Source organism: Pongo abelii, chromosome 19 (genome assembly GCF_028885655.2).
Source record: "Pongo abelii isolate AG06213 chromosome 19, NHGRI_mPonAbe1-v2.0_pri, whole genome shotgun sequence".
NCBI lineage: Eukaryota > Metazoa > Chordata > Mammalia > Primates > Hominidae > Pongo > Pongo abelii.
The window spans coordinates 16,073,232-16,180,208 of record NC_072004.2 but is presented as its reverse complement, the minus strand read 5'-3'; the positions used below and the strand labels follow the sequence as shown (position 1 = coordinate 16,180,208).

Here is a 106,977-nt window from a genome sequence, read left to right as displayed (position 1 = left end):
TCCCCCCAGGGTACAAAAAGGGGACACAGTTGTGAAGCCAAAGCCCACCCACTACCACAGGTGATGCCAAGGAGAAGCTGAAAGTGTCCTCAAGAGCAAAGGAGAGGGTGTCTCCCAGGCAATGTTCCAAAGCTCCCCTGCTGTCTCTGCATTTCTGCTCCTCCCTCTCCCCAGTAAGCCATAAGCCCCAGCACCTTACCACCTTATGATCCTTCTTGAGGGCCATCAGCTCCTCCTGCAGAGTCTCATACCGCATCTCCAGGTCAGACTTCTCCATGGTCAGATTGTCCAGCACCTGCCGCAGGCCATTGATGTCAGCATCCACTCCTTGCCGCAGGTTTTGCTCCATCTCGAACCTGCAGACCAGCCAGGGGTAGAAAACAATCAAGAGGGAACCAGGCCATACCAGGACCTCCAGAGCGCTGAGGTTTGGGGGAAAGGGCTGATGACCGGAGAGGAAAAGAGGAGCAGGACTCACTTTATCCTGAAGTCATCCAGCGTCATGCGAGTGTTGTTGATGTCCAGAAGAGTTTTATTGTTGCCCGCTGTCAGGTCCACAATCTGAAAAAAAAGAACACAGCCATGAAATCATGCTGTGGACCACTGCTGGGAGGGCAAGAGGCCAGGCAAAGCCACAGGAAGTGAGGATTCCATGCAGGAGGATTCTCAAGAGGAATGAGGAACTTTCAACAGCTGGGACATGGCACAGACCCCTTCCAGCCTTCAGCGAAGATGTTTGGTGTGGCCTTCATTCATTCACTCATTCAACAAATATTTGAAGATCTACTGCAAAGAACATAGTGGGATTTAGAGATTACTGACATCCTGTTCCTCAAGGATCCCACCACTGACTACAAAGTCAAAAGTGTCCTAAAAGAGTTCAAGGAAAGGAGAGGTGGCTTATGGCAATGGGAGATCAAGAAAGACTTCAGGAAGGAGGTGGCTGGCAATTGAATTGGGCCCTGAAGGATGGCTAAGATGTAACATTAATAAATAAATGGAAGAGGTTTGGAGTAGAAGAAACAGCACATCCAGAGACATGCAGAAGTTAAAACAAGAGGAATCACTGAGAATACTGATGAGCCAGACTGTGAGCTCCACCAGAACTAAGTCTAGCACATCACTATGTCTACCCAGAGCAACCCTGAGGGTAGGCACTCACTGAACTGAGTGGCTGAATAAATGGATAGATAGATAGACATGTGGGTGGAGGGAGGGAGGGAGGAATGGATGGATGGATGGATGGATAGATAGCTTCTATTCCCAGAGTTCTGGATCCTCTCCATCACTTGAATAACCAACATGTACAATCGGGTCCAAAATACCTTAAAAGATCAAGATACACTCCTAAAGAAGCCCAGGAGAAGTACAAAGGAAGAGAGAGTATTGACTTAGACCAGACCTAAAGGAGGTTCCACATCCAGTCCCAGCTCAGCTCATGTTAACCCAGGCCTCCTCTTTGCTCTGCCCAAACTCTGAAAGTTGAGGAAGTAGAAATGAATGCTCAGAGCACAGGCCAAAGTCCTATCCTGGGAGATCCCCAGAAACCAAACACAAGTTTGTTTCTGATGAAAGCGTACATTTCCAAAAGGTGGATTCCCTGGCTGTTATCTGAGCTTAGAGTTTAGCATTTTACCTTTTTTGGAAGATAAAGAATGTAAGAGACAGAGACCGAGACAGAGATGGTTTCCTGCACCTACCTGGTACTTGAGATCATCAATAGTGTCATAATAAGAGGGGTAGTTCTTCTGGGTAGCAGCAGGTCCCTTCTTGTCATACCAATCCTGGATCTTATTCTCCAGGTCATTGTTGGCCTCCTTAGAGCCTGTACCTTACCCAAGTAAGAGGCCAGCCGAGAATTGTGTTCCTGCATGGTGCTATTCTCATTAGCAGTCAGAATACCACCATCATCACCTCCAGCACCACCCCCAAAGCCCCAAACCCACCCCCATAGTCACCACCAAAGCCACCTCCAGAACACCACCAAAGCCACCTCCAGAACCACCACCAAAGCCACCTCCAAAACCCCCAGAACTACCACAGCCTCCTCCAGAAGCACCACCAAAACCTCTGGAACCACCCAAAGCCACCGCCTAAACTACTGGCACTAAAACCACCCCCAGATCCTCCGCCATAGCTGTAGCCAAAACTGCCGCCACCTCCCCTCCCATAGACACGAGAGCTTCCCCCACCATAGCCACTAGAAGAGCTGAATCGGCCCCCTCTTCCACCACCCCCTGAGGAGCTGCAGTGGCTGTAGGAAGACCTTATGCTGCCCCCACTGCCCACGCCACCCCCACCACCCCGGCCGCTGCGGCTCAAGTAGGACAAGGAGAACTGTCTGCAGCTCATGACACAGCTGGTAGCTCACGAGTTGAGAAGCGGTGATAGGAGTGCTACCGGCTCCTAAGTGCAGGGTACAGAGCTGTCCCTGGGGCTGCCTACTTATACTCCCAGCTGAAGGTGGCACACCTGGGTGTGCCCTTGCTCTGTGCCAGCCTCCCCCTACAGACCCGAGGGAGGTCTGGGATATGAGGCAGCCGGGCTGCCCCAGGCTCAGCGTCCTTTGGTGACTGCCTGGGGGCGGCCCAGCTTCTCTCCATTGTGTGGGATATTTTGATGATATTAGGCTGTCAGGGCCACCATAAATCAGCTCTACTGCCACAGGGGTGACCTAGATCCTGGAGTCTGGTCTCCGGCTGGCCCCAACAGCAGGTCTGAGACTTAGCCTCTTCTGGATAGAAACTCCCAGGAGCAGAGTTACCTCCTCTATTGATGGTCATTGCTGTCTGCATCCCTCATCCCTCCTTGCTCCCACCTTGTGTCCACTGTGGGCTGAGCTGGAACCAGGGTACTAAGGAGTTATCACAGAGGAGGGGGAGGCACAGCTCCTGCCCTTGTAGAGCTCCAAATGGATGAAAACCAGTCCTTGCTCTCAGGATCCTCAAGGCTTTCTGCGGAGACTGAGGCTCTGCCCTTGGGAGACTCCAGTTTGATGAGGAGACAACTGGCATGGCCAAAAGATGGAGAGAGGCACCAAGACCATGCCCGCCGGCACTCAAGGACAGCGTGCAGAGTTCACCCAAAGGGCCGGAAGAAGAAAGTGGACCAAATAAACAAGGTGGTGCTGACACTAGCTGACCTCTGAGCAGGAATGCAAGTGACTCGACTGTCCTGGTCCTTTTGCAGGGCCCAGCAGGGAGTGTGGAATTGACCTTGGTTGAGTGCCTACCCCATACAGAGCTCGGGAGGGGATACAGAGATGTGTGACTTATCCCGGCTCCTGGCAGAAACTTGGATGTATATTCTGGTCACCAAGGCCAGAAGAGAATGGTGAAGAACACACTGGTCTCCGGTGTGCCTACCTGAGCTCCATCCAGCTCCGTGCTCATGAGCTGTGTGACTTTGATAAGTTACTTAACTACTCTGTGCCTCAGTTTCCTCCACTGATAAAGGTTGATATGACTAGTTCGTCCGTCTCCTAGTAAAAGACTTGTGAGAAATGCTCAAAAAATGTTCGGCTGTCTCTGATCATTCAGCCCCCTAACTCCCCATCAACTCTGCCCTCACCCAGACCTTAGCCATGAGCTTCTAACTGCCCTCCCTGCCTCTCCCATGTCCCTCTGACTCTTCCTGCACAGCAGCCAGAATGATCTTTCTAATCCACGTCTGACAACATCACTTCACCAGTTTCCCTCCACCCTCAAGATAAGGTCCACATTCCTGGCACTTAGGCCCATCCCCATCTTTCCATTCCTGCCCCATCTCCCACCATCCCCCAGACCCCCTAGAAAATCATACAATGCTCCCCAAATGCCCTTCTTCCCTCTAAGAATACTCAGGACTTGCAATGACCTCTAATTGAAATGTCCCTCTCCATCTTTTCTACACAGAAAACTACTCATCTTCAGTGATCCGTCTGAGTGCCTCTCCTCCGTCTTCGTGTACTCTCGCCCCCTGGGTTTGTACTGTGCTCTATTATAGTGTCACACTGATCTCCATGGCTCTATGAAGCACTTGATGAAGAATAAAAGTTCACGTACTGAAAAAATAGAAGAAAGCTCTCTCTGTTGGCAGCAAGAGCTCCTCTAAGCCTGCCCCTGCTCATCTTGTACTTGCCCCAGTGCCCAGCGCCACATCTGGTCCAAGTAGGATCCCAGCACATACGAGATGGAGGAAAGATACCAGTCATTCCAGAAAGATGCTCATTGCTGAAAAGGAGCTAAAGGTAGGGAAATGTCTTTGCCAGGATGGTCAGCAAGGTCCTGAAAGAGGCAAGGCCTGCATGTTTAGGTGGCATAGATGACTGGTATTTCTTGTGGGGCTTTTAACTGATGTTCAATGACTGTTAAATAATACTGAAGTGGCCGGACGCAGTGACCCACGCCTGTAATCCCAGCACTTTGGGAAGCCGAGGCGGGCAGATTGCCTGAGCTCAGGAGTTTGAGATCAGACTGGGAAACATGGCAAAGCCCCGTCTCTACTAAAAATACAAAAAATTAGCCGGGCATGGTGGCACACGCCTGTAATCCTAGCTACTCAGGAGGTTGGGGCATGAGAACCACTTGAGCCCGGGAGGCACAAGTTGCAGTGAGGTGAGATCCATGCCACTGCACTCCAGCCTGGGCGACAGAGCAAGACTCCATGTCAAAAAAATAAATAAATAAAATAATAATAATAATCATCATCATCATCATAATAATACTGAAGCACTTGGAGAGAAGATTTCCTTTTTCCATGTTTGTTTGTTTGTTTGTTTTGAGACAGAGTCTCACTCTGTCATCCAAGCTGGAGTGCAGTGGGATGATCACAGCTCACTGCAGCCTTGACCTCCTGGGCTCAAGCCATCCTCCAGCCTCGGCCTCCCAAGTAGGTGGGACTACAGGCACACACCACTATGCTCAGCTAATTTTTTTTTTCCATAAAGATGGGGTTTTCCTATGTTTCCCAGGCTGATCTTGAACTCCTGGGCTCAAATTATCCTCCTGTCTCAGCCTCCCAAATTGCTGGGATTACAGGCATAAGCCACTGCACCTGGCCTCTTTTTCTATTTTTCAATCTTCTGATTAGTCAAGGATGAAATCTCATTTGGACACTATGGCCTCTGTAATTGCCCCACCACACTTGTCAATCACTCTGTTCAAAAAAAGAGAGCCAGCTTTGGGCTCAGCACCTTTAGAAAGTAACAGCATCTAGTTAGAAGTTAGGTATTTCTGTATGTCATTTCCTTCTGCTTCTGGCAAGTGATTATGATTTTCCTTTTTTGGTAGTAATGTAAGATTTCCTTTATAAATATATTTATTGAAATGAAAGGTGAGTTAATTTACCAAAGTGTGTTAAATAAATATTTAAATGGGTGGTACAAAATATGTTAAATTAAAAATTGAACAGGTAGTTTAAGTTTTGAAAATTAAAAGAGAATATAATTCTCTTTTATTCAATATTCAGAGAATACTGAAGGCATTTTACGAATGGTTAATATATGGAAGACTCTTAGATCAAGGCTAGTGGGTATAATTGATTCCCTTTCTACTTTCTTAAATGATTTTAAACCATTCAAGGTCTTTGCCAAGTTCTGCTGGGAAACCCAGAATCTGCCGCAATGTGTTCCAAAGCCTGGGAAGTTACCCTCTTCCCCATGCCCATGCTGATGCCACCACTCTGGTCAGGATGTAAGCCCCAGGTCCCGGGTCGCTGAGCTGGATGGGGAAGTTGGTGGTGCTATGGATGGGCCACCCTGGAGAGAGCTAGCAGAATGGCACTTCCAGAACCCTGCTCTGTCATCTGCAAATGTATCTGTGTTGGGAGATCCTAAGAACAGCTGAGACCCGCCTGACTGAGCAGCAGCTCCCAGCTGGGGCACCCCTGGCCAGCTAAGCCTCTTGACAGATGGCCCTGGTTTCCAGCCCTGGTGCCAAACACCAACCCCTGTCCTCACCCCCCTTCTCCACTTCCCACCCTCTAGTCCTGTCCTAAGCCTCACTCAGCCCGAAGCAGCAGGCTTCATCCCTCAGAATTTCTCCCAGCTGCCAGGGAAAGTGAGCTGTGCATGAGGACCACTGTGGGGTGGAGAGCGCAGTAGCTCCCCAGCCAGGCAGGGCTGGGCCACCTGCCAGTTTCATCCTCCCTCCCAGTGTGGTCCTCAAAGTTGGCCTCAGTTTCCTCATGAGAAGCCCCTTCGTGCACTGTTGCCAAGGGCCATAAAGGCAGAGGGCTTCCACCTGTAATCCCAGCACTTTGGGAGGCCAAGGCGGGCAGATCACGAGGTCGGGAGTTCGAGACCATCCTGGCTAACATGGTGAAACCCCGTCTCTACTAAAAATACAAAAAATTAGCTGGGCTTGGTGGTGGGCACCTGTAGTCCCAGCTACTTGGGAGGCTGAGGCAGGAGAATGGCATGAACCTGGGAGGCGGAGCTTGCAGTGAGCAGAGATGGTGCCACTGCACTCCAGCCTGGGTGACAAAGGGAGACTCTGTCTCAAAAAAAAAAAAGACAGAGGGCTCCCTAGATGAATGCCCAACTGCTGCCCACATGTAGCCCCTGCCACACTGGCCCTCCTCTCCCCACATCTGGCCTTGTTCCAATACAAAGAGGAGCTTGCTGTGCTTGCAGCTCCTATGGTCCAGATAGGAGGTCTTGCTCCAGCTGCAGCAGGGCACCATCTCTTCCCTTCTCTCAAGCTCTCTGCCTGGCATGGGAAGCAGACTGGGCAAGATGGGGCCAGGGATGAGGAAGGCCGACAGCCGTGGCCTGAGTGAATGATTGAATGATTTCTTCTAGGTCATGTGACATGGCTCACTCTTCCAGTCTCTCAGGGCTCAGGGTCTGCCCTCTGAGCCCCAACTTCAACATCTCCCATGGGAACTCTCCAAAGAATGAACCGGGAATGGAAACCATGAAGCCCACGGCACCCTGGCACCTGAGGCCCAGTGAGAATCAACACTGCCTCTCCAGCCAACGTGCAAGGCTGCAGCCTGGACCCAGTGCCAGCATCCTAAATGCAGGCCCTCCCCTTGGGGAGTGGATGGAGTAGGAGAGAAGGGCCTGCAAGGACCCAGATAGGCAGACAGAGGGACAGAGAGGGAATCAAAGATCCCACTTGCAAGGTGTCCCCAGAGGCAAAGGTATCATCCACTGGGGACATGGGGACCTGGAGGCAGCACAAGGACAGCTTTGCTCTGGTCGTGGGAGCCCTCTTGCTTCCCACACCCTCAACTTACTCCCCATTGCTGTCTGTCATTGATCCCCAGGTGCGACAAGGGAGGGATCTGAGTCAGCACGTGGCTGGCTGTTGGGAGAGGGAGCACCCGCTGAGTCACAGCTCCTCCCCTGGAGCCTCCATGAACCATCTAGGCAGGTGTGCACTGCCCACTGGCGCAGGGCTGTGGGTACCTGCACCTGTCTGTCAACACTCATTCTTTCTCATACAATAGGCACTTGCCACCACCCTGCCCAGCCAGACCCTATCAGACCACAGTGAGGGGATGGAGTGGTCCCCCATAGGTGCCTCCACCTGAGTCTAGCCACCCCAGGCTTGTGTCTGCTGGGACACACCTAGCAGAGAGGCTGAGAGCACCAGCTTCAGAGCCAGGCAGGTCATAGTGTAAAGCCAGATTCTTCCACTTATTTGGAGAAAGTTGCTTCCCCTCTCTGAACCTGTTTCCTCACTGTAAATTCAGATTCATCCTTTATTGAGCACCTACTATGTGTCAGGCATTGGGATGAGTGCTGGGGATAAAGTAATGAGCAAGCTCTTATCTTGGTGAACAGTTATGGGATAAAATAGGCCTGCAAAAATAAACATGTAATTCACAACTGAGGTGAGCATGGTTGGTAGGGGAATGGAGAGCACATAGTAAGGGGTGTGGCATGGTTGGGGGCATCAGTGACCTTCTCCCTGAGAAAGAGACACTTGAGTGAAGGGGGAGGAGAAGTGAGCCAGGAGAAGGAAAAAGGGGAGGGGCATACAGCATGTGCAAATGTCCTGAGGTGGGAACAAGCAAAGTGACTGCCAGGGCAGGAGTCCTGTGTGGCTGAAGGGCGGTGGATTAAGTCAAGCAAAGGATTTCGGTGGGAAAAAAAAAATAGTTCTGACCTTGGCCAGGCACAGTGGCTCACACTCGTAATCCCAGCACTTTGGGAGGCCAAGGTGGTCGGATCACCTGAGGTCAGGAGTTTGAGACCAGCCTGGCCAACATGGTGAAACCCCATCTCTACTAAAAATACAAAAATTAGCTGGGCATGGTGCTGGGCATCTGTAATCCCAGCTACTTGGGAGGCTGAGGCAGGAGAATCGCTTGAACCTGGGAGGCTGAGGTTGTAGTGAGTCCAGATCGTGCCACTGCACTCCAGCCTGCGTGACAGAGCGAGACTTGGTCTCAAAAAAAAAAAAAAAAAAAATAGTTCTGGCCTCATGAGATTGTTGTGAGGCTTAAAAGACCTCATATTGTAAAACTGCTGGTGTGGGTCTGGCACATAGTGGGACATCGTCCTGACTGTCGGTGGCACTGTGGCTGCACCCAACTTCCCCATGGACCGTCTGGGCGACTTGGGTTCTCAGCTCCGTTGCTTATTATTTGCCCATCCCTCTGGCCTATTGAGCCCCGATTAAGATCAAAGACCTGTCCCTGTGGGGCCTGGGGAGGACACTGGATGGTTGGAGGATCATAGTTCCTTCCATCAAGGAACCTCCAGTGTTGCAGGCGAGACCCTTGTTGCTTTGTCTGCACTGTCGAATTTAATCTTCACCAACTGTTTTAGGAAGTATGTGTTAATTTTTAAATCATTTTACAGGTGAGGAAATTGAGGCTCAGAGAGGGTATCTTGGCCGCAGTCACAGAGCTAAACAAGGCGGGAGTGGAGCCAGGGCTTGTCCGCCAGTGAGAAGGAGCTACAGTGGACACAGGCTCAGAGCTCCTGCTCTCTGTCCCAAGCCCCACACATGCGCTGGGTCCTTCTCTACCTTCTTCCTCATGTTGTCTCTTTTTTTATTCAGTCTGTCTCAATTCACCCCATCTCCCCTACACCTACAACAGTTAAGTTTTGATAAGTATGTGTGAATGAATGAATGAATGAATGAATGAATGAATGAATGTTCCTCCCTGCCTGGTACTGGCCCAGTGCCCTCACTATCCTCTCTTTCCCTGGCTCTGTCTCTCTGACTCTCTCCCTCTCCTTCCCTCTCTCTCTCTCTCAACTCTATATCCATTTGTTTCTCTCTATTTCTGTGTGTCTCTTTTTGCCCTCTCTCTCATGCCAAGTCACCCCCAAAGTTCATCAGAGCATCTTAAAGGAAAAAGACTTCCTTTCCCAGGCCTGGCCTTACAGCTGAGAGTGGCACAGAGGGAAGCCCCGTCGGGAAAGCTTGCGCTCAGCAAACAGCAATGGAGGAGGAGCTGGTGACTGCCCTGCACCTGCCTGAGGCCGGTCCATCGCCCTGGAAATCCCTGACATCCCTTTGTCCCGTTTGTGGCAGGCTCCAAGCTCAGTGAGGTGGGCCAAAGAACTTCCTGGGGTCCCACCAGGACATCAGGACCCCCCAGCCCCTGAGGATCAGGCCTCCTTGGGGCTGCCTCCTCTGATGTCTTCCTGTAGGAACAGTCGCCTACATTACCCAAGCCAGGTTGTCTGTGGCCTTGGGGAAGTGCCATTTGCCTGATTAGGTAGGCACATTTGCCAGTTGCTGCCTATAGAGTTCCCTGGACACATTAGAGATCTTTTCACTATAAAAAAAAGTTCCCAAAAATAAAGGGGATTGAGAATTTCAAGGTCAGTTCCACACCATAAAACAAAAACCATGGAGTAAGCTAAGAAAAATGCACACTGCTCCCATGGGTCTCTCGGTTTTATCTCATCCCTGAGAAAGAACGGAACAGGAATGAAGCCACCCAGGACGTGGCAAAGCCTGAGCATGGACAGAACTTTGTCACTTTCAGCCTGTAGGACCTGGAGCAAGCCAGTCTCCCTAGGGTGAGGTTGGAGGAGTCTTCTCAGCGGCTCACCTAGCACTGCCCAGTTCTGAGTGCGGGGAGGGTGGAGAGAGGGTTTACAGGGAGGCGGAGCCAGAGAGGTCACCTGACCAGCCCCAGGACTCAGAGACGCAATCCCACCTGCTTCCACTCGTCACTTTGCTGGTCTGTTGTTTAGCTGAGCAGAGGCCGAGGGAAGGCAGTCACTGTCGTCAGAGCTGCTGGGCTCATATCTTGAGTTGGATGCTTGTGGCTGCCAGGCTCTGTGAACAAGAGCCCTGTTCATCAGCAGGATCCAAACCCTGGCCCTCCCCTCCCCAGTGAGGTACGGTGAGGAAATCCCAGGAGGAGGGGCGTCCATGTGAGACCCCTGGGGCCACTGCCCTGTCTGCCCTCTTCCTCTGGAGTCTGACAGTACAGGGTGGGACCACCTCCCAGCCTCCCTGCTTGACTTCCTCCTCTCCTGGTTCTGAGCCTGTTTTCAGCCAGGTGGTCCCAGCCGCCATTTTTACCCGCAAGCAAGCCCAGGTCTCCTGTGTATTCCCTCCAAACAGTAACGGCAACCACTCAGAGAGGAGGCTCGCCCCACCTCACCCCAGTCTAAGAGACCTCACGTTTCTATAGTCCTCTAAAGCAGATCTCCTTTGGGCACAGAGACTTTAATCTGGCACCACCTCCAAGGTAGAGAGGTGTCTGGGGATTCTTATGAAGTTCAGGGCGTTCTGGGCTTCCATCCCTACTGGTGACTCTTGCCATATTTTGCTCTCTGTCCAGGCTCATGTGACCTCTCAAATGTGGGCCACTCCCAAGATTCTTTGCCACACTTGGGCAGGAGGTTCTTTGCGCAACTGGGAACCTTAGGAACCAGAATCCAACACCCCTAGGAGTATCACAAAGCCCCTCCCCACACTAGGGTCCTGTACCCTCTAGGGACCTCAAACTCACCTCTTCTCATTCTCTGAGGAAGCACCCTCAAACCTTCCTCCTTCCTGAGTTGTCCCCTGTATCCCTGAAACTCTAGTACTTCACCTCCAGGATGACCCATCCTCACTCAGGGATCACCCAAGGTCAACCCTTTCTGATGACAAAATTTAGGTTAAAAGATATCCCAGAGTTTCAGAAACACAAAGCAGTCCTCTTTTTCCTGTGGTGGAGGTAGGAACAAGAGAAACCAATATCTCTTCATTCCTTTTCCTAATAACTCACCCCATTACCATTTATAGGATGCTGACTATGTGCCAAACACAATGCCAAATTCATTGCCTGCATGAGGTCATTCACTCCGGTATCAGCCTTATGCAGCAAAGGTGTTTATTCTCTACCTTGTGAAAGAGGAATGTGGGGTTCAGTACCTTGCCCAAACTCTTCAAGGTTATTCAGCGTAGGAGCCAGGACTCCAACCCAAGTAGTCTGATTCAAAAGCTCAGGCTTTTAGATCCCTTGCCCAAATTTAGTCTTTTTTCAGTCCCTTCCCTACCCTTGACTCCCCCTACAAGTTTTCTTCAGGCAGCCGGATGAATGAGCTGTTGAAACTGACACAGGGCTAGTCAACTCTTTCCTAGCTTGGGGCAGTGAGCCCCATCCACCTCTGGAATCTTCACCACTTACTAGGGTGAGGCTCCTTCCCTTCCCATTCCTTTTCTAGCCCCTCAAAGGAAGGAAAGGCATTCCCCACCCAGGGGAGGCTCATACAGTCTTGGCTCTTAAGGTATAGTCTCTCACTGGATTCTTGTATCAACCTCAAGAAGCAGGGCTCAGCATCCTTACTATACAAGTAAAGACACTGAGACTCAGACTTTCCAAGCTCACATCTGTTACAGAACAGAGCCAGGGTTAGAAACCAGTCTATTCCCAAACCCTCTAAAAATGCTCTCATCGTGGGTGGATAATCACCATGCCCTAGAGATAGTTTACCCAGTATTGCCAGCACAGCCATGCCTTGAGCCAGCACTATGCCAGGCCCTGTGCTGGAGGCCTTAAAGGCATTCTTCCAGTGAATTCTCCCAACAAGCCCATAAGGTAGATACTATCATTATGACCCTTTTACAGAAATGGAAGCTGAGGCTGGGAGATGGTCATCAACTTGCCCTAGGTCAACCAAGTGTAAGAAGGATTAGATCCAGTACCAGAGGCAAGAGCAGGTGGGGTGGAGGGAGATGAGACTGTCAGGAGAGCTTGAGTTCCTACCTTCAGTTCATGGACCTCCAGTAAGGAGTTCTAGGAGACCCCTGAACCCCATGAAATTGTATACAAATGTATGTGTGCTTATTTGAAGGTAGGGGGCAGAAGGAAAGATCTATAGCTTTATTATTCTCCAAGGAATCCCTGATCACAAAAACATTAGGAATCCTTAACCTAACATAGTGCCTGACATAGGGGGACTCAATGTCTGGTGAATGAATGGACACACATGAACATGAGTGAGGAAATGAATGAATATCCCTCCTTACTCTAGGAGACACCCCATATGACCTGGTACACACATCTATCTTTGTCTTCTGAGATGGCGAAAGATATCCTGGGACCTGAGCCCAACCCACCCACATGACTTTTCTCCCAGTCCCAGGGGCCATAGCCAGGTGCTATGACAAGCTCGAAAGAGATGCTTCTCCCACTTTCTCCCCATCCCCACTCCTAACAAAGACCAGACAGAGGCGAGAATTATGCAACTCAGATAATGAAGCTGTATTGATTGCCAGGAGGGGGTGAGGGTGAAGCAGGGTCCAGGTGTGAAGTGCTTAGGGGGCAGGAGAGGGGATCTTCCAGTGGGATCTGTGTCCACACAGGGGGCCTCCTAGGCCTGAGTGGGGCTGGGCAGCCTCAGTTTTTGGTGCGAAGGACCTGCTCATGGGTGGACACCACCTTGACATCCTGCACATCCATGACCTTGGTGAGGATTTGGTGGCTGGAGGGGGTCACTGGGGAAGAGGCCAGAAGAGGACGTTACCAGAGGTGGACAGACAATGGACTAATCAGGAGTAAGGAGGCCAAGAAGGTGAGGAAACTCAAACTGTCTCCCCGTTGCCCTCTCCCCTGATTACTGCTTCACTCCCTGCTGTTGCCCAAGCACTGATACCGTCAACACATTTCTTTCAGACTAGGACTCCCAAAGGTCAGAGACAGAGTCTTTGACCTCAGATTAGAGCTTCCTAAGAGCTCACACCCGGCTGGTTCCGTCCATATTCACCCAGTGGAGTGGTCTCGGTGGGAAGAGCCCTGCAAGGCCCTTTTCATGGTGCTGAGCACCACAGCAATGGGATCTGCCACAGACACCAGGTAGAAGTAAGAGGTGGGGGCTGCCTCTCCTAGCCCTAAGGAGGGTTTAGAAAATAGCTTCTTCCATCCAAGGAGGTTCCCAAGGGAAACTGGGTGACATCACTAGAGCTCAGCCCCTCACGGAGCCTCTAGCCAATGCCTAGACCTGCTTGGGGTACAGAGGGTGGCCTGGAGCCCAGGTCTGCAAAGGATGAAGGTCTTACCGGTCTCTGGATGACTGCGATCCAGAGGAGAACTGGGAGGAGAGGCTGTGAAGACAGAAAAGGGCAGGATCATTAGATACATGGTGGGGCCGTGACAGTGCCATGGGGGTGTGGATTAGGGGGAGGGCCAAGAATCACTGGGCATCCTCACCCTCCAGCAGGCAGCGGTAGGTGGCGATCTCCTGTTCCAGCCGCATCTTCACGTCCAGCAGGATCTTGTACTCCTGGTTCTGCTGCTCCATCTCGCAGTGGAGCTGGGCCAGCTGCTCCTCCATGCTGTCAATCATCTCCTGGATTTGGGCCAGCTGCACGAAGTAGTGACCTTTGGTCTCCTCCAGGCTGTTCTCCAGGGATGCTTTCTGTGAGGGAGGGAAAGGGAATCAAGGATTAGTGAGTGTGGCCATTCTCTCCCTGCCAGTCCTGAGCGCACCACTGGGCCTGGCACTATTCCTACCATGCTGAGCTGGGACTGCAGCTCAATCTCCATGTTCTGCATGGTGTGCCAGAGCTCCGAAATCTCGTTCTTGCTGCTTTGCACCAGCTCGCTGTTGGTGGCCACCTCGCGGTTCAGCTCCTCTGTCTGCAAAAAAGAGAATGACATTCACACCAGAAGGCCCCAGAAGGCAGGTGGTCTGGGTTCCTTCCACCTCAAATGACACCCACCTTGGTGAAGAACCATTCCTCCGCATCCCTGCGGTTCTTCTCTGCCATCTTCTCATACTGGTCACGCATCTCGTTCAGAATGCAGCTCAGGTCCACACCAGGTGCAGCGTCCATCTCCACATTGACATCTCCACCCACCTGGCCTCTCAGGGCATTCATCTCCTGCACAGCCAGGGATAGTCCATACTCAGAAGCTCCACCATGGCAGTGGATTGGGGTTCCTTAGTCAGGCCTGAATACTGCCCTCCCACCATCACAATTCTATCTCGACTCTCCCTTCTCTCTCTCTCTCTTTTTTTTTTTTTCCGACAGGGTCTAGCCTTGTTGCGCAGGCTGGACTCGAACTCCTGTCTTCAAGTGATCTTCCCATCTCAGCCTCCCCAGTAGCTGGGACTATGGCATGCACCACCGTACTCAGTCTCCCTGCGCTTCTTTTAAGCTGGCTTTTCCATATAGTTCTCACCTCGTCGTGGTTCTTCTTCAGTTAGGCCAGCTCCTCCTTCAGGCTCTCAATCTGCATCTCCAGGTCAGCTCTGGCCAGGGTCAGTTCGTCCAGCACCCCAGCACCCGGCACATGCCATTGATGTCAGCCCCCACACTCATGCGCAGGTTCAACTCTGTCTCATACCTGGAATGACCCCAGAGAAAAGGAATGAGACACCCATCCTGACCACAGTGAGGGCTTTGTTCTCTTCTCCCTGCAGCTTCTCCCAGAGCTGGTGCCTTGTGGGTGGTTTAAGGAGCCAATCTTGAAAATGGCATGGTTGAACACAGTGCCCATGGATTGCTCAGATATGAACATTCCTGGGGCCTGGGGATAAGGCAGTTCATTTTGCTGCAGAATTCAGGAGGGGGTTGCGCTTCTAGCTTCAGCCAACAAATAATGCATAAGTCCTCCAACTATGATTCCCTCCTATACTTCAGGGGCAGTTGGGGAAGTGGAAAGTGCCTCTCCCTGAAGCAGCGGTTCTGAAACCTGGCTGTGGACAAGAATCACCCAGGTAACCTGCTATAAATAGCTGAATCAAAACTCCAAGGGTGGGGCCCAAGAGTCTTATTCTTTTATAAGCACCGCAGGGAGTTTTCATGCAGCTATTCTGGCACTGGCTAGTTCTATTTGGGAAACACTGCTCCAAAAATGCCCTACTTTGGGGACACTGGATGTTCTGGCTCACCACTGCAAACTCGCTTGGTGCGGAAGTCACCCGCGGCCAGATGGGCATTGTCAATCTGCAGAAGGACTTTGGCATTGTCCACTGTGGCCGTGAGGATCTGCAGGATGGAAAGGGCACAGGTAATTTTTCAAATGGACTTCACATGCCAGACTTCACTGTCACCTACATTAAGCTCTTGCTTCATGTTCTTGCCTGAATTCCCCTTTTCCCCCACAAAACTTGACCATAGCAGCCTAAAGGAAAACAGATGCCCCAGGCCTGTCCTAAGACTTTGCTAACTCATGGTCAACAGAGGGGGTAGATGCAGCCCGGGGCTTAGAATCAAAAGCCCAGGAGTTCTGGTCGCAATTCTGCCACTGACTTGCTGCAAAACCTAATGGGTCTTGGGGCTTCAAGTTCCCCACCTCCAAGTGAGGAGAATAATCTGAGACTCCCTAGCCCTCCTTCCTGAGCTGGCCTCTCTTCTCTCTGCATCAGCCAGCCCTGCCAGTCCTCTGCAGAGATGCACATTCCTTTTCAAGCTCATGGGCCATGGGACTTCAAATGGAACTTTCTCAAGAGATAAAACCCAACTGGCACAGGGGATTAGAACAGAGGACTCAAGGGAAGAATAAGATATATTGGCCCCTGAGTCTGATTGGAGTTCCCCACCTCATCATTGAATTTCCCTAATCCATGCAAGGCATTAGAGCCCAGCAGACTCCCGCAGAGAGGGATCCTAGGTGATGTGGGAGCAGAGAGGAGGGGGCTGGAGTCAGGGCACAAGCCTGCCAGGCTCCCTTTGTGCAGAGCACATCAAGGGGCCACACTGATTATCTCTGCAGGCTCTCCATGCCTGCCTGGCTGTGGGGAGGGACCAGCCTGTACCAAGGCCTATGGGTGGCGGCAGCCACAGCCCAGACTAGTGAGCTAATGAGTGGTTTGGATGTCTTGCCTGGTCCCGTTAGAGCCTCGCTCCTTGCCTGTGCTGGAAGGTAGGACACAAGGGCCCCAGCCTTGGCTCTGCCATTAATTTGCTATGTGACCTGCAGCTGGTCACAGCACCTCTTGAAGCTTCAACTGCTTCCTCTGTAAAATGTAAGGACAGGAATCACTGATCTCACTTGATCTGAGGATTTGAGATCAGAAGGGGATGAGCAGGCTGGGGAAGAGAGAGCATCCTCTCACTGATCAACTCTTAGGGCATCCAAGACCTCGAAAGAAGGGATCTGGGGTGGGCTCTGTCTTATAGAGAAATCTTAAGGTGTCAGTGTCCTGGGGAATCTATTGTTCCCAGAAGGAGCTAGCTGGAATGGCACCTTCTGCTGCCCATTCACTCATCTTGTTCCTCAGATCCTCGATGGTCTTGAAGTTGGGACTGTAGTCTTTGATCTCACTGGGCCGCTGCTTCTGGTACCAGTCACAGATCTTCACTTCCAGGTCAGCGTTGGCCTCCTCCAGGGCACGCACCTTGTCCAGGAAGGAGGCCAGGCTGTCGTTGAGGTTCTGCATGGTCACCTTCTCACTGCCCACCAGAAGCCCATCACCACCAGCAAAGCCACCACCCAAGCCAGCACCCAAGACACCACCGAAGCCAGCACCAAGGCCACCACCATATCCTCCCCCAAAGCCACTACCAAAGCTGCTGCCGCTGCCGAAGCCACCGCCATAGCCGCCCCCCAGCCCGCAGGCTCCCCCAGAGGAGAAGCGGGAGGAGGAGACAGACAGGCCGCCCCCGTAGGTGCTGGGGGTGCGGCAGGACCCTCCGGCCAGGACGGAGGAGATGCGGCTGGAGCCGCCCCCGATGCCGCCCCCGATGCCGCAGGAGCCCTTCATGGAGCTGGAGGAGGTGAACTGGCGGCTGCAGGTGCTCATGGTGCCGAGGAGGGAGGTGAGTGAGCAAGCAGTTGGCTGAGTGAAGAGAAGGTGCTCAGGTAAATTGGAAAGGGATGTGAGTGCTTTATACTCCTGGGTAGGGGGTGGGCCTGGCACTTTCCATTCCCCTTGGCTTTCATCACCCACAGGCTAGCGCCAACTCCCAGCCAGGTCCCTCCTCTCCTCCGCCTCATCATGTCTGTCATATTTTACTGGAAACTTATTGTTTGGGGTGCTTTTGTCTTTCTTGTCCCGCCAGGCGTGATTCACAGGGGAATGTGTGGGCCTGCAGGCTACACTTTCCCATGGGGTCCTGGGAGTCCCAGCCCTCAGGAACCTGCACACTGGGCTCAGCCAGGGTGACAGAGAGCAGGGCCTCTGCACCTTAAACCTGGTGACCTGCTAGCTCTCCATGAACTGGATGGGCCTTTAACATCCACTTAGAGGAAGCCCACCGCTGCAAGGGACAGGTACCCAGCTGGAGAGCACCGGCATGGCAAGGTCACCTTGGGCACAGAGACGCCTCCCTCACCATGACCCGCTATTAGAGACAAGGAGGTCTGGGGGGCCCTCCCAGGCCTGACCTGCCATGCTGTGCTGAGAAGCCTGTCCCGTCCCTGAAATACGCTCAGCCAGTCAGGTGTATGGTGATTCCCACCCCAACACCCCCATCAAAGAGAAATCCAGGCAGCTCTCCCCAGCCCTGGGCACAGACCCTAATTTCCTCCCTACGGTGAGGATCTCACATCCACCACACCATAGGGTGGGTGGCCTCACGGAGGCCAGGAAACAGCCTGGAGTCAGGTGGGTCCTGGCTCTGCCATTTACGCCCCTGTGACCCAGGGCTTGGCACTTCTCTGAACCTCAGTGTTCTCACCTGCAAAGTGGGAGTCATACCATCTACTCTGCCTACTGCAGTCAGCTCTGAGAAGCCAATGCGATGGCGTATGTGAAAGGCTTTTGTAAACCGAGTATGGCAAGAAGCCTGGTTGGCATTGTTGTAGCCCAGGCTTAGCCCCAAAGTGGATGGAGCTGCATCCAGGAACAGGCCTAGGGGGGCGTTTTTTTCTTCCAGCCCCAGATATCCTCTCAGACCCCCAGAACATCCCTAGTGTAGGCAGAAGTCTGGCTCAGGCTCCCTCGTTTGAGCCCCTTATGGAACTGGCCCAGGAGATGTTCTGGGGAGGAGTAGAGGCTGGAGTGGAGCCGGGCTGTGCCAAGGGCAAGGCTGAGGTGGACACGAGGGTCCCTGACTCCTGAAGCCCCAAGGGTCGGGGGACATTTCTAGGAGTCCACTTGGTCCTGCTTTGGAGGTGTGTATATCAAAACTTCAGTAATCTCCCAGACAACCTCCCAAAGCAAACCCTTCCGGCCCCCACCCCACCCTCCCATCAGCCCCTCGGCTCCTCAGACCCCGGCAGGCATGTTGGGAGGAATGTGGTCGTGTCTGGGGCTGCCTGACGCATCCTATCTCCTCAGACAGGCCCCAACAGCCCCTGCTGGAGGCTCCAGTGCTCTTCCTGGGATCAACTGCTCCTAGAAGAGAAGCAGGACCCTCTCTCACCCCACCCCCAACCTTGACTGTCACCAAAGAAGAAGCCAGAGAGGGGAGCCCCCCACTACTGTGGCCTAGGTGCTTGGAAGACAATGCTGAGACAGACACCTGAGCTGTGGGCTCCCCAAATCTGCCAGCAAAGGACTCTCGAGGACGTGAGTAAGCCAGGGCCCCACCCCGCTCCATCCACCCCTGACAGACACTCCTAATCTCCCTGCAGAGAATGGTCCCCCAACCCTGGCCCAGCCCTACAATTTCCCCAGAGAGAGGCGACAGGGGTTTTGGCTGAGGGACAGATGCTTTCGTTGGGAGGCAAGTTGCTGTTGGCTGTGGGGCAAGGGGAGGCTGTGCTCACTGGAGAAAAATGCTGTGTCCAGAGGGATCTGGGACTGGGAATGGGGTGCAAGGCCCAATACCGGCTTCCTCTGTGCCCCGCCACCCTCCTACCACCACCACCCTGTCTCCTTCTTCTGCAGGGATCAGGAATAGAAGCTCCGGCGCCCAGGACATAGGAACAGCTCTACTTTCCCTTTCATTTGATTCAGTGGAACCCAGAAGAAACTCCTTCCTCCCCCTCCTCCGAGGGGAATCCAAAAGATAAAGATGGCAGGGAACCAATGACAGATCAGTCCATGCACATAATCTTAAAAGGCACTTCTGCAGCCCCGCCCCAACCCCACGCACCGACTCCAGAGCCCTAGCATGGAATATAAGCCTGATCCCCCACACCCGGTCTTAGAACCGTGGCCTAACCTGGAGCCTGAGACCAACCTCTCTTCCCCTGCAGACAAGGACTCAGTGACCAAGGAGCTGCAAACAGCCTGGCCAAGCAGGGAGCAGACAGAGAGGACACCACACTCCCGTCCCCTCCCTGATGCCGAAGAAGCATGGTACTCAGACATTTTAAGGGAGGGCATTTTCTGGGGCATCGGGTTAAAGCGTTGCCAGTCTTGACTGCTGAGGCCCAGAGTACCCCCCACCTCTGGACTTCTAGGCAGGCTTTGTGTGAGCAGCATTACCTGACCCTCCCTCCAGCCTGCCCCAAAAGAAGGGGGGTAAAGGAGGAGCCCTGGGCAGGACCTCTTGTGGTTAGTGAGTCTCCCTGCACCACCCTACATGGGGGAGCCCCATGCCAATCCAAACAGGTGAAGCAGGCAGGGCCAGGCAGCCCCCACAGAGCCCACACTGTGTGCTGAGGACTGTGCTGGGCACCGGGAGATGGCATCCTAAGGAAGGAGGAGACCTCAGGACAGCCCCCACCCTTGGAGTGCACGGCCTAATGGAAGAGACGATCCCTGCCTGTAGGAAGGTCCCAGCATGAAAGAGAAGCAGGAATGCACATCAACATTACTTAACATACAAGTAAACAGAAGAAAAGCACAGACAAGAGAGATTGGTTTCCCAGGGCTGCCATAACAAATTACCACAAATTTGATGGCTTGAAACAACTGGCTGGGCACGGTGGCTCATGCCTATAATCCCAACACTTTGGGAGACCAAGGCTGGTGGATCACCTGAGGTCAGGAGTTCAAGACCAGCTTGGCCAATATGGTGAAACCCCATCTCTACTAAAAATACAAAAATTAGCTGGGTGTGGTGGCAGGCACCTGTAGTTCCAGCTACTTGAGAGGCTGAGGCAAAAGAATCACTTGAATCTGGGAGGCAGAGGTTGCAGTGAGCCGAAATGGCACCACTGCACTCCAGCGTGGGCAACAGAGCAAGACTTCGTCTCAAAAAAAACACACACAAAAAAACAACAGAAATGTATTCCCTCTGGAACACATTTCTGGAATACATTCTGGAAACCGTAAGCCCTGAATCAAGGTGTTGGCAGGCCCATACTCCCTCTGAACACTCTGGGGAAGAGCCCTTCCTTGCCTCTTCCAGCTTCTGGCATTGTCGTATCCCTGCCTTCATCTTCACGCGGGCTTCATCTCTGTCCTTTTCAGTCTCTTGTAGGACACTCATTGGATTTAGCAATCACTCTAATCTAGTAGGATCTCATCTCAAACCTTACCTTACTTACATCTGCAAAACCCCCATTTCCAAATAAGGGCACATTCTGAGGTCCCAGGTGGACCTGATTTGGGGGAACCCTGTTTGACCCACTATACCACATAACAGACTGGGTGCTCGTCACCTTGCAAAGCAATAGTAAAAACTAGGTAGGGAGATGGTTGAGATGAGATGTGGGGGCGGCCCAATCTGGAAGGCTTCTGGGAACAGGCTTTAGCGTGACACGTCAAGTTGCCAGGGACTGGATGGCAGGGAGCCACAGAATTCTCGGGTCTTGGGTCCGTGCTTGACATCATCCACTTTTATTTCTTTCTTTCTTTTTTTTTTTGACACAGGGTCTCCCTCTGTTGCCCAGACTCTGTTGCCCAGACTGGAGTACAGTGGTGGGATCACGGCTCACTGCAGCCTCAATCTCCTGGGCCCAAAGGATCCTTCCACCTCAGCTTCCCAAGTGGCCAGGACTGTCACCATGCCCAGCTAGTTTTTACTTCTTTGTAGAGACGAGGTCTCACCATGTTGCCCAGGCTGGTCTCAAACTCCTGGGCTCAAACGATTCTCCCACCTCAGTCTCCCAAACTGCTGGCATTACAGGCATGAGCCACCGCATCCAGCTTCTTTTTTTTTAATTTTTATTTTGAAATAATGTTAGACTTGGCTGGGTACAGTGGCTCACACCTGTAATCCCAGCACTTTGGGAGGCCAAAATGGGTGGATCACTTGAGGCCAGGAGTTTGAGACCAGCCTGGCCAACATGGCAAAACCCCATCTCTACTAAATACAAAAAGTTAGCTGAGCATCATGGCGAGCACCTGTAATCTCAGCTACTAGGGAAGCTGAGGCAGGAAAATCGATTGAACCCGGGAGGCAGAGGTTGCAGTGAGCCGAGATCGCACCACTGCACTCCAGCCTGGGCAACAGAGCAAGACTCTGTCTCCAAAAAAAAAAAAAAAAGTTAGCCTTTAAGAAAAAGTTACAAAATAGTACAGAGAGTTCCTGTGTATCCTGTGTATCCTTCACCCAGCTTCCCCTAATGGGAACATACTACATAAGAATCATACAATTTCTGAAACCAATAAATTGACATTGCCACAATACTATTTTTTTTCCCCGAGATGGAGTTTTGCTCTTGTTGCCCAGGCTGGAGTGCAGTGGTGCAATCTCGGCTTACTGCAACCTCCGCCTCCCAGGTTCAAGCGATTCTCTTGCCTCCGCCTCCCGAGTAGCTAGGACTACAGGCACTCGCCATGAACCCCTGGTGATTTTTTGTATTTTTGTTAGAGACGGGGTTTCGCCATGTTGGCCTGGCTGGTCCCAAACTCCTGACCTCAGGTGATCCACCCGCTTCGGCCTCCCAAAGTGCTGAGATTACAGGCATGAGCCACTGCACCCAGCTGACACAATACTATTAATGAGCTAAAGGCTTTATTGGAACTTCCACCAGTTTTTCCACAAATGTTCCATTTCTGCTGCAGGGTCCAATTTCGATCTCCACATTGCATTTAGCTATCACGTCTCCTTAGTCTCCTCCTATCCATGACAGCTCCTCAGTCTTTTCATGTCTTTCATGACCTTGACACTTTTGAAGAGTACTGGGGTGATCAATTATTTTGCAGAATATCCCTCAGTTTGGGCTTTTCTGATGTTTTCTCATGATCACATTGAGGTTATGCACTTTAGCAAGAAAACCACAGAAAAGAGGTTGCATCCTGTCAGGCATGTTGGACAGATATGTCGTGTGTCTTACCTACTGCTGGCGCCGCCAGCCTTGTTCGCTTGGCTAAGGTGGTGCTGCTGGATTTCTCTACTCTCACGTTTCTGTTTCTCCAATTGAAATTAACAAATACCTTGAGGAAGGTACTTAGAGACTCTGCAAAAATCCCGTTTCTCCTTAAAATCTAACCCACTGAATTTTGCCTCCATCAGTGGGGGGAACGAGCTCACGTCAACCTGAGTTTAAGAGCCTCATTTGAAGGAACTCCTTGAGGGACTGTGGCTTGCAGGAGAGACTTTGGGACATCCAAGCCCAGAGAAAGAACTCTTTCCTGCTCTCTTGTCCAGCCCCAAAACCTCTCAAACCCTCTCTGTGCTCCAAGACAGCAGTCCCCAACCTTTTTGGCACCAGGGACCAGTTTCATGGAAGACCATTTCTCCATGGATCTAGGGGGTTGGGGGTGGGGATGGTTTCAGGATGAAACTCTTCCTCCTCAGATCACCAGGCATTAGTTAGATTCTCGTGAAGAGTGAACAACCTAGATCCCTCGCATGCACAGTTCACGAGAGGGTTTATGCTCCTATGAGAATCTAATGCCGCTGCTGATCTGACAGGAGGTGGAGTTCAGGCGGCAGTGCTCACTCACCAGCAGCTCACCTCCTGCCGTGCGGCCTGGGTCCTAACAGGCCACAGCTGGTAGAGTCTGTGGCCTAGGAGTTGGGGACCCCTTCCCTGAGACACTCCCATGCCGGCTTCCCTTCACAATGTATTATTGTGGAGAAATAGCACATATTTCTCTCATGATTGTCAAGAGCCTTGCTAGGCTCCCACCAGCCCTGGGGGAAGAAGAGGGGAATCTGGCTCCTCTCATGTCACAGATGGGAAGTCTTGAGTCCAGAAAGGCCCGGAGTCAAGTAACAAGTTGGAGCCCCCCTTGTGATTCCCAGGCCCCCAGAACCTGCCTGGGGCTGAGCTTCTCCTTTCCTCCTGGCAGAGTCCTGCACCCCTCCCTCTCCTCTCAGCCCTTCTGCACCCTCCCCTGGAGTACCCCCCACTTCTGGACTTCTAGGCAGGCTTTGTGTGAGCAGCATTGCCTGACCCTCCCTCTAGACTGCCCCAGAAGGAGTGGGGTAAAGGAGGAGCCCAGCGCAGGGCCTCTTGTGGTTAGTGAGTCTCCCTGTACCACCCTGCATGGGGCAGCCCCGTGCCAGTCCAAACAGGTGAAGCGGGCAGGGTGAGGCAGCCCCCCCAGAGGCCAACCCCCTTCACCTTGCCCATCCCTCTTCCCGCCAAGCCTCAGAAAACTGTGTGGAGAGTGGGTAAAGCTCCTAGAGCTCAGGGCTGTCACTTACAGAGACAGTGGGCTGGGGAGGGAGCAGCCGCTGCTGCCAGAAGGGCAGGGCTTCCGTGGAGGCCATGAGTCGGCTAGCAGGCAGGATGGCAGCACAAGGGAGCAGGAGCCTAGAGCACATCCTGAGGCCCCAGGTCCCCTTTCTCCCAGAAAGCAGGAGCTTAGAGCACCTCCTGAGGCCCCGGGGTACCCTTTTCCCCAGACAGCTATGCCGCCTGCTGATTTCCCAGGCCAGCCTGCCCATCTGGGCTGACACAAGAGATGGGCTGAGCCAGCATTTCAGTGTCTGTGTCCTTGTCTGAGCCTCTGAGCTGTGCCACAAGGCTGACAACAGAGCTTGGCCAGCCCACATTATAGAAGAAGAGGCCAGGCGCGGTGGCTCACGCCTGTAATCCCAGCACTTTGGGAGGCCGAGGCAGGTGGATCATGAGGTCAGGAGATCGAGACCATCCTAGCTAACACGGTGAAACCCCATCTCTACTAAAAACACAAAAAATTAGCCGGGCATGGTGGCGGGCACCTGTAGTCCCAGCTACTCGGGAGGCTGAGGCAGGAGAATGGTGTGAACCCGGGAGGCAGAGCTTGCAGTGTGCGGAGATCGTGCCGCTGCACTGCACTCCAGCCTTGGTGACAGAGCAAGACTCCGTCTCAAAAAAAAAAAAGAAGAAGAAGAAGAAGAAAGCTCAGAGGTGGAGGAGTTCCCCCAAGGCCCATAGCAAGTCAGCTGCTCACTCAGGGTTCCACCCCAGCTCAGCTGGCTGCAAGCCTTACTTTTTAGTGACAGGTCCTCTCCTGCTAGAAAGTCCCCAAAAGTCAGAGCCAAGAACAGCATCTAGACCAGGCTCTTAACTTTACAGATAGAAAATGTGAGTCCCAGCCAGGGGAAGGAATATATCCAAGGTCACACAGCAGAAGTGTCACCCAGGGCTCTGAGCTAGGCAGAGTAAGAATATGCCTGGGGTGAAAATGGCTGTGCCTGCACCCCAGAATCATGTTCGGGTTTTTAAAAATGCAGTCAGGTAGCCAAAGGCAAGAAACAGATTAGTTTACAACCCTGCCACTAGCTCCCAGTTCAGGCAAAATGCAGCTTAAATGCTCCAGCCCATCACTCATGAGGCCCCACTGTAAACTGGGTCCCCTCCCCAACAGGCCTGTCCCCTTGCTGGTCCCCACATCTCCATCCATTTCCAATCTCTGCCTGAATTTCCACATATGTCGTCTCTTCCTACCCAAACCCCTCATGTTCTTTAAGGCCAAGCCTCAGTTCCGCATATAGATTATGCAGATTCCTACAGGCTGTGTGGCACAAAGTAGGTGCTCAATGAAGGAAGGAAGGACAGAGGGAGGGAGGAGGGAGAGTAAGAGGAGGCAGGAGAGAAGGAGGACAGAGAGAGGGAGGGAGGAGGGAGAGCAGGAGGAAGGGAAAAGGAAGAGGGTAAGGGAATGTAGAAGAGGGATGGATGGATGGATGGATGGACATATAGACGGATGGATGGATGGATGGCAGGTGGACAGATGGATAGATGAGTGGAAGGAAGGGGAGAAGGAGGGAAAGTGGAGGGATGAATGGGTGGGGTGTGGTCAGGCAGGGAAGTAGATGAATGGATGAATGGAAGGAAGGAATAATAATGGATGAAAGGATAGAAGGATGAACAGGAGGTGGGTGGATGGTGGGTGGGCAGGTGGGTGAAGGATGGTGGAGCGCTGAGAAAGGACAGTGAGCCCAGCTAGGGACAGAGGGGGCCAGCATCCTAGAGGAGGTCTTAACTGATCTGAACCTTGAAGATGAGTAGATGCTGAGCAAGCAGCGGAAGTGAGGATAGATGTCCCATTTGCCCAAGGAAGCACCTGGGCGAAGGGCAGACGTGTGAAAGACTGGTCTGATGGAAACTGCAAGCAGTGTTGTATTGCTAGTGTTCACAGCTCAAGGCTGGGCCTGCCTGATGAAACTGATAGCCTTAGGCCAGGTGGTGATAAAGGTGCTGGGAAGCTCAGACTTTATCCTAACGACGCTGGAGCCACTGAAGGGTCCTAAGCTGGCAAGAGATGCTGTCAGATGTTTCACGAAGGCCACCCTGGTGTCCATGCAGAACATACTTTGCCATGGTGTGGGGGATCAGTAGGCAGAATTTGCCATATCCAGGTAAGGGATGTTGTTGGCTCAGACCTCTCCTCTTCCAGGAAGTCCCACCTCATCAGCTCAGGTCACCTGGCTTTCTCCCCATCTCTCAGCCCTCCCAATGCTTCTGTGATCTGTGCCCCCACCCTTGATTATACCTCTTCATAGTGCCTTAGGGGTCCACAAAGTGTTTTTCACATAGTCAGTCCTCAGCGTTACTCTGGTCTGATGTGGGAGACACAACCCTTGCCCATGGGCTGTCCAGTCTGATGGAGGAGGGTTTCAGAGCCCAGAGTTTTCTCTGTGCCATAGGCTGAGGGGAGCCGGGAGCACAGGAGCCACAAGGTGGGGTGGATTAGCACACACAAGTTTTCTTGGAAAGCGTGTGCTTTGACTCAGGTTTTCAAAGAAGGAAGAACTCTGGAGGGTGCAGTGGGGAGAGGGCGTGGCTGTGGGAACTCCAGCACAGTGGTCAGTTACGGGGAGAGTCAGCACCTGGGAGTCGGAATGTCTGTGTCAGGAGTCCTGAGCTCTGGTCGGCAGGACAGAGGGAAAGGGAAAGAGGAAGGGAAGGGGTCGCCGAGTAGTTCTAGCCTCATGGGTAGAAAGAGTCATTTCCCACAGTCAGAAATGTGGGAACAGATTCAGCATCTTGCACCCCACCTCCCTACCCAGACGTGATACCACATGGGATCAAGGAAGGAGCAGGGCCTCCCTGATCAGAAAGACCAGCTTTCAAGTCTTGGCTCCATCGCTGACAAGCCATGTGACCTTGGACAGGCTGTTGCAGCCATCTAAGCTTTGGTTTTCTGTCAAATGGGAATAGCACCAGTTCAGCCTGTCAGGATTATTGAGAGGAGTGGGTAAGTCAGGGCAGGTGGCCAACATGGTACTTGGCACAGAGGAAATGTTTGGTAAAAGTTCACTTAAATTAAGCCCTGGAGTTGGACAAAAGGGGGTAGGGGGTGCAAATGGAGAACAGGTGTCAAGGTTCAGCCAAAGACCTTGAGGCAGAGAACAAAGAAGAGTCCAGGATGTTACTGGAGCTCCTGTTGCAGGAGCTGGGAGCTGCTGAGGTCAGCCGGCCAGGTGATAGGCTGGTGAGTCTGCAAGGGCCTGGCCAGGGTGGAGGCTGTGGGAATAGGGCAGGCCTGGAAACTGATGAGGAAGAGTCAGCGGATGGTTTAGGTGTGAGGGGAGGAGGCCTGGGAGCTTCCAGCAGGGCCCACATTCTGTGGCTGGAATGAGGGGATGGGGAAGCAGCCTCTCAGGTTCCAGTGAGGCCATCCTGGCTGTCAGTGCAATATCTGCAAAAAAATGACCACTTCTGTCCCCCAGTTCCAAAAGAAAGCATGGATGGCTTATGATGAAAGACACATTTACAATAAAACTAAAAATATCCAGCAAGGATAGAAGAAAAATCAATCAAGAATTAGGTAACAGGATATATTGATGGGCAGATTTTGGTTGCAAGCAACGGAAACGCAGCTTGAATTAACTTCTAAAAGAGGCAATTCAGGGCTGGGCATGGTGGCTCACACCTGTAATTCCAGCGCTTTGGGAGGCTGAGGCAGGAGGATCACTTGAGCCCAGGAGTTCAAGACATGCCTGGGCAACATAATGAGATACCATCTCTACAAAAGATGAAATAAAATAAATAAAATAAAATAATTAGCCAGGCATGGTGGCATACACCAGTAGTCCCAGCAACTTGGAAGACTGAGGTGGGAGGATTGCTTAAGCCCCAGCAGGTCGAGGCTGCAGTGATCCATGACCGCAGCACTGCACTCCAGCCTGGGTGGCAGAGTGAGACCCCATCTTAAAACAAACACAACAAAAAAAGACAATCAATAAAACAATAAATCAAGCCCCAATTTATAACGTTTATTTTTTTCGTGTTGTAAATATCCCCACTGTGGCCAATTTCAAGCAACCAACAGGGAGTCACTTAACACAGGGTTGGGAAGAGACGTGCAGTAGCTCACTGCCTTATAGCGTGTCCAGCATATAGATAAAATGGTCATAAGTACCTCAAGAGCACAGATATTAGTACAATGTAGTAAAATAATTTGGAAGGAATGAGTTTTCTGTATGCATTACTTTTGTTCTCAATATAATTCACTTAAAGTTCGTATAATTTAATTGTTGATGAGCACCATATTTAACAATCACCTTGCAAAATTCCTGAAATTTTAATATCCGGCTCCTAAGAGCCAGCATGAGCCAGCTCCAGCGTGCCAATGAGCCTAGAGGTTTAGGCCATAAGCAAGAGACTAGGAGGGACAAAGGGAAAGCTTCTGGATAAAACAAAGTGAAAGAGGGAAAACCAGATTGGGGGAGGATATTGGTGAGGGAAGGGGAAGAAGAGCTGGTGGGCCCCTGCGGTTAGGGAGACAGCCTAGGTGGACAGGAGCAGAGGCAGCATCCAGAGGCTGTCCAGCCTTCACAAGGCAGACCAGGCACTCTCTGCCTCCCAGGGAGCCCCATGGGGGGATCCAAGTCTGTGCTACCTCATTATCTCAATTATCTCATCAGTGTTCTGTTGGTTGTTCCCTCTGTCAGCATCTAGTGAGGACTCTTCTACTGCAGCACTCAGTGTGCATCTGTCCTTTGACTGTCCCAGCTTGAGTGATGTCTGTGTGTCCCAAGACTTTGTTTACTCCCCGTCTAACTTAACCCATATGGACAACACCCCCTTCAAAGAACTAGAGGAGTGATTGGGGGAAAGGAAGTGATGGTGCTGGGGGTGTTGGAGGTACTGGAGGTAGTGGTGGTGGTGGTGGTGGTGATGGTGGTAATGGAGGTGGAGATGGTGGTAATGATGGCAGTGATTATGGTGGCGATGGTAGGGACGGTGGTAGTGGGGGTGGGGGTGGTGATGGTGGTAATGGAGGTGGAGATGGTGGTAATGATGGTGGTGATTGTGGTGGCGATGGTAGGGATGGTGGTAGTGGGGGTGGGGGTGGTGATGGTGGTAATGGAGGTGGTGATGGTGGTAATGATGGTGGTGATTATGGTGGCGATGGTAGGGATGGTGGTAGTGGGGGTGGGGGTGGTGATGGTGGTAATGGAGGTGGTGATGGTGGTAATGATGGTGGTGATTATGGTGGCGATGGTAGGGATGGTGGTAGTGGGGGTGGGGGTGGTGATGGTGGTAATGGAGGTGGTGATGGTGGTAATGATGGTGGTGATTATGGTGGCGATGGTAGGGATGGTGGTAGTGGGGGTGGGGGTGGTGATGGTGGTAATGGAGGTGGTGATGGTGGTAATGATGGTGGTGATTATGGTGGCGATGGTAGGGATGGTGGTAGTGGGGGTGGGGGTGGTGATGGTGGTAATGATGGCAGTGATTATGGTGGCGATGGTAGGGATGGTGGTAGTGGTAACAGTGGTGATGATGGTGGTGGTGGTGGTAGTGGTGGTGGTGGTGGTGGTGGGGGTGATGGTGGTGATGGGGGTATTGGTGGTGGTGGTGGGGTAATGATAGTGACGATTATGGTGGTGACGGTGGTGGGGTAATGATAGTGACGATTATGGTGGTGATGGTGGTGGTGTTAGTGGTAATGATGCTGGTGATGGTGGTGGTGGGGGTGTTGGTGGTGGTGGTGGTGGGGGTAACGATAGTGATGATTATGGTGGTGATGGTGGTGGTGGGGGTGGGGGTGATGGGGGTGATGGGGGTATTGGTGGTGGGGGTGGGGGTAATGATAGTGATGATTATGGTGGTGATGGTGGTTGGGGTGGTGGTGGTGGTGATGGTGGGGGTGGGGGTGATGGTGGTGATGGGGGTATTGGTGGTGGTGGTGGGGTAATGATAGTGATGATTATGGTGGTGGTGGTGGTGGTGGTGGGGGTGTTGCTGGTGGTGGTGGTGGGGGTGGGGGTGATGGTGGTGATGGAGGTATTGGTGGTGGTGGTGGGGGTAATGATAGTGATGATTATGGGGGTGATGGTGGTAGTGTTAGTGGTAATGATGGTGGTGATGGTGGTGGTGGTGGGGGTGTTGGTGGTGGTGGTGGTGGGGGTGGGGGTGATGGTGGTGATGGGGGTATTGGTGGTGGTGGTGGGGGTAATGATAGTGATGATTATGGTGGTGATGGTGGTGGGGGTGGTGGTGGTGGTGATGGTGGTGGTGGGGGTGGGGGTGATGGTGGTGATGGGGGTATTGGTGGTGGCAGTGATGGTAATGATAGTGATGATTATGGTGGTGATGGTGGTGGTGGGGGTGGTGGTGGGGGTGGGGGTGATGGTGGTGATGGGGGTGTTGGTGGTGGGGGTGGGGGTAAAGATAGTGATGATTATGGTGGTGATGGTGGTGGTGGTAGTGGTAATGATGGTGGTGATGGTGGTGGTGGGGGTGTTGGTGGTGGGGGTGGGGGTAAAGATAGTGATGATTATGGTGGTGATGGTGGTGGTGGGGGTGGGGGTGATGGTGGTGATGGGGGTGTTGGTGGTGGTGGTGGTGGGTGTGAGGGTGATGGTGGTGATGGGGGTGTTGGTGGTGGTGGTGGGGGTAATGATAGTGATGATTATGGTGGTGATGGTGGTGGTGGTAGTGGTAATGATGGTGGTGATGGTGGTGGTGGTGGTGTTGGTGGTGGTGGTGGTGGGGGTGATGGTGGTGATGGTGGTGATGGGGGTATTGGTGGTAGTGGTGGGGGTAATGATAGTGATGATTATGGTGGTGATGGTGGTGGTGTTAGTAGTAATGATGGTGGTGGTGGGGGTGATGGTGGTGATGGTGGTGATGGGGGTGTTGGTGGTGGTGGGGGTAATGATAGTGATGATTATGGTGATGGTGGTGGTGGTGTTGGTGGTGGTGGTGGTGGGGGTGATGGTGGTGATTGTGGTGATGGGGGTATTGGTGGTGGTGGGGGTGATGATAGTGATGATTATGGTGGTGATGGTGGTGGTGTTATTGGTAATGATGGTGGTGGTGGGGGTGGTGGTGGTGATGGTGGTGATGGGGGTATTGGTGGTGGTGGGGGTAACGATGGTGATGATTATGGGGGTGATGGTGGTGGTGGTCATGGTGGCGGGAGCGGTGACGATGAAGGTGGTGATGGTGGTGCTGGTGGTGTTAGAGAAGGTAAGTATGACAATGAAACCCCTGAGTCAAGTTTCTTGTTGTTCTGTAGAACAGAACAGAACCAGTTTAAGCAGTCATCCCCTTGAGCTAGCTTAGGGGTAAAACATACCCTCTTACAGTCTCATTCCACCAAAGGTTAACATGTATTGAGGACTTACCAGGGGCCAGGTCTTAATTTCATCGTGTCTTCTAATCCTCAGAGCAACACTAAGGCAGGTAGGGAGTGGGGCTGGGGTTCAAGCCCAGGCAGATCTGCTCATGGGGGTGGGTGGGGGGTGGTTATTCTCACTGTAGAGAACTCACTAAGGCTGCAATTCTTGTGGCCTTGTGGGCAGATAGGGCAAACACCAGCCACTGTTTAAGCCTCTGTAGGTCCACAGCCCAGTCCCCACCCCCTTACCTAGAAGAGGAGGAGGGAGAGAGGAAGCATCAGCCAAGGCCCAGCTATTGAGAAAGAACTCTGCCAGCAGGGGAGCTGCCCATCCCCTCACACACCAAAGGCACCTCTAGGAGGAGGAGGACAAAAAGCACAATTACCTGTGTAGGTGCTGTAAGTAAGTATCTTATTTAAGGCCAAGGTGGCTCCTGACTTATCACTGAATCCCTCCCCTGCCTCCACCCCGAGCCCAGCACAACACCTGGCCCAGAACAGCCCCTAAGTGGACTTGGACTGAATTCATTGGCCTACTGCTAGCACCCACCTTCTCTGCAAGCCTGATCAAGTCAAATGAGACCAGAGATTTGCTCAGCAGGGAAGATCTATGCAGAGGCGGCACAGGGTTGGGGGTGCAGGGCATTCTGACACCCCATCTACTACTAGTCATGCACCCTTGAGTAAGTCGCTCAGCCTCCCTGAGCCTCAATTTCCTCACCTGTAAAATGGGATGAGTCAGGTGCATGGAGATAGCAAGGAGGCCCTGCAGGGAGCATGCAGGGAGGAGGCATTTGCTCCAGCTCAGCTTTAGGAAGCAGAACACAGCTGCCTGTCTGCAGCCTAGCTGCCAGAATCAAATCAGGTAATAAAGGGTTGGGCAACATTAAAAATTGTCCAACAGGAGAGAGAAGGAGCAAAAAATATTTATTGAGTACATACTGTGTGTTTTATCCACCGTTTATCTCCTTTATTCCTCAAATAAACTCCTTCAGATAAATACTAATACCCTAAATGTACGGATGAGGAAACCGAAACTCACAAAGACCAGAGGCGGGTGAAGGATCCCTCCAAGTTCACGTTGGAAGTTCAGCTTCAGGTTAGCCTCTGCCCTCCCCCCAGCTATTCGACACTACCTCCTGCAAAGGACTGTGATCTGACCTTTTTAAAAAATGTTTTCTTTTGGTTATCAGTTTTAATTTGTATAGTTATATTATTATCTAAGCATAAAGTAAATTAAAAATCTATTTTATGATCACATAAAATTGACAGGCCAGAATATTAGTGCATGCAATCTGTTTCTAATTAGGAAGTCGATGTGGTATTCAACAAATTAATTGCTTTTTTGGTTCTTAAATTGTTGTTTAGTTTCTTTATTCATATACGCACACACACACAATTTTATGTATAAGTATTAAAATGTGTGTGCACTCTTTTTGTTCCTTTCCTGTTTTTCTTGGCTCCCCTTTTCCCCTCAACCACTGCCACCCACATCAGCCTTCAACCCCACCCCCACCGTAATCTATCTTAATAACTCTGTATGTATCTTTTCATATTGTTGGTGCGTATATAATCTCACAGACACATGTACATGCATTTTCATAAATGAGGGATGAAGGATTTGCTGTTTATTTCACACAAATGAAATCAATATCCTACATGTACGTTTCTGCATTCCACATTTCTCTCTCCCCAATCCCTGGAGGAATCCTTCCTTGCCATCCAATAAATAGCTCCAATTTATTGACTATAATGCCTGCTTAATACTCCAGGGTAGGAGTGGACCATTATTTATTCCACCTGTCCACTATCAATTTTTAAAAATCTGTTTGCCATCTTCTGTCACTACAAATAAACAGCAGTAAATATCTTTGCACATATGCCTTTTTATACTGGTCTGTTATTTCTATTAATTTAAAATTAAGTGAAGTCCCTTAAATAATTTGAAAATCATCTTTGCTGTATAATCATATATAACAAAGCCAGAAAAGAACCTGGGAGAATAAAAGTTCTGGTGACAGAACAATGGATGAATGTTTTCATTTTCTATATTTCCTTTTATTTCGTCACACTATTCATATGGTAGATAAAAGCTAGAGACGTACGGCATTTTTTGTTGTTTGTTGTTGTTGTTGTTGTTGTTGTTTGAGACAGGGTCTCACTCTGTCACCCAGGTTGGAGTGCAGTGGCACACCCTTGGCTTACTGAAACCTCCACCTCCTGGATTCAAGCGATTCTCCCACCTCAGCCTCCCAAGTAGTGGGGCTACAGGCACATGCCACCACGCCTGGCTAATTTTTGTATTTTTTGGTAGAGATGGGGTTTCACCATGTTGGCCAGACTGCTCTCAAACACCTGACCTCAGGTGATCCTCCCTCTTCGGCCTCCCAAAGTGCTGGGATTACAGGTGTGAGCCACTGTACCTGGCCAACGCATGTGTTTTATGTGTAACAATCCTATCATGGTAGGAGAAAGAGGGACCCTTGCAATCAGCAGTGTGTTAACAAGGGGTGAAGTCAGAAATGGCATCTCCTGAATAGCGGCCACTATTGCTTTAACACTCCCTGATCTGCTCAAAGCCCTTTGGGGGTCTTGGACTGTTGGGGATTCCAGGATGCAGACAGCTCATCAGAGGAGGGGCCAGATAAGGAGCTCCACTGCCTCATGCCTCAGTTCTGTAGATGGGGCTCTATCCGTCCAGGGCTCAAAAAAGATATTTGCTTTCACATCCATGCCAGCTTGTCAATACCTACCCATGGAGACTGCCCTGTGCCAACACAATGGGAGGCACGTGGAACCTGGAGAAGCCTGCCCTCAAGAAATTCTCTTCTGAGCAAGTTCTGTGGAGTCCTGAAAGAGCAGAGACTTTTAAACCAAACTTCCATGGCCTGACTCCACAAGTCTTTACTGAGTGTCCCTTGTGGGCTGGGTACCATCCAGGGGCTGTTGGCGACTAGCAAAACAAAAGTTTCATTACTGTTTATGTTTCAGAGAGCAGACAGAAGGTCTTAAACAACAAGCTACAGCAGTGAGAAGACAAGCATAAGAAATTGCTTATCTCATACACTAGGAGGGACACTGAGCTTATTACAGCTCTCAGAAAAAATGGACCCAAAGAAAACTGAGCTTTACAAGCATACCACTCATTCATTTACATCAGCAGATGCACTTTATGGGCTGCCATTAATTCTCACTCTGGTCATTGTTTTTGCACCTCATGCAATTATCTAAAGCAATATTTCCCAAACTTTGACAGTAAGTCAAGCATAAGGAATCTGAAGGTGCGTTCAAATTAGACAAATTTCAAGAACCACTGGGAGTACTCAACCTTCTCAGCTCAGGTGCCAGGATCTTAGGGAGTGGGAAAGACCAGACAAGAGCAAAAGGCAGTCTGATTTGGGACTTGAATCTTAGTTTGAGAAATCCAGGCAGTAAGCCATTTCCGCATGGAAATTCCGGTTCCCTTATTGAAGGGAAAACTCATATTTCTGCACAATATTGTCCTTCTGTTTAAAAGGGGCTCATGATTTGTTTCTACAAGATAAGAGCAATGAACGAGAGATAAGTGATTCCTGCTCTCCCCCAAGAAAGTTTTTTTTTTTCCTTTAACTACTGTAAACCTGAATTTCTGCATCTGTCAGGTAGAGGCCTTTCGTGATGAGCTTTCCAAGGATCTGCTCCTGGGGGTTAAGCACTCTGAAGATACGGGTACAGACAACTTCTTTAAAATAGCACCCATGCCCGGGCTGGGCGTGGTGGCTTACACCTGTAATCCCAGCACTCTGGGAGGCTGAGGCAGGCAGATCACTTGAGGCCAGGGGTTTGAGACCAGCCCGGCCAACATGGTGAAATCCTGTCTCTACTAAAAATACAAAAAAAAAAAAAAAAAATTTAGCTGAGTGTGGTGGCACACACCTGTAGTCCCAGCTACTCAGGAGGCTGAGGCATGAGAATTGCTTGAACCTGGGAGGCAAAAGTTGCAGTGAGCCAAGATCGCACCACTGCATTCCAGCCTGGATGACAGTGAGAATTTGTCTCAAAAAATAAATAAATAAATAAATAAATAAATAAATAAATAAATAAATAAAATAAAATAGCACCCCATGCCCAGTTGGAGAGTATTCTACATCCTCATTTCTGAGATCTCATTAATGAACAACTCATGAATGTGTGTGCCAGCCCAGGAGTTGTTTAATAACCCAGGCCAGGACTATGTCTCTGTGTAAGGGTCCTTCCACAACACTCATCTTTAAAAGAATCAGATGAATCAATTTACCAAAGAGGTTTTTAAAGATAATACCCAAAGTTGATGAGCTTGTTTTCAAATAGGCACTCCCATTCCCTGCCAGCAAGGTATGCAAATTGGCACAATTTCTCTTTAAATCAATTTGGCCATTCAAATCGAGAACCTTAAAACATCTGTATCTTCTCGTCTAGTATACATCTAGGAATCTAGCCTAAGGAAATAATCAAAACTATTTGTGGGAGCTGAGGCAGCAGAATCGCTTGAACTCAGGCAGCAGAGGTTGCAGTGAGCTGAGATCATGACATTGCACTCCAGCCTGGCCGACAGAGTAAGACTCTGTCTCAGAAAAAAAAAAAGAATGCAAAATGGTATAGACATTTAGTGTAATTGTTGTTGTAATTATAGCTGGTAAGATATGTTTACTTCATTTATATGTATATATGTATAAATACATAAATATATATGCATAAATGTATTTTATTTATACATACACGTATAAATGTACATATGTATAAATGTGTATATGTATACACAGTCACGGATTACTTAACAACAGGAATACATTCTGAGAAATGCATTAGTAAATAATTTTGTCGTTGTGTGAACAACATACAGTATACTTACACAGACCTACATGGTATAGCCTACTTCACACCAAGGCTAGATGGTATAGCCTATTGCTCCTAGGCTATAAACTTGAACAGCAGGTTACTGTGCTGAATACTATAGGCAACTGTAACTCCATAGTTGGTATTTGTGTATCTAAACCTATCTAAACACAGAAAAAGTACAGTAAAAATATAGTATTATAATCTTATGGGACCACTCTTGTATATATATGCCATCCATCACTGAAAAACAACATGTTGTTATATGGTGCATGACTGTATATATACATAGAGAGAAAGAGAGAGAAAGAAACTTGTAAAAATACTATCAGTGATTACCTTTGGTATCAAGATTTGGGGTTCACTCTGAGTCATAGGCTCACCCTAGGGCTTGGAAGACAGGATGACCAGAAAAAGGGAGACACATTTGCTGAACAATCAACAATGCCAACAATGATTGTGCCTTATAGAGTAATGAATCAGGCTTAGCAGCCTTGAAAGATGAATATGGTTTTGTCATGTAAAGCAGAGACTTCAGATTAAACTCGGGTTAAACATGCAGTTTATCTTCACCTCCTAAACATTACTAAAATTATTGTAAATGGATAAAATCCATGGGGTCAAAGAGATCAGGAAAGTAGATTATAGCAATCAAATTTTGGAATCTGGAAAACAAAGACAAAGAAAGCCCAGTGCTTGCCCAGAGAGAAGCCAAGAGGCAAAGCATATTTACACTCTGGAACTTTTTAACTGAATTTTTAAGAACTCTGGAAAGTCTCTGGAATAGGGGGCACCAGGTACCTCTGACAGTGAGAAACAAGTGAACTAGAAATGGGAGGGTGAGCTAGAAATCTGTATAAAAAGCAGAGAGGCAGCCGGGCACGGTGGCTCACGCCTGTAATCCCAGCACTTTAGGAGACCAAGGCGGGTGGATCCTGAGGTCAGGAGATCGAGACTGTCTTGGCTAACACGGTGAAACCCCATCTCTACTAAAAATACAAAAAATTAGCCAGGCGTGGTGGTGGGCGCCTGTAGTCCCAGCTGCTCGGGAGGCTGAGGCAGGAGAATGGTGTGAACCCGGGAGGCAGAGCTTGCAGTGAGCTGAGATAGTACTACTGCACTCCAGCCTGGACCACAGAGCGAGACACCATCTAGGGGAAAAAAAAAAAAAAAAAAAAAAAAGCAGAGAGGCCCCTATAGCTCCTCTCTCCCCTCTTTGTCTGAACCCAACCACTCCATGATTACTCCAGGAGAAACTAGATGTTTATGTTGGAGAATTTCCCCAGAGGGACTCTGAATCCTGAGACACCAAGCAGGGCCAATAAACTGCAATCAACTAGTGGCAGAGTAGCTGAGACTGAGACCTTCTCTGCCCCCTTCCCACACTCAGCTTCCAGAAAGCTGGTAGCTTTTACAATCCAGACAGGGAATTAGAGGTATTCCTTCTGAGGAAGACCCTACCCAAGAAAAGTCCTACAGATAACTGTCCCCCAATGAAACAGCTTATTCTCCACCAGATTACTCTATACTGAGACCTACTAGTGGCAAGCTCCCATGCTATCCACACACATATACACATATTCCAATCAGTTTCTCAGTGACTTACTCTTAAATATGAACGACTACCAAGGACCACTAGACATCTGAGAAAAGCCTTCTGGCATGAAAGATGGAGGCAAGACAAACAGCAAGAAAGGAACTGAGGAAACCGAGCCAGTGACGGAAATAGAAGCATTGCTGGAGCCAGGACTAATAGGCTCAAAGAGATCAGAGAAACCATTGCATCTTGAAACAAGAACAAGAGACTGTTGAAAAAACATGCAGAGCTATGAGATATGAAAAATATAAAAGATTGTTGTTGTTTTTAAGACAGGATCTCACTCTGTTGCCCAGGCTAGAATGTGATGGTGTGATCTCAGCTCACTGCAGCCTTGACTTCCCAAGCTCAAGTGATCATCCCACCTCAGCCTCCCTAGCAGCTGGGACTACAGGCGCAAGCCACCACATCCAGCTAATTTTTATATATTTTGTAGAGACAGGGTCTCACCATGTTGCCTAGGCTGGTCTCGAACTCCTGGGCTCAAGCAATCCACCCACCTTGGCCTCCCAAAGTGCTGGGATTACAGGCATGAGATGCTGTGCCCGGCCAAATACAGCAGATTTTTTAAAACTCTGAATAATGGAGTTAGAGGTCAAAGTTAAAGAAATTTCTCAGAAAACAGCAACAAAGAAAAAAAGACAAGATGGAAAATAAAACAGAATACATAGGAAAAAGAGCCATTTCAGAAAGAGAGAAAATGGAGGGAGGAAATCATGAAACACGAAAATTTGCCAGAATTGAACAACATGAGCTCCCACATTGGAAGTTTCTGCTAGTGTCCAGCCAGTGGATGAAGTCACAGCTGCATCAATTCAACACATGGTATTTCAGCCTGCTAGAGAGAAAGAGAAGAACTGAAAAGCTTCTAGGGAGGAGAGTGGGAATAGGATAATAAGAAGTGATCTAGAATCAATATGGCATAAGACTTCTCGACAGCAACACTAGAAGCCAAGAAACAGTGAAACTGTACCTTCAAACGCTGAGTGCAAATGATTTCCAAGCTAGAATTCCATACCTAGCCAAACTATCAGTCAAGAGTGAGGATCAACTAAAGATCTTTTTGACACAAACGGTCTCAAAAAGTTTAACCCCGATAACTCCCTTCCCAGGAAACTACTTGAGGATGTGCTTCACTAAAACCAAGGGAAAAATAAAAACAGGAAGGAGGAAGACATTGGATCCAGAAAACAAGGAAAGCAACACAGGAAAAAGAAGGGATTTCAGGATGATGGTGAAGAGAGATTCCAGGATCACAGCTGAGGAGGAGACCCAAACAGCACCCAGAACAGACAAGAGCAGGACAGAAGGCCCTAGCAGACACATCTTCATGAGGATGAAATTGAAGGAACACCCAGGGTTCTAAAATACTGAGGAGATTTATGCTTCCAGCAGTGAATCAGGAAACAAATTAATGATCAATACATAGAAAGTTTAGGCAAATTGAAAAAGAGATATTTATTCCAAGGAAATTTAATATAGTATAAAATGTAATATAGTATAATATATGGCTTGACTATGAATAACATTTAAATAGTCAAATAATGTAAACATTTATGTAACAAAAATATGAATATATTGAGAAGATGGGAAGAAGATATTTAAAAAAGAAGTGGGGAGGGGCAATGCTGTATAACAGATCTACATCCTCATCCTTCACAGCCAGAAGTCAAGCGATTAAAAACTGAAACAGAAAAACCAAACAATAACAAGGTAAAGCCTGTTATTTAGAAGTAAGGAGACAAATCCCAGAAGAAACAGCTGAAGTTGAAAAGGGGAGGCGGGAACAGAGCTGTGGTATCCAGTCTGGGGATGGCTTTTTCATCAAAAAAAAAAAAAAGTCTTATTCACAATCACAAAGACTTGGAACCAACCCAAATGTCTATCAATGATAGACTGGATTAAGGCGGCACATATGCACCTTGGAATACTATGCAGCCATAAAAAGGATGAGTTCATGTCCTTTGCAGGGACATGGGTGAAGCTGGAAACCATCATTCTAAGCAAACTATCACAAGGACAGAAAACCAAACACCACATGTTCTCACTCATAGGTGGAAGTCGAACAATGAGAACACATGGGCACAGGACGGGGAACATCACACATCGGGGCCTGTCAGGGGGTGGGGGGCTGTGGGAGGGATAGCATTAGGAGAAATACCTAATGTAAATGATGAATTGATGGGTGCAGCAAACCAACATGGCACACGTATACCTATGTAACAAACACGCACGTTGTGCACGTGTACCCTAGAACTTAAAGTACAATTTAAAAAAAAAGTCTTGGCTGGGTGCCATGGCTCACACCTATAATCCCAGCACTTTGGGAGGCCAAGACAGGCAGATCATGAGGTCAGAAGATCGAGACCATCCTGGCTAATACGGTGAAACCCTGTCTCTACTAAAAATACAAAAAAAAATTAGCCCGGCATGGTGGCGGGTGACTGTAGTCCCAGCTACTCGGGAGGCTGAGGCAGGAGAATGGTGTGAACCCGGGAGGTGGAGCTTGCAGTGAACTGAGATCGTGCCACTGCACTCCAGCCTGGGCGACAGAGCAAGACTGTCTCCAAAAAAAAAAAAAAAAAAAAAAGGCTTATGATGTTGTACATACATAACTTTCTTTAATTTAAATATTTAAAATATGGAAGGCATCCAGGAAGAAGGAACGGCAACTGAGAGGTATGGGTCGTATCTCAGTCAGGTAGGGGTGACTCAAGGGTTTGGAGCTGGGAGGGGCAGGAGGACACCAAGCTGGATTGAGACTGAAGGCTGAGTGCTGGAAGGGAATGGGATCCATTGCCGGCTGTTAAGCAGGGGAGTCCTGATCTCACCCTTGTTCTTGATCTTGACCACATTCTGGTGGAAATCATTCAGTGGAAATTGAATGTGGATGAGATTGACTCTCAAAGGGACCCAGTTAGGCTGTGCCCAGGTCTAGGGAGAGAGGAAGAAGATCTGAACATGGCAATGGCCATGGGGCAGCAGGTGTTTCCTAGGGTGCTCATCAGCACGCAATTCACCAGCTGAGGGGAATGAGGAAGGAGGAGTTGATGGGGTGTGAGGAGAAGCAGGCTGGGAGAAGGAGGATTTCAGGTCTGACAAGGACATCATTTTCAAGACAGAAAGCACTCCCTTCCACCCTCCAATGTAGAAACTATGTGCAGATGTGGGGGAGCCCATGGGTAGAGTTAAGATTCAAGCGTGGGAGTCTTTGGGTTAAAATACCTAAAAAGGTAGAGTGGTGTTCAAAGAAAGGCATGGACTTTGCAGACAGACAGAACTGAGTTTGAGCTCCAGCCGTGCCACTTACTATCTGCATGATTTTATGCAAGTTACTGAAACTCTCTGAATTCTAGGGGTTGCCAATTCCAAAATGGGCCTGACCACACCCACCTCACAGGGTTGCAAGGGCAATATCATAAAATAACCTCTGTAGAATGCCTCCATGGTGTCAGTCAGCACGTGTGGACACTGCCCCCATCCTGTGTCCCACCTCCCACTTCCACAGAGCATGGAGGTCTTCCAGGAAGAGCCTTCAAGATCTTCTGAGATTTGTCCCATTTCCCACATCTCTCAGACTGTGAGGCTCCAGGAGGTTTCTGGAAAGCACCTGCAACTCCCCTCCCATCAGTTCAAGAACAGAGATCACACAGGTTTGCATCAACCAGAAAGTCAGCTTTATTAGCCCACCAGCAGCAGAGGGGCAGGGGACACAGCTGGGAACTGTGCCGGGAGAGCAGGGTCCTGACCCAGGCCTTCAGGAGGTGAGGCCAGCTGGTAGGCAGGAGGCTGTGGTAGAGGCAGCTCAGTTCTAGGAGCACTGGCCCTGGCTGAAGCTGGATGAGCCCTGCTCCTTGAGGATGGGCCAGGTCTGATGGCTCGAAGAGGACCAAGAGGAGGTGAGAAGGGGTCAGAGAGAGAAGAGGAGGTGAGAAGGGGTCTGAGAGCTAAGCTGACTCCAGGGCAGGGAGAAGGGAGGGCTGGGAGCTCTGAGGAGAAGGGCCCGGCCCCCATTCCATGGAAACAGGCAGAGGGGCTGCGGTGCTGGGGAGCCTCAGGAGACTTACCCTCTGGGGAAGAATAGGACTGGCCAGATGCGTGTGGGGAGGAAAGGCTGTGGGAGAGAAAAGGCAGGGCAGTCAGTTGTGCTGAGAGCAGCAGGGGGGCTAAAGGGTCTGGGAGGCAGAACTGAGGGGCCTGGGACTCACTGGGCGTCCTCGCACTCCAGCAGGCGGCAGTAGGTGGCGATCTCCTGCTCCAGCTGTGTGTTCATGTCCAGCAAGATCTGGTACTCCTGGCTCTGCTGCTCCATCTCACAGTGTAGCTGGGCCAGCTGCTCCTCCACGCTGGCAATCAGTCCCTGGATCTGGGACAGCTGCATGCAGTAGCGGCCTTTGGTCTCCTCCAGGCTGTTCTCCAGGGATGCTTTCTGCAAGTGAGAGAGAGAAAAAGAGTCAATGAAGGTGGTCACTCCTGTCCCTCCAGGTCTCTGGGCATGTTTTTTGAGAGGTGCCTGGATTTTGATCCCAGTTGGGGTACTGATGGGCCAGACAATATGGAGAAATGCTAGCCCACTATTCTAGGGCTAGTTTCTCTATCTATATAATGGGTCCGATGAGTCCTCTGGTCCCATCCTGAGAAAAGAAAGGTGGAACTAAATTGTGGCTTGTTGAGGGGGTGGTGGCCATTACTGGTGACTTGGGGGCTGCTGCTGTGCCGGGTCCTTCATACTATGCTGAGCTGGGACTGCAGCTCAATCTCCAGGTCCTGGAACACCCTCTGGAGCTCCATCACCTCACTGCGGCTGCTCTGTACCAGTTCGCTGTTGGAGGCCACTTCCTTGTTCAGCTCCTCGGTCTGAGACAGGAAAGCAGAGTGAAAGGTGAGGCTCTCCCAAAGCCCCCAGCTGGGAAGTGCTGCAGGCTTACTGAGGGCCCGAGCCCCACCTTGCTCAGGAACCAGGCATCAGCATCTCTGCAGTTCTTCTTTGCCATCTGCTCATACTGGTCGCGCATCTCATTCAGGATGCGGCTCAGGTCCACGCCAGGTGCGGCATCCATCTCCACGTTCACATCTCCACCGGTCTGACCTCATAGAGCAAGCATCTCCTGGGAAGGGATGGCAGGAGGCGGTCAGTTCAGCAGACTCCTCTCCTGGTCCTGGGTGCATCTGGCAACCCCACCAAACCAGCCTCCCATCCCGGGAGCCAGCAGCAACCGCAACTCCTCATGGTTCTTCCTCAGGTAGGCCAGCTCCTCCTTCAGGCCTTCGATCTGCATCTCCAGGTCAGTACTGACCAGGGTCAGCTCATCCAACACCCGGCACAGGCCATTGACGTCAGCCTCCACAGTCTGCCGCAGGGCCAGTTCGTGCTCGTACCTGGCAGGACAGAAGTCAGGTCTTCAGGCTGCAGCCCTGAGGATTCTGAGGCTCCGGGTCTGCTGGCCCTACTGGGTGGACAGCCCCGCACTTTGTCCCTTGCCCTCTGCTCCCAGCCCACCATGCTGGGAATCAGGCTCCCATTCCTGGAGCCGCTGGGGCCAGTGGGGCCTTGGCACAGGTGGCTTTGTGGCAACTGCTTCCCCAGGCAGTGAGTCAGCCCTTCAGAAGAACTCCCTGCCCCACAGTGACAGCCTTGGCTGAAAGAGACCTCAGTGATGCCATCCTGGGCTGTCCTGGGGAGCAGTTGCAGGGATCCTACATGTCCCACTCTGGGCAGGGGCAGAGTTCGTGTCTTCACTCTGCTTGCTGTGTGGCCTGAGGCTCCCCACCTCCCACCTCTGGGCCGGTTTCCCCTCAGTGGTGACCAGGCTGGACTGGGTGGCTGCAGCATCCCTTCTGGTTCTAAAAATCCTGTGACTCTCTTTCCCGTCTTGGATCTAATTCCAGTTCTGGAGGCTGCCTTGAGCCCCCGGGATCTCCAGAAGTGTGTGCACCATACAAACAGCACTGGCCGTGGAGCCAGACAGGCGACACTAAGTCCCTGCTCTGCCCTTACCAGCTGTACAGCACAGGCTGGTCCTATAGCCCCTTGGTCCTCAGTTTTCTCATCTGTAAAAGGGGATGACACACCACTAGCCACAAAGAAACATGCGTGAAGGACCCCACCAGCCCTTCCCCAAGGGCCAGCCCTGCCCCTCATCTTCCTCATCCTCCCCCTCCAGCCACCTGCTCCTCACACTCACCTCTACACACTGGCACCCTCCCGCACCGCTACACGGGGCCCTGCGCCCCGCACACTCCCAGCTGAAAAACACCACAGCCCCACACCTACCTCCTCCACTCCTCTACTGCCATCCCCTAATCACAGGCACCCCACCTGCAGGCTGGTGGGAGGGAGCCCCATCCTGCCACTACAGCCAGGTGTGACCTCTGACCCCGCCGTGGGCCTCAGAGTCCCCCCCACCCTGTAGAAACAGGACTGGCTGGGGATTCATTCCCAGCAGTTCCCTCTCCTGTGTCCACAGATCCCAGGCTGGGCCTGGCAGCTCCATTCATCCAGCTGAGCTGGGGGAGAGCACTGGTCATGGGCCCACTCAGGCATGCATGGTGTGTGCTGTACGGTTCTGTGAGTGGGGATGACGGGGGCGTTATTCCTGCCACCAGTCCTCAGGTGAGGGAGCTGGGATTCAGGGAGGGTAAGTGGTCTTCCCAAGACACCAGTCACTGGAAGCTGAGATGTGAACCTGCCTGCCTGTTCTCCTTACCTAAGCCTGTTCCATCATCCTGAGCCCTCTCTCTGTGCGTCTCAAATTTATATAATTTTCTTGATCAGAGGGGACAGAGGGGTAACCAGATACAGGTGGAGATTCACTCAAAGTCACTCTGCTTTAAGCTGCAGAGCTGCAACTAGAACCCAGACCTCGGCCCTCTCCAGGCTCCCACCATGCCTGCAGGTGGGGCCGGTATACCCAACTCTCACCCACCTCCCCACGATCACTGGCATGAGGTCTGCCCAGGGTGGGCGTGGCCTTGGCCTGAGAGGCTGGTCCAGCACCGAGGACTGGAGGGAGGAGGAGGGGTCTGGGCACCAAGACGGGGCCTCCTCAGGGTGCTGTGGGGCATCTGTCGGTGCTGGCCACTGGCCTTGCTCTGCAGTGCCTCTGTTGAGGTGAGGAGCCCAGAGACAGCCTGCCTCTGCCTGGGCTCCACTGGGGCAGGCAATTCCTTGTCTCAGCAGAATCAGGGTTTTGTCGCTGCTACATCTCCCCTGGTCACTCATCCCAGAGGTAAGAGCAGAACGGATGCACATGTCTTAAGAGCCAAACCTGGGAGAGGGAACTCGACACTCTCCACCTGAAGGGGTGGCCCGCCCCTCCACACCTGTGGGTGTTTCTCATCGGGTGGGATGAGAGACTGAGAAAAGAAAGAGACACAGAGACAAAGTATAGAGAAAGAAAAATGGGCCCAGGGGACCAGCGCTCAACATACGGAGGACCCGCGCTGGCCCCAGTCTTTGAGTTCCCTCAGTATTTATTGATCATTATCTCTACCATCTCCGAGAGGGGGATGTGGCAGGACAATAGGGTAATAGTGGGGAGAGGGTCAGCAGGAAAACATGTGAACAAATGTCTCTGTGTCATAAACAAGGTTAAGGAAAAGGTGCTGTGCTTTGATGTGCACATACATAAACATCTCGATGCATTAAAGAGCAGTATTACCGCCAGCATGTCTCACCTCCAGCCCTAAGGCCGTTTTCTCCTATCTCAGTAGATGGAATATACAGTTGGGTTTTACACCGAGACATTCCATTGCCCAGGGACGAGCAGGAGACAGATGCCTTCCTCTTATCTCAACTGCAAAGAGGCCTTCCTCTTTTACTAATCCTCCTCAGCACAGACCCTTTACGGGTGTCAGGCTGGGGGACCGTCAGATCTTTCCCTTCCCATGAGGCCATATCTCAGACTGTCACATGGGGAGAAACCTGGCTTTCCTAGGCAGAGGTCCCTGCGGCCTTCCGCAGTGTTTTTTGTCCCTGGGTACTTGAGATTAGGGAGTGGTGATGATTTTAACAAGCATGCTGCCTTCAAGCATTTGTTTAACAAAACACATCCTGCATAGCCCTAAATCCATTAAACCTTGAGTCCACACAGCGCATGTTTCTGCCAGCACAGGGTTAGGGGTAGGGTTACAGATTAACAGCATCTCAAGGCAGAAGAATTTTTCTTGGTACAGAACCAAATGCAGTCTCTTATGTCTACTTCTTTCTATATAGACACTGATCTCTCTTTCTTTTCCCCACACCCACCCCCACCCCAAAGAGGAGCAAAGGGGACCCCGGAATCTTGGGCAAAAACCTCAGTGTTCAGGTGTCAAGGTGGGCCTGGAGTTCCGGTCCAACCACAGACCTATCACCCTCAGAACTGAAAATGGTCTTCAAGGTCACCAAAGGCTATCAATACCCCAACCGGAGAGGGTGAAAGCCTTATCCAGGTTAAGCAGCACAAAAGTGAGGGAGCAGAGACTCAGCCAGCTCTAACTCCCAAGCCAGGATTCACACCGACTCTCGCAGTGGAGTCTCTGAGAACTCTTCACTCTCTGCCCCCACCGTGTGTGCGTGCACACACACCCCTTTCTCATTGGCTCACCGCCCCCCGCCAAGTTCCCCATTCCAGGAGGTGTCAGGGTGGGATTATACACAAGCCCAGCACTGCAGACCTGAGGATCTGCATGGGCTGAGAAGCTGCAGGAAGTTGCTGACCAACGCGCCAAACTGCTCAGCCAACTCCATGGATCACGCACCTGCCTGCCGTGTGCACAGCTCTCGGGGGCTGGGGGTGAAGAGGGAGATGATGACATAGTCTCTGACCTTAGAAAAACTTATCATTTGACCCTGGAGGGAAAACTAACACTGGAAAATACAGAACCTGGCTAGAAACCCTGGGGTGCTGGGCTTGCCTGCCACGCCCACACCACAGGAGGCAGCTGGGGTAAGCATTACCCCGCTGAGCCTCAGCAGTAGAGGAGGGGGCTGCCCTCCTGACCTTGATCCCTGAAAGGGTCCTAGCAGAGGGAGGCACCAGCAGGGCCTCAGAGGATCCGAGTTGACAGAGGAGGAGGAGGCGTTTCCTCTGCATCGGTGATGCACACCTGCCCCAAGGTGGCCAAGAGCCAGGACCACTAAGCCTGGTGAGCACAGAGAAGCCCAGTGGGCATCCTCCAGGCAGAGGATTCCTCCCTGCACCCTGCCTCCTTCCTGTCCTTCGTCCTGCCCATGTCAAGCATGAGGCATGAGATCATGGCATACCTGAGGAGGCCGGGAATCACCATTGGCCAATGCCACGCCTTGGCTTGCAGTGATTCTCCAACCAGACAGATCATCAGAGTCTCCAAGAAGATTCGCAGCCCTGCTCCAACTCCGCATCAGCACCGCTCAGGACAAGCCTGCAGGTGGGGCTGTTTTACAAGCTCCCCAGTCAACTCAGGCTGGGAAGGCAGGAGGCAGCTTAGGGGGCTGAGGAGGGGGGCAGAGAAGCTGAGGGGAGAAAGGGGGCTGTGGCAGGGCCCCCAGCCCGGGATGGACAAGCCAGAGCCACAGGCTTCAGGGCAGGAGGAAGGAAAAGTAGAGCCCCAATGAGCCAGGACAGAACAGCCTGGGATCGGAGAAAGCAGGGGCGAAAACTTGGGCAGGACATTCAGCCCCTCTGAGCCTCAGTTTCTTTCTCTGGGAAATGGGAATAACAGCCCTGCCTCACAGGCATATTAGGGGATTAGAGGCCAAATAAATAAAGCACCTGGCAAAGGCTGGTGGCTAGCGTTATGTTTATGAGCAGGTGTTTATAAAGCACCTACTATGTGCCTGGCACTGTGCTGGGCACTCAGACTCAAAGAACAAGACGGAGAAGCCCTGGAGACATAGTCTTCTGCGGGAGAAGGTGGTAAAGACAATCCCAATACACTAAAGTCAGGCCACGATGGGGTACTGGGGCCCTGCAGAGAAACAGAGGGAGCAGGGTTCCTGGGGGAGAACGAATGTCCAGGCCCAGGCTCTGCCCCGTGACGGCTCCCGGGATCTGGGGAAATCTGTGAGTGCCAGGCCCACCTTCGGGGGTCCTCTCCCCTCCTGCATGTTTGACGCCCCCCTTCTGAAGGTGGGGCTGTCATAGCCCTTCACAATCCAACCACAGATCTGCAGCTTCTGCCTTGATGACGGGGTGAAACATTCTGTGCAGTGGGCACAGTGGCTGTGGATGAACTGTGAGTCCCTCCATGAGTCCCATAGCTGGGTCCCCAATCCAGCCCAGGCACATGTCCTCAGCAGCCTGGGCCCACTTGGGGTGCCTGTTCTGCACAAACAAGGGGCCCGGACTCCTATGTGAGTCTCAGGAAACCCCCAAGAGGGGCTCCCATTGCCCCCACCCCAGGAATGTGAGCGGGAAGCTGGTGCCTCCAGGGAAGGCTGCGGACCCCAGTGGGGTATGGGAGAAAGAGTGGGCCTCTCTCAGGAATGTTTCTTCAAATGGTCACTACAGCTCAGGGTGAGGACGGGTCTCTGTCAAGCTCAGTTATGCCCTCAGCTCTGTGCATGTGGGGAGACTTGCCTGGCTCTGCTCCCTCTGTTCCCCTCATCTCCCCAAAACCTTGGTTGCCACAAGAGACCCACACTGCATAAGGGCTGAGGGACTGTTGTCAGTCCCTCAGGTCCCCTCGGGGCAGGCACTGTTTCTCGGGGTCAGGACCGGTGTCTCCTCCTTTCCCTGGACTCAGTGCACACCAGATGCAGAGCGATGTCATGCCATGGATGAGTGTCCCCCACCACATCCAGCTCCCTACGAGACATGCTGCCAGGTCAACCCCTGCAAGGGGGGTCCAGAGGCAGGCTACCACTGGCATGGGCCTGGCCTGAGAGTCCTATGTGTGTGTCCATCACATGAGACCAGGTGTGGCAGCTCCATAGGGCAACCACAGATCCGCAGCTTCTGCCTTGATGACAGGGGTGAAATATTCTGTGCAGTGGGCAGGGAGTGTGTGGACGAACTGTGAGTCCCTCCTTGAGTCCCATAGCTGGGTCCCCAGTCCAGCCCAGGCACATGTCCCCAGCATCCTGGGCCCACTTGGGGTCCTTGGACAAAGTCACTCAAGTCTCCCCACCAGCCCCTGGCAACCACTGCCTCTACTGGCTCAGCTCTCTGGGCACACCGGGGGGCTCCCCCATTCTGGCCTCCTGAGCCTCCCACCCACTCACTTTGTGGAGAAGGGCTTCTTCCCCAGCAGAGGGGCACAGTCTGGGGCTGTCTCTGGTCCTTCCCACACTCTGACCCCTCCTCACTCTCGCCATCAGTAATTGTGGACCCCAGGCTCTACAGGAGGGAGAGATAGCCCTGCCTGGAGCCTGAGGTGGGGGAGGAGGTGGGGCTTGGCTCCTCTTCCCAGCACAGAAGCGGGGCCCACTCCCCTCCCGTGCCCGTCTCCACTACTGACCCCCCAGGCCTCTGGGACAAGGGCTGAGTCACTGCTCCTTGGGGCCTCAGTGTCCCCATCCACACAACAAGGCGCCTTCCCCTAGACCCTCCCTGCTTTCGGGGACTATTCAGACAAATGAAGTCACCCTCCAGAATGAGCCATCTGCAGCCCAGGGCTGGTTCTGGTTGTGGCAGGATGTGTGGTGGGGGCCTGGTGCAAACAGTGCCTGCCTCCTGCCCTCCATGGTGCCACATTTGCTGCCAGACAGCAGGGAGACATCAGCCTCTAACAGAGCAGAGCGTGCCCTTGCTTTGAGTCGTGCAGATGCCGCTGCAGGCGCAAGTCCCCGACTCCAGGCAGCCATCTCCCCTGCAGAGAGAAACACTCTCCCGGGATGTCATAGCTCCGAGGTCCAGGGAGGACGTGTGACCAGCCCGAAGTCACCCATACCGCAGTGGTCAGTACCCACCCCCATCCCTGGCCTCTGCCAGTCCCAAACCCCCACCAACCCAGGCTCAGAGGGCTCTGGTCATTCCCATTCTCCTCGGGCCTGGGCCCCACCCCCAGCCTCCAGGCACCAAGAGAGAAAGGGTGTTTGGGGGCCCTGGTCTGATTCTGCAGCAGCAGAGACACCACAGGTCCAGCAGTGATGAGGTGGAGACACCCTCCTCCCACTAACCCACTGCTTGAAGAAAACCAGGAAAGCAGGCCAACCCGCCTGGCAGTTTCCAGATTTACTAGAAAGAAGATTTCCAGGTGTTAGGCTCACCTCCCACAGACTGGTCCCCACAGCCACGTTTGCTGCCACCAGCAAGAGCTGGGGCTGGTGCTCAGAGGGTGCTGGGAGTGGCTGGAGCAGGACTGTTCCTTCTCATTTTCCTAGGAGGCAGTTTCTACCCTCCCTCATGCCACCCCTGTCCCTGGTGGGGAACCAAAGAGGATCCAGACCGCCAGGGAGAGTGGCACTGCTCCCTAGGCACAGCCACCCCATCTGCAGTGACCCCCCACTCTGCCCCGTCCCCATCCTGAGCAACAGCTGACCATGTGAGGAAACATCCCTGAGTGAGGCCCCACCCTTTCTCCCATACCTGCCTGGGGTCCGTAGCCTTCCCTGAAAACACCAGCCTCCCACTCACATTCCCAGGGCGGAGGCAATTGGAGCCCCTCTTCGGGATTTTCTGAGACTCACACAGGTGTCTGGGCCCCAACCACCCAGCCTGCCTCCCCCACCCACCCTCCCTTTGTGCTTATCCCAGCCCTTGCCCACCTCCTGCCCCATCTAGGGGGAGGGCACAGCCCACAGGACAGGGAGGAGCAACTGACTGAGTGAGTCATCTCTGAGGATTCGGGCTCCCACACCTGAGATCTTCCCATCCAATTATAGATGGGAAAGCAAGGCTCAGTGAGGGGAAGTGACTGCCTAACTTCCCGAAGTCACAGAGCTACTCACAGGGCAAGCAGTGGCCACCTAGGACCACAACTGATACACCGACTCCACCCTGGGTCTAGCGCAGTCTGGACCACCCCCTGAAAATCTCCAGCCCTTGGGAGATGTGAGCATCCCCCCCAAACTCTCCCCAGACTTACTCTTTATATTGGTCTAAGCTGACCCCTGACCTGCCAGTCAACAACAGTGGGTATCCAAGCACCATCTCCCCTCACCCTCACTCCTTCCCATTTCACCCTTTTGTCCCTAGTGCCCACCTGAGGGGCCAGAACAAGGACACATTTCATAGCTGAGTCAACGAGCTTTATTGTCATCAGGCAGGGAAGCATGGGGAAGGGACTGAAGCAGGGGGCTGAGGCTGGAGAGGCCGGAGACTGCGGGGCAAATGGGGCAGCTGCCTCCCTGCCTCCTGGGGGGGCTGGCCGGGGAAGCTGAGTCCTCAGCGGGTGGTCTGGTGGACCTGCTCGTGGGAGGAGATGACCTTGCCATCCTGGACCTCTTCCACAATGGTACGCACCTGAGGGGTGGTCACCGCTGCAGAAGCAGCAGGCGCTTTAAAGTGGGTAGGGGCCAGGAGACCCTCGCTTGCCCCCTAGTCCTCATGGACAGGACCCAGCTCTCTCCCTCGTCCTCCCCCAGGTGCTGTGAGTGCCTCCACTGGCACCTTGACATCACACTGCATGCACATCCCTCCTGTCCCTGCCACCCGCCTCCCTTCTATCCCATCCCTCTGCCGGTGGCCCTGTGTGAGTCTTGCCTCCGCAGATGGGTTATTTGATTCTGACCCAGTGTGTCCTGCCAGGGAGGAGCCATGTAGACGCCATGAAATCCGTCTCCATTTCTCTGCAGTCTCCAGGACATAGATTGGCTCCCATCTCCCCCATCAGACTGGGATCGCCAAGACAAAAATCAGGCCCCTACCTCCTCCGTTAGACTAGGAACCCTGGGGCTAGGATCATATCTTCTCCATCAGACTGGAATTTGGAGGACAAGGACCATGTCCCTATCTCCCATCAGGCTAGGGTCCCCAGAGACAGGACTGCTTTTGCTCATCCGAAAGCTGTCAAGAGCAAAGATCATGAGACCATATTCCTATCTTCCCATCAGATGACAATCTCCAGAGCTGGGACCTGTCTCCTCCATCAGACTAGGATCTCCAAGGTAAGGACCAGTTCCCTGGCCCACCCCCATCAGACCAGACAGCGTCTCTCTCATTTGATCTTTTCCTGAGTATCAATCCTCAGTGCTAATGGGTCGCTTCTCCCACCCCTGCTGAGGGACAGCCATCAACTCCTGGAGCCCTGGGGACCCAGCCCCAGCAACGTGCAGGTGGGCTGCCTGTCCCATGCACCCAATCCTCAGGGCCTCAGCCACGAAGATGCTTATGTTCTTTCTTGTACTGAGTCAGGCTGAAAGAAAAAAAAAACAGAGAGGAAATTAGGTGTGAGTCTGAGAGCCCCACCCCTGCCAAGAGGCCCGCAGCCCTGACCCCAGGCTCCCCCACTCACTGGGCATCCTCGCCCCCCAGCAGGCGGTGGTAGGTGGTGATCTCCAGCTCCAGCCGCGTCTTCACGTCCAGGAGGATCTTGTACTCCTGGTTCTGCTGCTCCATCTCGCAGCGAAGCTGGGCCAGCCACTCCTTCACGCTGCCGATCAGCCCCTGGATCTGGGACAGCTGCATGCAGTAGCGGTTCTCTGTCTCCGCCAGGTTGCCCTCCAGGGATGCTTTCTGCCAGGAGGGTAGGAAGACCAGGGGTCAGTGAGGGTTGTCAGTGTCCTCTTCTGGGCCCACCCCCATGCACAGGACTGTTCCTACCACGCTGAGCTGGGACTGCAGCTTGATCTCCAAGGCCTGCATGGTGTGCTGGAGCTCCAAAATCTCGCTCTTGCCGCTCTGCACCAGCTCGCTGTTGGTAGCCACCTTGCGGTTCAGCTCCTCTGTCTGCAGACAGGACACAGGACAGGGTGGTGTGAGCCTGGATCCCTCTCCCAAGTCAGGCCTCCTCCCAAATCTAACTGCGGAAAGAGTGGTGCCTTCTCATCAGCTTCCCACGTCCCGAAGCCCAGAAACATGCCATTTGAAATGTTAACGTTTTATGGTTAATCCCTGTGTGTAGGAGGCACAGACCAGGAACTTGAGAACCAGCCAGAACATGTAGCCTGGCCCTTGGTGCTAGTTCCTGACTTCTTGAGAGAGAGATGGGGACTCCCAAGGTCTTTACCCTCTGCCTTTATTCTGTGGGGTCTCCCTACCTCCCCACCCAGCCCCAGATCCCAGCTTGAGCTCAGCTCAAGGTCTGTTGATGCAGCGGGTGACCCTGTGGTCCATGCAGCTTGCTGAGGAGGGGGCACCTCCAAGATACCTGGCCATGGGCTTACTGTCAGTGCTAAGGCCCCTGAGCCCCAGCCCTTAAGAGAGACCTCTGGCCTGCAGCAGCCCCCACCTTGCTGAAGAACCAATCCTCGGCGTCCTTGCGGTTCTTCTCTGCCATCTTCTCATACTGCTCACGCATCTCGTTCAGGATGCGGCTCAGGTCCACGCCTGGGGCAGCGTCCATCTCCACATTGATCTCACCGCCCACCTGGCCTCGCAGGGCGTTCATCTCCTATGGAAAAAGGGGATGTGGATGTGCGCATCTGGACCCATCCTGACCTCTCACTCCCGAGTCTTCCCCCACGAGGGGACCCCACTCCCCACAAGGGGCCCTCCTTTGTTCTCCCTCTGCTCTATCTGACCCTCTAAATGATTTTATTCAACTGCTCAGTATTGCCTCCACCATCAGACTCTATCTCCCCCATGAGACCAAGGGCTCTCCAAAATAAAATCTAATTCTTAGGCCTATGCCCCAAAATTTCCCCTCTAATTTCCAAGCTTCTATGTAGATGTTCAGCTTTGAGAGTTTGAAATGGGACAAGGAGACTTCCTTACTTATCCCCCGCCCTCGTGAGGGAAGCCAGGGCAGGTAGAGGGAGCCTCTGCGGGCCCCTGGGAGGTTCCTTGGGTACAGAGAAGCAGTGTGGTACAAAGAGGAGTCTGCCCTGCATGCTGGACCCCAAGGATCAGGGCTCTGCAGACAGGGAAGCCCTCTAAGGTGACTAATCCCAGTGCGCCTGCTCTGCTCTCTCCCACGGCGTCAGCCATGGCCCAGCCCCGGGGCTCTGCCACACACTCCTCAGCATCTTTGACCTTCTTCTGCCCCAGCCACCTCACCTCCTCATGGTTCTTCTTCAGGTAGGCCAGCTCCTCCTTGAGGTTCTCAATGTGCATCTCCAGGTCGGCTCTGGCCAGGGTCAGCTCATCCAGCACCCTGCGCAGGCCATTAATGTCCGCCTCCACACTCAGGCGCAGGGCCTGCTCTGTCTCAAACCTGCCGTGGGAATCAGGGACTTCAGCCCAGGCTGCTCGGACCTGCAGCTCCAGGTCCTGGCTGCTCACCTGCCTTCATTTTGCCAGGACTCTAAGAGGTTGGAAGGGCTGATGAGAGGGTCGAGTGGAAACGAATCCCACCCCCTGGGGTTTGCTGAGCCCATCTTAAGGGACAGTAGGAGGAAAGGAGAAGCCAGAAAAATCCCCAAATCAGGCATATCAGAGGCCTTCCCCACCCTGAGGTCCCGCCCTCTTCTTTCTGCCTCCCCCCGCAGCAGGTGCTATCGGGAGCTCACTGAGACACCCCCACTCCACATCTCCCAAAACCCCCTCCTGCTGACCCCTGCTCCAAAGGAGCAAGACACCACGCATCCAGCGGCCGATGGGCCCAGCCCTCCATCTGCATCCTCCTGCCTCATCCTTCAACCTCTCCTGGTGGAGGAGGTGCACGACGGAGAAACTGAGGCTCCAAGGGGCTCCACGAGGCCTGTTTCTTCCTGACTCAGCCTGCTGCCCCCAGAAAAGGGGGATGTGGGCCACACAGAGGCCCCAAGGCAGGTTCCTAGAAGCTAAGCCACAGCCAAACCACCCTTGGCTCCCTGAGACCCTATGGCTGGACTCCAGGCCTTTGGCCAGAGCAGGAGTTGGGGAGAAGAAGTCATGCCCCCTGGAGACCCCTCCCACCAGCAGGTCCTACCTTGTTCTGCAGCTCCTCGATTGTCCTGTAGTACTGGCTGTAGTCATGGGCGGGCCCCAGGGCCTGCCTCTGGTACCAGTCACGGATCTTCACCTCCAGCTCAGTGTTGGCTTCCTCCAGAGTGCGCACCTTGTCCAGGTAGGAGGCCAGGCGGTCATTCAGGTGCTGCATGGCGGCCTTCTCACCTCTGGCCAGCAGCCCATCAACGCCCCCAAAGCTGCTGCCATAGCCACCGCCAGAGCCAAAGCTGTAACAGCTGGAGTAGCTGCTACCCCTGAGGGCGCTGCCCAGGCCGCCAGCAGATCCCAGCCTGCAGGAGCCAGCACCCAGGCCACCAGACAGCCGGCAGGAGGCGCAGGACGAGCCGCCCCCCAGGCCGGAGGAGCCCTTGATGGAGCTGGAGGAGGTGAACTGGCGGATGGTGGTGGTCATGGTGGCGGCGGCAGGAGGCAGGCACACAGGAGAAGGGCTGGAGAGGAGAGGGGCCCCAAGTTGTGTAGGGCTGCCGGGGTTCACACGCTTCCTTCATAGGCCACCAGGTGGGCGTAGCGATTACAACAGGCTTGCTCCTCTGTTTCCATTCCCCTGGGCTTTCATCACCACGGGCCACCTGCCAGCTCCCAGGTGGCTGGGGACCCCCTCCCCACCCATCATCAGGAATTTGCCTCATTTCTCCAAATCCTCGTGCTGGGTGCCGCCTGTGTGCGTGTGCGTGCCACTGCTCTCAGGCCTGTCACCTGCGATTCCGGCGGGCCCTCCAGCTATGCTTTCCCATGACCTAATACGGAGAAGAGGAGAAGGCAGGACTTCACCATCCCCAGACCCTCCCAGGCAGCCACCACCCCAGCCCGGCCTGCCTCAACCCTGTCTGGTGGGGAAATGGGTTGCAGTGTCAGGTGACCCCCCCAAAGTTGCTGTCTTTCACCCCCACACTGCTGCACCCATGGTGTTGGCCCGGGGCTGGGTGCTGAAGAGAAAGAGGGGACCGAGAGTCTATCCTGCCTTGGAAACTGAGCCCAAACCCACCAGGCCCACCTCACAGCACAGAAATGCCATCAAGCCTCGAAGACCAACCCACATCGCAGATAAAGAAATTGGGGCTCCAGAGGGGTGCAGTGTCTACACTGGCCCCTTCTGCAGAGCCTGACACCCAGGAATGCACTCTAGGGGCTACAGTTCCATCCAGTCAGCTTCTGACCCTGCGCCATCCCTAGAAGCCCTTGCTAACCCAGTCTCCTCGTGTAAACCTTTCCCCGGGTTTACACTCCAGGCTGGGGTGGGCAAACAGGGGCTCAGCTATAGGATGGGGAAATGGTGGGCTGTGCTAAGAGAGGATCTAAACCAACTGAGAGGGGGATGCCCCCTTCCACTCCTCTCACCCTTCTGTACCCCAAGAGACCTAAGGGTCAGGTGAGGGGCATTTATCTCTGGTCTCAGCCCACAGGAAACCTAAAGGACATTGCTCATGTAGAGGCTCTTACAGAGACCCCAGCCAGCCGCCCCCCCACTCCAGGCTCCCCAAGATGTGGCTCCTCGTGTGGGCCATGTGCCCCACCCCACAGCCCCACCCTGCCCTGCCCACCACCCCAAGCCCGGCCCAGGGTCCCTGGCCGGCCTCTCCCTTGCACCGGAGCACAGGTGCCTGGTGAAACGGGCAATCTGATGCTCTCTGGGCCCTGCCCACGTTCCCCTTCCATCCACCCTCCTCTGCATCTTTCTGTGCCTGGGGCCCCCATACGAAGCGGTCACATCCAGACTCACCACGCCTGAGATGCTGGAGGATGGAGAAGGGCTTGCCACGGGAAAAATCCTCCAGGAACACATGAACAAAACTTCGCCTGCACCCGGGACATCCTTCTCTACGGCTGGCCTACCAGGCAAGTGTTCTGCGCACTTATTATCCAATAAGAGTTGTCGAAAAAAGTTCCTTCTCACCCAATCAGAACCAAGCTTCCAAGATACAGCGGTTGAGTACAGCCACTGTAAAATGGAGGCGAAGGCCCATTCCGCCATTTTCTCTTCGTGGAGGCTGGGCTCGCGTGCTGCTCTGCGCTGTGGGCGACATGGACCGGAAGCGTGTGCGGCGCGCCTGCCTTGAGGCCAGCATCAGGGAAGGGTGTCCCAGGTGCAGGGGAAGCTTCCTTCACGTGTTCCTGGAGGACTTTCGGCTCGCAAGCGCTTCTCCATTCTCCCAACGTCTCGGGCCTGGTGAGTCTGGATGTGAGCGCATCCCACGGGGCCCAAGGCACAGAGAGAGAGAGGAACGGGGTGGAGGGAGGGAAGCGTGTGCAGGGGCCAGGAGCGCCAGGCTGCTCGGGCTTCCCGGCCCCTGCAGCCCGCCAAGAGCTGTGGCCCCGCTCGGGCCAAGGCAGAGGCCCGCCCTCCTGCTGCTGGCGCTGTCACCTCCCTGTGGTCGTGCCTCCTGGGTCCCTGAGGGCCTCTGTCATCTGGAACTGGAAATAAGTTAGTGAAGCGAAGTTTTGTGAATATTTATTGGCCTTTGCGTCTTTGTCTTCATTTTCAGTGCTGGTTTTTCTGTTGGGTCATTTGTGTTCTTCCGTTGATTTGAAGAATTTAAAAAGGTATTCTAGAAGTTAATCCTTTATGGGGTCATTTCTAGTGCAGAGAGTTGTTTCTTAGTCTGGTCATTGTACCTTAATTTTATTTCACATTTCTTTCTTGCTGGTAAATAAGAAACTAATTGATTTTGTAGATTGATTTTGTATCGTGTTACCTGGCTTTATTCACATATTCATAGCCATCATTTTTGGATTATGGTGGGTTTTCCATGTACTCATGTACATGTAGTTGTGTACTTATGTACTTAAATACTTACATACTTGAATACTTAGGTACTTAGTGTCAGCCACGTATAATAACAGCTATATTGCTTAAATGTTGGCTCTTACACCTTTATTTTTCTTTATTTTCTCCTTTTATTGTCCCGATCACACCTCCTGAACACGGTGTGTCTGGTTCTGATTCCAGGGAAAAGGTTTCAGTGATCCTGTATTCCTTATGTAGTTTGTTATAATTTCATTTTAGACAATCAGATTAAGGAGGCTGCCTTCTTTTACATATGCTAAGAGTTGTTTATGACTAATTGTTGAATTTGAATAAAGGCTTTTTTTGCATATACTGTAATCATATGTTTTTCTCCTATTTTTCTGAAAATAGGATATTTTACATGAACTATTTTTGGATGTTAACCAATCCTGCATTTTTTAGTATATCCCACTTGGTATCCATGTGTTACATTTCCATATGTGGTTTAATTCATATGATATGATTTTTTTAGAATATTTGTATTTCTGTTCATGAAAGAGAGGGCCTATAGTTTTTTCTCTAATGTACTGTTCAGATTGTGGTGTCAACGTAATGCTGGCTTCACAAAAAAAAAAAAAAAAAAAAATATTGCCTATATTTCTTTCTTTGGAAGAGTCTGAGAAATTTAGGTGTTTTCTTTTTAAATATTTGGAATATTTCTTTGGGTATGGAATTTTCCATGTGGAACAGTATTTTTGTTGGTTGGTTTGACTTCTAATAATTCAATTCCTTTGGTATATGTACGAGTTTTCTTGTTTTATGTTATTTCTGTGTCCATTTTAGTAAGTTTATTTTTATTTTTTGGGGGACAGAGTCTCGCTCTGTCTCCCAGGCTAGAGTGCAGTGGTGCGATCTTGGCTCACTCCAACTTCTGCCTCCCGGATTCAAGCAATTCTCCAGCCTCAGCCTCCTGAGTAGCTGGAATTACAGGTGTGTGCCACCACACCCGGCTAATTTTTGTGTTTCTGGTAGACAAGGGGTTTCACTATGTTGGCCAGGCTGGTCTCGAACTCCTGACCTTGTAATCCACCTGCCTCAACCTCCCAAAGTGCTGAGATTACAGGTGTGAGCAACAGTGCCCGGCTGTATTTTTTAGTAGAGACGGGTTTTTGGCATGTTGGCCAGGCTGGTCTCGAACTCCTGGCCTCGTGATCCACCTGCCTCAGCCTCCCAAAGTGCTGGGATTACAGGTGTGAGCCACAGTGCCCGGCTGTATTTTTTAGTAGAGACGGGTTTTTGGCATGTTGCCCAGACTGGTCTCAAACTCCTGACTTCGTAATCCACCTGCCTCAGCCTCCCAAAATGCTGAGATTACAGGTGTGAGCAACAGTGCCCGGCTGTATTTTTTAGTAGAGACGGGTTTTTGGCATGTTGGCCAGGCTGGTCTCGAACTCCTGGCCTCAGGTGATCCACCTGCCTCGATCTCCCAAAGTGTTGGGATTACAGGCATGAGCCACCATGTCCAGCCTAGTAAGTGTATTTTTCAATGTGATATTATTTGAATCTCTGTTGTCAAACTTGTAGTCCTAAGTATTTCACAGAACCCTCCTAGTGTCTTAATACACTGCTCTATAGAGCAGGCTTCTGTTTTGATTCCTGATATTGGTTTTTTGTGTCTTTTCTCTTTGCCTTAGTTAGTTTCACTAGTGGTTTATTAAGTGTATTAATATTTATAAACCAACTTTTTTTTTTGAGACGGAGTCTGACTCTGTCGCCCATGCTGGAGTGCAGTGGTGCAATCTTGGCTCACTGCAAGCTCCGCCTCCCAGGTTCAGGCCATTCTCCTGCCTCAGCCTCCCGAGTAGCTGGGACTACATGTGCCCGCCACCCCACCCGGCTAATTTTTTGTATTTTTTAGTAGAGACGGGGTTTCACTGTGTTAGCCAGGATGGTCTTGATCTTCTGACCCTGTGATCCGCCCGCCTCGGCCTGTCAAAGTGCTGGGATTACAGGCGTCAGCCACCGCGCCCGACCCTATAAACCAACTTTTATCCTTGATTTGTTTCTGTTGCAGTTTTTTTCCTATTTCATTGATGTCTGCTCTTTATTACTTTAACTCTGCATTCTTTCATTTTGATCATTTTTAATTCTTGAGAAGGGAGTTTATGTGATTGATTGTCAATCTTTTTTCTATTCTAACACATTCCTTTAAGGCTGTAAATTTCTCTCTAAGCAGGGATTTATCTGACAGCTCACATTTTCCATCAGGTGTTTCCAAACCCTGTGTCTGCAGCCGCGTTGACCTCCCAGTGTCTCCACCCTGTATCGCCTACAGCCATGCCAGGCCTTGTGTGTCTCCATCCTTGTGCTTGAAGCCTGTATCTTCTCGCCGGTATCACCATCCCATAATGACGGAAGCCCACGTCTGCCCTTGTGTATCATCACCTGGTCTGTCCTCTGCCTGCACTTTATGGCCCCTGTCAGAAGTCTCCATTTCTTGCTCCTGCAGCCCGTGCCAGCCGTGTAAGTCTCCATCCTGTGTGCTTGCAGCACATTGCTTGCCTTGAATGTTGCCATCTCCTTAGCCTTCAGGCAGTAGCAGTCCTCCAGTGCCTCAATCCCTGTGTTTGCAGCCCATTGTGATGTTTTTGTCTGTCTGTCCCCTGAGCTTCTGCCCATGCCAGCTTATGTTTGCTACATTCTCTGTCCCCCTAATCCATGTCCACAGTCAGTGTTTTCATGCACGCTTTTTGGGCCATGTCTGCACTCATGTGTCTCCTTCTCCTGTGCCTTCAGCCCATTTCTGTCCTTTATCTGGATCATTTCTCCCAGGAGACTATGCCCAAAACTCCTATCCCCAGTGTTTGCACCTGCAGCCAGTCTCTTTCATTGAGTATCTCCGTCTGTTGTTACTGCAGCAGAGGCCTGTCATTGAGTGTGCCTGCTTCCCATGCCTGTCTTCCTGTGTCTCCAGCCCTTGTCCATGCAGCCCACATTAGGACTCTTGTGACTCCACTCTTCAGCTTACAGCCACATCTACCTTCAGGTGTCTTTACCTCTGTGCCCCCTGCCCACACCAAACTTCACCTACTCCTCTGTCCTGCACCTGTACCCATGTCTGTCCCTGGTGTGCCTCTCTGCCATGCAGCTGTAGCCAGTGAGCTCCCTTTTTGTCTGGATCCCCCGTGACTGTAGCCCAGGTCTTCTCTCCTGTGCGTGCAGCCCGTGTCTGCCCTTGAATGTCCCCATCCTCTGTGCTTGTCACCCGTCGGCCAGGCCTAGCATGTTTCCACTCTGTGCCTACACCCATGTCTGCCTCCAGGGTCTCCACTCATGGTGCCACAGTTTGGTTCCCGGTCCCTATCCTCCTGGGGTGGATTCTGGCATTGTGTTGGGAGGGAGAAGGTGACCCATGAAAGGGAAGCCTGGAATGATGTCATGGGCAAGGAGGCTGCCATTCAGCAGGCTGCACAGTGGCAGAGAAGACATGGCCAGTCAGAATCCTCCCTGCATCGGGGAACTCACGTGGGGTTGTGCCTTGTGTGGGGAGTAAGGAGAAGCTGGAGCAGGAGGTCTGGAGCCACCTGGCCCTCTTGGGCCTGAGACCCTCCCCACTGCAGGGGCTCCATCACTTCCCTGGTGGTCCTGCCTCCTGGGATCCTGCCCTGCAGTGTTTCTGTAGGGATCCTCTCACCTGGAACTTGCAGTGGAGGGTTTCATGTGAGGTAGAGTTTAGCAAATGTTTATTGGCTTCTGTGCCTTACTTTTCTTCATATGCTTTGCTCATTTTGTGCGTGTTTTTGTAGGGTCCTTTTTTTTATATTGATTTGAAGGATTTATCTTAAATCTGCAAATTGATCCTTTATTGGCTCGTTTTGTCATAGATACTTGTTCTCTAGTTTGATCATCATTTTCTGTTGGTTTCATACTAGTATATAGTAATCTGGTTGTAACAATGATGTATCCGGTAAGTTATTAATTGTAACAGTTTTGGGGTTTTCAGGGATTGTCTAGGCATGTAATAGTGTCATATACACATAATGACAATTTTTTTGGTTTAAAAATTAATCCTAATGCCTTTTTATTTCTTACCGTATTGTTTCTCCACTGCAAAGCTGATTAAAGAGTGATAGCAGGCATCCTTGTCTGGTCCTGCACTGGGGGAAAAAGCTTCCCATAATTCTCTGTTAATTATGTTATTTGTTACTGGCTAGTATTAGACTTTATCAGATTTCATCAAATTAAGGAAGTTGCTTTTTTTTTTTTTTTTTTTTTTTTTTTTTTGAGATGGAGTCTTGCTCTTGTCGCCCAGGCTGGAGTGCAATGGCTCAATCTCAGCTCACTGCAACCTCCACCTCCCAGGTTCAAGTGATTCTCCTGCCTCAGCTTCCTGAGTAGCTGGGATTACAGGCACCCACCACCATGCCTGGCTAATTTTTGTATTTTTAGTAGAGACGGGGTTTCACCACATTGGCTAGGCTAGTCTTCAATTCCTGACCTCAGGTGTTCCCCTTGCCTTGCCTCCCAAAATGCTGGGATTACAGGCATGAGCCACCATGCCCGGCCGGAAGTTGCCTTCTTTTTTTATTATTTTTAATTTTTTTGAGACAGAGTTTCACTCTTGTTACCCAGGCTGGAGTGCAATGGCACGACCTTGGCTCACTGCAACCTCTGCCTCCCGGGTTCAAGTGATTCTCCTGCCTCAGCCTCCCGAGTAGCTGGGATTACAGGCATGTGCCACAATGCCCAGCTAATTTTGTATTTTTAGTAGAGACGGGGTTTCTCCATGTTGGTCAGGCTGGTCTCAAACTCCCGACCTCAGGTGATCTGCCCGCTTCGGCCTCCCAAAGTGCTGGGATTACAGGTGCCTGGCCCGTCCTTTTTTTATATTTTACTCAAGTTTTTTTGTGTGTGTTTGTGGTTCAATTTTAAATTTTATTAAATGCATTAAAAAACTTTTCAGCTAAATGATCTTACTATTTTCTCCTGTATTTTTCTGCTAATGGGTTGACTTACATGATTTATTTTGAATGTTAAGGACCTTGCATTTTGGTATATATTCCATTTAGTATTGATCTACTGTGTTTTCATAGGTGGCTTCATTCATATAATATTTTGCTTAAAATATTTGTAGCTTTATTTATTTATTTATTTATTTATTTATTTTTATTTATTTATTTTGAGATGGACTCTCGCTCTGTTGCCCAGGCTGGAGTGCAGTGGCACGATCTTGGCTCACTGCAAGCTCTGCCACCCGGGTTCATGGCATTCTCCTGCCTCAGCCTCCCAAGTAGCTGGGACTACAGGCGCCTGTCACCACGCCCGGATAATTTTTTTTTTTTGTATTTTTAGTAGAGACGAGGTTTCACGTGTTAGCCAGGATGGTCTCGATCTCCTGACCTCGTGATCTGCCCACCTCGGCCTCCTAAAGTGCTGGGATTACAGGCGTGAGTCACCGTACCTGGCCCCAGCTCTGTTTCTTAAAAAGGAGATACATACTGTTTATGAAAGAGGTGACATAGTTTTATTCATTTGTGTTCCATAATGTGTCCTGGTCCAATTGTGTCCTCAATGTAATGCCAGCTACACAAGAAATTTTAAAAATATTATCTTTATTTTCATTTTAGTGTTTTTCTTTGTATGGACTATTCCATAATTATGAGCTGGGAGTTTTACTTGTGGAACATTTTTGTTTGTTGGTTTGATTTTTTTTTCCAAGAATTTATTCGATTTGTTTAGTAGACTAGGAGTTTTTCTATTTCATGTTATGTTTGGGTCAGTTTGGGTAAGTTGGTTTTTAAATGTGGTGCATTTTGTTCTTTGTTGAATTTTTAGACCCACATATTTCACAAAGTCCTCTTAAGTTCTTGTTAAGGTCCACAGGCCCAGTGAGGAATGTGTCTGTGTTGATTTCTGATATTGATGGTTTGTGTTAACTTCTCTTTTTCTTAATCACATTGACTAATGGTTTATTGATGTTATTTGTTGATTTGTTTTTGTTGTGCTTTATTTTTTACTTATTTATTGATGTCTGCTGTTATGTTTTTTATTGCCTTTATTCGGTATACTTCCAATTGGATTGTGCCTTAGCTTTGATCCCTGAGAAGGGAGCTGAGATGATTGATTTTCAGTCTCTCTCTGTTCTGACATCCTCACTTAGGGTGTACGTTTCCACTAAGCTCTGATCTAAGCATCTCCTGTATGCACTCAGCTGTTTCCAACCCCTGTGCCTGCAGCACTGTCTGTCTCCCAATGTCTTCACCCCTGTGTCCCTGCAAACATGCCATGCTTTGTGTATCTCCATCCCAGTGCCTGAATTCTGCAGGTTCTCTCCATGTCTGCCCTTGTGTGTTGTCAGGTTTTGCCGTCCTCTCAGCCTACAGTACAGATCTTGCCTAGATTGTCTCCTTCCCCTACGCCTGCCTCCCATGCCAGTCTTCATTTGTCTTTGGTCCCTCTGCACGTAGCCCATGTCTTCCCTCATGTGTATCCATTCCTTGTCCATATGGCCCATGTCAGGATACCTGGGTCTTCACTCATCACCTAGAGGTCCATATCCATCCTCAAGTGTCTTCATTCCCCAGCTGCCCTGTGCCTGCAGACATATCTGTCCTCAAGGCTGCCATACCATGTGCCTGTGGTCAGTGTCTTCCTTTTGTATCTGAAATCCTTGTGGCTGCAGTCTGCCTTCTCGTGTGTCTGTCCCCATTTCCTCTGCTGCACCCTAAAGGTCTCATGTGTCTCCATCACCTGTTCCTACCTTGGGTTACAAGTGACACAGTTTGGTTATGTGTTCACTGAAGGACGATTTGATTCCTTCCAGGTTTTCGTCATTGTGAATAAAGCTGCTGTGTGTATTTTCTTGTTGGTTTGTATGTGGACGTGTTTTCACACCAGTTGGGTAGATGTGTAGGGGCACGGTTGCTGCATACTATGTGATGCTGCAGTTTCCTTTGCAATAACATGCCATGCTATCTTGTGAAGTGGCTATGCCATTCTGCAGTCTCCCCAGTAATGAAGGAGAGTTCCTGTTCTGTATCCTCACCAAGGATTGGTAGTGCTGGCTTTTGCTTGTTTGTTGTTTATATAACTGTCCTAATCGATGTGTATAGGCTATCTATCTCATTGCTGTTTTAATTTGCTTTCCTTAGCCTACAGTGCGTTACTTTTTTCTCCTAATTCCCTAGTGTTCACCATGTCTTTATATGCTTATTTTCCATCAGAATATCTACTATTGGGAGGTATTACTACATATATTTGTCTATTTGCTAAATGTAGTTTATTTTCTTACTTTTGAATTTCACAAGTTCTTGGTATATTTTGCATGCAAGTTCTTCTTCAGATATGTGTTTTGCAAATACTTTCTTTAAAGATAAGTCTGGCAAGGATGCCCTCTCTCACTACTCCTATTTAACATAGTATTGGAAGTTCTGGCCAGGGCAGTCAGGCAAAGGAAAGAAATAAAGGGTATTCAAATAGGAAGAGAGGAAGTCAGATTGTCTCTGTTTGCAGATGACATGATTCTGTATTTAGAAAACCCCATCATCTCAGCCCCAAAACTCCTTAAGCTGATAAGCAACTTCAGCAAAGTCTCAGGGTACAAAATCAATGTGCAGCAATCACAGGCATTCCTATACACCAACAATAGACAAGCGGAGAGCTAAATCATGAATGAACTCCCATTCACAATTGCTACAAAGAGAATAAAATACCCAGGAATACAACTTACAAGGGACTTGAAGGACCTCCTTAATGAGAACTACAAACCACTGCTCAAGGAAATAAGAGAAGACACAAACAAATGAAAAAACATTCCATCCTCATAGATAGGAAGAATCAATATTGTGAAACTGGTCATACATTGGTCATAAATCCAAAGTAATTTATGGATTCAGTGCTATGCCCATCAAACTACCATTGACATTCTTCATAGAATTAGAAAAAAACTACTTTAAATTTCATATGGAACCAAAAAAGAGCCTGTATAGCCAAGACAATCCTAAGCAAAAAGAACAAAGCCGGAGGCATCATGCTACCTGACTTCAAACTATACTACGAGGCTACAGTAGCCAAAACAGAGATATAGACCAATGGAACAGAACAGAGACCTCAAAAATAACAAGACACATCTACAACCATCTGATCTTCAACAAACCTGGCAAAAAGAAGCAATGGGGAAAGGATTCCCTCTGTAATAAATGGTGCTGGGAAAACTGGCTAGCCATATGCAGAAAACTGAAACTGGACCCCTTCCTTACACCTTATAAAAAAATTAACTCAAGATGGATTAAAGACTTAAATGTAAAACCCCAAACCACAAAAACCCTAGAAGAAAACCTAGGCAATACCATTCAGGACATAGGCATGGGCAAAGACTTCATGACTAAAACACCCAAAGCAATTTCCACAAAAGCCAAAATTGACAAATGGGATCCAATTAAACTAAAGAGCTTCTGCACAGCAAAAGAAACTACCGTCAGAGTGAACAGGCAACCTACAGAATGGGAGAAAATTTTTGCAATCCATTCATCTGACAAAGGTCTAATTTCCAGAATCTACAAGGAACTTAAACAAATTTACAAGACAAAACAATCCCATCCAAAAGTGAGCAAAGGATATGAACAGACACTTCTCAAAAGAAGACATTTATGTGGCCAGAAAACATATGAGAAGAAGCTCAACATCACTGATCATTAGAGAAATGCACATCAAAACCACAGTGAGATAACATCTCACACCAGTCAGAATGACAATTATTAAAAAGTCAAGAAACAATAGATGCTGATGAGGCTGTGGAGAAATAGGAATGCTTTTACACTGTTGGTGGGAATGTAAATTAGTTCAACCATTGTGGAAGACAGTGTGGCGATTCCTCAAGGATCTAGAACCAGAAACACCATTTGACCCAGCAATCTCATTACTGGGTATATACCCAAAGGAATATAAATCATTCTACTATAAAGACACATGTACACGTATGTTTATTACAGCACTGTTTACAATAGCAAAGACATAGAACCAACCCAAATGCCCATCAATGATAGACCGGATAAAGAAAATGTGATACATATACACTGTGGAATACTACGCAGCCATAAAAAAGGATGAGTTCATGTCCTTTGCAGGGACATGGATGAAGCTGGAAACCATCATCCTTGTTTGTTTGGGGGGTGAGATTTATTGGCTCTGTAAGCAGAACATGAACTTTTGCCCATTTATAAAATCAGATTGTCGGCTGGAAGCAGTGGTTCCTGCCTATAATCCCAGCACTTTGGGAAGCTGAGATGGCAGATAGCCTGAGGTCAGGAGTTCGAGACCAGGCTGGCCAACATGGTGAACCCCTGTCTCTACTAAAAATACAAAAATTAGCCAGGCGTGATGGTGGGCGCCTGTGATCCCACCTACTTGGGAGGCTGAGGCAGGAGAATCGCTTGAACCTGGGAGGTGGAGGTTGCAGTGAGCGGAGAGTGTGCCACCGCACTCCAGCCTGGGCGACAGAGAGAGACTCTGTCTCAAAAAAAAAAAAAAATCAGTTTGTCATTATCTTCCTTATTGCTTTTAAGAGTTCTTTATGTATTCTTGATGTAAGTCCCTTGTCAAATAATTGTGTGGCAAATACCTTCATCCAGTGTGCCTTAAATGTTCTTCTTTTGGTGAACAAAGTTCTTAAGTCTAATTCATCAATCTTTTCTCTAACGGTTAATGCTTTTTGTGTTCTGTGTAAGACATTGTTTATTCCAAGATGATGAAGATACTCTCCTATGTTTTCCTGCAGAAGCTTTATTGTTGTATCTTTCACACTAAATAGAAACCCTCCTTAAAATCACCAACTCCTACTGCATTGTTAAAATATTTTGCTAAACCTTTAGAAGATTCTGGCACCACAACACTCCCTTCCCAGCCTCAAACCTTTTGGGGAGGTGGGGACAGAGAAAGAAAGAAGCTGGCAGGGAAAACCCAGCCTCAGCCAAGACCTAGCCCAGATAGTAAATTAGCATGGCTGGGAGTCTCCGTCATATCAGCAGTCATATGTCTTAAAACCAGAATCTACCCAGATTATATATATATCTTGTATCTGCCACAGCCATTACCTTCTTTTCACTTTATGTCAAAAAAAGAAAAAGAATCCCAGCACTGAGGCAGAAGGATTGCTTGAGGCCAGGAGTTTTAAGTCTGCAGTGAGCTGTGATAGCGCCACTCCACTCCAGCCTGGGTGACAGAGGGAGACCCTCTCTGAAAAAAAGAAAAGAAAAGAAAACCTGTCATGTTACTGACCAGTAATAGGGGCTCCCAAAGTATAAACTCGCCTCAGACCCCTGTTTGTTCTTCCTGCTACCCTGTCCATTCTGCCTCCGCCCCGTTCCGAGGCTGGACCATAGCATGAAGGAAGGCCCCTTGGTTACAGCCTCCCCAGCCCGTCAGCCATGCTGCCAAGAACACTGGAAAGAATAAAAAGCTAGAGGGAGGTGGCTGCCTGCAGGAGGTTTAGCATAAAGGAAATAGGAATGGTAACAGGAAATTGAAGAAAACAGTTAAAAAGAGTAGTCATTCAAGAATGACTCCACTGATGCCACCTGTGCTGTCCCCCACCTGACAGAAATGGACCGAGGCAGCTGCCGGAGTGGATATGCAAAGACAATTCACATTTTCATTAGTGCCCTTTTATGATGTAACCTAGTCATAATGAGATTGCAGGGAAGAGATAGAAAATAAGATGCTTCCAATCTTGATCATAAGAATAGTATTTCCTGCTGGTGTGATTGTGTGTGTGTGTGTGTGTGTGTGTGAATATTTTGGATTAGTTTTCAAAACATTTTACATTTGATGAAACCCAAAACTCATTTTGTCGGGAGTAATTTTTATTAAATTGTTAAATCTCTGTAAAATTAGAAATATAAATATGTGTCTGCTTTATTTACTCTTCACAAAATATGGTGTCTAGACCTGTTTGTCTATGATGCCTCATAGGCTTGTTCTCTCCGAATTAGGAAGCCAAAAAAAAGGGGTGAAAGTCAGATGGTTCATAGTCTTTTTGAAAACCAGTAGCCATGTGCATTTTACTTAAAATAACTTTTTTTTACCTCACCAAAGTACAGCATGATAGGTTATGTTCAATCCCTCTCTCTCTCCATGTGTGTGTGTGTACACATATATATTTTATTTTAGATTGTGGGGGGGTACATGTGCAGGTTTGTTACATTGCTATATTGTGTGATGCTGAGGTTTGGGGTACAGTTGATCCCATCACTCAAGTAGTGAGCATAGTATTCAATGGTTAGCTTTTCAGGCCTTGTCCCCCACCTGCCTCACCCCTCTTGGAGTCCCTAGTGTCTGCTGTTCCCATCTTTGTGTCTCTGTGTACTCTGTGTTTAGCTCCCATTTATAAGTGAGAACATACAGTATTTGGTTTTCTGTTCCCGTCTTAGTTTGCTTAAGATAATGGTCTCCAGCTGCATCTATCTTGCTGCCAAGGACATGATTTCCTTCTTTTTTATGGCTGTGTAGTATTTCATGGTGTATATGTACCATATTTTCTTTATCCAGTCTATCATTGATGGGTATTTAGGTTCATTCCATGTCTTTGCTATTGTGACTAGTGTTGGAATGAACATATGAGTGCACATGTCTTTTTGGTACAATGATTTGTTTTCTTTTGGGTACATATCCAGTAATGAGATTGCTGGGTCGAATGTTAGCTCTGTTTGAAGATCTTTGAGAAATCTCCAAACTGTTTTCTACACTGGCTAAACTAATTTACATTTCTACCAGCAGTGTATAAGTGCTCCTTTTTCTCTGCAGCCTCATCAGCATCTGTTGTTTGACTTTTTAGTAGCCATTCTGACTAACGTGAGAAGGCAGCTCATTGTGGTTTTGATTTGCATTTCTCTGATGATGAGTGATGATCAGCATTTTTTCATGTTTGTTGGCCACTTGTATGTCTTCTTTTGAGAAGTGTCTATTCATGTCCTTTGCCCATTTTTTAATGGGGTTGTTTTTTGCTTGTTGATTTAAGTTTTTCTTATAGATTCTGAATATTAGATACATCATTTGTGAATATTTCTCCCATTCTGTAAGTTGTCTATTTACTCTGTTGATAGTTTTCTTTGCTGTACAGAAGCTCTTTAGTTTAATTAGATTCCACCTCTTTTGGTTGTTATTGCAATTGCTTTTGGGGACTTAACCAAAAATTCTTTGCCAAGGCCAATGTCGAGAAGGGTATTTCCTAGGTTTTCTTCTATAATTTTAATAGTTTGAGGTCTTGCTTTTTTCTTTTTTTTTTTTTTTTTTTTGTGAGGGAGTCTCATTCTGTCGCCCAGGCTGGAGTGCAGTGGTGCGATCTCAGCTCACTGCAAGCTCTGCCTCCTGGGTTCACACCATTCTCCTGCCTTAGCCTCCCAAGTAGCTGGGACTACAGGCGCCCGCCACCATGCCTGGCTGATTTTTTTTGTATTTTTAGTAGAGATGGGGTTTCACCGTGTTAGCCAGGATGGTCTCGATCTCCTGACCTTGTGATCTGCTTGCCTCGGCCTCCCAAAGTGCTGGGATTACAGGGTGAGCCACTGCACCTAGCCAATTTTTTTTTTTTTTGAGACTATTTTATTTTTTGTAGAGGAGTGGTTTCACTATGTTGCCCAGGCATGTCTTGAACTCCTGGGCTCAAGTGATCCTCCCACCTCAGCCTCCCAAAGTGTTGGGATTACAGTTACAGGTGTGAGCCACTATGCCCAGCCTTTTTATCTTTTGATAATAACCCTTTAACTGGGATGAGATGCTATCTCATTGGGTTTTGATTTGCATTTCTCCTATTAGTGATATTGAAGGATTATTATATTTAATAACAGCTTTATTGAAATATAATTTACATGCCATAAAATTTACCCTTTTAAAATATTTTAGGCCAGGTGTGGTGGCTCATGCCTGTAATGCCAGCACTTTGGGAGGCCAAGGCGGGCAGATCACTTGAACTCAGGAGTTCAAGACCAGCTTGGGCAACATAGTGAAACCCCATCTCTACAAAAAATATAAAAATTAGCCAGGTGCGGTGGTGTGTGCCTGTAGTCCCAGCTACTTGGGAGTTTGAGACAGGAGGATTGCTTGAGCTCAGGAGGCAGAGGTTGCAGTGAGCTGAGATCACACCACTGCACTCCAGCCTCAGTAGCAAAGTGAGACTGTGTCTCAAAAAACAAACTAACAAAAATTAAAATAAAATATTTTAAAGTGGTTTTTGGTATACTCACAGACTTATGCAACCATCTTCACTATTTAATTTCGGAACCTTTTTATTACCCCCAAATGAAACCCCGTATGCATTAGCAGTCATTACCCATTTTCTCCTTCCTCCCAGCCCCTGGCAACCAGTAATCTACTTTTCATCTCTTTAGATTTGCCTATTCTGGACATTACACATAAATGTAGCCACATAATATGTGGCCTTTTGTGACTAGCTTCTTTCATTAAGCATAATGTCTTCAAGGTTCATCCATGTTGCAACATCTAGCAGCAGTTTATTCCTTTTTTTGTTTGTTTTTAATTTTTTTTTTTTTTTTAGAGGCAGAGTCTCACTCACTCTGTCACCCAGGCTGGGGTGCAGTGGTGCTATCATAGGTCGCTACTGCCTTCAGCCCCTGGGCTCAAGGGATCCTTCCACCTCAGCCTCCCATATAGCTGGGACTACAGGTACATTGCACCATGCCTCACTAATTTTTTAAATTTTTGTAGAGATGTGGTCTTATTGTCTTGCCAAGGTTGGTCTCAAACCTGCCAAGCAGTCTCAAAGCACTTGACCTCAAGTGATCCTCCCGCCTCTGCCTCCCAAAGCGTTGGGGTTATAGGCACGAGCCACCATACCTGCTCTTCATTTCTTTTTATTGCCAATATCATTCTATTATATAGATATACCACATTTATCTATTTATCAGTTGATGGATATTTGGGTTGTTTCTACTTTTTGGTTATTAATAATCCTCCTGTGGGCATCCATCTACATATTTTTGTGTGGATATATGTTTTCAGTTTTCTTGAGTATCTACCTAGAAGTGGAATGGCTGGGTGATATGATAACTCATTGTTTAACATTTGAGGAACTGCCAAACTGTTTTCCAAAGTGGCTGGACCATTTAACATTCCCAGCAGCAGTGTATGACAATTTCAATTTTCCCATGCCCTCATCAACACTTTTGACTGTCCATCCTTTTCTAGATGGGGTAGAGAGGTGATCTCACTCTGTTGCCCAGGCTGAAGTACAGTGGCATGATCATAGCTCACTGCAGCCTCGAACTCCTGGACTTATAGGATCCTTCTGCCGCAGCCTCCTGAGGGAAATACAAATTAAAACCACAATGAGATACCACTTCACACTTACTAGGATGGCTCCCATCAAAAGGATGGACAGGCTGGGTACAGTGGCTCACTCCTGTAATCCCGCACTTTGGGAGGCCGAGGTGGGTGGATCACTTGAGGTCAGGAGTTTGAGACTGGCCTGGACAACATGGTGAAATCCTGTCTCTACTAAAATACAAAAAATTAGCCAAGTGTGGTGGTGGGCACCTGTAATCCCAGCTATTCAGGAGAGTGAGGCAAGAGAATCACTTGAACCCAGGAGGTGGAGGTTGCAGTGAGCTGAGATCACACCACTGCACTCTAGCCTGGGCAATAGAATGAGACTAAGTCTTTAAAAAAAAAAAAAAAAAAAGAAGGATGGACAGAGTCAGGCATGGTGCCTCACCCCTGTAATCCCAGCAGTTTGGGAGGCCAAGGCAGGTGGATCTCGTTAGCTCAGGATTGGAGACCAGCCTGGGTGACATGGTGAAACCCCGTCTCCATAAAAAGTACAAAAACTGGCTGAGCACAGTGGCTCACGCCTGTAATCCCAGCACTTTGGGAGGCCGAGGCAGGTGGATCACGAGGTCAGGAGTTCGAGACCAGTTTGACCAACATGGTAAAACCCCGTCTTTACTAAAAATACAAAAAATTAGCCAGGCGTGATGGTGCGCACCTGTAGTCCCAGCTACTTGGGAGGCTGAAGCAGGAGAATTGCTTTAACCCGGGAGGCGGAGGTTGCAGTGAGTCAAGATCGCGCCATTGCACTCCAGCCTGGGTGACAGAAACTCTGTCTCAAAAACAAAAGAAAAATCAACTCCTCAAACATCCACCCTTTTTGGCTTCTTCCTCTCCATAATCATGAACAATCTTCCCTATTTTGAAAACCCTATTGTCTGACTTTGCTGCCAGCTCTAGCTGTCATCTGATTTTCCCCCTTCCTCTCAAGGTTAGACTTCTCCAGAAAGGGTGCTGCCCTCAATTCCTCAGCACACTCCTGTCTCCTCCAGCCCCCACTGTCTGCCCTCTGCTCACACAGTGGCAGTTCCCAGTGGTTTCGTAGCTGCTGAGGTCAGTGAGATTTTTTTCAGTGCCCTCTGGCTGCTCTGCTGCATTCGAGGCCATCACTACCCTTATCCCCCCTGCAGCCTCCATGACCATCTCCTCTTCTGGCGTCTGTTCTGCTGCTCTCACATGTTGCCCGTGACCATCCACACTCTCCCTGGATATCTTGTTTGTGTCTCCAACTCTCACGCTCACAAATGCTTGTAAATTGTATTTACAGATCCTTGTTTCTAACTGCCCAGTGGAATGTACCTGTGTATCCTTTAACATCCCCGATTCAACATTCAAACCCAGACCGCTCTCCCACAGCACAGCATGACAATAGAATGTACCTGTGTATCCTTTAACATCCCCGATTCAACATTCAAACCCAGACTGCTCTCCCACAACACAGCATGGTCTTCACCACTCTTTTTTCTTTTCTTTTTTTTTTGAGAAGGAGTCTCACTCTTTCACCCCGGCTGGAGTGCAGTAGCGCAATCTTGGCTCACTGCAACCTCCGCCTCCTGAGTTCAAGCAATTCTCCTGCCTCAGCCTCCCGAGCAGCTGGGTTTACAGGTGCCCACCACCATACCTAGCTGATTTTTGTATTTTTTAGTAGAGACGGGGTTTCACAATACTGGCCAGGCTGGTCTCGAACTCCTGACCTCCGATGATCTGGCTTCCTCAGCTTCCCAAAGTTCAGGGATTACAGACATGAGCCATCACGCCCAACCCTAAAGTGGACTTTTTACACAATCCAACCCCCTCTTAGCTTGTGGGAGGGGAATGAGGCCTCAAACAGTTAAATACTTGCACAGAGACACATGACTGGTGCCAGAGTTGAAAACCCCCTCCCGTGCTCTTTCTGCCACACCAAGCAGCATTTCAGCGGCTTTCGTGCTTTCGGCTGCTGTTATAATATATAATCGTAGACTGCCACATTTTCATATTTGAGTACTTGGCCAATCTGTAAAATTATAAGGTTTTATATTTCTCATATATCGGTGAGCTCCCTTTGTGTCTAATTCAGGAGTTACTACATAGTTTGTGCTCAAGAAATATGCAGTGGATGAATGAAATGAGATACAATTACCTTACAGGTTTTCCCTGCTTAGGGCTTAGCCCAGTGCAGGGCAAATGGAGGCGCTCACTCAGAAGATATTTAGTGGTTGGATAATAACGGGGCATCGTTAAATAGCAGGCTGAGGTGTTGGGATTCTCTGAGCATTGGGGAGCCCCACTACCAGTTCTGGGCAGAAGAGTAAAATCAGGAAAGCGCCATTTTGGAAGAATTAAATCAGTGGCAGCAGAAGGAAGACATGGGGGAGGCTAGAGCTCCAGGAGGGAGGACATGAGGGATTGGTCTGAGGTGGTGGACAAGCCAAGCACATTTTGAAGGCAGAAAGGACAGGGTGGCTGCGATACAGGAAAGGGAGGAGGAGGAGGATTAGGCAGAGGCTGGACTGTGGTGGGAAAGCGGTGCTGCTATTGAAACATGGAGCATCTGGGTGGGGAGGGGGTGAGAGACCACAATCAGAGTGCCGCGTGCGGGACCTCAGCTTGCTTCTCTGAATCACCCTTTCCAGTAGGAGTTTTCAGGAAACCGACTTGAAACTCATTAAATGTCAATATCCAAACCCAGGGTGTCTGACCTCAAATATTCCTTCATCCCTCAGTGCCACCCAAACATAGGGGAAGGAGACAGATTGGGAGTCAAGGTTACAAAATTAAAATGTACTTGTAGTGATTTGAGTTGATGGTGACAGATCATTATAGCTCTAACAGGCCCACAGTATTTTCCCTCTTAGATTAGGAGTGTTCAGAAAATTATGACCATAGGTCCTTTTTCCTGTCTCCCTCCATCTCAGAAAGAACTACAGTTTGATTCAAGAAAGGAGTTCCCAGCAGTCAGTTCAGAGGCCCCGGAATGGATGAGTTCTTCTGTTGGGCAGCTCTATAGGGAACTCTATGGTCTTTGAGCCTCTAATCTAGAACTGAAGACAGATGAGATGACTTTTCTCAGGTTCCTTCCAGTTCTCAGGGTCAGAAAGACCTCTCATTAGCCCTTTGCATTGCAGTGACAACACCTCTCTTTCCTGTGGATCCTGCTGTGATTTACACCTCTCTTTCCTGTGGATCCTGCTGTGATTTACGCCTCTCTTTCCTGTGGATCCTGCTGTGATTTACGCCTCTCTTTCCTGTGGATCCTGCTGTGATTTACGCCTCTCTTTCCTGTGGATCCTGCTGTGATTTACGCCTCTCTTTCCTGTGGATCCTGCTGTGATTTACGCCTCTCTTTCCTGTGGATCTTGCTGTGATTTACGCCTCTCTTTCCTGTGGATCCTGCTGTGATTTACGCCTCTCTTTCCTGTGGATCCTGCTGTGATTTACGCCTGTTAAATGTTGTTTTAGCTGTGCATGCTGAGTCATGCCTATAATATTAATGTGTTGGGAGGCTGAGGTGGGAGGATTGCTTGAGCCCAGGAGTTCAAGGCTACAGTGAGCTGTGATCATGCCACTGCACTCCTGCCTGGGCAACAGAGCAACATGTGACTCTAAAAAAAAAAAAAAAAATTAGGCCGGGCAAGGTGGTTCACACCTGTAATCCCAACACCTTGGGAGGCTGAGGCGGGTGGATCACCTGAGGTCAGGAGTTTGAGACCAGTCTGACCAACACGGTGAAACCATGTCTCTACTAAAAATACAAAATTAGCTGGGCGTGATGGCACACCCCTGTACTCCCAGCTACTCAGGAGGCTGAGGCAGGAGAATCATCTGAACCCAGGAGGTGGAGGTTGCGGTGAACCAAGATCTTGCCATTGCAATCCTGCCTGGGCAACAAGAGCAAAATTCCATTAAAAAAATAAATAAATAAATTTGTTAAGTTTTTTTGTTTTTTTTTCCCGAGACAGAGTCTCGCTCTGTCGCCCAGGCTGGAGTGCAGTGGTGTGATCTCAGCTCACTGCAACCTCCACCTCCTTGGTTCAAGCGATTCTCCTGTCTCAGCCTCCCAAGTAGCTGTGACTATAGGTGCCCGCCACCACCCCCGGCTAATTTTTTGTATTTTTAGTAGAGATGGGGTTTCACCGTGTTAGCCAGGATGGTCTCAATCCCCTGACCTCTTGATATGCCCACCTCAGCCTCCCAAAGTGCTGGGATTACAGGCGTGAGCCACCGTGCCCGGCCAAGAATTTTTTTTTTTCATAACTTTAGCTGAAGCCAAATAATTGAATGTAGACCCACAAAGTTCTTGGTCTGGTCAGCCCAGTCCCCTTCAGAGCACAGAGAAGGAACCCCCTTCAGCTCTGTCATTACTTCCTCCCGAGCAGGCTGGGGTGTTTTCTCAGACTGCTGCATGCCAGGCCTCAGCAAGGTGCTAGACATCTGGTGAGCAGGGAGGGCTCAGTCCCTTTCTCCAGTGAATCAGACAAGTAAATGTAGAGTCACAATGCCTCGTGGTACATGCTCTGATAGGGCACGCACAGGGTGCCAGGGGCACATCTCTGCTCTCCAGCTCCTCTTTGAGAAAATGGAAAAAGTGCACATTGAGGACATTTTTTAAAAGCCTTGGGCTGGTGTCTCTCTGGTCTTCAACACGCACAAGTCATCTTCCTTGGGCTTATTACTTCAGTGGATGAAGTGCTTTTATTGGCATGGATGTGGGGTTTTTTGGTTGTGGGATTTTTTTTTTCTCCCAGAAACCCTATATTAGCTTTCAAAATCAAGGAGAAAGGAGTTTTAGATTATATGCTTTTAGTATTGTCAGCAGAGAGGCCACGTGTTGCCAGGAGAGTTTATTCCTAAGTGCCATCCTTACTTTCTGCCTCCGCTTGGTCCCCGCAGCGGTAGGGACGGGCCCGCCCTGTGAAACACCAGAACTGTCAGAACTGTTGGCTCTGAGGCAGGCGTGGTGGCTCACACCTGTAATCCCAGTACTTTGGGAGGCCAAGGCAGGAAGGACTGCTTGAACTCAGAAGTTTGAGAACAGCCTGGGCAACATAGTGACACCCCGTCTCTACTAAAAATAAAAAAAATTAGCCAGGAGTGGCGGTGCAGGCCTGTGGTCCCAGCTGTTCAGGAGGCTGAGGTGGGAGGATTGCTTGAGCCCAGGAGACTGAGGCTGCAGTGAGCTATGATTATACCACTGCATCCAGCCTGGGTGACAGAGTGAGACTCAGTCTCAAAAGAAAAAAAAAAAAGAGCCATCATTCTGTAGGATGTGCAGGAGTGTGGACAGTACAGGGCTGTATCTCTCTTCAGCTTGCAGCTCCACCTTCCAACTTCTTTCTCTCAAAAAAAAAAAAAGGTTCTGCCAGGAGGGTGTGGGTGGCCTCCTGACAGCAGCTGTGTTGCTGAGGCCAGGCCTGCCTGCTCTTGGTCCAGGGGGAGGACCATCCTCTTTAGAGGCTTTGTTCGAGCCCTTTGGGCCCTCTCCTCCTGGCACTGCTTGGCTCAGAAAAGTAGGAACAGAAAGTTCTCCCTTCTCAGAGGCCCTTTCTCACCATCACCTGCTCACTCCCTCCCTCCAGGTCCCTTTGCCCCTGATTGCCTCAAACCCTGGCCTGGAAGCCCTCAGTCTCAGGGGGACTGGGAAGAGGGAAGGACAAAAGGATTGTGGCCCTGAAATTCCTGCTCCCTGCTAGCTTTCCTCATCCCTGCTTTTAAGAAGTAAGATAATGATAATGGTCATTAACTTTTACTGGGCACACGCTCTGGCGCCAGGAACCATCTGAAGCATTTGATGGGCATTTCTTCACTTAAAATGTGAGTACCAACCCCAGAGGAAGGTACTCAGGCACCCTCATTTTGCAGATGAGGATACAGATGCAGTTTCTCGGTGGATTTGAAATTGGGAACATGTCTTTGAAAAGCCATCTGGGCTCTGACTTCCACGTTCTCTCACTTCTTTTTTTTTTTTTTTTTTTTTCGAGACGGAGTCTCGCTGTGTCGCCCAGGCTGGAGTGCAGTGGCGCAATCTCGGCTCACGGCAAGCACCGCCTCCTGGGTTCATGCCATTCTCCTGCCTCAGCCTCCCGAGTAGCTGGGATTACAGGTGCCCACCACCACGCCTGGCTAATTTTTTGTATTTTTAGTAGAGACGGGTTTCACTGTGTTAGCCAGGATGGTCTCGATCTCCTGACTTCGTGATCCACCCGCCTCAGCCTCCTAAAGTGCTGGGATTACAGGCGTGAGCATCGCACCTGGCCACTCACTTCTTCCAACTTTTCCCATAGAACATTCACTCTGAATCAATCCAGGAAAAGGGCAGCCAGCCACCAGGGTTCCTGCCACGTGCCCTCCTGATGTGCTGGTGTTCACTCTCATATCTTGACTGGATACCACTTTACCCCCATCTAGCTCTGTAATCCTTTTCTAAAGTCCTGACACAGTATTCTTCTGTCTCCCTCCTGTCCCCTGCCCCTAGGACCCTGCTAGGATCTTTGAGCTTGCGGAGGTGGTTGGCAGTGGAACCTACAGACAGGTGTACGAGGTGAGATGAATGGTGTGGAAGTATGACCTCCACATCTGCAGGGCACTCTTGGGAGGAGTGGAAGGAAGTAGGTTTCTTGTCTGTAGGTCTGAGGGGGGCTATGGGAGATGCCAGAGGCTGGGGCCCTGGAAAGGTAGAGGCGGGGAGAGGAAAGAGCACCCAAGAGGAGGCACTGTTGATGCCTCTCTCTACCTGAGTGCAGAGCCAATCGCGGACATGGTGGGAACAGGCCAGCAGCCACGCAGGGTGGCCTGCAGCAGTGAGAGCAGGTGGAAGGGCATACGGCCTTGTGTGTCAGAACTCTCCTGGGATTCAGAGAGAGCTAAGGCCAGAGGTGTGGGTTTGGCTTCTCCCTGGACCACAAAGAGACACAGGACTTTGAGGTACTGGGACCTAATGGGTGGCCTTCTGCAGAGGGGAAGTGACCTGTGCTCCCACAGCGGGCCTGCTGGAGCCAGAGCTCAGGCTTCCTGCTTTTGAGCTGCCTCTGTCCCTGACAGAAGTGGCATGTTTTCAGCCACCAATGGTAGCTTTTAGGTTGGCCTGGCCAGCCCAGCCCTCTCGTGTGGCCTGACCACTGCTCACACTTGGATAGGGGAGCTGCTCCAGTGGGGAATGAGGTGGCCTGACCACTGCTCACACTTGGATAGGGGAGCTGCTCCAGTGGGGAATGAGGTGGCCTGACCACTGCTCACACTTGGATAGGGGGAGCTGCTCCAGCGGGGAATGAGGTGGCCTGACCACTGCTCACACTTGGATGGGAGGAGCCGCTGCAGCGGGGAATGAGGTGGCCTGACCACTGCTCACACTTGGATAGGGGAGCTGCTCCAGCGGGGAATGAGGTGGCCTGACCACTGCTCACACTTGGATAGGGGAGCTGCTCCAGCGGGGAATGAGGTGGCCTGACCACTGCTCACACTTGGATAGGGGAGCTGCTCCAGCGGGGAATGAGGTGGCCTGACCACTGCTCACACTTGGATAGGGGGAGCTGCTCCAGCGGGGAGTGAGGTGGCCTGACCACTGCTCACACTTGGATAGGGGGAGCTGCTCCAGCGGGGAGTGAGGTGGCCTGACCACTGCTCACACTTGGATAGGGGGAGCTGCTCCAGCGGGGAATGAGGTGGCCTGACCACTGCTCACACTTGGATAGGGGGAGCTGCTCCAGCGGGGAATGAGGTGGCCTGACCACTGCTCACACTTGGATAGGGGAGCTGCTCCAGCGGGAAATGAGGTGGCCTGACCACTGCTCACACTTGGATAGGGGGAGCTGCTCCAGCGGGAAATGAGGTGGCCTGACCACTGCTCACACTTGGATAGGGGGAGCTGCTCCAGCGGGGAATGAGGTGGCCTGACCACTGCTCACACTTGGATAGGGGGAGCTGCTCCAGCGGGGAATGAGGTGGCCTGACCACTGCTCACACTTGGATAGGGGGAGCTGCTCCAGCGGGGAATGAGGTGGCCTGACCACTGCTCACACTTGGATAGGGGAGCTGCTCCAGCGGGGAATGAGGTGGCCTGACCACTGCTCACACTTGGATAGGGGGAGCTGCTCCAGCGGGGAATGAGGTGGCCTGACCACTGCTCACACTTGGATAGGGGGAGCTGCTCCAGCGGGGAATGAGGTGGCCTGACCACTGCTCACACTTGGATAGGGGGAGCTGCTCCAGCGGGGAATGAGGTGGCCTGACCACTGCTCACACTTGGATGACGGGAAGCCGCTGCAGCGGGGAATGAGGATGCTCAGGGTGAATGCTGCCTCTGATTGGAGCCTCCTGGGGCCCGTGGCTTTTTCATCTCCAGACAGAGTGCTGGATACTGTCACAAGTCTCTTCTGCATCTCTAGCCCTGTGTTTCCTGTGTCACTGAGACCACCTGCCTTTCTCTTAGGCTACTTCTCTTGCAAACTTTGGGGAAACAGGCACCCCACCCGCAATCTCTTGTTGTTGCCGTGGGAATAGTGGTGCCATCTGCTCCTGCGTCTCTGGGCTTGGGGTCTTGAATGGCTGAGGATAAAAATTACCCATGGGCTGGCAAAGCCAGTCCATCCCCATGAGGGGCCACCTTCCTCCACCCTGCTCCTCCCCAGGAAGCCTTTGGGCTTTCCTCTCCAAGCCTTAGATGCTCCCAGTAGGAATTTCAGAAGGATGTTGGGGGAGGAGAGCAATGGCTGGGACACACTCAAGAAGAGGAAGTTTCTTCCCACTAGGACTGGTGACAGGAGCATTAGCACATGTCGGCTGGCCCGTCTGTGTTTCTGTGAGTTCCCTAAAATCTCAGCTCTGTCTCTGTTCTTTCCCTGTCGACAAGAATAAAAAGCTTTGTGGGTGAAGTTGATTCTGGGAGAGGCCTCCTGGTCCAGAGTTGGTGAGTCAGGAAAGCACCGCAGCATTTTGTCTTGCTTAGGAGAAGAGGGTGAGGCAGAGCCCCTCCCTCCCTAGCCTCCTTCTTCTACTCCCTCCATCCTCCATTAGGGTGGAGAAGTATCTTTCATGCCCTGCTCTAACTTTCAGACTGTAGAAAGTCCAAGCCAGAGAGGCTGGAACAGAACATAAATGTTTCTCCCTTATCTGTCTTGAGTTTTTATGGGAGGAGCCCCTTCGCCTTTATTGAGCCTGTAACTTGGAAGTCCACTATAGGTGGTTTTTCTGTTGGCCATGATGGCTCGGGAGCGCCTCCCTCTGTCCACTCCCACGAACAGCACATTCACTGAGGTGTGTAGCCACAATGAGGGGTACTTTCTTTTTTTCTTTCTTTTTTCCTTTTTTTTTTTTTTTTTTTTTTTTGGAGAAGGAGTCTCGCTTTGTCCCCCAGGTGGCAGTGCAGTGGCACAGTCTCGGCTTGCCTCCCAGGTTCAAGCAATTCTCGTGCCTCAGCCTCCTGAGTAGCTGGGATTATAGGTGCCCACCATGACACCCGGCTAATTTTTGTATTTTTAGTAGAGACGGGGTTTCCCCATGTTGGCCAGGCTGGTCTCGAACTCCTGGTCTCAAGTGATCTGCCTGCCTCGGCCTCCCAAAATGTTGGGATTACAGGTGTGAGCCACGGCGCCCGGCTGAGGGGCACTTTGTAAGATAGAAAACAGTTGGGCCGGGCACGGTGGCTCATGCCTGTAATCCCAGCACTTTGGGAGGCCGAGGTGGGCGGATCATGAGGTCAAGAGACCGAGACCATCCTGGCTAACACGGTGAAACCCTGTCTCTACTAAAAATATGAAAAATTAGCCGGGCTTGATGGTGGGCGCCTGTAGTCCCAGCTGTCCAGGAGGCTGAGGCAGGAGAATGGCATGAACCCAGGAGGTGGAGCTTGCAGTGAGCTGAGATCGCGCCACTGCACTCTAGTCTGGGCGACAGAGCAAGACTCTGTCTCAAAAAAAGAAAAAAAAGAAAACAGTTAAAAGCTGTGTCTCCTAGAGTCAAGCCCTCTCTGCGTTCGGCTCTCTGAGCATAGACTCAGATCCCTCTGTCCTGCAGGGTCAGCATGTCAAGACTGGGCAGCTGGCTGCCATCAAGGTCACGGATGTCACGGAGGTAGGGAGTGGAGCTGGGCAGTGGGAGGGTTGGACCAGCGAGAAGGGAGTGTGGGGGGAGTCTCAGGGTTCAGCTCCTCCCATTTGCCTAGGACGAGGAGGAAGAGATCAAACAGGGGATCAACATGCTGAAAAAATACTCACCACTGCAACATTGCCATCTACTATGGAGCTTCATCAAGAAGAGTCCCCCGGGAAACGATGACCAGCTCTCGGTGAGAAACGCCCCCCTGCCTGCCCTCCCCCCAGTCCCTGTCTCCGGGCTGTTCACTAGGACTCAGTATCAGTGCCCAGCATCTCTCCTTGCCAGCTACCCTCCCTCTGGTCTACCCAGCCTCCCCTGTCCCTGGACCCAGAGGGGCCTCCTGCCTCAAGGATGGCCCTGCACTCCAGCCCCCATGAATTGCAGCACCTCGTCCTTTGAGTGTTTTGTAGGGAGGGGTCCTGGCGTTTGCCCCAACCCTTCCCCTAACCAGTATCTCACACTGTGCGATCGGCTGTTAATAAATAAATATAATCTTGGCAAAGGCTAGAGAGACTGTGGGGAGGCCGTCCATCAGTTTTCCTGCCTTTGAGCACAGCTCCTGGGAAAGCAACAGAACCAAAATATTTGTGGGAGATAACAGGGCCCAGATCCCTCCCAGCACCCCAGATGCTACAGTGCACCCAGCCCTTCTGTGTCATCATTCAAACCAGAGCCTGCTGCAGAGCTTGGGGCCTCCCCCAAATTCCTCCTGCCTGGCCCAGAACATTCCTAAGAGTCATTCATCTCCCTAGCCTGGGCACTGGTGCTGACATGTTTTCCCAGCCTTACCCTTTGTGATACTGAGCCCAGTCCCTGAGGATGGAGCAGCAGGGAGTGTGGCAATGGCTGTAGGGAGTTTCAGCGCTGACGCCAGGTCTCCCCTCCCAGCAGCCATTCAGATGACAAGCACTTACTAAGCACTTCTGTATACTCTGTATAGATGAGCACGAGCCATGGTCCTGGCCTCCAAGGCCCTTTGGCTTTTTGGGAACACACACACTCATGCACACAAAGAAAGGGAGAAAGGTGGCAGGGAGGTCTACCTCCCCGGTGTGTGTGGTGGAGATTGTGGCCGGCTAGAGGCATTAGTGGCCAGGCGCCCCCTTCTGGACCTATTGGGCACAGGTCCTCCCCTCCTCTCACTGTGCTCTGCTCTCCAAGGAGTAGGCACATGCAAATTACTTTTATTGCATATGCAAATATACGTGTCCATCCAACCTGTTCCTGCATTGGATGTGGCTTTTAGTGAAAACTTGGACAAGCATGCTGATTCCCAGGAAGACTGGTTGGAGCCATCTTCTCTGCCTCTGGGTCTCAGCTGCTCTCCCTGGGAGGTGCAGACCCAGAGCCCTCCTCATCTCCTGGCCTTGTTACTCTGTGCTGGAGGAGTTTCTCTCCGGGTCTTCCCAGGTTCCCTGTTGCAGCTGTCTAGGTAGACCCTACACACTCTTTCTGTCTCTAGCGGACCTGGAGAATCACTGATTCTTAGCCCCTTTTCTGCTTCTAAGTCAGGGACTGGCAAACTTTTTCTGTGAAGGGCCAGATGGTAAATATTTCAGGCTTTGCAGGTCATATTTGCTGTCCCAGCTGCTCAGTTCTGTTGTACCACGAAAGCAGCAATAGACAGTACGTAAATGAATGAGCGTGGCTATACCCCCAACGCCTTCACTGAGGTCACTCACGTTTCAATGTTTTTTCACTTTCACATGTCATAAAATACGATTCCTTTTTTTTTTCCCCGCAACCATTTAAAAATGTAAAAACCAGGCCAGATGCAATGGCTCAAGCCTGTAATCCCAGCACTTTGGGAGACTGAGGTGGGTGGATCACCTGAGGTCAGGAGTTCAAAACCAGCCTGGCCAACACGGTGAAACCCCGTCTCTACTGAAAATACAAAAATTATCCAGGCATGGTGGCGGGCACCTCTAATCCCCGCTACTTGGGAGGCTGAGGCAGGAGAATCGCTTGAACCTGGGAGGCGGAGGTTGCAGTAAGACCCTGTCTCAAAAAAAAAAAAATAAATAAAAACCATTCTTGACTTGCTGACCACACAGAAGCAGGCCTTGGGCCAGCCCCTGATCCAAAACAGAAGTTCTTTTTTTTTCAGAGACAGCGTCTCGCTCTGTTGCACAGGCTGGAGTGCAGTGGCATGATCTCGGCTCACTGCAACTTCTGCCTCCCGTGTTCAAGTGATTCTTCTGCCTCAGCATCCTGAGTAGCTGGGATTACAGGCGCCCACCACCACGCCAGGCTAATTTTTTGTATTTTTAGTAGAGATGGGGTTTCACCATGTTAGCCAGGATGGTCTCAAACTCCTGACCTCGTGATCCGCCTCCCTCGGCCTCCCAAAGTGCTAGTATTACAGGCATGAGCCACTGCGCCTGGCCCAAAGCAGTAGTTTTTTGTTCTTGTTTTTGTTTTTGAGACAGAGTCTCACTCTGCCACCCAGGCTGGAGTTCAGTGGCGCAATCTCAGCTCACTGCAAGCTCCGCCTCCTGGGTTCATGCCATCTTCCTGCTTCAGCCTCCCAAGTAGCTGGGACTACAGGCGCCTGCCACCACGCCCGGCTAATTTTGTTTTGTTTTTTTTTTTAGTAGAGACGGGGTTTCACCGTGTTAGCCAGGATGGTCTTGAACTCCTGACCTCATGATCCACCCGCCTCGGCCTCCCAAAGTGTTGGGATTACAGGCGTGAGCCACCGTGCCCAGCTGTGAAGCAGTAGTTCTTAACTGCTTTAGGGTTTGGAATCCCAGTGAGAATCTGATGAAAGTACTAGACCCTTCCTCAAGGAAAATGCATATACCTGCATCATTTTGTCTACAGTTTCAGGGATTCCTTGGACTCCTACCCTAAACCCAGCCCCACCCTGCCAGTTCTTTTCCATCTGTATTCCTTCTCCCCCCTCTCTCTCTTTCTCGCTCTTTTTTTATTTTTTTTCCTTTTTTTGAGACAGAGTCTTGCTCACCGTGTTGGCCAGGCTGGTCTTAAACTCCTGACCTCAGGTGATCCGCCTGCCTCAGCCTCCCAAAGTGCTGGGATTACAGGCATGAGCCACCGCACCCAGCCTTTTTTCCCTCTCTCTCTTGACTTCAGGAGATCCTGTGGCCTTTGCGAGGCTTCTGCGGCCCTTGCTGTCTAGCTCATACCAGTTCTAGCCCCAAGGTCTCTGGTCCTCCTCCAGGAGTTTAGTGGGGGATCAGGACAGGAGAGGAGGGGCTTGTCTGACTCATACTTTTCCTTTCGGTACCTTCCTGGGATCCTAGCTGGTGATGGGGTTCTGTGGTGCTGGTTCAGTGACTGACCTGGTAAAGAACATGAAAGGCAACGCCCTGAAGGAGAACTGTATCGCCTACATCTGCAGGGAGATCCTCAGGGTGAGTTCAAGGCCCCTCCCCTTGTCTTCTCCTCCTCTGCTACCCTGGCTGGAGCTTCTCCATGAGCAAAGATCCTCCCTGCACTGGGAGGAGACATCACTGCCCTCTTTAGGGAGCAGCAGGCCTGATGCGGGTGGGATGTGGAAGCAGGGTCCCCACCTTGAGAAGTCTCAGGCTGTTGGATGAGACAAGCTCCTCTGTTTCCAAGCTCTGCCGCTTCTCCACCTGTAACCCTGCAACTGCTGGGAATTCACCTGCAGCCACCTCTCTGAGGAAGCTCTCCAGGACAGCTCAGCTTGCTTGGGCTCCTGGTGGAGAGGATCTGCTCCTTCAGCCCAGCCCTGTCCAGACTGATTGCTCCTTGTCCCCTCAACTCACTCTCCACTTACTCTTTCCCACCCCGTCCAACAGCATGGCTAATTTTCCCTGCTCTCCTGTCCCAGGGTCGGGCGCATCTCCATGCCCACGAGGTGATCCGTCGAGACATCAAGGGGCAGAATGTGCTGCTGACAGAGAATGCTGTGGTCAAGCTAGGTGTGCCGGCTCCTTCTGAGGCTGATGGGGCCCTTTCACCTCCAGAACAGAGAATGAGGGGCCCCCTTTTCCCCTCTGGTGGCTCAGGCCCAACTCCCTCCCTACTGGGGAGGCTCACTCCCTCCCCTTTCCCCTGTCCCCCTGGAATGCCCTGCCTCCTGCTGAAAATCCCTCGGGAAGCTCTTCACCTGTCACCTGTTACGGGCCAGGTGCTCTGCAGGTTGCTCTGGGGAGATGGGATCTGACGACCCTCCTGCCTGGGCTAATGTCCGTGATCCTTTCACCTGGGTTTTCTCTAAGATGCAGGAAGATGGAATCGGGTTCTTCAGGGTGTTGTTGGGGTAAAGGAGGGTGCTGGGGTGTCTGGGTCGGGCCAGGACCACAGCTGGCTCAGGCGAGTCCTGTGTGTGCATGCAGGGATGTGAGGCAAGGAAGCAGAGGTGACTCCCCATGCTGACCCCTCCCTCTGTGTCTTCACAGTGGATTTTGGGGTGAGTGCTCAGCTGGACCGCACCGTGGGCAGCCGGAACACTTTCACTGGGACTCCCTACTGGATGGCTCTAGAGGTCATCGCCTGTGATGAGAACCCTGATGCCACCTACGATTACAGGGTATGGAGTGGAAAGTTGGGAGCATGGGGGCTGCCAAGGGCAGGAAGCAATATGGGGACCGTGGGGCCTGAGCAGGCTGGGGAACAGAGGAAGGTCGGATGATGTTAGCAGTGAGGGGCTGGGGAACATCTTATGGCAAGGCAAGTGTGGGTGGGAAGATGGGATGGGTTGGAGGGCACTGCTGCAGGAAGGGGTGTGGCCCAGGAAGGCTCCTGAGAGGCCAGGATGGTGGGTGAAGAGAGGTTGCACGGCAGAGTTGTCAGGAATATTCACTTGTTCCTTCTCTCCCGTCTATAGAGTGACATTTGGTCTCTAGGAATCACAGCCATCGAGATGGCAGAGGGAGCCCCCCATAAGTTCTGAGTCTGCCGGGAGTAGGAGGGGAGGGAAGGGAAGGGCCCAGAGAGCGGCTGTAGGGAGGAGGTGGTCCTGTAGCTCCGAGGAAGCTAGTCCTGTAGCTCCCAGTGCAGTGAAAGGGACTGAGGGCATCTCTTCTGTGTCCAGCTCTGTGTGACATGAACCCCATGCGAGCCCTCTTCCTCATTCCTTGGAACCCTCCGCCCAGGCTCAAGTCCAAGAAGTGGTAGGTCTCTGAGAGTGTGGGCTCTGGGAAGGAAGGTCCCTGGACAGGGCCATCCCCACCTTCATGCCCTCTGTGCTCAGGCTTGGATCTCACCAGAGAAGAGATTTTGGGGGGCAGAGGGTGGTGACTGGTGTTGGGATATGAAGACAGGAGGGATGTCAAGGTGGCTTGTAGATGAGTGATCCACCCTCTTCCTCTTGCACCCATCCCTTCTGAGGGGACCCTCCCAGTGTGAGCCACCACTGTTTCCCGGTCTGAGAAGTTCATTGACTTCATTGACACATGTCTCATCGAGACTTACCTGAGCCGCCCACCCACGGAGCAGCTACTGAAGTTTCCCTTCATCCGGGACCAGCGCACGGAGCGGCAGGTCCGCACACGGCTTAAGAACCACATTGACCGATCCCGGAAGAAGTGGGGTGAGAAAGGTCAGTGGGCAGGCTGGAGGGGGCAGGTACTAGGGGACAGTCCAGCCTGGCTCCTCTCTGCCAGCCCTGCTCGCTCCTGGCTCCCCTTCCTGCTCCCCTCCTTGGCCCCAGCTCTCCCTGTCCAAGGAGATGGTTCTCAAACTTGGCAACCCCCGAGGGGTTTTCCCCTTTCCCTCCCAATGTGAGTCAGCCTTCCAAAGGAGGACCGGCCTTTCACATCCTTACAAAAACTCCATGCTAATAACGTGTGTGCGAGCACAAGCACAGGCTCTGTCACACCTCACCTGCCCTGGGACCCAGTCCTGGTCCCTGTCCAGGCCCACACCTGAGACCCACTGTCCTCCCATTGCCCCCAGGAAGTGGGGGGGCCCCTCATGCTTGCCCACCCAGACAGACCTTCTGGTTCTCCCCACGCGAGGTTTCCCTGGCTCTGGGGCACTGGGTGAGTTAACTGCAGTGGTCTCCCCCTGCAGAGGAGACAGAATATGAGCACAGCGGCAGCGAGGAGGAAGATGACGGCCATGGAGAGGAAGGAGAGCCCAGGTAGGCCTGGCAGGCGGAGTGGGGGTTGGGGGGGGTCATCACTGAGTGGGGGGTCTACAGTGGTGCTTGGCTTTGGGGACTCTCGGCCTGGGGGTGGTGGGCACAGAGAGGTAGAGACTCCTAGAAACCAAATTCCTGAGTGCTAAGAAGTGGAACGAATGACTGAATAAGAGCTGGGGAGAGAGCAATTCCGGGGTGAATGTGGGGCGCAGCAGTAACAGGAAAGGAGGACAGCACTGAAGACTGGGCAGAAGGGGACGGTAAGTCTCCTGGCCACCTGGGAATGGCCAGAGGCAGAGGCCTTGATCCAGTTAAAGCACCCACTCAGGCGGGCCCATGGGGTTGAGAGTGGGAACCAATAGGGTTGTGACCCCAGCGCTTCTTTGTGCCACCCCTGCCCAGCTCCATCATGAACGTGCCTGGAGAGTCGACTCTACGCCAGGAATTTCTCCGGCTCCAGCAGGAAAATAAGAGCAACTCAGAGGCTTTAAAACAGCAGCAGCAGCAGCGAGACCCCGAGGCACACATCAAACACCTGCTGCACCAGCGGCAGCGGCGCATAGAGGAGCAGGAGAAGCGGCGCTGGGTGGAGGAGGTGGGCTGTCTCTGAAGGGCGCAGGCCTGGCGCGGCCTCCTGCTGACCTGGCCCTGGGTCCGTTAGGGCCTCGGAGAGCAGGTTTTAAAATGCCTTAAATGAATGGCATTTCTGTTGAAACAGTTACATGGTTTCAAATTTCATGATGAGCTGGACTTAAAAAAAAAATGTAATCCCATCACTTTGGGAGGCTGAGGTGGGTAGATCACCTGAGGTCAGGAGTTTGAGACCAGCCTGGCCAACATGGTGAAACCCCATCTCTACCAATAGTACAAAAATTAGCCAGGCGTGGTGGCACATGCCTGTAATTCCAGCTACTCTGGAGGCTGAGGCAGGAGAATTGCTTGAACCCGGGAGGCGGAGGCTGCAGTGAGCAGAGATCACACCACTGCACTCCAGCCTGGGTGACAGAGCGAGACTCCGTCTCTAATAATAATAATAATAAGCAATAACCCCCAGCACCCACACTGTCCACCTGCTACCCCCAAAGCAGGTCCTCTCATTGTTGAACAAAAAATAACTTGCAAGAAAACCTGCTACAGAAGAGCCTTGTGCAGTTTTGAAAATATAGGCCAGGCGTGGTGGCTCACGCCTAGGAGGCCGAGGGGGGTGGGGGTGGGGCAGATCGTGAGGTCAGGAGTTCGAGACCAGCCTGTCTAATATGGTGAAACCCCATCTCTACTAAAAATACAAAAAATTAGCCGGGCGTGGTGGTGCACGCGCCTGTAGTTCCAGCTACTCAGGAGGCTGAGGCAGGAGAATCGCTTGAACCTGGGAGGTGGATGTTGTAGTGAGCCGAGATCGCGCCACTGCACTCCAGCCTGGGGAACAGAGCAAAACTCCGTCTCAAAAAAATAAAAAAAATAAAATAAATATAGCGTTCAGATAGCATAGTAGCAAAGTCCTATCTTATTTTTTGTTTGAGATGGAGTTTTGCTCTTGTTGCCCAGGCTGGCGAGTACAATGGTGTGCTCTAGGCTCACTGCAAAATCTCCGTCTCCCGGGTTTAAGTGATTCTCCTGCCTCAGCCTCCTGAGGAGCTGGGATGACAGGAATGCGCCACCACGCCCGGCTAATTTTGTATTTTTTCAGTAGAGACGGGGTATCTGCATGTTGCTCAGGCTGGTCTCGAACTCCCGACCTCAGGTGATCCACCTGCCTTGGCCTCCCAAAGTGCTGGGATTACAGGCGTGAGCCACCGCACCCAGCCACAAAGTCCTATCTAACAAGGTGTTGCCTGGAGAAGGCGTGCTGGCAACTTCATTGCAGAAGTAGGCACAAGTTCCCTCAAGTGTAAGGGCCCCTCAGGGCTTGTGCTTTTGTTGGTGGTGGTGGGGGTGGTGGTAGACTTTGTGGAGGCCACCACAGAAATACCGTGAAAGTCAAGTACCACCTGGGCATCGGCACTTGTCAAGGAGTGGGCCAGGTCCTTCGTTTCTGTGTTTTCTGTGAACGGGCACCTGGTGCCCTCTTGTGGCCAAAGGCTATCACTACGACCCACTCTATATGGACTTCAGGTAAAGGTGGATTTTAGGCTAGGAGTGCCGGGGAGGCTTGTTTTGAGTTCGGCTTTTGTTTGTTGTTTGGTGGGGTGTGGGGAGTGGAAGGTGTTGTCTAGCTAAGCCCACCCCACAGGCAGCAGTCAGTCTCACAACCTCTCTCATCACAGCTACCGGCTGTTCACCCGAGCCCAGCCCCGCGAGCCCTCGGGTGGGGATGGGTATAGTTGCAGAAACAAGCAGAAGCCGGTCTCTCTTACCACCCTCCGTGGTGAGCAAGGAGAGCTCCGCTCCCTGTCCATGGAGGGGCAGTGCTGACACGATGTCCGGTATGGTTCTTAACACCACCTGGCTCTCCCCACAGCAACAGCGGCGGGAGCGGGAGCAGCGGAAGCTGCAGGAGAAGGAGCAGCAGCGGCAGCTGGAGGACACGCAGGCTCTGTGGCGGGAGGAGGAGTGGCGGCAGGCCGAGCGCGAGCAGGTAGAGCGCCGCACCCACATCCCTGCCCTCCCGCCCTCCCTCTCCTGCTGCCTGCCGCCCCAGCTCCCCATGCCCTTCCCCCTTCTCTCCCCTACCCCCAGGTTCCTCCTGTCTTTTCTAGCTTCACTCTTTCTCTCCATTTTCTCCCACCCTTCAACCCCAACCCTGGCCCCCTCCCTCCTCCTTCCCTGCCTCATTCCCATCTCTTTACCCCATCCCTGACTCTCCCCGGCCGCTTCCTCATCCCCCCTCATTCCCTGTGCCCTCTTCTTCCCCATCTGTGCCGCACGGCCCCCCTGGCGCTCATGCCATCCCCTCCCCTACCTCTCTCTTACTCTTCCCCTGCACCCCCTCATCCTCCTTCTGCGGATCCCTTCCTCCTCCAACTCGCTGCTGCTGCCCTCCTCTGCCTCTTCCTCCTTCCCTGCCCTCTGCCCGCCACCCCATACCCCGCCCCCCAGGAATATATTCGTCACAGGCTAGAGGAGGAGCAGCAACAGCTCGAGATCCTTCAGCAACAGCTGCTCCAGCAACAAGCCCTGCTGCTGGTAACGGGTCCCTCAGCGTCCTCTGGGAAGATGCTTTTCAGAGCTTCTTTGCTGGAACGGGATGGGAACACTTCAAGGGAAGGGATTCACCCAGGACATCAAGGGAATACATCTCCTCTCTAGGCAGTTGGAGAAAAGAGAGCGCATGCCTGCTCTAACTCCCAGGGCCACACCCTGCTGAGCCCTGTCTCCCTACCCTTGGGCCCAGGAATACAAGCGGAAGCAGCTGGAGGAGCAGCGGCAGTCAGAGCATCTCCAGAGGCAGCTGCAGCAGGAGCATGCCTACCTCAAGTCCCTGCAGCAGCAGCAACAGCAGCAGCAGCTTCAGAAACAGCAGCAGCAGCTCCTGCCTGGGGACAGGAAGCCCCTGTACCATTATGGTCGGGGCATGAATCCCGCTGACAAACCAGCCTGGGCCCGAGAGGTACTCACTGCCTCCTTTGCCTCCTGAGACTGCAGTCCCACTGCCTGAGGCCTGGAGAGCCACAACAAGTAGTTGTTCACAGTAGCAGGCACCGAGCAGGGGAAAGGAGCACACAGCACAGAGCAGGGGAAAGGAGCACACAGCACAGAGCAGGGGAAAGGAGCACACAGCACAGAGCAGGGGAAAGGAGCACACAGCACAGAGCAGGGGAAAGGAGCACACAGCACAGAGCAGGGGAAAGGAGCACACAGCACAGAGCAGGGGAAAGGAGCACACAGCACAGAGCATAGGGCGGAAGTGGTTAGGGCAGGTGGGACCCTCAGTTTTGAGAACAGGGCGGCAAGAGCTGGCCTGCTTGACATCCCTTTACATCACAGGTAGAAGAGAGAACAAGGATGAACAAGCAGCAGAACTCTCCCTTGGCCAAGAGCAAGCCAGGCAGCATGGGGCCTGAGCCCCCATCCCCCAGGCCTCCCCCAGGCTCCCAGGACCCCTTTCCCAGACTCCTCCTATGCAGAGGCCAGTGGAGCCCCAGGAGGGACCGCACAAGGTGAGTCTCTCCCCACTCCTGTCTTAATGCAGACACATTAGGAGCTTTGCTCAGAGCACAGGTACACACACACAGACACACACACACCCCTACACCTGCTCAGCCCTGAGCCAGGATTACAGAGCACAGGCTTTGTGGACAGAGACACTCACCTGCTTCTTGCTGCCTGTGTCTGTCCTGACTTAGCTGTCTTCAGGCTCAAGGAACCCCTTGTCCTTCAATGGAGGAAGGGGCAACTAAAGTCCCTTCCCACCCCAGACCCCGATTCGCAGGTGGGGACGTGCCATGGAGCAGGCAGCCCACCCTCCCTGGTCTGTCCCTGCAGAGCCTGGTGGCACACCGGGTCCCACTGAAGCCATATGGAGCACCTGTACCCCGATCCCAGTCCCTGCAGGACCAGCCCACCCGAAACCTGGTTGCCTTCCTAGCCTCCCATGACCCCGATCCTGCCATCCCCGCACCCACTGCCACGCCCAGTGCCTGAGGAGCTGTCAACGGCCAGAATGCAGACCCCACCTCTGAAGGACCTGGCCCCAGCCCGAACCCCCCAGCCTGGGTCCGCCCAGATAACGAGGCCCCACCCAAGGTAAGGACAGCCCTGCGGGCCCAGGGAAAATTAGAGAACTAGTCGTGAGGAGAAGGAGGGCAGTGAAGGGGTGGGCCACATGGAGGAAGAGTGTAGGGCGGGAATCGAGAGAAAGCTAGGGTGCTGCCCTGCCGGGGTCAGCCATCCAGCTGAGGAGGCAACATGGAGGGGTGGCATCTATCCCCGTGGGGAGCGTGGGAACGGAGAAATGCCCAGGTTGTTTCAGGGGTGCTAAGGGGCAGACTTTGCGAGTTAGAACATCAGCTCCACCATCTCCCAGCTTCATAACCCTGGACGGATTCACTAACTCCCCTGAACCTCAGTTTTCTCATCCATCAAAGTGGGGGAGCTCATCTCTCAGAGGTGAGGCTTAAACGTCTGTGAGGTGCCCATCGCAGCGCCAGCTCACAGCACGTGGACTTCTCTCCACAGGTGCCTCAGAGGACCTCATCTATCGCCACTGCCCTTAACACCAGTGGGGCCAGAGGATCCCGGCCAGCCCAGGCAGTCCATGCCAGGTAATGCCTGGGTAGGGCAATGCCTGGGTGAGGTCTGAGGGCAGCCTAGGGAGTAGGGGGGCACAGGGACTTTACCAGCCTACCCACCTAGGGGTGGGCAAGCCCCAGCCCCATCACCTCAGCCCCCCCTCCACCCCCTCGGCACCCCTGTGCTCCCTTCACAGACCTCACAGCAACTCTGCCTGGCAAATCTATCTGCAAAGGCGGGCAGAGCGGGGCACCCCAAAGCCTCCAGGGCCCCCTGCTCAGCCCCCTGGCCCGCCCAATGCCTCTGGGTAATAGAGTTGTCCCCCGACTCACTCCCCCCTCTCACTTGTGCCACCTGCTTCCCTGGCGATGGCTCCCTCTGCAGTGCAGCTCACACCCCAGAGAGGGGAGCACCCTGCCTCCCTGAGCCTGACTCTGTCCCCCCAACAGTAACCCCGACCTCAGGAGGAGCGACCCTGGCTGGGAACGCTCGGACAGCACCCTTCCAGCCTCTCACGGGCACCTCCCCCAGGCTGGCTCACTGGAGCGGAACCGCGAGGGAGGTATGTGAGCCAGGGCTGGGCAGCCTGCTCTGGGCCTGGAGGCTTATCAGGATGGACCCTGCCTTTGGTAGCTTTGGACTGGGACACCCACAGGGACAGGGAGGACCTGCGTGGGTATGGAACTTGGGGCTGAATTCTGGGGCTCAGGGCCAAGGGGTCAGCCCAGGTGTGGGCTTGAGGCCATCCCTTGTCCAGGCATCAGTGACCTCCTTCCACCCTGCTGTCCAGCCTCCTCCAAAGTGGACAGCTCCCCAGTGCTCTCCCCTGAGAATAAAGCCAAGCCCGGTGACCACCGCCCACAGCCAGGCCGGCCCACAGTGCGTCGCCTGGTGGCAGCATGGCCTGCCTCATCCTGGTTTGGGGCTTAGCCCCAGGGAGCTGGGTGTCAGGGGTGGTGTCTCCGCTGATCTACTGAGAAGGGCTGTGGGGATGGAGGGACTGGTGCTTCTCATGGTACTAACCTTTTCTAACCTCTCTCTTACCTCTCTCCTGGCTCTTTCTTCCCCTGCGGCCCCTCCCAGAGCTATAAGCGAGCAATTGGTGAGGTTAGTGAGATGGGCCTGCTTGTGGGAGCCCCTCCTGTCACCCTGCTGGGGTGTCCCGGCACCCTTTGTCTACCTCCACCCAGGCCCACCTTCTCCCTGCCCCTCACGTGACTCCTCCCTGCAGGACTTCGTGTTGCTGAAAGAGCAGACCCTGGACAAGGCCCCTCGGCCTCCCAAGAAGGCCATGGACTACTCATCGTCCAGCGAGGAGGTGGAAAGCAGTGAGGAGGACGAGGAGGAAGGCGAAGGCGGGCCATCAGAGGGGAGCAGAGACACCCCTGGGGGCCGGTATGGCATCGGGAGTGGGGCCCTCACACTCCAAGGCACAGGGAGGGAGGGGAAGTGGCAGTGGGGGAGAGGTGGGGCTTTGGGGCAAGTCTGAGGGAGAGTGGCTGAGGATCCTTCCAAAGCTGGAACAACACAGTTCTCTCTATAGATGGGAAAGGGAGACCCAGACTTTCTCAAGGTGGTCCCACCAGCCCCAGAGAAGGGGCCACAGCCAGGTCTTTGCCCACTGAGTCTGAGTTATGCCGCTTCCCAACCACACTGTCACAAAGGCAAGCATAGAATCCACACCCAGACTCAGGCCTGGAAACGCTGTGGTCGGTGAAGGGAAAGGCAGCAGTTTGAGTTCTTCAAAAATCAGGACTCTGACCCACCCCTTCTCTTCCCAAATCTCCTCTCCCAAGATCATGAGATCTCTCTTACCCATGGCTTGCTCAGTCCACTGCCAGCGGCTGGGCTGTGCAAACCAAGGGAGACCTGACCTCAGTAGTGCTGAGATTTTACCTATTGTCTTCCTGCTAGTAGACAAATAAGCCACCAACTTGAAGTCCCAGGGGATAAGCCTATTTTCCTCACTCTACTACTTAGCTACAGTTGGAAAGTTCTGAAGTCAGAGGCAGCTGTGCTTCCTTGGCTAGAGCCAGAGTGTGGTCCTCTGACTGAGGTGATACTGCCCTCCTCCCAAAGCCATCCCCTTTGCTGGGGAGTGGAAGTTATAGCAACACAGATGCAGGCCCAGACCATTCTGAAGAAACCTCATGTGGCCCAGCAATGCTGTAACTTGATGGTCCTGGCCCGCAGCAAAAAAAGGCACCAACAGATTCCTCCAGGGAAACTCTCAGTGCCTTCTAACAGGTGCCATTGGCCCCTTCTCCAGAGTGGGCACTCTGAATGGCCAAGAACAGCCTTCTCAGCTTTTTGCACCTCCAGCTGTTATAGGATGGCTCAGCCATAACCAAGTTCTTTAGGATTGCTTTGTCTTCCTCAAGGAGCAGCCACACTTCAAGTATTCAGCCATCTCAATGGGTCTGATTCATGAGCCTCACAGCTTGTGAATTGACAGCACTCAATGCCAAGACCCAGGGCTCTCCCTTCTTCCTCACCTCTTCAGAGCTCTCTCTCCCCTTTTCTCAGTCACTGGAGAGAAGGTTGGTGTCACGGCTGAGTCCTCCCCAGCTTCAGAATTATCAAAATCATAGAATGGAGCAATAAATGCCTTTTAACAAAATTGCCTCCCAATAAGCCTTTTTGAAAGCTTAAAAGGTTGTGTTAAGGTGAGACATTCCTCTTTAGACCTTTGCCCCACTCTCCCCACCCCCAGAGGAGTGGAGTTGAGCATGGACACCCAGCTGATGGTGGGACTTCGGCAGCCTACCGGTAGTACCCTGCATTGCGTGGCTGGCAAGGTCCAGGCAGTCCACCCCTAAACCAAAGGAGTCGCAGAGCCCTACTGCAGTGAGGAGCCTCTGTCAACTGATATGCACCAGGCACCAGCAAGAGAGGAGGGAACCAGAGGACTCAGAAGGGGACAGGCTAGGATGAGCTCTGAATTCTGATGATAAGTGGAAAATTTGAAATCTTGGGTACCAGGAAAGCCCATGTCTGAAGTGCTGGCAGGAACATGAGCTGCTGCAGTGTTTTTCTCTCTATTGATGCCTCCAAGTTACTATTCTCAGCATTTGGGATCTGCTTTTTGGAATACTCAGGTTTCAATTTTTGAAGTGAATTCAAATAATTGCCAAAATGCAGACACTAAAACAAGCCAGACAGTGCTGGTTGGGCCTGGGCTATTGTCCCTCCCAAGGGGACGAGGGCTTTCTGTTGACTGTCAGCCATACCAAGTCACCTCACCAAATTTTCATGAGTTTCTTTTTTGGCTCTGGGGCAAAGTGGTGCGCTCCTTGAGGTCAGCGGTCGTATCTCCCACTCATGGGCACCAAGTAGGAGCTCAAGGAGTTTAGGGTTTGGGATTTCAGTGGAATGGGAGTGTCAGAGGAAGACGTGGTGGCCTGATCGGAGTTCCTCCCACACCTGGCTGAGACTTTTTGGTTTTTCAGGAAGCAAAGGGGACAGGGGCATGAAAGGAGACACAGGGGTCATGGGGCCTCCTGGAGCCCAGGGGAGTAAAGGTGACTCCGGGAGGCCAGGTCCACCAGGTAAGAGGGCGTGTGGTCACATCCACTGACGTCTAGGTATTTCCTTTTTTTTTCTGGCTGGCTGAGCCAAAGGGAAAACAAATTCCTAAAAGTTCTTTTTCATCTTAGGTTTGGCTGGTTTTCCTGGAGCTAAAGGAGATCAAAGTAAGAGCTACAGGAATCTGGGCGGCATCCCAGCTACCACTGTTCCTGGCAGAGTGAAGTTGGGGACCTGACTCCACCATCTTTTGCTTCATTGTAGTGTTCACCCAGAGCACCTGGGATTTCTTTAAAACCTGGCCCTGGCTAAGAGGAACAGAGCAGCCAGCGGGGGGCAGGCCTCGCTGATGTTTCTCTCTAGACTTCACCCCACTTTGCCACCCATGGCGTGGAGTTAGACAGTCACACCCAGAGCTCCTAGTAAGTCCATAAGTCCCAGACCTTGCAGATGGAAAAGATTAGTAAGTTGCTGAGAATAATTTTCCTCCTACTAAGAGGGCTAGCTCATGGCTTCTAAAGAGAGGCGTTAAAGCTGCCAAGAGGACTGTAAGGTGTTAAGAGGTACATGTCTCACTGCTGAGAAGAGAAGCACCAGGGGTGGGGGTAGCCAGGCCCTCTGCCAACCACCACAGCCTGGCAGTCACTACTTTCCTTTCAGGACAACCTGGACTGCAGGGTGTTCCAAGCCCTCCTGGTGCAGTGGGACACCCAGGTGCTAACGGCAAGCCTGGCAGTGCTGGGTCCCCTGGGCTAACAGGTGAGGTCCTGGGTCCCATGGCGGGCACAGGGAGTGATGTGTGAAAAGCCTAGTCCAGCCCTTATTCCCTCTGTGGTGTTTGTTGTCCAGGATGTCCAGGGAGCCCCGGGAGTCCAGGAGCCGTGGGCCTGAAAGGAAGCAAAGGGGACACAGGTAACAGAGGGTGTGCTGGGTGAGTAGGTGGGCTTGCTGGGTGGCAGGATGGATGGGGAGAAAAACTGCCTCCTGTTAGGCCCACGGAGGAGGCAGAGGGTCTTCTGTGCCTTGGCCTCTGAGGTTCCTGGTTATGGAGGGCAGTTGCCCCGCCAGGACCTCTTAAGCCCAAGTGCCTAGGGCTGTTCTTTCTCTTCTCAGGGCTCATGAAAGGCCTTGAATGCCATGACCAAACCTCCAGCATCAGGGAGGCGAGCAAAGCACCTGGCCCATACCATCTCGCTGCTCTGCCTCCCAGCTGTATGTTTCTGCTCTCTCCTGCTGACCCTTCATTGGGACCCCCAGGAGGGGGTCCAGGAGCCTGGATTCAGGCTGGAGGGTCCAGAAAACTCTTCTTCCACATTTTCCTAGGGGGGCAGCCTGGGAGCACTGACCCACACTAGCCAAACTCACAAAGACTAGTTTATACCATAATGCCAACCGAGTCTAGGTTATATACCATCATGTCTATTTAGTCTAGATCGTAAACCATTGTACCAATATAGTCTACTTTATAAGCCAGTTTGGTCCAGTTGCAGTGTGCTCACTTGGTCTAGAAAGTCCAGACCACTGTCACAATGCATAAGACCAATTCCTGCCTTCCCGCTCTCAGACGTGCAGGGTAGTGAAGTGAACAGAGAGACTGTTGCCAGATGGTGTGGGCACACTCTGATTGGGTATTTCTATGGAGAACTGTTGCACACATTGGAAAGCCAGGAGCAGGCAGGAGGGGCTATGGGGAGGGCAGGGTTGTGACGTAAAGCTGCATGTCTGCCAAGGACATCTGTAGACAGTCTGTCTCCACCCCTGTCCTCTGCCTGAGAAGGTCATGCTTGTGTCAGACAACCTGGATGCCCTCACCCCTGCGCTGTGCTAGAGACCCACACTGGGACCTGGTCCTCCACAGTTCTAATCAATTGATTGATTCATTCATCACCACCTCCTGGCAAACCTTGGACTAAGGGCCTGAGCTTTTGGGTTTTTTTTGAAAGCTGTCGGGAGCCATGGCAAGAGCAGCTTTTACACCCTCTCTGTCCTTGTAATCTGTCCAGCCCCAGAGCAATTGTGTTTTTTATGGATGGTGTGTTGGTTTGGGAGGTTCCCTGCTACCTGATCCCATGTGGATGCCACCTGAAGGCCACCAGCAGGGTCTCACCATGGGAAAGGTTCCATCTGGGTATAGTTGTCAGATGTTCCCGACTTGTTCACTGCCCATTCTGATCTTACAATTCCATCTCCTGTGGTCCCCATGTGACTGTGAGACCTGATGCTCTCTTGCCCCTGAACCTTCTGTGTGGTTTCATGGAGATGACTGCTTTCATCTCGGTTGTAAATGGTAGTCACCCTCTGCCTCCACCCCCACTGCCAGACTAACGGTTCTCGACTAACCAAGAGTATTGGAGGTAAAACATGATTTTACCCACAGGAGCATTGTGCTCACTCCCCAAGCCCCAAGCCTGTGTCTTCCACAGTCTGAGGGTAGGGAATCCTGCCCTGCCCTTTGCATCCTGGGAGGATTTGCAGAACAAAAGCAGCTCCTGCTAATGAGCATCTTCTTGACACCCAGTGGGACAAGCACTCTTCGTAGCGCAACTTTACGGTCAAACAGCCATTAAGAGATGCAGCCAGGTTCAAATCTAGGCCCGTACAAGACAAAGCTTGGGGTCTTATTAGTACAGTCTATCATGAGGTCTCCCTCCCCAGCCCCACCATCAGGGTGTGCTGATGAGTGACACCTCCTCCCTTCATCCCAGTTCAGAAAGGATTGGAGCAGACGGTAGCAGCTTGCACCTAGCCTCCAAGTTGGCATGGTATTTAGGAAAGTTTCCCCAGATGGGCAAGACAGCAATGGCTCCCTCTCTACAAAACATAAAAAAATCAGCTGTGCATGGTGGCATTTACCTGTAGTCTCAGCTACTCAGGAGGCTGAAGGAGGAGGAGGAGGAGGAGGATCACTTGAGCCAAAGAATTTGAGGCTGCAATGAGCTATGATTGCACCACTGCACTCCGGCCTGAGCAAGAGTGAGACCCCATCAAAAAGAAAGAAGAAAGAAAGAAATTTTAGCTATTTTGAAATAATGTTTGTTTAGAAATAAGGAAGGACTCCACTTCAGCTTGTAATCATGACATTTCTCTTTTTACTGTTTACACCTCATGAAATAACGTTAGAAGCAGCCAAAACATTGAAACTCCAAAACATTAATCTGATTGGAAATTCTTTATCTCAATGGCCTTTATGTCTAATCTATAACAATGTGAATTTTCCATGCCCTTTTATTTTCCTCTTGGGGCAAAACTGAAGTGCAAATAACTCAAAATCCATTTTCTCATCTGTATTTGAAGATGTTTTACTTTAAATATAAGCCAAAAAGATCATCCATAATAGCAGTTGAGCCCTATATCATGAATATAATTTCTCAGTTAATTCCATTCCTCATATCTAAGTACTGAGATAGTCCAATAATTTATTAAATTCTACTAAGTCAAATCACTAAATTGTCATTTATAAAACTCTTCCTCATTTTTCTCTAAGTTTCTTAGCTCTGCAGAAGTGTACACATACCCCAATTTTGAGTCCCTTATCCTTCATCTCATTTCTTACCACAAGGTTGATTTGTCAGTTATTTAGCTCAATCCTAAATTTGCCAGGTTGCACCTAGCCTCCAAGTTGGCATGGTATTTAGGAAAGTTTCCCCAGACTGGGCAAGACAGCAATGGCCCCCTCTCTATAAAACATAAAAATAGCTGTGCATGGTGGCATGTACCTGTAGTCTCAGCTACTCGGGAGGCTGAAGGAGGAGGAGGAGGAGGAGGATCACTTGAGCCAAAGAATTTGAGGCTGAAATGAGCTATGATTGCACCACTGCACTCCGGCCTGAGCAGCAGAGTGAGACCCTATCAGAAAGAAGAAAGAAAGAGAGAGAGAGACAGGAAGGGAGGGAGGGAGGAAGGAAGGAAGAAGAGGAGAGAAAGAAAGAAAAGAAAAGGAAAGAAAGAAAGAAAAAGAAAGAACAAAAAAGAAAAGAAAAGAAAGAGAAAGTTTTCTTAATGTATTGGGAATTTCTCCATTTCACTCAGAATCAGGAGATCTGAGCCTCAACTTGAACTTACCCCTGACTAGCTGGGTGACCACAGGCTCAGCTACTTGACTTTGCTGAGCCTGTTTCTTTTTCTGTGGTGTGCAAGCAGTGTAGAAGAACACCAGGTCCCTGACAGTTTCACAGCAGTCTGAGTTTGAAATAGGCAGCTTCCCTGGGAGCTGGAACAATTGAAGACTTTAGTCAGAACACCAGCTCAACACTAAACAACTGGAAGGCCTATGTTTTCTAACTTAACACACGTTTCTTGGGAGAATATTATTTCTGTAAAAACTTTGCAAGTAAGTATTTGGAGCCCTTTCAGCTTGATAAGCCTGTGATACTGGAGGAAAGCCAGTTTGCTTATGGTTAAGAAGAAAAATCCAGCACTTATTTGCTCTCCAGTGTAGTTTTACAACATGCAGCTCTAGAACCTATTTTTTAGCCATTTCTCCCTCTACTCTGCAGGAACTGATCCTATCAGGTTGCTGCCCTGATTTATAGTGAGGTAATTACTAGTTCCTCCATCGATTAGTCCATGAACAACCACTCAGCCAGTGTTCTCTCAGAGTCCAGCGAGGCTTGGAGAGAAATCACACAAACCTCAATTCTAATTTCCAATACCCGTTAAATACATATCAGAAGGCATTTCATCAAGGTCCAATCTCTGCCATATAAACTTTGGGTCTGGGAGGGTTCAGACACGAGAGGGGCTGTGAGCTCCTATGGAGACAAGGAAGGCTGCTTGTAGGAGGTGGGCTGTGAGCTGGTCCCTCAAGAATGAGTGAGAGTTGTTTAGGGCAGTGCTACTCAAAATGTGGTCCTGAGACTTGCAGAATTAGCATCACCTGGGAACTTGTTAGTACTGTGGATTCTTGGATTCCCACTCCACTCCCACTAAATCAGTGACTGTGGTGGGACCTAGCAAGTTGTTTACTAACAAGATGCACCCAGATGATTCTGATGTATACTCTAGTTTGACTACTCCTCTTTTAGGGGGAAGAAGTGGCCTCAGGGAGGCTGGAGGTGTCTTGGGAACCAAGTGCATAGACCAAGCGAAACTCCAGAGAGGAGTGAGCCTAGTACTAGTGGAACAAAGGTGCCTTCAGGGAACACTGGGAGGCTGGGCCTGGGTGACAGCCCCGACTTCCCCCATTCACTCCTATATGACCTTGAATAACTCACCTAGCATCTCTGAGTGTGTACTTTCTCCTCTGTAAAGGAGGGAAATCACACTGCCCTGGAGAGTGGCTGAAAGATCAAACAAGGTAATGGACGTAAAGCCCCTGGCACAGTGCCTGGCACGATGCAGGCAGCAGAAGATGCTGAGTCCCCTGGAGGTGAGGAGCTAGGAAGGGAGAATGTGGGAAATGAAGAGGGAGGGTCAGGCTTCGGGCCATGGACTTGGTGAACAGGGGCTTTCCTATGATTCCTGTCTTTGGAGGGCGTTTGCTGTTCAGGGCTTTAGGGGACAGTTGGAGGGTGCATCTCTTTGGGTGGTCACAATAAAGGGAGGTCACAGTGTTTTGAGGCCCCTTCTGCTTACCTGCATGTGAACAGTGTATGTCAAGATTGGTGGGGAGAAAGGCCACCATCTATATGTCTATGATGGTGATGAAGCAGGAACCAGTCCACATCCAGACTCTCGGCCCCTTCTCTCCGCATCCCAGAGGGTGCCATGTTGCAGAAATCTCTACTTGAAGAGCGTGTCCCTAGAGGCAGGGTTCAGGGACCCCACGACACTGTAACCTCCCCGGATGTGGACTGTTTCCTACTTCATCACCATCATAGACATATAGAATGTGATCTTTCGCCCAACCCATCTTGACATATGCTGTTCAGATGCAGGTAAGCAGAAGGGAAACATCTGTTGCTTCTCCTGGGCAATCTCAGCTAAGTCCTTCAGGTCAGTAGCAGACATTTGCTGGGTGCTAGCTGTGCAGCAATCCTGGTGCTCATGTGTGGACTCAACCTCAGTGTCTGAGGTGCTCCCCACCTGGAGGGGACACAGGACACTGTGGGTCCTGTGACATCATTTATTCAGCACTGGCCAGGCACTGGTCTCAGCACTTGACACACACGATTTCATTTCAGCCTCACAAATGCCTCAGAAGGCAACAAGGAGACTCAGAGAAGGAAACTGAGGCTCAGAGCAGGGACACCTGGCTCAAGGTCACAAAGTCGGTATAAGACAGAAGTGGACTCAAGTCCGGGCTGTCAGACTTTGGAACCACTTTGCTTTACCGCCTTGGGAGAAAGGATATCATGTCATGGGAGAGGGAGGGAAGGCTTCACAGGTGGTGACATCTGACATCTTTGCAGAGTTTACAAGCTAAATGTGAGTTCTCCAGGTGAACCAAAGGGGTGAGGCATTCTATTCAGAGGACAGGTGTGTGCACAAATGGCCCTGTGTAAGCTGGGGCCTGTCTGCCAGGGGCTGACCTCTAATGCACCTCCAGCGCTTACAAAAACCTATCCCAACCTCAGTTCTGTCCCTTTCCCTAACACGAGGAACAAAAGTAGCTGCCCTCTCAGAATCTTCTGGTGCTTCCTGCTTCTCTTGTTGCCCGGGTCTGCAGCGGCAGCTCCCAGCCCCTTGGCTCTCTGGCCCTCCGCCCCAGGCAGCGCCAAGCCTGGGGGTGGGATCTGAAATGCCCCTGGAGTCACAACTTCTCTTGCTCATTATTCCAAGAAGGGGCCCTGAAGAGGTCTGCCAGCCCTTTGCCTCTCCCTCCACTGACCAGCACACTGCAGGTGCTTGGGAAATCCAGGGATTGAAGTGAGTGGCAGGGCAGGGCAGGCAGAAACTTCCCCGAGGCCACCGCAAGGAGGAATGAGCTCCCTGCTTGGCCGGGGGCACAGATACTTATGACTCGCTGTTGGTGTTCCCCTTGTTACCCTCCAGTAACTGTTACTGATAGTCAATAATGAGCTTGCATTTTCCCAAGTTTGTGTAACTGCCTTGAGGAGTCCTATTTCTCTGAAATAAAATAAATATTGGCACTTAAAACCAAGAGGACATGATCTTGCTAAATGAACAAACCATTATCTCACAGTGACCCAGCAGGGTGCTGCGGACAGTCTTCCATGAAAGTTTACTGAAAAAAAGGATGAATGGATGGAAAGAAGGAAGAAAGGGGGATCTTTAACATTAACTATAGTAGGATCATCACCAATGATTGTAGTTATTATTTTTCCATTTTCTGGACATCAGACCCTTTAGCCACATGAATCTTTAGCCACTGGAGGCCACAATGAAATAAACCAACAAATACTTGTAGAGCATCTACTATGGGTGAGGACCCCCGAAGTTCCTGGTGCCCACTGAGCCCCCTTCACAGTCTTGGCAATAAAGATAACTTTATTTACCAAATATCTCCCAGTTCTCTTCCAATATAAATGCAACAGCAGGGAATGGGATTGGATTTAGATGCCAGGTCAGGTTACTGATGGGCAGGGAAGGCTAGCGGTGCATCCGGGGCCTGCCTAATCCAGGCTTTCATCCAGTACTTTGCTGTTTCATTCCCAACACACCTGTTCTCATCCATCTGCAGACTGTCTCTTTTTACGATCTGCTGAAGAGGCTTTAAACAATCGTGGAGAACCAATGTACCTTTCCATCTGCATTAATCAGACAAAAGGTAGAGGTTGTCTAAGATTAAAAATGTCTAATATCTAAGTTTTATTATCTCCTCCCCCCCTTTTTTGTTTTGATCTTAGGACTTCAAGGACAGCAAGGAAGAAAAGGAGAATCAGGAGTTCCAGGTAAAGGGCTGGCTGCATTTTCATCCCTCAGAGTGATGACGGGGAAGGCCTGCCCGTTCAGAGAGCAGGTCTTGTTGACTTTGAACGCACAGCTGTGACCTTCTCCCAAAGTGGAGGTTAAGACTCCAGGGCTGTGTTTCTCAAGCCTCAGATTTCTCTGCTGCAAAACCTGGGAACAACAGGAACTCAGCATCCTGAGGGGTGTAGAGTGTGGGGCAGGGGCTGAGGATGGCAAAGGGGAAAAATGTCAGGAGAGCTGGGGGTGCAGGCGGAGGCTCCAGGCTGTGCAGCTGCCATGGAGCTGTGCCCATTCTGCTCCATCCACGGCTGCTGCTTCCCCACCTCAGCTGTGGCCCATTTGCCTCTTCTTCTTGGCCCCCAAGCCTCTCCTGTCTGCCTCCCACTGCCTGTTGCTGGGCTTTCTTATTCTTAGCCTCACCTCCAGAGCCTGTGCTTCAGTTGGGTACTGAGCTGGCACCAGCTGCAGGGTGTTTCTAGGCCTCTCAACAGCCCTGCCCCTGTGAGTGCAAAAGTGAGATTTTTCAGACACATTCTTGAGCAACTTTTCTTCCTCATAAGCTAGATATTCTATTACCATTTTGTGTTTTGTTTTATTTTTTTTTCAATTTTTTTAGAGACAAAGTCTCTGTGTCATCCAGGCCCGAGTGCAGTGGTGCCAGGATAGCTCACTGCAGACTTGGCCTCCCAAAGCATTGGGATTACAGGAGGAAGCCACTGTACCTGGTCTCTGTTACTATTTCAGTTCACTAAAGGACACATCGAGGCTTAGAAACATTCCAGCAAATTCTCCTAGCATGGCTAGAACTTCCACATAACTATGTAATTCCAGAAGGATGAAAAATCTGTGGAATACCACCAGCTATTTCAGCCTGCCTATTCTCAACAGCATTTACCTAAGAGTTGAGAGATCAGTGCAGCCCCTGTATGGACCACAGACGGGCTGAAATTCAGATAGCCCAGCCATGGGGGAGGTCTGGCAGTTAAGGGTAACTCATTTATTAAACAGCAAGGCCCTTGGGTCTCTCTTGGGAAGGCAAAGCAGGGCACCTGACCAGGGCAGTGTCTGTCCTTCCAGGCCCTGCAGGTGTGAAGGGAGAACAGGGGAGCCCGGGGCTGGCAGGCCCCAAGGGAGCCCCTGGACCAGCTGGCCAGAAGGGAGACTGGGGAGTGACAGGTAAGGCCTCTGCATCTGATTCCTTGCTTCTTAGGACTATGCTTTACAGCCAGTTCTGTACCTTAAAATAGGAAAGGCCCTGTTTTAAGAGTTTTGGGGGTTTTCAGAACCCAGGAGGGTAAAGGTTTATTTCCTTAATTGATAAGTCTTGCGCTGGGGGTTGCCCTAGGCATGGAGCACACAGCAGTGGGTTAGGCGCAGCTCTAGCATCTGAGGCAGGGGCATGAACGTGCACTTGAGCCATGCCCCACAACCCAGCACCCCTGGACGGTTTCCATGAAGGAGATGAGCCCATCCCACTCCATGTCGCTGACCAGACCAAGTGTCCCTCACCAATCTAACTTCAACCCCTCTTGCTGTAGCTCAGGCCCATTTCTTCCTGCTCAATCATTGACACCCGCAGGACATCCCGTCCCCGTAATGCCAGGCCACGGGCGAGACCCAGAGAGAGTCTAACCACCCCCACCACTCCACCCGCTCCCCACTCCCGCAAATGCAGGCAAAGGCATCCTGCCTGGGTTTCTTTCAAACCGTGTGGGTTTTCTCCTCATGACAGGATCTTCTGGGGAGAAAGGAGTGAAGGGAGAAAAAAGTGAAAGAGCTAATCACTATTTATATTCTCTTTAATGTGTGCTTTAAAGTCAATTCTGTACCTGAAAATTGTGTGTGTTGGGGGAAGAGACCTTGGTTCTCAAATAAATTTCTCATTTGGGGGAAGAGCTGAGGGTCTAGTCCCTTGAATGAGCCTGCCCACAGCACAGAAGAGCAGTTTGCCTCCCCAGCCACTCTCTCCCTTCCTTCCTTCCTTCTCTCCCTTCCTTCCCCCTTTCTACTTCTTCCTTTCCTTTTCTCTCTCCCTCCCTCCCTCCCCTTTTCCTTCTTTCTTTCCTCTCCCTCCCTCCTTCCTTTCCCTCTCTCCCTCCATTCTTTGCTTCCTTCCTTCTCTTTTCTCAACTTTTCTTTTTTTCTCTCCACGACACATGACAAGACGTGGCGTATGCGATTTGCAAACCAGCCACAGGGGCACCTGCTCCCCTGGCCTTGTGCCTGCAGGCCCCAGATGCACAGAGGCTGCATGCCAGGTTGGGTTGGTACTACAAAGTGGGATCTTCCAGGCTCTGGTGACAGTCAAGCAGGGGCATTTCTTTTCCTTAACTGTAGAACTCCAAAATGAAAAGAAAGAGCCCGCACTTACCCAAAGCCCCAAGGGGGCTTCCTCGCCTCTCCCACCTGTGTTTCTTCACCCAGGTGAAAACACAGTGTCCGTCAGGATTGTCAGCAGTCATAACCGAGGCTGGGCTGAAGTTTACTACAGTGGTACCTGAGGGACCATTTGCGATGATGAGTGGCACAATTCTGATGCCACTGTCTTCTGCCGCATGCTGGGTTACTCCAGAGGAAGGGCCCTGTACAAAGTGGGAGCTGGTAAGTGAGTCACCAGCCAGGGGCCTCTTCCCCAGAGGTGTGGATGTGGCTTTCTCTTGCTGGTGGGGTGTTGGCAAGTGACTCTGTGGTTTTCCTTAAAAGAAAAGTATTGGTCCAAGCAACCAA

The 106,977-nt window shown here is 51.2% G+C and overlaps 3 protein-coding genes and 3 pseudogenes across 3 annotated transcripts; 2 read left to right on the top strand and 4 right to left on the bottom strand.

Moving 5' to 3' along the window:
* The window catches only part of LOC129051452 (keratin, type I cytoskeletal 9-like), a 6,222-nt pseudogene extending 3,870 nt beyond the window's left edge, over window positions 1-2,352 (bottom strand).
* Window positions 2,353-12,789: 10,437 nt separating this feature from the next.
* Window positions 12,790-17,140, bottom strand: LOC134760587 (keratin, type I cytoskeletal 14-like; annotated as a pseudogene).
* Window positions 17,141-41,394: 24,254 nt separating this feature from the next.
* LOC134760601 (keratin, type I cytoskeletal 16-like) lies at window positions 41,395-43,880 on the bottom strand (annotated as a pseudogene).
* Window positions 43,881-50,819: 6,939 nt separating this feature from the next.
* Window positions 50,820-54,944, bottom strand: LOC134760586 (keratin, type I cytoskeletal 17-like). The gene is made up of 8 exons (XM_063719016.1): window positions 54,485-54,944; window positions 54,111-54,117; window positions 53,645-53,864; window positions 52,878-53,039; window positions 52,250-52,375; window positions 51,942-52,162; window positions 51,808-51,842; window positions 50,820-50,967 (listed from the first exon to the last, which is right to left on the bottom strand). The coding sequence occupies exons 1-8, from the start codon at window positions 54,927-54,929 to the stop codon at window positions 50,873-50,875; spliced, it is 1,311 nt and encodes a 436-aa protein (XP_063575086.1). The 5' UTR covers window positions 54,930-54,944; the 3' UTR covers window positions 50,820-50,872.
* A 1,076-nt stretch (window positions 54,945-56,020) lies between these two features.
* LOC112131573 (misshapen-like kinase 1) lies at window positions 56,021-94,111 on the top strand. Its single transcript, XM_063718673.1, is given in 20 exon segments — window positions 56,021-56,135; window positions 56,491-56,705; window positions 81,591-81,647; window positions 81,739-81,861; window positions 84,935-85,045; window positions 85,489-85,579; window positions 86,060-86,190; window positions 86,488-86,542; window positions 86,695-86,789; window positions 87,036-87,201; window positions 87,675-87,744; window positions 88,147-88,339; window positions 90,203-90,319; window positions 91,076-91,291; window positions 91,669-91,750; window positions 91,753-91,841; window positions 92,167-92,427; window positions 92,860-92,945; window positions 93,363-93,475; window positions 93,704-94,111. Coding segments are annotated over 20 exon segments (2,526 nt in total). The 3' UTR covers window positions 93,844-94,111.
* On the top strand, window positions 93,905-104,782 carry LOC100437426 (collagen alpha-1(XXIII) chain). The gene is made up of 10 exons (XM_063718672.1): window positions 93,905-93,928; window positions 94,145-94,308; window positions 94,993-95,160; window positions 95,627-95,682; window positions 96,363-96,461; window positions 97,000-97,197; window positions 97,288-97,350; window positions 101,463-101,565; window positions 101,689-101,806; window positions 104,187-104,782. Exons 1-10 carry the CDS (start codon window positions 93,905-93,907, stop codon window positions 104,265-104,267), a joined length of 1,074 nt encoding a protein of 357 aa, XP_063574742.1. The 3' UTR covers window positions 104,268-104,782.
* Window positions 104,783-106,977: the final 2,195 nt, after the last annotated feature.

Excerpts from the sequence above, each read along its gene's own strand:
- LOC134760586 (XM_063719016.1), bottom strand. The coding sequence starts at position 54,929 with ATGACCACCACCATCCGCCAGTTCACCTCCTCCAGCTCCATCAAGGGC. Across the intron at positions 53,040-53,644 it reads TGAAGAAGAACCATGAGGAG|GAGATGAACGCCCTGCGAGG; the intron begins GTGAGGTGGCTG and ends CTTTTTCCATAG. Across the intron at positions 52,376-52,877 it reads AGGATTGGTTCTTCAGCAAG|ACAGAGGAGCTGAACCGCAA; the intron begins GTGGGGGCTGCT and ends TCCTGTCTGCAG.
- LOC100437426 (XM_063718672.1), top strand. The coding sequence starts at position 93,905 with ATGGAGGGACTGGTGCTTCTCATG. Across the intron at positions 93,929-94,144 it reads AGGGACTGGTGCTTCTCATG|GACTTCGTGTTGCTGAAAGA; the intron begins GTACTAACCTTT and ends TCCTCCCTGCAG. Across the intron at positions 101,566-101,688 it reads CTAGTACTAGTGGAACAAAG|GAGGGAAATCACACTGCCCT; the intron begins GTGCCTTCAGGG and ends TCCTCTGTAAAG.